General features: G+C 46.2%; 6 protein-coding genes across 13 annotated transcripts in view; 2 read left to right on the top strand and 4 right to left on the bottom strand.

Annotated features, from left to right (window-relative positions):
- Window positions 1-14,994, bottom strand: part of SPPL2B (signal peptide peptidase like 2B) — a 38,392-nt gene extending 23,398 nt beyond the window's left edge. For all 5 annotated transcript variants that reach the window (XR_010073987.1, XM_063358385.1, XM_063358386.1 and 2 more), the window contains exons 1-4: window positions 14,841-14,994; window positions 5,154-5,273; window positions 3,131-3,313; window positions 2,499-2,588 (exon numbers count right to left, since the gene is read on the bottom strand). Coding sequence is in view for 4 of the 5 variants with exons in the window: in XM_063358385.1 (XP_063214455.1) it covers window positions 2,499-2,588; window positions 3,131-3,313; window positions 5,154-5,273; window positions 14,841-14,897 (450 nt within the window). In the remaining variant the exon portion in view is untranslated. The remainder of the gene's footprint in view (window positions 1-2,498; window positions 2,589-3,130; window positions 3,314-5,153; window positions 5,274-14,840) is intronic.
- LSM7 (LSM7 homolog, U6 small nuclear RNA and mRNA degradation associated) lies at window positions 14,977-18,878 on the top strand. Its single transcript, XM_063358390.1, has 4 exons — window positions 14,977-15,113; window positions 15,464-15,554; window positions 17,111-17,182; window positions 18,404-18,878. Exons 1-4 carry the CDS (start codon window positions 15,060-15,062, stop codon window positions 18,544-18,546), a joined length of 360 nt encoding a protein of 119 aa, XP_063214460.1. The 5' UTR covers window positions 14,977-15,059; the 3' UTR covers window positions 18,547-18,878.
- Window positions 18,879-19,028: 150 nt separating this feature from the next.
- LOC134526471 (kelch-like protein 24) lies at window positions 19,029-24,384 on the top strand. Its single transcript, XM_063358389.1, has 3 exons — window positions 19,029-22,438; window positions 23,155-23,566; window positions 23,789-24,384. The coding sequence occupies exons 1-3, from the start codon at window positions 21,460-21,462 to the stop codon at window positions 24,099-24,101; spliced, it is 1,704 nt and encodes a 567-aa protein (XP_063214459.1). The 5' UTR covers window positions 19,029-21,459; the 3' UTR covers window positions 24,102-24,384.
- Window positions 24,385-26,260: 1,876 nt separating this feature from the next.
- On the bottom strand, window positions 26,261-40,678 carry LOC134526341 (ceramide synthase 4-like). The gene is made up of 10 exons (XM_063358127.1): window positions 40,496-40,678; window positions 38,641-38,758; window positions 37,255-37,373; window positions 35,235-35,292; window positions 34,624-34,674; window positions 33,778-33,870; window positions 32,258-32,386; window positions 31,848-31,954; window positions 28,344-28,488; window positions 26,261-27,181 (listed from the first exon to the last, which is right to left on the bottom strand). The coding sequence occupies exons 1-10, from the start codon at window positions 40,651-40,653 to the stop codon at window positions 27,104-27,106; spliced, it is 1,056 nt and encodes a 351-aa protein (XP_063214197.1). The 5' UTR covers window positions 40,654-40,678; the 3' UTR covers window positions 26,261-27,103.
- A 4,267-nt stretch (window positions 40,679-44,945) lies between these two features.
- Window positions 44,946-92,288, bottom strand: LOC134526407 (ceramide synthase 4-like). Of its 3 annotated transcripts, none has more exons than XM_063358259.1 (12): window positions 92,268-92,288; window positions 88,051-88,105; window positions 71,644-71,817; window positions 63,367-63,484; window positions 60,660-60,778; window positions 57,902-57,959; window positions 55,352-55,402; window positions 52,762-52,854; window positions 51,750-51,878; window positions 51,370-51,476; window positions 50,795-50,951; window positions 44,946-46,936 (listed from the first exon to the last, which is right to left on the bottom strand). In XM_063358259.1, exons 2-12 carry the CDS (start codon window positions 88,068-88,070, stop codon window positions 46,745-46,747), a joined length of 1,218 nt encoding a protein of 405 aa, XP_063214329.1. In that variant the 5' UTR covers window positions 88,071-88,105; window positions 92,268-92,288; the 3' UTR covers window positions 44,946-46,744. The 3 variants fall into 3 exon arrangements, with proteins under 3 accessions (XP_063214329.1, XP_063214328.1, XP_063214327.1); XM_063358258.1 differs by lacking the exon at window positions 92,268-92,288 and adding an exon at window positions 91,818-92,243; XM_063358257.1 differs by lacking the exon at window positions 92,268-92,288 and adding an exon at window positions 91,791-92,242.
- Window positions 92,289-96,077: 3,789 nt separating this feature from the next.
- AP3D1 (adaptor related protein complex 3 subunit delta 1) lies at window positions 96,078-140,536 on the bottom strand. 2 transcript variants are annotated; one of them, XM_063357915.1, is made up of 33 exons: window positions 140,128-140,536; window positions 125,970-126,065; window positions 125,183-125,263; window positions 124,354-124,434; window positions 122,300-122,407; window positions 121,841-121,970; window positions 120,333-120,472; window positions 119,984-120,057; window positions 118,068-118,117; window positions 116,374-116,423; window positions 115,932-115,980; window positions 114,976-115,121; window positions 114,404-114,552; window positions 114,081-114,311; window positions 112,470-112,701; window positions 111,828-111,973; window positions 111,560-111,701; window positions 110,541-110,612; window positions 109,528-109,603; window positions 108,522-108,721; window positions 107,737-107,810; window positions 106,575-106,598; window positions 105,258-105,462; window positions 104,439-104,501; window positions 103,751-103,849; window positions 103,098-103,247; window positions 102,915-102,962; window positions 102,335-102,524; window positions 101,127-101,215; window positions 99,993-100,078; window positions 99,432-99,553; window positions 98,580-98,659; window positions 96,078-98,206 (listed from the first exon to the last, which is right to left on the bottom strand). In XM_063357915.1, exons 1-33 carry the CDS (start codon window positions 140,221-140,223, stop codon window positions 98,111-98,113), a joined length of 3,675 nt encoding a protein of 1,224 aa, XP_063213985.1. In that variant the 5' UTR covers window positions 140,224-140,536; the 3' UTR covers window positions 96,078-98,110. The 2 variants fall into 2 exon arrangements, with proteins under 2 accessions (XP_063213985.1, XP_063213986.1); XM_063357916.1 differs by lacking the exon at window positions 106,575-106,598.
- Window positions 140,537-141,569: the final 1,033 nt, after the last annotated feature.

Raw genomic sequence — 141,569 nt, 5'->3', positions numbered from 1 at the left:
GGTGACAATAGGGTTTAGTGTTTATGGGTAAGAATCAGGGGGAGGACCAAAGCAAGCAGACGTCATGGTGGGAGTCTGTTATAGACCACCCAACCAGGATGTAGAGGTAGATGAAATATTCTACAAGCAGCTGGGAGAACTCTCAAGATCACTTGCCCTTGTCCTAGTGGGAGACTTCAACCTACCAGATATCAGCTGGGAATACAATAGAGCTGAGAGGGAACAGCCCAGGAGGTTCCTGGAGTGTGTTGGGGATAACTTCCTAACACAGCTGGCGAGGGAGCGACTAGGGAAGGAGCCCTGCTGGATCTGTTGTTTGTAAACAGGGAAGGACTTCTGGGGGATGTGACAGCTGGAGGCAGTTTTGGGCATAGTGATCAGGAAATGATAAGAGTTTTCGATTCTTAGAGAAGGAGGGGGGTCAGCAGAACTGCCACCATGGACTTCTGGAGGGCAGACTTTGGTCTTTTCAGGAGCCTGTTTGACAGAGTCCGTTGGGAGGCAGTCCTGAAGAGCAAAGGTGTCCAGGAAGGCAGGACAGTTTTCATGAAGGAAGTCTTAAAGGCGCAGGAGAAGGCCGTCACCATGTGCCAAAAAACAAGCTGTCAGGGAAAAAGACCAGCCTGGCTGAAAAGAGAGATATGGTTACAACTCAGGGACAAAAGGAGAGTTTATGGCCTTTGGAAGAAGGGGCAGACCACTCAGGAAGACTATAAAGCTGTTGTAAGGCTATGTAGGGAGAAAACTAGAAGGGCCAAAGCCCAACTAGAACTTAACCTGGCTTTGGATGTTAAGAACAATTAAAAAAGTTTCTATAAATACATTAGTAATAAGAGGAGGACTAAGGAGAATCTCCATCCTTTATCAGATGAAGGTGGTAAGATAGTGACAAAGGATGAGGAGAAGGCTGAGGTACTTAATGCCTTCTTTGCCTCAGTCTTCAGCGGTAGACTCAGTTGTTCCCTGAGTACCCAGCCCCCTGAGCTAGTAGATAGGGGCGGGGAGCAGAATGAAGCCCTTGTAATCCAAAGGGAGATGGTGAAGGACCTGCTCCAACACCTGGACATACACAAGCCTATGGGGTCAGATGGGATCCACCCAAGGGTACTGAGGGAGCTGGCAGAAGTGCTCACTGAGGCACTTTCCATCATTCACCAGCAGTCCTGGCAAACCAGGGGGCTCCCAGTTGACTGGCATCTAGCAAATATGATGCTCATACCCAAGAAGGGGCGGAAGGATGATCCGGGGAACTACAGACCTCTCAGTCTGACCTTGGTGCCTGGGAAGGTCATGGAACAGATCATCCTGAATGCCGTTATGCGGCATGTGAAGGACAACCAGGGGATCAGGCCCAGTCAGGGCTTGGTATTGGGGCCAGTTCTCTTTAATATCTTTATCAATGACCTGGACCAGGGGATTGAGTGCACCGTCAGTAAGTTTGCAGATGACACCGAGTTAGGTGGGAATGTTGATCTGCTGGAGGGTAGGAAGGCTCTACAGAGGGATCGGGACAGGCTGGACCAATGCGCTAAGGCCAAAGGTGTGAGGTTCAACAAGGCCAAGTGCCGGATCCTGCCCTTGGGTCACACCAACCCCATGAGCGCTCCAGGCTGGGGGCAGAGTGGCTGGAGAGCTGCTGGCAGAAAAGGACCTGGGGGCGTTGGTCGACAGCTGTCTGAATATGAGCCAGCAGTGTGCCCAGGTGGCCAAGGAGGCCAACAGCATCCTGGCCTGTGTCAGGAACGGTGTGGCCAGCCGGACTGGGGCAGTGACCATCCCCTGTACTGGACACTGGTGAGGCCCCACCTCGAGGGCTGTGTCCAGTTTTGGCCCCTCGCTACAGGAGGGACATTGAGGCGCTGGAGTGAGTCCAGAGGCGGGCACCGGAGCTGGTGCGGGGTCTGGAGCACAAGTGCTGTGAGGAGCGGCTGAGGGAGCTGGGGGGGTTCAGCCTGGAGAAGAGGAGGCTGAGGGGAGACCTTCTCGCTCTCTGCAACTCCCTGAAAGGAGGGGGCAGCCAGGGGGGGGGGTGTGTGTGTCTGTTTCTTCTCCCAAGGAACAAGCGATAGGACAAGAGGAAACAGCCTCAAGTTGTGCCAGGGGAGGTTTAGGATAGATATTAGGAAAAATTTCCTCACTGAAAGGGTTATCAAGCATTGGAACAGGCTGCCCAGTGCAATGGTTGAGGCACCATCCCTGGAGGGATTGAAAAGACAGGTAGACGTAGTGCTCAGCAATATGGTTTAGTGATGGCTTTCGTCAGAGTTAGGTTGATGGTTGGACTCGATGACCTGAAAGGTCCCTTCCAACCTGGGCAATTCTATGATTCTAATAACCTCCAAAGAGGACTGCATTTTTTTTCCAAAATATAATAATGTAATCTTCATGAGTACAACTCTCTATAGATTCAAAGCTTTTAAGATGGACTTCAAATACTGTTGAGCAGTGACTCATTTAAATTTGATAATATAAATCCAAGCGTTTGATATCAAGTTTACCTTGCCAATATCTAACATATCAGTATAGCTGAGCAGAGCCACAGGAATATCAATCTCTTCATATTGACTCCGGTTACCCCCAGGAGGAACCTGAAAGACAGTTAAGACCAGGTAAGAATATATTCATTTCTGCAAATAACTGAAGTAGTATTTTGGAAAATATTCTAGAAAGGAACACAATAACAGCAAAATCTCAAAGTCAAAATGTATGCCCACTTCCAATAAAACGTAAGTCATTAAAGACTGTAACAGCAAAATGCAGCAACCAAACTTCAAGCAGTATCTTTTGCACATCAGGGTCATGGTTTTATGACTGATGTGTGCCTCTAGTATTGACTACAGTATTCAAAACTACTAATTTTACAACACATACACTAGTGATGCTCCAGCTGAATCTAAAGCACCAGATTCACCGTGCTCTAGATCTCACCGAACGTAGTTGTATGAGTCAAGAAAACAACCTCCTCCTTTGATTCCAGTATTTTATATGACATAAGGACAATTCTGAGCCCTGTATATATACACATATTACTAAAAGAGGAGCATCGAGTACCAGCCACGAGCACCAAAGACAAGACAATATTTAAAATCAGAGGAGTAACAGCAATATAGAAAGATAGAAGGAGACTTACCAGTCTCTCTCTACTAACAATCAGCAGCCCACGAGCTCCATTTATTTGAGCAAGCCTCACTTTCTCATAGAAGGTGCAATTCCCTCGCATCACCATGGGGATTTGATTATTAAATCCCCCATCGGGTACATCCGAAGGAGAACACAAAACGGATGCTGTCTGATCCTGCAGTTGCAAGAGTGACTGAAGAGAAAGAAATTAGTTAAATACCTATATATAAAATGAAATTATAAAGAGTCAAGAGCAGAAACCACAGAGTTTCTAAAGGGTAATTCAGAACTTTCAAGTAATAGAGTGATCGAGTATTCTCGGAAAAACTTGAAAGCTGAAACAGTGCTGCCCTCTCTATTACGTAGGGTGCTGCTTTGCTTCACCTCATCGTACAGAATTCTGCTGGTAATAAAATTTGTGTTATGATCTGAACCTGCATTTTGTTTTCCTCAGCACTGCTGCTGTTCTGATGCACGCAGGATACAGGAGGAGCAGAGCAAAGTGTTACAATTGCTAGGTTGGCACAGAGCGGCAGACTGAGATGATGTATAGTTTGAACAGCTAGAAATACAAACACAGGCAGGGGTATAGTAAAAAAGCATAGGCAACAAAAATAAACTTCCAATTTGAAACCAATCGTATGCAGTTAGCTGAGATTTTGGATCCTAAGCACGTGGATACTGGATTCTAAGCTGCTCCTCTCACTGCTTGTGATTCAGAGATATTGCAGGCCTGCCCCAATTCCTTAGTTTTGGCCCTCCTCAGACCCAAAGACACCTACTCTGGTATGTTTACAGCCCAAACACAATTCAAGGTTTTAGAAATAACACCGGCACAAATTGTTCCTTACAAAACCTGAACAACAAGAAGCATCTTTGCCCAGTTCTATTTTTAAGTCACCCGAAAAATGCAACTGTCTACCAAATAACTGACTGTTGGTGTGAGCTGTGCTGACTGAAGCAGCTCACAGCCCCACTCTTGCTAGGAGTTGAGCTGTTACATTTCAGAAGTGTCAGGGTAAAGTTTTAACCTGAAAAGCTGACACGTATAAAGCTTTGCATTAGAAATCCACAGCTACGTGATACAATACCAAATAATTGTATAACCGACTCTACTGTTTTAGGAGGCAAAGGTAAGGGTCAAGCTGTCAGTAGCTCCAAGCTTATTCAGAAAACTGCAGTCTCCAACCTGGCTCCTACTTCAGAGACAGTAAAATGTCTCTACACGCACTTCCTGGTTGTCCAGGTTTCAGGAAAGCTTACCAGCTCTGCCAGAGCATCACCCAAACGCAGAGTGAGCTCAGGTTGGTGCACTGCATCACCTCAGTTAATAAATTGTATTGCTGCAGTACTGGAGGCAAGGAGAAGGAGGAATAATATGAAAGAAGGGAAAGGTGCTCAACTGGTAGATTAAGGAATACAATGAATAAAATGAGCAGAGCATCAGTCAACTACTTCACATCTTCCCCAATTAGTAGCTCATTCAAAGTGTATTTGCTGATTTCACCATTCAGGGACAGTAACTTTTTCCTCACAGAATAGAGTGAAGAATTGACTCAACAGTCAGCTCAAAAGGCTTTGGATAATGCAGCAAAAGCTCGGATCAAACCAGGACAGCTCGACACTGTGACTGCTTATTCCTACGCTTGACAGAACTAGGAACCACTGAGAAAGCACTACAGATCCCAGCTCAAGGCCATGTGGTATCTTGTTGTATCATTCTGACACACAAGAACTCCTTGCCAACCACAGGTAACTGCCGTTTTAATTTAATTGATCATGCTGTGCAAAAAGGAAGCTTTTCATTTTGAAACAGAAATAGTAATTACCTCTGCACGCTGCTTGGAAAAAGAACATTGCCATCATTGCCTAGCACTACCTGGGATGATCTTCACAGATAAAAATATTTACTAAGTAGAGCAAACAAAGCAGTTGCTTAAAATTCTTCTAATCCAGGTTAGAAATTATAAGTTTCCCTGTAACAAAGGCATTTTTGAATACATTGCTCTGTCTTTGCTTGACTAGGTACTTACAGCTTTACCCAGATCGTGTGGCAAATGGGCCCACTGAGAGTTGAAGAGGATGCAGTAGTCTTTTCCTTTGCTGCTCCCCTTCTCTGAAAGGACGTGTACCATCCCATACTCGCAGTACACCTGAAAACACAACAAAAATTTCACTACAAGAGTTTTAGGTCACATGAAATATCAGAAGTGATGGTATAACTTGCTGTTGACTTGCCTGCTTTGTATTTTAAAGAAGAACAAAAGAGTCTACAAAGTTTCAGTATCTGCGCAGGGCGTACAGTGGAATTTGTTATTATTTCAATCATACTTCAAACAAAGAATTCAGATACATTAGGCAGGTTCCCTCCTACGCAGCAACTAGTCAAAGAATCAACTGAAACCTCATTGAATGTTACTGAATGTGTTTAACAAAACAACAAAAAACCAAAAACCCGAGCAACCAACCCCAAACAACACAGCTAGAATGGTGCGTACATGTATATAACCAGAGCAACAGAAAGAAGCTGCATTACTCCAGAACAGATAACAGAGCCAGAATAAGAGGCCTGGTCCCTACCAACTCCTCCAAGTACAGCCTGAAGTAACGATCAATTCCAGATTCACACCTCTCCGAAACTCAGCCTTAAGCACCTTTGCTGTAGGTCTGACAAGACCCCACAGCATCATTGGCTCTCTTTTTTATGTCCTAAGTAGCACGTGCAGATTCTCAAGACCACATACGGCATATACTCTTCCCTGCTTCAGTGACCAGCAGTCACTGCTGTCAAAACTCCAACAACACTTGGTACAAGTGAATATTACATATCTAAGAGTTATAATTACAGGACTGTAATGGGTCTGGCTGGGATGGAGTTGATTTTCTTCATAGTAGCTGATACGGTGCTGCGTTTTAGACCTGTGACCAAAACAATGCTGATAACAAACTAATGTTTTAGCTGTTGCTGAACAGCGTTTGCATGGTGTCAAGGCCTTCTCTGTTTCTCACTCTGCCCCCCTCAGTGAGTGCGCTGGAAGCTGGGAGGGGACACCATCAGTCAGATGACTAAACAAGGAGATACTCCATGCCATATAACATCATACTCAGCAATATAAAGTGAAAAGAGGGGTTTTTTTTAAGGAGGTTAACCACCTTTTGCTCAGGAACTGGCTGGGAATCAGTCTACTTGTAGGAGGTGGTAAGCAATTGCCTTTGTATCACTCATTTTGTTTTCTTTCTTCTTCTATTTCTCCTTTGCTTATTAAACAATTTTTATCCCAACCCAGAAGTTTTCTGGCTTTTACTCTTCCTTTCTTCTTCCCTCAATGAAGGTGGGAGGACAGGTGAGCGAGCAGCTGTGTAGTGCTTACCTGCCTACCAGGGTTAACCCACAACAAGGTCAGAGAGGCAGAACATGACAGCTTCACTCCAGTTGTTTATAGATAAAATCCCTTCCTTAACTTGAATAATGAGCTTTGGCCACATTTAACTTGATGCTCAGCCTCTGGAACAGAGCTGAGTTGCAGTGGAAGGACCATCTGAACTCTACACCCAAGTCCAGCGCAGGCTGCAGTCCTGAGCTGAAGAACTGGGAACGCTGCCCTCAAAGCCATGGGTGCACCTCACTCACGGCGAGCCGCAGGCTGGGTTCAAACAGAACAACCCGGCCTACCTCTCTTTACTCAAAGCTCTCTTAAAACGGTTACTAATTCCTCAAAGCTTCAAGAGGTTAAAAAAAAAATAAATAAAAAGACTCCATGCAAAGCCTGAGTCTTCCCCTAATCAAGGCATGCTTGTGGTACAAGTTATTCCCAGTTGATACGCAGCCTGGCTTCAGGTTGGAGCTACATCAGCCTTTACTGCAGCTGCCTCCACACCGCGAGCAGCCCAGGGTAGCACGAATAATCCGAGTTGGCTTAATCACAGAAATGTCACAATTCTCCTGAAGAACTCCAGGAAACTGAAGTAACAGAACCCAGATCCTGTAGGAATTTGGAGAAAGAGAACAAGAACTAAAGACTATAAAAAGACGATGCCAAGAGCAAACGCAAGTTATATCTGTACAAGCTATTATACAGTCAGGAAAAGATTGACCACACATTAAAGGTAGCATTCTCAAAAGACTGTTTTAGCCCAGTGATTTGGGAATCCAGTGTTTAGGAATACCAAACATTGTTAATGTAACTAGATTCTTCTCATTATAGTTTTTGTATTCCAAGACCATTTGCTTCCTATTGTAAGGGGAAGTTTCTCCATTTTATTGGCATTGTAATTGAAAATAGTCCTTATTAGTACTAAACAAATTTCAAAGTGCTAAATATATATATATATATATATATATATAAAATAAAAATTTGAAACATGTACAAGAACTGACCTGGCTCTCACCTTAACTAGTCACACATTTTGTTTCTGGTGAAACACTAACCATTCATTAGTGACCTCATGGCACAGGATGAGCAGAGACCATCAGTTTACCACTGCCACCAGGTCCAGGAAAAAAAAAAAAAAATATCCAAAAAACCCCCCCAAACAAAAAAAAAACCCTCTCTGTCTTATCTTTCTACCATCCCCCTTCATGTCCTACTGTCCTCTACCCACAGATCCAACTCCTCCCTTCCCAATTTCAGTGCCTCTTCCTCCTGTCCAGCGCTCTTAAATGAAACTGGTCATTGCCTGAAAACATGTTTAATTGCTCTATTGCTCCATTTTAATTTTCCCCAAGCAAATTACTTTGTGCCTACCAGAACTGTTGAAACCTTGTTCTGAAGAGAAACACAACGTAACATCCCTAACCGCTTTTGCTACTGAATTAGACAGAAAGTTGCGGCAGACTAATCTGTCAACATCTAGTTTAACATTCATGAGCTAAACAGACTAACGATTTGATAATGATACAGTTACACTCTTACAAATACATCTTACACATTTGTTTCCCCAGGTAGCAGCTGGGAAACAAGATGCTAAAGACAGCTGGGGGCAGCAAGTCATGTCTTAACACGTTTGTTCAAAAATCCATTAAAAGTATCCATCATTCTCATTTCTCCCTCTTTATTTCCAACCCCACTGCACAGAAGTTACGCTGCACCCCTAGGAGACAGCAGGGTAAAAACATGATTTGTGGAACACTTCAAAGAATCGTCCTTTAAACATAAGCCATCTCCACACTGCCTGGAGGATAAATGATGCCATTCTACTGCAAGATGTCAGCAAAGCAGTAAAGAAATATCATCCTAAAAACCTACAGGAGGTAGAGATTTTTATATTTAGCTCTTTTGTATATAATTGGTCTTCAGTAACTTACGCAGCAACTTTTTCCTTTTTTTTTTTTTTTTTAATAACATTAGCATTCATTAAGTGCTCTGAAATCTATTACATTTGTCCCGAAGCGTGCTAGACACGGCAGGTTACGCTGTTCATTTCAGTGCAGATTAAAGCAACTCAGGCAAAGTGCAAGTTTTCAAGATAGAGCTATTCGTGGAGGAAGGGAGACACTACTGTGCATATGAGGTAAGAACGCGTTTAGCAAAAAACTCCAATGATTTGCCACAGTAGATTTTTTAACTCTTATCTCAGCTATCCAACCATATCAACAAAAGGAAGAAGTACTGAAAAATAATCCATTATTATTATCTTGGACTTTACTTTCAAGAGTAACAAGCCACACAGATCCAAATACAGGCACAGACAAAGGACCAGAACAAAAGTGTTTCCTGCTTATTGTTACAGGATCTGACTGGGCTTAAAAAAACCCAACCAAACAAAACATTGAGTAGATCGGTTTTGAATATTACATATACGATTGCCTCCAAAATTTTCAGGCAGTTTAGCAGGACCTAGATATCTGTAATTGAACAGCTTTATGCATCTGAGAAACAATCAACCTGTACAGTTAAAAGTTTTATAAGACATAAGCTACACCTCTTGAAAACAAGAGAAAAAGAATAGGGTGCGCTGCTACGTTTCCATTTAGATAACCATTACTGGAACTCCATAATAATTCCCAGATGGCACACTGAAGACAGTAATACACAATTACGCTTTCTGAGCGACTTAATGGATGCTCTTTAAAGAAATATTAAGGGAGTAAAAGGTTCCTAATGTGAAATGCTCAAAACATTTTAGAAGCTATGTGTTTTTGTGTGCCAAAAGCCAAGTAAAAATCAAGGATGAGAGGAATTAAAAGGAGTATGAGCAGGTCTAAAATCAAAAACGGGTCTACAGAGTTTTAGAAAGTCCATGGAGAATAGAGTCCGTGGAGAATATAGATTAACAGACATTTTTACAAAGCAATTATCACTGAGCATCAAAGCACGGTTCTGAAGGCTGTTAACAGCCACTACAAGTTTGTTCTTATCCTCCCACCTAAGCAGAGCCACCGGCGTCAGAGTTTCTTGTTTAAGTACCACAGGGCTTTGATGCTTCCAGTTGTGTTTATACTTATGTCACTAGGTATCAGACAACAAAAGTTCAAAGCCGTGCAGCTTACGCACTGGGATGGTGGCAACATTTATGAAGGTTTTTAGTTCCTAGGGATCACTCCATATCCGAGATTAACCCACAAGAAAGTGTAAACTCCTGTGCAGATCCTACACAATGCCCCAGGGCTCCTTTCCAAGTGTTTGGATATCAAGCCCAGCCTTTTTCAAACAGTGACAGAAAAACAACAGCTGTTGTGACAATACGGTGTTTTGTGATACTTGCTTCTTAGAGTACATATGATTTAGAAAGCACTACAACAAGCTTCAATAGGAACAAGCTCCCTCGTTTCAAATAGCTGGAGTAACTTCTCCACGTAAGTAGGGTATTATCCATTTTCCCTGTATTAATAAGGAGAGAGTATTTGTATTTAAACATTGATTGGTGACATTTAAACACCGATTGACTGATTAAGCATTGTTTGGTGACAGCCAACATGGCTTCACTAAGGGCAAATCATACCTGAAAAATTTGGTGGCCTTCGAGATGACATTACAGTGTTGGTGGATAAGGGAATAGCAATGATATCATCTACCTGGACTTGTACACAGCATTTGACGCTACCCCACATTGGCATCCTTGCCTCTAAATTGTAGAGACATGGATTTGATGGATGGATCACTTGGTGGACAAGGAATTGGTTCGATAGCCGCACTCAAAGAGTTGCGGTCAACAGCTCGACGTCCAAGTGGAGACCAGTGACGAATGGCATTCCTCATGGGATGCGTCTCTGTCATCAACATCTCTGTCAGCAACATGGATGGTGGGATTGAGAGCACCCTCAGCGAGTTTGTTGATGACACCAAGTTGTGTGGTGCAGGCGACATGCTAGAGGGAAGGGATGCCATCCAGAGGGACCTGGACAGGCTGAAGAAGTGGGGCCACGTGGACCTCATGAAGTTCAACCAGGCCAAGTGCAGGGTCCTGCACCCACGTCGGGGCAACCCCCAGCACAAACCCGGGCTGGGGGATGAAGGGATGGAGAGCAGCCCTGAGGAGAAGGACTCGGGGGTGTCGGTGGGGGAGAAGCTCCACACGTCCCGGCACCGTGTGCTGGCAGCCCAGAAACCCCCCACAGCCTGGGCTGCATCCCCAGCAGCGTGGGCAGCAGGGCGAGGGGGGGACTCTGCCCCTCTGCTCCGCTCGGGGGAGACCCCCCTGCAGTGCTGCCTCCAGCGCTGCGGCACCGACAGCAGAAGGACACGGAGCTGTTGGAGCGGGGCCAGAGGAGGCCCCGGAGATGCTGGGAGGGCTGGAGCCCCTCTGCTGGGAGGACAGGCTGAGAGAGCTGGGGGGGTTCAGCCTGGAGAAGAGAAGGCTCCGCGGAGACCTTCCAGCCCCTTCCAGTCCCTAAAGGGGCTCCAGGAAAGCTGGGGAGGGACTCTGGAGCAGGGAGAGGAGCCATGGGACGAGGGGGAAGGGTTTTAAACTGGAAGAGGGGAGATTGAGGTGAGATGTGAGGCAGAAATTGTTTGCTGTGAGGGGGGTGAGCCCCTGGCCCAGGTTGCCCAGAGAAGCTGTGGCTGCCCCATCCCTGGAGGGGTTCAAGGCCAGGTTGGCCGGGGCTTGGAGCAACCTGGGCTGGTGGGAGGTGTCCCTGCCCAGGGCAGGGGGGTGTGATTGGATGGTCTTTAAGGTCCCTTCCAACTCTAACCATTCTATGATTTTATGATTGTTACCAAACAGATCATGTCACAAGCAAGACCTCTGCAAAGCCGGACATCTGCTAGAATCATAGCTTTATGAAGATTGTTGTGTAATTAACACAAAGGGAAGTGTTTCATATAAAGCTGCAAAACAAGGGAATGGTTTTCAGACAACAAAAGTGTAAAGTCTGAGGGCACAACTTAAGAGGCAACTGAGCCAATCTAATTGTTTGTGGCATTAGAAGAGAATGCTTGTTTGCTCTGAACCTCATCAGACCCTTCCATGGTTTATTTAATGCATTAAAAGGGCAGAACATTCCCCAGCTTTTTGGTGAGTGGGTTTTTGTCATGTCGGTGAATTAATGCAGCTCAGAGACAAGCACGGGGGCTTGCAAGTTAAATGACGGAAGAAGGTGGAGAGGAGGAATTCAGCTCACTCATATTTGAAGAAACTACAGTGAGAGTGACCGAGCCACCCCAGTGGCTCGTTCTCGTTTGTTCCTCCCTGCCTCTGTCCCCACACTCACCTGGACACCCCATACACTCTTCCCACTTTCATTAGCTGTGAGATGATTTAGTCACCTGAATCTCAGAGAGGTTTAACAGACACTGGGAGCTGTGTTCCTTGAAGAAGGAGTGAACGAGCTATGCCTACTCTTACAGTACATACCACGCAAGACACAGAGCACGAGTTCCCAAGAGCTAGGGTGCGTTCTTTCCCATGAACTGCACTGAACGATTCGGAGACCATCAATAGCAGACAGCAAATTTGCACACAAAGAAAACACTCCTTCAACAAGCACTGTGCAGTGGAGAGAGGTCCATATTCATAATACAACAATTCCATGAGACTAAACTGTCAGCCACCACCGTAATGCAGAATTTCAGACAGTCTTTTAAGCTCTTTGGACCTACATCACAGAGCGCTCTAGTTTTAAATACAGAAACCACCACCTCAACTCAATGTTCTGCTGAAAGCTACTGCAGTGAAGACCAGCTAGATCCAACACGCTCACTGCAGATCATGGTACTGTATTCTTTGTTAGTGAAAGGCTCACGTATATCTGCTATTGTTACAGGGCAACTGAGAGGTAGCAATACCATGAAGGAATGGTTAGAATGAGAGGGAAGTTAAACAAATCGTGAGGACTCAGATACCAAAGCAAGTTCTAAGTGCACATTGTACTTGCATCTATAAGATCACACCCCTCTTTAGGTGTTCCCAGATGAGGACCCAGATTTGGGAGAACCATGCTTCACTAGCCAAGCTGTTCCTTCTCCCTATGTAAATCAGAGTTTAGAAGCAAATGTGGGCACTACCTCACACCACCCTAAGGGAAAAAAAAAATCCTATTATCCTATCTCAAGGAGGGAGATAAACATATATTCCAAATATGCCCAAGAGCACTAATACAAGAGTAAGTCATTGATAATGGGTACAGGTGGTGCACAGCAAACACACACACAACAGCTCATTGTGAAAGCTGTCAGTTTTCTCCCCCAGAATAACCCCACCCCATCCGTCACCGGTGTATCACGGGAGTACAAGCCTATCAGAGCACTCCTCTCTGCCACAAGCGGAGGCTCATGTACTACCTAAAGCCATACCAACACGTGCAAGTCCAAGAGATGTTGAAGTACGGCAAAATACAAGGTAGTCAAACAAATTTTAAATGAAACAGCTTGGCTAACAGAAACATATTAGCAGCACAGAGTAAATTTGCTTTTTGCTGCTGCAGCAGGCCTGTTTCAGCACTCCGACCAGCCTGTTCAAAGCTTGCTCCAGCGCGTTAGCGCTATTCCACTGCACAAACATACTGAATGACTTGCTTACAGAAAGGAAGTATGCTGCAACGTATAGAGCTGAAGCCAAGATCTCCAAGCGTCCACCAGTGGACTACCTTACCTGCTGCCCTTCCACATTGTGTTGTGCTCACCTTTTCCAAACTGACGGATCAAACTGACTCTATACCAGTCATTGACCCATTCTTATATTTTATTAATTTGTGGGGCCTACGCTGGCACTACCAGTCCACTTGAAGCATTAACAGAGATGCCAAAATGGGACATATGGGGAATAAGGAAGGGATGTTGGAGAAAAATAAAGAAGGGGGATGATGGAGAAATAAAAAAAGAAGTAGTTAACCAGCAACTAGACCGTTCTGTAACTAAAGATCACTGGCAAGGATCTGGTAAGGAGACAGGTATGGAAGAGGGAAAAATTAGACTGTCAGGTTAAGATGCTGCACCAATAATACTCAAGAAGACATAGTACTCTCTATATTACTTAACAAACACTTAAGAACTTAAAATGACACTTCAAGATTTTCAGAACACAAAACACCTGAACTTAAAATACAAAAACCACGTATCATGCAATGCAATAGCTAAAAATCCACTTCCTCCTGTATCAGGATTACATGCATACTGTCACAGCCTTAAAAATTTATCCCACAAAACTTATTAACATGGCAAATAACGACAATGCAAGACTCAAGACATGCTATGGGGTCAAGTTCAGCACAAATCCCCTCTCTTTTCTGCTGGCTGCCTTCTCAGAGCGAGTTTGTCAGCAGGGATGAACCCACAGCCAAGAGCCACCCCTGCGGCGAGGATCCCAGCCCCAACCCCAGCCACTGGCCTGCACGGCCTTCCCGAAGGGCTGCCTGGAGAGGGCTGCTGCCCCGACAGGGACCCCGTGTTTTAAGAAACTATGAGGAATACGCTGTGAACTATGGAAAGAAAAAGAAGAAAAATGCCCAAACAAAATCCAAATATATATATATATATAAAAACAGACTGAGAGAGTTGGGGCGGTTCAGCCTGGAGAAGAGAAGGCTCTGAGGAGACCTCAGAGCCCCTTCCAGTCCCTAAAGGGGACCTACGAGGAAGGATGGGGAGCGACTCTACATCAGGGAGTGTAATGAGAAGACAAGGGGTAACGCTTTCAAACTGAAGGAGGGGAGATTTGGATTGGCTATCAGGAAGAAATTCTTTACTGAGAGGTTGGTGAGGCGCTGGAACAGGTTGCCCGAGGGAAGTTGTGGCTGCCCCATCCCTGCAGGGGTTCAAGGCCAGGCTGGAGGAAGCTTTGAGCAGCCTGGTCTGGTGGGAGGTGTCCCTGCCCAGGGCAGGGGGGTTGGAACTAGATGATCTTTAAGGTCCCTTCCAACCCCAACCATTCTATGATTATAAATGCTGCCAAATGGCGAAGGACACACAACACAGACGTGGGCCTGCAGCCTGGGGTACGAACGCTGCCCTTCTTTCCTCCAGCTCGGTCACTGACGCCCCGCAGAGCGCTCCCCCTCGCTAGGGAGGGCTGAGGCCCCCGCCCGCCGCTGCCGGGCAGCCCGGGCTCCGCTCCGCACCCTCGCGGGCCGGGAAGGGCGGCTCTCAGCCCGAGAAACACTGCCCGACCAAGCGAGGCCACCAGCACTACCACAGGCCCCGCAAAGGCCCCGGACCAGCATCGGGCCGGCGCCCGGCTCTGCCCGCGATCGCGCTCTGCCCGGTCGCTGCCCGCCATCCCAGCGGGGCTCCTCGCCCCGGCGCGGGGCCCAAGGAGCGGCCGGGGCCGGCGCAGCCACTCACCTGCGGCAGAAAATGCAGGAGCAGCCAGACACGGAGCCGGGCCGGCCGCACCGCCATACCGGGCCCACTGCGCCGCCGCCCGCTTTGTTTCCGACCGGACCGGGTCGGGCCCTTCCGCACCGGGTACCAGCGGCCCGCCCCGGAAGTCCCGCCCCACGCTCGTGAGGCGCTGACGGGCTTCGCCGAGGCACAACGTCACTTCTGTCGGCGGCGAATGAAATGGCGAGCGGCGGCGGCGGCGGTGGTGGCGGCGGCGGCGCCGGCAAGATGGCGGTGAGGACCGTGGCGGGTGGCTTCGCCTGAGGAGGCGACCGGGGGCCGGCCCGGCCCGGCACCCCCGACCGCGGCCACCCGGGGGGGAGCCCGGCCCGGCCCGGCGCGGCCCGGCCCCGGGGGTTTATGGCCGTGAGTGGCTGTGCCGCACAGGCCCGCGGTGCCCGACCGGTCAGCCCGCTCCTCCCGCTCCTCCTTGGCACGGAGCCCCGCTTTGGTTGCTCTCCGTAGCCACGGTACACAGAGCGTTATAAAAAGGAGCGTTATGAAGCATCGGTGTAGCCGGGGGGGAAGGGCGAGGCGGGGGAGGGTTCCGTTGAACTCAGGTCGCCCTCGCTCCCCTCCTGTAGGACAAGGAGAAGAAGAAGAAGGAGAGCATTTTGGATCTCTCCAAATACATCGACAAAACGATCCGGGTGAAGTTCCAGGGCGGCAGAGAAGGTGAGCCCAGCCCGGCGGGGATGAGCCATGTGCCGCTGCAGCACGAAGCTTCCTCGGCGTTCTGGCGCGTTTCCCCGCCCCGCGCCGCCCCGCTCCTGGCTCCCGTGGGCTCACGCTGCTTTTTCTCAAGGAAAGGCAGCGAGTGGCTGGTGCTTTTATTTATTACTGTTTGCTCTTACCGGTGTGAAGCTTATTTCCTTTAACTTTTCCGCTAATCCCCTGCCTGCAATTTTATCTTTGTGTTTCAGCTGTGCACCTCTCTTTCATCTCCTCTTATTAGTTTTCTTCAACTGTATTGTTTCTTCTGCCTGTTGTGCTTTTTTGGTTTTTTTTTTTTTGGTTTTTCTTTTGCACTGTAAAGGGTGCAGCAAAGAAACATTTATGGATGTTGCGATTAATACACCTCTCATCCCTTTCATCTCTCAGCATCCTAAATACGCCTGGCGTTCATAGATTGTTTCAATATATTTCACCATGTCATTCCATCGCTCTCGAGGCTCTTAACGTCGTTGTTTTCCCCCCCCTTGCTTGCTCCCCTGCCGCATCTACAGCGATCCGTCCCGGTAGCTCTCTGTCCAGCCCATAGTGCCACCTGCAGAGCGCTTCTTTGAAAGTTAACAGCGTGCTGCGAGGGAGATGCTCAGCCGAAGCTTTTGCAAAGCAAACTCGGTGTGCTTTTAAAAAAAATCTCATTTAAAACTCCACAAGGACTTGGTGCTTATAAGGCTTTGGAAATTACTTGGACTTCTTAGTGATAAGTGTGAGTTTTGGGGTGGGGGTGGGCTGGTAGTTGTAGTTTTTGGGCAGTTGACAGTTCCCCTGAATCTAGCAGTTTAGATTTTCTTCTCAAAAACAAACAAACAAAAAAATCATTCCAAGTTCCTTTATGATCTTCATACAACACCTGGGACTGTATGAGTCTCCACTTTGATTTGGGATGTTAGCAATGATGTTAATGCTGATAATTAACAAGTATTTTTCCAAATTGGGAAACCATTCTGTGTAGTCTTGTGTTTTATGTAGTCTTGAGGAATCATGTTCTTTTTTAGGACAAAGTGCTTGTCTGCCTACAGTGCATTCCAATGTAAGCAGAGTTTATGCTAAAGAGATTATGTTCCAGGAGGACACCTGGAAGATGGGTTTTCTGAAGGAGGCACTTCAAAATATTGTAGTCTTGCCTCATTTTTTGCCATACCCCTTCGCTTATTTGGGTTTGGGTTTTGGTGTTGGTTTTTTTTGCAGTGTGACTGACATTGATTTGTTATGATGAAGTATTAAAATGCCCCTGAAATTGGCTGAAAAAAATGTTAGTGTCTTGAAGATCATTTTGAAGAATTGGTTGAAAAACCTGTAAGTTTCAGTTGGCACAACACGAAGCGGGTTATTGTGCATTTTCATTTTCATAAAGAGGGCACTGTTTAATATCTCTGATCTCATTTGCTTGATAGCCTTGCTTGAAAGGAGGCTGGAGAACTGAATGTGTCCTTCGTGCAGTCTTGTGTTGCTGTTTATCTGGTTTGGTCTCTAATTATTGTTTTGTGTGTGGTCTTCTATAGCAAGTGGTGTCTTGAAAGGATTTGACCCTCTTCTGAACCTTGTGCTTGATGGTACCATTGAATATATGCGAGGTAAGTGATATGCTCTCTGTGTGAAGCTTGCTTCCCCCCTGTCCCCAAGAGTAATTTTCTTAACAGAAATCGTGCAGCTCAGAGAGTGAGTAACCAGAAGCTGCAGGTTGATGTCATCCGAGACATGTTTGTCAAACTGAGACATGTTTCTGATAACGAAGTTGCAAAGAAATGGATAAGGTAACAGAAGTTAGGTTAAGGACGTTCCCTGTGGTAGGACATTTTTAGTCGTCCTTGCTTGAGCTTCTCTATAACTCGTTTGGCGCTCTTGTCTCTAAAGCTTGAATGAAGTAGCACGTGTCTCTTCAGATAAGGCCATTGCCTTTGTTTATGCTGGTGAAGGGTTGCCGGTTTGCTCAGAGCAGGAAAAGCATCTCAGTAAGAGCGATTCTCTGACTGTCATGAACTCTACTGTAAATGCAGTTTTTGCGCTTCTGTGGAACTAAAGCCTTATGGCTTCTTAGAGCTAATAGAGCTGCAGGGTTGTTTGTTTTTTTTTTTCTCTCTATTTGTTTCTTTTTCCCATTCAAGGATAAATACTCACATTTCCCTTTCTCCTCTCTGCAAAAAAAATGATCATATGATAGGACAGCATCTTTAAAGAGTATTCTTTTGCCTGCTTACAAGGAAGTATCTGCAGCTTTAATTTTGCTTTTAGAAGGGAGTTTTAAAAGATTAATGTAGTGCATTTTTATTGAACATATTGACATCTGAAGGAGGGTAGAATTGGCTATTCCTGTGTTGTTTATCTGTGTGTCCCCATCCACAGCCTTTTTTGGCTCAGTCTGGGAACAGACTGGTGCATTCTGTACTTAGTGCATTTTGAAGTCAGAGCCTTTTTATGATTTGCATTGATCCCAAAATGTTTACCGATAATGGCATTTGAACTGGCATCAGGAACTTTTTTAATCACTTGTATGTGTGCTTTTGATTATATGAATGAAAAGGCCTTTGGAGTCTTTAAAAGATAAGTGTTCCACTTTGCATGCACAGTGAAGTTCTTTATTGCTCACTGTGGCATGTGCTGCTTTGAAAATTAATAAATCAGTAATGTCTTGAAGACATCAGATATTACTGCTGCATCACTTTTATAGCCGATGTGTTGAGTAAAACAATGTAGAGACGCTTGGAAAAAAGAACGTATGTCTGCCTTTTGAAGTTGGTGGAATTTGGTTTCTTTTCCTTACGTTGTCATTGTAACTGTGGCACTCTGCTTTTCAGATCCAGATGATCAATACAAATTAACAGAAGACACACGTCAGCTGGGACTTGTGGTCTGCAGGGGGACTTCTGTGGTTCTTATATGTCCGCAGGATGGAATGGAAGCTATTCCAAACCCTTTCATTCAGCAGCAAGATGGCTAATGCTTTCTTTGGGTTCTCTCTGAAGACTTCCAGGGTGCAAATCATCGTCGAAAATTATCAGTGTGTGAGGAGGTTCCTGTTTTGGGGGAGGAGTTTGTATGTGTGTTTGTTAGTGTAAAAGAATGGTCGACTTTTATTTTTGTGGCTTTCCATAAATGATGAGAGGATTGGGCATGGTGTGTAAGAAGTAAGCTCTGATTTTTATTTTTTCCCCCAAACAAATGTGTAACTGCATTGTTTAGAGCTGACAGAGAGAATATACTGTCATGGAATTGTCTGAGACCTTCTTGATCTTGTGAGATTTGAAACCACCACATAAAATTAGTAGAGAATGCCCTGATGAACACTGGTTATATTATTTACATTTTTGAATACATTAAAAATGTATTTAATCTAAAGCCTACATACATTAGAACACGTTTCTTTTCCTCTTAGGTGTCAGTACTCAGCTGGGCAGCGTTGTGTTGTAGTCTTCCTGCTGTGGAGTTCAGTCTCTTGCCTGCTTGCTCTAGTGCATGCAGGAAAATGACTTTCCTTGGATAGTACCTTGTCATCACCTTTACAAGCTGTGTAACTAAGAAGATCTTTTCTAGCACTTGTTCCAGATCTTACGGGCTGTGACCTGTGTATCAGAAGGCTTCTGCCCTTTCTACAGAAGGACTGGACTAGCTTCTAGGATGATTCTTGGCTGAGTGACATGAACTTTATGGAAGTACTATTCAATACTTGGAATTTTAGGGGAAGAGTATTTAAGATCCTGATGTTCAACTGTAGGCAGTGTCTGGAAGTACTGTATATTTTTTTTATATTGTAGCTGTCCACTTGTGGTTCTGCTTGTTATAACTCGATTTGTAAGTAAACATTTTCATTTTTTTTATACTGCAGAAATAGCAAGATTTGAGGAGTTTTCAGTGAATAAACAGAAATTGATGCATTCCTAAATGTCTGGTTTTTAGTCTGAAAAAGTGCTCTACAGCTGAGACCGCAGTTCTCCATGGTTGTTGATCTAAATGAAATTTGTTCAGGAGGTTTTAAGCCCAGCAAAATCAGGAGGGGACAAGACCAGAAGCCGTGTTCCACTCTTAAGACAGGAAATTGATGACTTGTGCATTTCTGTTAGGCATTTTGAAGACTCCCTCGTAGAGGATATGTGCCTGTCAGCTGTATGTAACCTGCTTCTGCCACCTGCTTTTCCTGAGGACCATTTATGAGGAGGCTGTGGCAGAGTGAATCGTTTTGGTGGCAGCAGCGATCTTGTTCCCAGAGGCTGTCAAGAAAGTGTGCCAAGGGCAGGTTTATCGTCTGTTCATTTTGGCAACAGCGCCATGCTCCCATTCGGTTCCTGGGTCAGCTCTGAAATGGACGGGAACTTGAAGTATACAAATTCCACTTCAGTGTATCCCACTTTTCCAGGCGGCTATGAAGCTAGGGACCAGTTGTATTGTGTGGCATATTGCCTGTGTAAAATGGAGTGCTTCTGGATTTTAATCTAGGGGTTCATTCTTTGAGTGCTTCACAGAGCTGTCTGTAGAGCCATGCTCCTTCCAACACACTATTTTTCTAACACTACAAAGCTTGTTCTTCGTGCAATTGTGCAATTCAAGAGAGGCTCCTTATTTAGAGTGTTCAGAGCAGAATTTGCTCACCATCAGCCTGAGTGGTCTTGAACTGTCCCTTAGTGGGGAGGCTGCTGGTTTGATAGCAATTACATGCGGACCCATCCCGGTGCTGTCTTGTTTTCTGAGCGTAGCATCAGAAACAGACCTGTTGAAGCTCTCTTGAGTGGATTTAAGGATCTAAATGCAGAGGGTACAGAGACATCTGCCTGAAGTGATGTGCCAAATGCGTAAACTCTGGAGAGGGGTGTGTTTCCAGCATTTCCTGCTCAGTTAATAGGTTGCTCAGTCTTCATTGCAAGACAGAAGTTCTTTTCTGCAGTGTAGACTTCTGGGTTATATTTGGGAGTCAAGTACCTGAAAATAAGAATGTGAAAATGATAGCTGAATTTTAAATGTGTATATGCTTTTCTATTGGATTAATTCCTAAATGTGACGCACTATAAAGCCATTTGTATCAGCAGTTTTGCAGAAGCCTCTTCCAGAAATGCAGGAGGGAACCTCCAGGGGAAAAAAAGGCACTCTTGATCCAGATAGCGCCATTCTGCTTGCTGAACTCCACTGAGAAATGGGACTGGGTCTTGCTGGGATGGGCCCTTTGGGATAAGGGACACTGGTTCAAGGTCACTGTGCAAATCTCTCCACTTAACAAGCTTGATCTAAACGCTTTGGAAAAACTCAGTGTGGAATCAGCGAGCTGTTGCTTGTGCTGTGAATGTATTTATTTAGTGCATTGAGATTGGGGACGACCAAATACGTGACAGCCATCTGGGTTTGAATGTGGGGCGCTCATTCCTTCCCCCATCTCTTATTAAAGTATAAAGTTAAATATATATCAAATACTGCAAGCAGTCTGGAATTTGATATTAAACTTGAACTGATGAAGGATGTTGCTTGGGGAAATCGGTGTGTTTTCCCAGGAAGCCTCAAGCTTTCCTGTGTTTTTGATTTGCAAAAGTGGGGTATTTTTATCCAAATGGATTCAATGTTATTCTACCACTTCTTGATACTTAGTGCTTAGGAAGGTTTTGGTTGTTTCTCCTCTTTCCTCGTAGCCCAGGCTCTTTGCTTGGCTAACAGCTCCCCTAATTTGCTGTGGTCTTACCTGGCTAAGGTAGATGCCAATTAAATCTGCATTTTTTCAGTCATGCAGCTCTCCTGCTATTGCTGCTCTGAAAGCAGCAGGAAAGACTGAAGAGTAAAACAGGAGGGTAGAAAACATATTCTATTTTTAGGAAAAGATTGGCTTATCTTGTGTTTGCCCTAGCTAGGGGGATAATGTTTCCAGAGACCTCACATGCTTAACGGCTGCATAAAGGCTGGGTTAATTTTAACTGCCTGGCAGTCAGGAAGCATGGAACCTGCACAAGAACCAGAGGAGCTGGAACCTCAGACAGAAACGATTGCAGACACAATTCTTGAGGTTGGAGAGAGACTCTTTCAGGTCAGCCGTAGGGTACTTTCAGTACACAGTCGTTATTTTGAAGCCATGTTTTTTGGGGGGGCGAGAGAGAGCTCTGAACACCACATAGTGATCAGAGGGATTGACGCAGTGCCTTTTCAGGCACTACTTGAGTTCACTCGCACAGCCCAAGTGTTTATAGGTCAAGAAAATGTGACCAGCTTACTGGAAACAGCTGATTTTTTTCAGTTTGACAGGGTGAGACTGTTGTGTGAGAAATTTCTGGAGAGAGAACTGCATGTTTCCAACTGCGTGGGCCTGATGACCTACTCGGAGCAATTTGCCTTTATAGATTTGTATGCGTCTGCTATGAATGTGGCTCTCACTCACTGGGGGGATGTGATGTGCCAGGAAGAATTTAAGGCACTACCCAAAGAAATGCTGATGCAGCTTCTAAAAAGCGATGACCTCTTCGTTTTGCGAGAAGATGTGGTTTTTGACAGTATTATGAGGTGGATAATGGAGGACCCAGCAACGAGAGAGGAAGACTTTCTGGATTTGGTGGGCGAAGTCAGGGTCACTTTTCTGAGCTTGTCCTTCCTTGATATCTTGGTGAAACGCAGCAAGCACCCTGGAGAGACAGATACCTTTTCCAGACTAATAAAGAAGTTAGACAGCTGTCCTCCACCCAGCTGGCAAAATACAGAACTGCGTCCTTATGCTGGTCGGAGCTATGACACCTTATATGTTCTGGGAGGAAAGCATGACAAGGAACAGCAAGAATTATTTCTTTTTCAACCTAAAACAGGGACCTGGCAGGCTTGTTCTCCACTGCAGCGCAGGAACCTCACCCAATATGCAGTGGCAGCAGTAGGTAACTTACAGAGAAGTGGGACTGAGCAAGTCCAAACAGAAGTTGAGACCCAAATGCAGGGAGTTGGCTGCTTCCCCTGTAAAACCGCATTATTCAGTGTTGCTAAAACTTCATTCATATTTGTGTTCATATTCATTCGAAGAATGGTTTTGTTTTCCTTGGTCCTGGGAGAATCTTGGACAAGCTGAATAGCAGAAACTATTGAACTCCTTAGATCAGCTTTATCTGGAGTGAGTCTAATGACTTCACTTTAAGAAGGATATTTTTTTGGCCTTCTCTTTCCTGGTGGTTTTGGCAGATGGTAGTTTCTGATTTATAGTTGCCGTTAAGTTAAACTTACCCATGGATGTTGCAAAATCTTCATACTTAAAGACTTTGAAGACAACTCAATACCATGGCTTCCCTTATTTAGTGTTGGTGATAGTCCCATTTCAAGTGGGAGTTTGGCCATGAGATCCCTAAGGGTTCTCCCAGCCAGTGTCTCCATGATTCCCTCCAAGAGTGGGAGCAGACTTGGAAGGACTTGCTGTATCTTGCAGGTTGGCATATCTGTGCAGATGAGGAATAAAATACTGCAAACTGATACAAAGAGCAGTAATTTTCTCTGCTCACCTTGGGCCTCATCGGTACAGCCCAGGGGAAAAATGAGAACCATAGTTCCCAGGAGCAATTTTCAGCCTTTGTATAACTGGTACTTTTCTCCACTGTCTTTCCAGGGAGCTTCCTTTTTGTGACAGGAGGATATTTCCGGGATGGGTTTGTGTGGTATAGTGTGGATTGGGTGCTTATCTACAACTGCTTGGACAATAGCTGGCTGGAAGGGCCTGCCATGAAGAAGTCCCGCAATAGCCATTGTGCAGTAGGTGCAGGGCTCTACCTGTATGTACTTGGAGGGAACACAGATGAAGGGATAATCCCAGCAGTGGAGCGCATGGCTTTGATGGAGTCAGAGTGGGAAAGCATGAGTCCTATGGCTCAACCTGTGGAGAGAGGAGATGCGGTCAGTGTGGGAACCAGGATCTATGTGGTCTGTGGCCTGGATGAAAATGGACACGTATATGATGGAGTGCAAAGGCTGAACACAGAGACGGACAGCTGGGATGTCATCTCATTCTCCCCGCTTCCAAGGTAAGAAATAATTTTCTGGGACCTGGCAGGAGAAGAAAGGTTCTAGTGTTGTTCCTGCTCCAAGAAGAAGTTGGACTGGAGAAATCCAGAAGGCGTGCCCCACCGACACTTTTGTGGTTCTCTGTTTGAATAGGACTCTTGATATGAGGACCAAGGTCACACTGAATATTTCGGGGGCCAGATCTTTCTGTTGATTCTCATTAAGGGTTTCTTCCCTCCCAGGTATGACCTCCGCATCACATCGCTGAACGGTGCTCTGTACACCATAGGAGGGGGAGCTTTTCGATTTGATGTGGAGACCGATGAATGGACCCAGGTGGATGAGGAATGCTTGTCCCAGAAGTTCTTCATGGGATGCAGCACTGCAAATGGACGAATTTATCTCCTTGGACAGAGGAAGGGGAACAGTGCTCTCCCCGTTGTAATCATCTTTGATCCCTACATTGACACGTGCCAGGTCATAGATAACAAACTCCCTTGCCCCCTTCCTATTCATGGGTGTGTTTCTGTGAGAAGATTTGATACGTGGGCATGAGCGATGCCAGATCCAGCATAGCCAAAAGGAAAAAGTCGTGTGTTGTGCAGCTGATGGGAGTTAGGTTGCGTTGTTTGGTCTGTGATTTTTTTTTAATTTTGAAAATAGATCTGTTCCTTCAAAACTTTGTCTTTTGTTTCTACCTGGCAAATGAACTTGATGCAAAAGCCAGTGAAACCTTGGTGTCTACACAAAGGTTGCAGGTCATTATTGAAAATAATGGTCAGCGTTGTTATCGTACATAAACTCCTTCAGGTCGATGCTAAATAAAGGGCTGCTCTGACCTTTGACCTCTGTGTCTCTGTCCTTTGAACAGCTGGGAGAGACAGGGAAGTCTTTGCATCGGTGTTAGAAAATAGTGTAGTAGGAGTAAAATAATAAATCGAGTGTGTGTCACGGGAATCTTCAGCAGGATATATGAGCTCTTAGTGCTGTAGGACAGAGCCAGAAAAACCCCAAACCCAAACAACCACTGCAGTCAACCCAGTATTAGTATCATTATAGCCTGAAATAAGCAAGTTTCCCAGGTTATGTCATTATGGTTAAAATTACCTTTTTTCCAGGCTGGAGAGCACCACAGCAGGAGGGAGGCTATTCTGGATTTATGCGTTCAGGTATGTGATGATAACTATTTGCAAACTGGGGCACTTAAAGAGTCTTGCTTGAGTTTCCTTAGTGCCCTTTGGGTTCTTTGCTGTACTGGCCCAGAAGAAAAATCACTATCCCAAATGAGGGTGCAAGGAGCCAGGGACCTGCACGTAGCCTTAATTAAAGACTGCGTGCGAGGAAGAGGGTTTGGTGGACTTAGTACAGCAGTAGGGGATAGATCTCCAAGGGTGCTCAGCCTCCCAAGCATGGAGAAGCTGAGAGAATGGCTGCCACAAAGTCTGCTTGACTGGGCGAGAAGGGGGGAGTGCAACAGCACTGACCCGGGGGGTGTTATTATGACAGGTTACTGTCATCTGCGTCAGCAGAGTCTGTTCTTTGATGTGACGCAGCGATGTTGAAAGGAAAAATGTTCCTGAACCGCGTGATTGTCATCTCCAGAGAATGGGATAGGCCTTAAAAACCAAGAGGTGTTGGTCAAACGCCAACTCTACCACTGTGAGAGCTATGTCAGGGTGGCAGGAGATAGCCTATCCGGGCCTGCGAAGGTGGAGCCCTCTCAATCCAGGTTGGCTTCCGCTCCTTGGCTCTAGTCCATCTCTCAGCCTCCAGCCGGGCTGTGGCATCGCCAGCTCCATGCACTGAGAGCAGAGCGGGCGCTTCCCCGCAATGAAAGGCTGGGCCTGTTCTGTGAGTCCAACGGCCAGTTGGACTCTTGTGTTCTGAAGGTTCTATATGAACCTTTTAAAAGCTGAGATTCTCCTGTATCATTTAGGGCTTTAAAAGAAAACATCATCCCTGGGGGACAGGGTGAAATAATTCCTGGGCGAACCCTTACACCGGGTATCCTAACGAGGGGTCTTGCACTCCCAGCAAAGTACAGCTACTTGGGGCTCGGCAACATCCTTCCTGGGGCCGGTGTCTCGCAGAGATAGGTGTATGTCTTTCAGCATTACTTCCTGCAGGTCTGAATGTCAAAATCCTTCAAGGGAATGCTGGCTCAGTTCCTTCTGCCTTTCTCCTGCACATCTTTCCTGACTTTATTCATATTTTGCCTTGCGTAGGTCCCATGTGGGAGATGGGCCATGGTTCTTCACAGCAGTGTGCTCTAGTTACACCGTACTTCATTCTCCACCTCTTTGCATTTCTCAGAAACAGTTTCCCTCTAGTGTGTGTGTAAAAAGTGTCAGACGCCTTGGGAGCCTACTCAAAGCCTGAGTAGAAAATGTATTTTGAAGACAGTGTTTGCAGGTTTCTGTATATTGTTTATGGATATACACATATACAGAGATTTATCTGTCCTCGGCATTTTCTGAGCCTTGGAGTTAGCAGTGATGGCAGACCTCCAGCAAGTTTCTGAGAAGATTTTCCCACTGACATAAGATCTGATGTTCTAAAAAACTTCTGCATCATGCAAAATCTAGGTAAAACAGACTCATTGGTTTAGGTGTAATTACTTTTTACGTTGACTTTAAATTTTATGGTCTACTATAAATTCTGAAAAAGACATCAGGTACAATACATTACAAAGTGAAAAGTCATCTAACCCCTGAAGTAACCCATTAAAATGTTCCTATTGCAACGCTCTTATTTTCCAATTTTGAAAATGAAACCTCAACAAAATGAAGATGTCTAAATGGAAAATTTGCGCAGGGATTAAATTACAATTTCTAGTGGAAAAGGGTGCATTTGGAAGAGTTTCAGTTGCTTTCAATTTTAGGAGCCTTCTCCCTAAATAGACATTTAGTTAGCAAAATCTTTTCAACACGTGAACTATTTTGTGTAATTCTTACAACAAACACAGCTCGTGTCAGCTGGGCGGGCCTGACTTGCAGAAATGGTTTATCCTTCCCCCAAGGCTGACCATTTTATGCTATGCAACTGAGAACTTATTTGCCACTTAAGCAGGTGTCTTTCACAAGCAAGTCCTTTCATGAGGTGGCCGGCGAGGACCGCCAGTATCTTCTGGAATTGCAAATCGATTAAATCTTCAGCAGTTGTAGTTTATTATCTCACGAACCTTTGGGGAGGTTTTGGGATAACCACAGGAAGGTGTCATAACTTAAGCAGCTTGTTCCACCCCTCTTCTCCTGGTTACAGTGAGACTTTCGTGGGTAGACCTTTTTTTTTTTTTTTTTTTTCATGGATAAATGATCATAGAGTAGTTGTAAAAGAATGGTCCCAACAGGAGAAGCGAGGAAAACATCTCCTGAAGTGACTTAACTGCCTGTCAATGCTGTGATGAAATGCACTTCCCTCTAGATATCAGATGGTGCCTCGGGCAGACTACTGTGAAGCCATTTGTGAGCCTGGCTGGCCTCTCCCCCCAGGTCCCATTCAACCTCCCCACTTTTAAGAATCTGCCTGGCTCTTGGTATTTTGCAGCAAAGCCCGCTCTACTCTTGGTTCTTTGCCAGATCTTCTGCTTCGCTCCTGTCACTTTCCTCGGTGTCGCTTCTGGCGTCTTTTCTTTTCTGTAGGAAAGACAGACAATTGAAATGAGTTGCAAACCCTGTATCGTGGTATATATTAGAGGGGGCTAGTCCTCTTTTCATTCGCAGCACTGGTGTGTAAACCTGACAGCTAAAATAAAAATAACAGGCATGACTGTGTCCTTAAAGCCAGTGTTGCGACCGTCCCTGCATTGGGACTTAAACTGCCAGAAGTTGATATTGCTATGGTTTCACCTAACTTTTGAATGCTTTTTTTGCCACCCTAATAATATTCTTGTAATGTGACCTTCTGAAAATTAGTATTTATTCTGCATATTTTCCTGTGCAGTTTATTACTGTCAATGCTCTGAAAGCCAGCGCCTATTTGTCCAGTGAGCGTATTGACTGGTCTCCTCATTTTGCAGTCATCTACAAACTTGATCACAAACTCCATCATTTCCTCCAGAAAAACTGTTTTTTCTCTTGATTTAGCTTCACAGAATAATAAGGGTTGGCAGGGACCTCTGGAGATCATCGTGTCCAACCCCCTGCCAGAGCAGGGTCACCCAGAGCAGGTGGCACAGGAACGCGTCCAGGCGGGATTTGATTCAATGAAGGACTAGTTCAAGTAAGCTGAAGGTGTAACTCCAACACTGTGGTGGGTTATTTTCTGGCCACAGATCACCAAAGCCTTCACAAATCTACTCAGAGGTTACCAAGGTGCCATCTGCTTATGTTAGCAAGCCAGTCCAGGGAACTGCCTTCTCTGATGACAAGGTTTCCTCCAATGATCCCTATACGAACTCTGGCGTGCATCAAAAGACTGTGGAATGCAGCCGAAACTCAGAGGTGCGAATACACGGTGTGCCGTCTACTAGGTTTATGTGTTTGCTCCTTCCTTACTCCACTTTGGACACACTGGCAGTTCCTATTCTCCCAAACTGCACGCTGAAAAGCTGCAGGCAGTGAGGAGCAAGGACTGTGGATGGCTCCCGTGTCACTAGAACACAGCTGTGAAGTAAAAGTGAGTTCCTGCTCTGATCTCCATGAGCAAAGGTATCCATACACCTCCCAGCATGTGACCTCAGAAGCTCTCAGGGCGTCCCCTTTCTCCCACCCCTTCCCTGCAGGCATGGGATCACCCTGGATCTCATGGTTTCTCATGAGTAGTTGTGGCACAGAGGAGACAAAGATTTTTTCGTACCGCACCATGGAGGATGACACCGAAGATCATCTGGATGATTAGATAGGACCAGAAGATGTGCAACAACTGCAGGATCATCAGGAAAGCATTTATCACACAGCTTACGAGGAACAACTGAAACTTTGTCACAAAGTAATAGTATGTGCTGTGGGAAAGAGAGAGGAAGAGACAAATCAGAAGACACAACACTAAATCAGGCCAAGTACCTTCACACTTATCTGGGCAACTACTTGGCTTATGTGTCCCCAGGGCAGAGTGTGACGGATGCGTTCCACCCCTTAACCAAGCTAGTGCTGGTTTGGTACAGGATCCAAAGGAGGTAAAGGCTTGAGCTGCAGCCGAGAACTACTCTAGTTTCAACCTGTTCTCCAAAAACCCACAAAGGGCACAGTAAACATCAATACAGATGAGTTCGGAACACTGATCACTGCTTAATGCATAAATAACAGTGGCTTTTTCAAAATTCATTTATGAAAAAACAACCTAAGTTTGGGTACAAGGAGCCTCATGCATAATTCTTCTAGCGCAATAGAAGCCAACTACAAGCCAACCACTTTGTGCCATAAATTTGACGTCCTGCGTGAGCCATCTTTGAGCTCTCCCTGCGAGGCAGCGTGGCTGCATGGCAGTGCTCTCCCCTTGAGCTGGGACACCTCTCAAGGTTGCTCCTTGATGGCAGAGAGACCTTTTACCAATGTCAATTATTTGGTAAATGACCAATAGGGCACGCACTTAATAAGGGCTGGAGCCCCTCTGCTGGGAGGACACGCTGAGAGAGCTGGGGGGGTTCAGCCTGGAGAAGAGAAGGCTCCGGGGAGACCTTCCAGCCCCTTCCAGTCCCTAAAGGGGCTCCAGGAAAGCTGGGGAGGGGCTGTTTGCAAGGGCATGGAGTGACAGGACGAGGGGCGATGGTTTAAACTAGAGCAGGGCAGGGTTAGATCAGACATGAGGAAGAAGTTCTTTACACTGAGGGTGGTGAGACACTGGCCCAGGTTGCCCAGAGAGGGGGTGGAGGCCCCATCCCTGGAGACGTTCAAGGCCAGGCTGGATGAGGCTCTGGGCGACCTGATCTAGTTCAAGCTGTCCCTGCTCAGTGCAGGGGGTTGGACTAGGTGGCCTTTAGAGGTCCCTTCCGACCCAATACATTCTAGGAGTCTATTCTATGATTCAATATCACCCATAGCCCTGTAGTCTGGTAACTGGTTTTGCCTTGATGACACTGATGATTGCATGCTGAACTGATGTCAATAATCAAGTGCGGGACTAGGTCTGGATCCATCCGCACCTACACTCCTCTTTGAGAATGAATTTACAAAGCAAGGGCGTCCTTTCTGATCCTCATGACCCAAGAGGAAGGCCTCCCTTACCCTTTCTGCCCTTGGTCTCTCTACGAATCATTTTAACTGGAGTGTAACTCGATTTTCCTCTGTATGTTTTCCCGTGCGGTAATTAAGAGAGTGAACCTTGCCATCAAACTTTGCAAAGCTGTGCTTTGTAACATCACATTAAAATTGCTTTGCTAACACGTAACAACCGGGGTTCTTTTAGTGATCTAAACCACCCATTCGCAACACGGAGCCGAGCTGCGCTAGGACTGCGCCATCAGGCTCCAGGCTCTGCCCAGCCCTTGCAAAACAGGTCCCAGGGCACCTGCCAAAACTCTGTATTAAAGTTACCAACGACGCGATAGCTTTTGCAGACAGGTCGGTTATCGGCAACCTGCAATGCTGCCCAGAAGAACCAGAAACCGGCAGCGTTTCTCCTAAAATAAATCCGGAGAGGCGCAATGCACTAAAATCAAACCATAAGGGGACCTGGCCACTGGTGCTTAAATAAAAAGGTTATAAATGATCTTTTTAACTGAAGTTAGGCTGGAGTTGAGGGTTCAGATGAAAAGTTGGGCAGGGGAATTATTTTTGGCGGAAGGCACAGAAAGCCTGTTATCGTCAGTGACAGGGACAGAAAGGAGGAAAGCACTGGTTCGGAAGCAGCAGACAGAGCAGAGAGCAGTTCAGCACGGGAGAGACACGCCAAGCGCTGGAACGCCTCCTGTTCTGCAAGTTATCGTCTAAGACGTGAAATCTAAGACATACTGGAAGCTGGGAAAGAAACGTTGTTGGATATAGTGTGTATTTGCTCTGCTCTTGCCTTCCTGGCCACCAGCTCCTTGCTGCTGCTGCAGACAGGTGCTGATGTAGGTGGACCCTTGGCCCGATCTGGGACATCTGTCATCTTCTTTTTCCTTACGTTATGATAGAGCAGGTCAAGATAGCGGGACTCCACTTTTTGCAGCGGAGACAACTGAAATCATGGTTATTGTCATTTCTTCCTCAGGAAACTTGCCTCAAGCTTTTATTGCTTTTCTCTCTAAAAGGGAGCCATTTCACCACCAGAATCTTGGACCCGTTGCGCCAAGTCAGCCTCACGGGCGTCCAAACTCAATGGCAGCAGGACCAAATTTCAAAACTCAGCATCTTCGGCGCTGGTGTGGAGCCAGGGCAGGAATAGAGGACAGCAATGCAGACTTGTCCCTGTGTGTGTCTATAACAGGTCCCATTTTAAAAACTCTGGCTGTAACAAATGAAATGTTTGGTTTCGAAAGAAAGCAGAAACCTTAGGCTGTAACGCAAGTGTTGTGGAATGAGTTTCTGGAAAGTTAACCAGGATCGCCTTTTCCGGGCAACCTGGCGGTGGTAAAGAAAGGAAAGGAGAGCAATTTCAGCAGAGTCAAAGGCTGGGAGCATGGTCAGATGTGCGTAGGCAAAAGCCATAGTCCACGACTGGTGCCTGTGTGTGGCTTCTGAAGGAATCTTTGTTGATCCCCTCCCAGCGTGTCGAGTATTCTCCCTCCTGAAGCCTCGCACTCATGACTTCCTTGTTTTGTTTCAACTAGGCGGTGGGTCACCTTAAATTACTACGCCGTTGTTTCTACATTAATTTTATCTCAATAAAGCTTTAAGCAGGTCTTTCTTAGGCTGCTAAGAAGTTCTTGGGAAATTTTAAGGAGTACAGTTGGTGCCGTCTTTCTCTTGTAGGAACCAGTGTTTGCAACAGAGAGAGGCCATTGCGTCCACACTGGAAGAGTCAAACCAGGTCTTGAGCAGGAGTAGAGGAGAAGGATTACCCTCAGACCGTGCTGGGGGTGGCTGTAGGCAGATGGAGAAAGACAGTCCTAAAACATTCCCAGAGCTCATGAGAAGTCAGCTGCTGTGACTGCACGTGAGCATCTCATCACAGCGTGAGAGACAGACCCTGCCTGGGAGAAACAGCGAGAGCATGAGAATGGAGGGGCAGAGGCTACGGCTCTAGATTAATTAATTAATATAGCTAAAAACCTGTGGGTTTTTTTTTCTTGGGTTCCTCAGTTCCAGTTGGATTAATTTTTGAGCTTACCTGTGGTGTCCTGTTCCTTGCCTTTCCTTCCCTCAGCATGGAGGGCCATCTCTCCATAAGCTCAAATCGCGCGTAACACCCGCGGTCAGAGAACATTAAAACACAACTCACATTAACGGGAAAAGGACAAGCCGAGAGATGATGAAAACCACAGCGAAAACAATAAAGACTGCTTCGCAGACCCGCTTCCATTTCATGTAATGAAGCATCTTGGCAAGCTGTAGAGAGACAAATTGCCGTATGTCCCGTGTGCCTGTGCTCTCCTTCTCGGGGGCTGATGGATTCCCCACGGCCTGCAAGGGTTACCCAGCCTGTGGGGATGTGTCCCAGGCCCTGTGCACTCGCTTTTCCCCAAGGGCAGTAAATCTGATAGTTCCTAAATGCCCTGGCACTACAGTACGCGTGTGGCCACTTGTGTGGGCCCCTGCACCCGCACGCATCGTGTGTGGCAAGGCACATGGGCCGCGGTACTACCCACAGACGCGAGCACAGATCCGCATTTCCCACTGAGGGTAACTCACCTCTAAAATGTAATCAGAGGCATCATGGACCAGCATGACTATCGTCCCAAACCGTACGAGATTGGCACAGTAGGAGACAAAGATCAGAGTGATGGTGGCGACGTGGTGGATGATCTGTTCCTTAAAGTCCTGGCATGAGAAGAGACATTGCGTGTCACTCGTACCTTGACCTGGCAGCACGGGTTCCTGGGGGCTGCTGCCTCACTAGGGCATGTCAAACACCTCCACGAACCACCAGTGCTCCCCACAGCTCGCTCAGGTCCTGCACAATCCCAAGGAGAACGAACATCTTTATGCTTTGTTTATGGAAACCCAGATAAATACCAGTGAGGTACACGTAGATGCAAACATGCTAGAGGACAGATTTTTATAAATTTTCCATGAATCAAGCTGCCCTTAAAAAATTCCTTTCTTAACACTCCATATTTTCCTCCCAGCCCCCTCCACTGTGTATTGAAGAGCTTTTTGTAATGACAGCAGGTTGCCCTTGGCCTGGGGCAGGTCCTATCCGCTAGCCATAATGGAGGCAGCTCTTCAGCCTCCCTGCGCTGCCCATGGAGAGGGACCAACGGAGTTGGGGTGGAGATACTGCAGGTGGGGAATACGCCTTCTCACATGCCTCATGTAAATCGAGGACCTTGCTGGGTGGGTCATGCCCACACGGACAAATGTGTACGTGCACAAAGGCAATGCTCTGGGGTATGAGATGGCTCCTGGGTGCCCTGTGGAGGGATTGGGAAGGGCAGCTCTGGCTCAGGCCCCGGGAGGATCACTGCCAGGCAGTGGGTTCCCGCTTCTTCTGGGGAGCACTGCAGGTGCCCAATAACTGACGTGTCTACAAAGACTACTGCAGTGTTGGGAATTTTAGTACAGAATTTCTGCTGGTCCTCTGGACCCAGGACATGCTTTGCAAGAGTTGGGCAGAGTCCATCTCTGGGGAAAAGCAGGTAGTCTCTGAAGAGAGATGTGATCATCAAATTAAGGAGTCAAATGAAGCTAAGGCTGAAGCTCAGCTTGTGCAGTTCAGCTGCACAGCGCTGTGCCATCTCCACCGCAAACCAAGGCAAGGGCAGCAGTGGCTGCTGGGTCCGTGGGTCCCAGGAGCTCACCTCATCCCACGCTGCAAAAGCCACACGCAGTACCCTCATCACAACAGCCCGGCTCCCTCGAATCGGGAGGACGCAACCCTGAGCGGGGCTGTACCTGCGACCAGAGCCGGGAAGGGCCGTGGTGCCGTGTCCACCCAGTGACTGTCCCTTGGCCAGGCGTGGGGACCCCACGTCACCCCCAGCGCTTCCCTGGCCCAGCAGGCAGGAGGGCCGTGCAGCGCACGAGTGGGACTCAGCACGGGGTGCGATGGTGGGATACGGGCGCTGCAGGGAGCTCGTGTGTTCAGGGCTCTTTGCAGCAGCGTGCTTGTCTTGTCCTTTGCACCCCCGGGGAGCTGGCAGCGGCAGGGAAGAGCCTCATGGCAGGGGCCGACCAAGCCGACGGGGTGCAGTTGTGCTGCTGTCACTCACCTTCCTCTTCACGTCGAAGGGCAGGGTGACCACCAGTGAGCAGTAGAAAGAGAGCTCCAGCAGGTAGAACCAGCCCAGTGCGGGCGGGAGAGGCTGTGAGACAAGCAACAGGCAGTGTGACACCCCTGCCCAGCTCTGGGGGGTGGGAGAGGGGAAGCCCCTTCATTCAACCTGCGTTTGGGACAGCAGGGCTTGGTCACGTCTAAATTTTCCTGTTCCCCGTGACCGAACCATTTGCTGATGCACTGTCAAGCCTGGTCCGGAGCCAGGACCAGCCCTGGCCAGTCTGCAGAGGGACTGAGAGGAGCCGGGGGCCTCCACTCTGCAGGGGTGGGACACCCCTTATCTCCATCCATGCTTCGAGAGGCCGAGGGATGTCCTGACCACCTGATCCCTTTTGTGGGCACATACACGGAGCTGCTTCCAGCCAGGCTTGGGTTACAGAGAAACTCGTTGAGAAGAGGTGCCTGCTCAGGGCAGAGACTGTCCGTCTGCTATCATATGGAGTACCTACAGGGAGCTGGCCAAGAAGACAGAACCACGCTGTTCGTGGTTGCACATGTGCACGATGCGAGAATGAGAGACAGCAGGCACCAGTTGAAACAAGAGAGGTGGGCGTAAGGAGAAACGTTTTCATCATGAGGGCAGTCAAACAGTGGAATAGATTGCCCAGAGATGTTGTGTTGTCTCCATCCTTGAAGGTTTTGAAAACTATGTGGGAGAAAGCCCTGGGTAACCTGCTCCAATCTCGCAGGTGGGTGCTGTGAGCAGGAGGTTGGGCGAGAGACCTCCTGGTCCCCCTTTCCAACACGAATTACTCTGCGATTCCCTGTACTTGCTGCTCACCTGTTGTGGAAATCTCAGCCAGCACACGGTGTGGTCCCAGAACCAGGGCTTCTGTGCAGAGAGAAGGCAGCAGTGAGAACCCAGAGCCTTTCAAATGACACGTAATGACCATGCAAAGAAGTACTTCAAGAAGTCAGTGTGCCCATGCTAGGTCCAATCTGCCTTTGAGCTTTGGAAAGAATGGTTGACAAAATGCACTTGTCATTAGTGGATGCACAGGATGTCACATGGAGGGTCTCGATACGCAGAGGGCAGCAGCCCCCCCGCCAGGACACAGTCTGCCCTTGCCCAAGATGGAAGGGCTGCGTGTGGGTGTCAGTGGGGAATCGCTTGCACAATGATCTAAGACAAGGAGAAAACCATGGTAACATCACTGAGACCCAGCCACGTTCACCCAGGGAAAGGGAGACTTCTGCTGGGTCAGGATTGGGGATGGTTCTGCTCTATGCCCCTGGATTTGTCCTTCTTTGGCTTTGGAACCCATAGTCATGGTCACACATGATCTTTGGACGGGCTTTTTGAAAAGGCCCAGGACCATCGGCCTCATTTGCCATGAACAAGGAACCCCTGAAATGTGTCACTCCACAGCAGCACCCTGCTCACGTACTTACATCATACAGGAGAGCCAGCCCAGAGAAGAATGAGGTTAAATAGAATGTAAATCTCCAGCTAAAACAGAAAAAAACAAGGAATTAAAAGGAATTAAAACTTCCTCCAGAGTTGGAATAGCTCCTCAGGCTGTGCCCAGGACACTGCAAAGCCCACAGGGGAACCGAGGCTTGTTTGGAAAGGGATTTCATAGAATCATAGAGTTGTTAGGGTTGGAAGGGACCTTAAAGATCATCTAGTTCCAACCCCCCTGCCATGGGCAGGGACACCTCCCACTAGACCAGGTTGCTCAGAGCCCCGTCCAGCCTGGCCTTAAAAACTTCCAGGGATGGGGCCTCCACCACCTCTCTGGGCAACCTGTTCCAGTGTCTCACCACCCTCATGGTGAGGAACTTCTCCCCAACGTCCAGGCTGAATCGACCCATCTCTAGTTTTAATCCATCCCCTCTAGTCCTGCCATTACCCGACATCCTAAAAAGTCCCTCCCCAGCTTTCTCGTAGGCCCCCTTAAGATACTGGTGGGCCACTAGAAGGTCTCCTCGGAGCCTTCTTTTCTCCAGACTGAACAACCCCAACTCTCTCACTCTGTCCCCATAGGAGAGGTGTTCCAGCCCTCGGATGATCCTTGTGGCCCTTCTCTGGACACGTTCCAGCATGTCCGTAGCTCTCTTGTAGTAGGGGCTCCAGAATTGGACGCAGTACTCCAGGTGGGGTCTCACGAGAGTGGGGTAGAGGGGGAGAATCACCTCCCTCGCCCTGCTGGCCACACTTCTCCTGATGCAGCCCAGGATACGATTGGCTTTCTGGGCTGCAAGTGCACACTGACGGCTCATGTGGAGCCTCTCATCTACCAGCCCCCCCAAGTCCTTTTCTTCAGGGCTGCTCTGGAGCCAGTCACTGCCCAGCCTGTGTCGGTGCTTGGGATTGCCCCGACCCAGATGGAGGACCTTGCAGAACCTCAGCTCTGTTGGCACGTGCTGTTAAGGATATCCACAGCCCTCCCGGGCTCTGCTTTGGTCCGCGCAGCGCCCAAATTCCTGGCATACTCCATCAGCGTTAAACGGAATGCAGCATGGCTACCAAGATGCCTCTGCCTGTCTCCTTTGGCTGTGGGGGTGGTTGTCGATTACCTGCAAACGCTCAGGTACCACCACCTGCGGAAGGCACCTAATGTTTGCTCGTGGTGGTACGGGAATACCGGGGGTTTAATTAGTTTCCTCCGAAATGCTGCAGAGTGTGTTCCCCTGAACAAGGTTTCAGGAGAAGAATATTTTTTAAAAAGCATAACAACAGGATTCAAGCACTGAATTTTTTTCAGAGGGCGAGGGAGAGGGAGAGGAGATCTCGTGCCCGATGGGGGTCTTTGTGTGCGTACAGCCGTAACGCTCCAGCCCAGAACCAGAGATAACCTGATTTTTTGAGAGAGACACTTGGTGACTCTCCTCTGCGCTCTGACTCCGTCTGTAACTGAGATATGCAGGAAGATTTCACAGGAGAGAGCAAACAGCTCGAGGAAAAGGAATGCTGTGAAGATTTCAGCGCTTTCTGGTGTTTTTCAGTTTTTGCCTCCCTCCGTTCATGGCTTGCACTGCCTGCTAACCGCACTTCACGGATCTGTTCTCTGCCCAACGCTCCACACTAAGAGTATTTTAAAATATTAATTTTGTATCGAGATCACCTTGAAAAGAAGTTTGATGCAAGCAGCATCCCTGCTCAAAATCCCACCAGCATCTGAGATTTAAACCTGACCTGCACCGAGGACTCCTTTGAGGCGACTTTAACTTTTTAAAATTGAACGTGGAAAGGAAGGCAGGAGGAAGCTGGCAGCTCTGCCCGGAGGCTCTGTCGCCGGCGCGTGCAGTGGTGGGACCCAGCCTTGTGGCACAAAGTCTCCTTTCGCAGCCGCAGCCGGCAGCGGGGTCATCTGGGACCGTGTTCGGGGCTAAGGACAGGGCAGGGGATGGCGATGGTCTGCAGACCTTGGAGGTCTCCATCACCAAAAGCCTCTGCTGGCCCACCTACCTGGCCTCACAGAACTTCTTCATCAGCCTGGGCCGATCCTGGGCCCGCCGGTGCCGGAACCAGGTCTCCACGTTTTTGACCGGCAGGTCGCTTTGCTTGGCCAGTGAAATAAGGTCCCCCTAGAAAACAGGTGAGGGAAGCAGGACTTAGCCATCGTAAGGCGTCCGTCCCCGCGTGGGTGGAAGAGCCGTGTTCCTGCAGGCTGCCTCTGGTCCACATTTCCCTGAAGAACACCTTTCTTTGGGGAAAAAAAAAAAAAATCATATCAGCCGTATTTGCATTTGTGAACTCCCAAATAATTTCGGCCACTTTAAAACTCCAATTCAGCCATATCTAAATGCAGGTTCAGGAGTAAGCACAGGCTCTCCCTGGTGAAATTTTGCCAGCCCAACACAACGGGATTCAATGTCTTTGCTATAAAAGTTAAAAGCATTTTTTCTTTCCAACTCTGATGCAATTTTGACTGGTAATCATCAGCTACAGATAGCAAACTTGAAGATAAAAGAAGTTTTAGCTTGTGATGATAAAGAAACAAGCACATAATTCCTTCAGTAACGTCAGAAAAAGCATCCGGCTGTTCGAGTGACTGCACGTTCACGGGCTAAAAAGCATCATTTCCGACACGCTTTATTTTGTGCACGAATTCCAAATAAAACTACCTAGCCTTAAGATTTATAAACTGTGACTAAAATGCATGTAAACATGAGCTCGTGAGCATTTTTTAATTCGTCTGACAAAGCTACGTACAAATTTAAGTCAAGAATTCTTTTTAAAATTCATGCATCGGTGTGAGTCGTGCTCTGGGCCCGAAGAGTGAAGGGGGTTCAGTCCAGTTGGTGGCGGGTGGCGAGCGGTGTTCCCCAGGGCTCGCCGCTGCGACGGCTTCTGTTTGGTGTCTTTATCAATGACCTGGAGGAGGGGATCGAGCGCACCCTCAGTCAGTTCACAGACACCACCAAGTTGGGCGGGAACGTCGATCTGCTGGAGGTCAGGAGGCGCTACAGAGGGATCGGGACAGGCTGGATTGAGGGGCCGAGGCCAGCGGTGTGAGGTTCAACAAGGCCAAATGCTGGGTCCTGCACTTGGGTCACACCAACCCCATGGATGCTCCAGGCCTTACCCGCGCCCCCAAAGGGCGACGGCTGCCTCCTTACAGAGCCAGCAGCCGCTGTATTTGATGGGCAGCAGGTCAGGGGGTGCTGGGATTGCGGCTCTTGAACATGTGGGAAGATGCCGAAATACTTGCTTATGTCATCTTCTTCCCTGGGAGGGTGGTTAGCAGTAACTGCCCTGCCTGTGGGGCTGGTTTGGTTGGCCTGGGGTATTTGGGCAGGGAGAAGGTGTTGCCTGGGCTCTCAGGACACTGGGGACACTGGGGACACTCACCTCCCTCGGGGTTCTGCCCAGCTGAACGTAGAAGCCTTCCAGCGTGGCATTGGGCTGAACTTTGGGCCTCAGCCTGTCGCTCACACCCAGGCTCCTGCCCAAGGGCAGAGCTACGGTTCTGCAAGAGGAAAGAGTTCAGCCAGGAGAGGACGCGCGTGCCTGCGCCGTCAGCCAGGGGCAGCCGACGGCAAGATGCCGGCAGTGCCGAATCCCGTGTATGGATGCACTGCACCAGGGGTCCAGCATCGCCCTGGGGGCTCGCGCACCCAGCCCAGGGGGCCCAGCACTGCCCCAGCCACACACGCACAGCCCAAGGGACCCAGCTCTGCTCCAGGAGCACACACGAAGCCCAGTGCCTCTGTCGGGTCAATGCTCTCCCTCGAGAGATACGCTGGCACCAAAGCAAAGGTGGGGAACGCTGGATGCATGGGGACAGTGCCCTGGATGCAGTGGAGACAGTGGAGACAACAATAACAACTCCAAAGTAAGCAATAATTAATTCCTTTGCTGAGGCCCCAAGACGCCTTGCCTTTCTCTGTGTTGGAGCACATGCTGGTCCCCTTTACAACGGCCCAAGTAGCCCAGACCATGCCATGAAACCAGTCTGCAAGTGTCTGAGTGTCCCCTGTGCCCGGGGTACCCAACCACTGGCTAAAGCAGGAGCCAAGGACAGAGCACATGGGGACGTGCTGGCTCCTGCAGGAAACACCAGCTTTGCAGAAAATCCCAGCAAGGCTCCAGTGGGAGGCACTGGTTTCTAAAACCTCGTAGTTTCTAGAAAGCCAGGCAAGTGCAGCATCTTTGAGGGAAGACCTGATGATGCTGGAATTAATCATGGCTCTTCGTACAGCCCCAGTCTGCCACAGCTTCCGACAGGGCTGTGCACAGCGGGGAGGTGCCAGGTCTGCGGCGAGATGGGCCAGTGCTTCCCCGGCTCCTGCAGGGCACGGGGGAAAGCCCACGTCCTAGCTCTAGCTGAGGGCAGCTTTGGGGAGCACCCCCTGCCCGACGGCCTGCTCTGCCTGGCGGGGAAGCACCTCGGCGGGGAAGCACCTCGGCAGGTCTGCCCAGGCTGGCACGCTGCCCCGCGTTCACTGATCCGCTCCCCCGTCCCCCATGTGTGAGGTCGGTCTGCGCCTCCCTGCGTCTCTGTGCTCCTGGAAAAGGGGCCCAAAGCCCATCCTGAGTCCACCTCCTGCGCTGAGCCACGTGGACCCGCCTTGTTTCCATGCGCGAGTCCTGGGGGAGATGGCGGCCGGTCCTCAGGCTCCCTGGGGAGTACCGTTTCCCCCGGGTAGGGCACTGGAGTACATCATCTCTGACTGAGCTGGGGATCTCCGGTGCCGGGAAGGGAGAGCAGGGCAGAGCTGTGCAAGGAGTGGCATGAGCAAAGCGGTCCCACAACGAGCTCCAACAGCCATGGTCATCTCCTCCTCCTGCCTCTGTGCTGAGAGCGGGGGCTCACGTAACACCTTTGGGAGCATCCTGCAGGCTCAGGCTGAAGCCTGGCTCAGTGGGGGGTTCCCGACACTGAGGTACCCAGCAAATCCCTCATCTGTGTTGCAAGCTCCCACTTGGATTCTCTCCAGAAGGACCGTCCACCCACCGCTGTGGTGTGACTGACGGACAGACACGTCCTTTCGCACCCGTTGGTACGGGTTATGTTACAGGTACAGGAGAGAGGGAGGGCAGGACAAAGAGCTGCCGCACAAACACCATATGCCGCAAAAAGCAGAGATTCCAGTATTGTTGGGGATAATCCCCTGTTCAGGAAGCAGGGAAGGATTAGTCTGGAGCAGCCCTGCGAGACACTGGTGGCAACCAGCACAGGAGAAACCAGAACTGTTGCACTCACCTTTCAAAGATGTATCGGACAACGATCAAGAGCAGGGCACCAGGGATGCAGAGCAAGAGGTCCTGAGGCTGCGGGTAGGGTGCGCCCTTCATGTCTTCCCAGGTAGCTCCAGGTGGCAGCCAGTATTCGTGGTGCCAGAACCCCTCTGACAGCCCCATCCTGGTCAGACGATGGGCTCGGAGAGCAGAGGCTCTGGGGACCCAGGAAGCAGGGAGCAGCAAGGCATAAAGCTCACTCCTAAATCAGGATTCCCAGCTCAACAGCCTGTCAGTCACAGTCCCCACCTCTCACTCGATCCCATGAGCATGACTTCAGACTAGCTGAAATAGCATTACTTGTTCTGACCTGCCCGTCTTGGCGGTGGGGTAAGATGTTCTGGTACGAGAACGTAATTTAGTGGGTGTCGAGAAAGTGGATAACTTCAACTACGCTCTGCTGCACAGGTGACTGAAGTTCCTACACGGTGACAATAACAGCAGGGGCTTCTCTCTCACTCCCTCTTTCTACCAGCCTTTGCCTTCCCGGGCTGCAAAGCCCTCGCCTATTAATCAGCTCCGACGCCTGGCAGTGGGTGTGGATGGAGGTCTCAGGGGAGACTGGCCACAGCCATTGAGATCTTCTGGCACCCTTAGGGCCCCAACAGTCTCACTTTTGGTTCCTCCATCTGGCCCAGCAACACCCCACATCCTAGTCGCATTCTGAACCATCACGTACCGAGCACTAAGCTGATATACCGCTCCCCAAAACTATTTGGAAGAGCTGACACTCAGCCCCGCACTTCAGGACACTTCCTCACGTGCGCTACACCGCTCTCCTCCATATTCCACTTCCCTGGTGTTTTATGACTCAGTCTCGCCACTGTAAACCCTCCTGCGATGCCTGCAGCCAGTCTGCACCACCACCATGAGGAACTTTCATTATCAGCCAATTTTACCATCTGCCTTTCCCGCCCCCTTTTTTGGGCAGCTGTTAACGACACCGAGCTGCAAAAAACCACCCCCCTGTTGGTGTCTCATGGCAGCCTCTGTGGTGAGACCTTTCCAAATGCCTCTGCAAAGCTGAGTAGGCAGCAGGTTCTCTCCTCTGCATGTCCTCACTGACTCTTTGGGACAACGCCAGCGGAGTAAGACATAATTTCCTCATACACAACCCATGGAGACTCCTTCCTGTAATATTACGTTCGTGTGCGTTTCCTCTAATTCCATCATTTATTACACTTTCTACCGGTCTGACCAGTCTGGGTGCCAGACAACAGCTGGCTGGAGCCCCTCACGTTCTTAGAACCTTCTTAAATTTTTCTGATAGCAAGACGATTTGAAACAAAAAATGCCGTTCCACAGCGGGTAGTTTAACTCCTTAGTTAAACAGTCCTTTAGCTGGGACTGTTTAGTTTGAGGAAGAGGAGGCTGAGGGGAGACCTCATCGCTCTCTACAACTACTTGAAAGGCCATTGTAGAGAGGTTGGTGCTGGTCTCTTCTCACAGGTCATTAGTGATAGAACAAGAGGGAACGAGTTCAAGCTGCAGCAGGGGAGGTTTAGGCTGGACATTAGGAAAAAATTCTTCCCAGAAAGAGTGGTCAGACACTGGAATAGGCTGCCCAGGGAGGTGGTGGAGTCACCATCCCTGGATGTGTTTAAGACTTGTTTCAATGTGGTGTCAAGGGATATGGTGTAAGGAAGAACTTTGTAGAGTGGAATTGATGGTTGGACTCGATGATCCCCAGGGTCTTTTCCAACCTAAATGATTCTATGATTCTATGATCCTTGTAGTACGAGTTTCCTCTTGACACTTGAAGGAACGCCACCCAGGTTCCAAGGTTTGCTGCTATTCCGTCTGTTTGCGGGATAACTGCTTCTCACCCGTCAGCTTGAGGGGGATCCTCCTGGGACGTGGCCTCAGCAGGACGTTGGGTATCGGACCCTCTCTGAGCTTCTAAGCTGGGAAGCCGTACGCAAGCAGCTCACTGAATTTTGTGGCTCTGGCCCGCTCTCATCACCCTGGTGTTGCTACGAGCCTGGGTTATCTGCGACTCCCGCGGTCTTTCCAGTGCTTCAGCGATCGGTATTGCCTTTCAAGTTGTTTCTCAAGATATTTCTTGGCCTGTTTATTCCATGTTCACCTTAATGTGATGAAGTCATGGACCCTTTCCACTTTCCTTGTTCAGACATGACTTCAGCTGTTTGAACCAAGCCTTGCTGTCTCTTAGGGACGCCCTCACCTGCAGACACTGTGTCTGTTGTACACGCGCGAAGGCAAAAAGCAATGGTTTTCAAAGTGTAGCCATCCAAGTAAAAGTTCCCTTGGCCGTACGTGTCTAAACGAAAAAATGTGGTGGAGGCACGTCTCTGATGTCTGCCGAGCGTGGGCAAGGGGAATGGAACAACTGCGCCAAACTGTTCCTACAACGAGATCCAAACCAGCAGCAGATGTCCACGTCTCCTGGCATCAGCAGATTCGCGTCAGTCATAATTTTGGGCCAGGACGGCCAGACGCCAGCCTGGGAGCCGTGCTTGGCCAGTCCTCGACTCACTCACCACCCGGCAGCCTGGGAGCACCAGTAACTGTTCTTTTTCTTGTAGCTCACCTGGAGCTGGACACCTCATCTCCCACAGCTGCTTGGTAACATCGTGTGATGTACGCGCTGCGTGTCGCACATCCCCCCCGTGCACACGGAGGGGAAAGGTACAGGGGAAACAGATTCAGACCGTGCTGCGGCGCCCAGTGCTCCGTCCGCTCTCCTGGGTTTGCCGGCAGGCAAGTGACAGTCTCGCCGCAGGTTTGCTACAAGAGCTTCTCTAAGCTGGGGGCTGCGATGGTCCCAGCACGGAGGAGGTGGAGGGAGTTGATACACTACATTCCCAAATGCCATCCCAGCGTTCACAAGCTTCGAACACTGGAGCAGCCGTAAAGCGAGAAGGCGGAGCAACGTGGGGAGGAAGATGATTATATACAGAGCTTCTTTAAGCCTGAGCAAGTTGATGGCAAGGAAACAACTTGTGTTGGTGATCTGCCCCAGTGACTCACCGCTGCCACACTGGGCTCCTCAGCTAAAAGCAGCACTCAGTGGTTCTTAATCAAGGCCAACAGCTCTCCCGAATCTGTGATGAATCCTTTCACAAGAACCCGATTTGCCTCCTAATAATCTTATCTCAATCTTCAGGGGGACAGCACAGCCCTGAGGCTAAAACTCAGCAGGCATCAACATAGGGCTGCAACGGCTCCACAGCGCATTGTGCAGTCTCGGGGAAGTGTTCTGCTCCGCACGCGAGCGGTGCAGTGATTTTACAGCAGGGCTCTTCCCCAGCCTTCTAGATCCTCATGAAAAACAAGGACCGACATTAGTTTCTCACCTCCTGTCCTTGCAAGTCCAAAGCGCCTCCCCAGTGCCACAGTCCTGGACTTGCCCCTGCCCTGGCAGTACCAAGTAACATGGCCTGTCCCTAGGGGTGCCCCAAAGTGTCCCTTGTTTCAGGGCCAAAAGCAGCTTTATCTGGTAGGAGACAAATCAGGCAGCTGCAGTTCTCTACTGGCATGGCCCAGCATGGCTGCATGGCCAGCACACCCCCTGCCCCAGGACGGGTTGGGGCTGACCCGCTGGAGAGCAGCTCTGTGGAAAGAGACCTGGGAGTCCTGGGGGACAACAGGGTGACCATGAGCCAGCGATGGGCCCTTGTGGCCAAGAAGGCCAAGGGCATCCTGGGGGGCATCAAGAAGAGCGTGGGCAGCAGGTGGAGGGAGGTCATCCTCCCCCTCTGCTCTGCCCTGGGGAGGCCACGTCTGGAGCACTGGGTCCAGTTCTGGGCTCCCCAGTTCCAGAAGGACAGGGAACTGCTGGAGAGGGGACAGCAAAGGGCTGTCAAGATGCTGAGGGGGCTGGAACACCTCTCTGATGGAGAAAGGCTGAGGGATTTGTGTCTCTTCAGTCTGGAAAAAAGACGGCTGAGGGGGGACCTTATCAACGCTTATAAATACTGAAAGGGGGGGGTGTCAGGAGGATGGGGCCAGGCTCTTCTCAGTGGTGCCCGGGGACAGGACAAGGGGTAACGGGCACAAACTTGACCATGGGAAGCTCCATCTCAACACGAGGAGGAACTTCTTTGCTGTGAGGGTGGCAGAGCCCTGGCACAGGCTGCCCAGAGAGGTGGGGGAGTCTCCGTCTCTGGAGACATTCCAACCCCGCCTGGACGCGTTCCTGTGCCACCTGCTGTGGGTGACCCTGCTGTGACCGGGGGTTGGAGGAGATGATCTCCAGAGGTCCCTGCCAACCCCGATGTTCTGTGATTCTGTGATGTCCTGGGTATGCAACATCCGCTCTGCGCGTGCTGCACGTGTATCCACCTTGGCAATGGCTCCAGACATGGCGCCCTCATCACGCCTTCACCCATCAGGCAGAACCTCCCAGGTTACCTCCTGCTAGTTAAAGAAGCAGAAAAGAGCCCAGACAATCAAACCTTTCAAAAGTAATTTATAAAGAATATTTATATTCAGTAGTACAAAATGATATATAACCATCTCTCCTGAACACATCACCTGCAGAGGAGTGGCAAGATCGTAGACTCAGATTAAAGACACACGACAGTACACAGAACACGTACTTCGAACTTCAAATTAGCTCAAGGTTTCAGAGACAAATTATCTTCAGCAAATATGAATTTAAATGACGGTGCAGAAACACATGCTCTCCTCCCAGAGCATGTCACTGCCCTGGAATCACCCATGCTGGAACCACTTTTTCCCCTCTGGAATCATCCAATGTATTTTGGCCGAAACCTAAGATGAGCACATACAAGTTCAGATCAAAGCGCTCTCAGTCACATCTCAGGTGAACTGAGTGGATTGCTGAAAACCCTCTTGTCCTTCTATGCTGTCACTTGCCTTTTAATTTTAAAGATGTGCACAACCTCCTCAAAGCAGGCATTTCCTTGGTCCATGTCCCCCCCAGTTAGCACTGGCCCTTACTGGGCACATACAGGGAAGAGTTTGCATGGCCTTGGCAGTCTATGTCCCTGCACTCATTACAGTGGCTCTGTTAATACTTTGGTTTCACAGGTTAATTGATCTATAAAACAGAAACTCACATCATACTAATTTAACTCTTTTAAGGGATTACAGAATCCGAAGTCTCAGCCTACACAGTATATAAGATATAGGACATCTAAGTTGAATCAGAACTGCATCATGACTTCATGGACTACTGCTTTAAGCCTGCTGCTCTTGATACGTCTAGGCAAAGGCCCTAAAGTTAGAAGGCCGCATTAAAGCATTATTCCATAAGGTTCAGCAGATCTTTTCCGGATCCTTTTTCCTCTGAGGACAGGGGAATTCCCTTCTTACCGCAAGCTGACTCTGTAAATGTTTCGCACTGTGCCAATCACACTTGGTGAAAACATGAGCACTTAACCAGCGTTGTCTTCTAGACTATCTAGTTTATTTTAATCTCCCTTCTTCTGACTGCGCTTCCTCCCAAGACAGGTTTAAAGGATTACCTGACAGTTGAGACACAGCTGCCTGGATTTTCCAGCTCTTCCAACTACGATTTGGGTGGGTACTCCCTCCAACCTGGGCTTTGGAGTTCCCACCTTTGTGGCAATAATGCTGACAACAGCAGGGCCCGAGATCCGTACCATTACAAAACTGGTCATGGGGCACAGAGCAGCATTCCCTTCGAGAAGAAGATGTTTTCTCCGACGTCTTTGCAAAGCTATCATCCCACTATGTTGAGTTTTACCTTTTCTGAGTGCGTATGGGGCACCTGTCTTCTCAAAAGAGGTGTCCCCGTATTAAGATTCAGAGTCTCACACTTCCTCGTTAGCCAAAATCACTAGTGGCAAGGGGCCAGGGCCTCCAGAGGCTGATCAAAGCTAAACAGATTCCTACCAAGCAACATTAGGTGGTTAAGACTTGACATTGCCAGAGTTTACCCACCTTTTTTTTTTTTTTTTTTGTTAAGTATTTTTCAAGATTAACACATTTAACAACAACTATGGTACAGTCTAATAAAAGGCAAACCACTTTGATCCCTTTCTATCTGCTTCACGGCTACCACCTATCGTAAGCTTTTATTGAAGAATGACCAAAAAACCTCCTTCAAATATCACTGACTATAAATACTTGTGTTTCCGGGAAGCAGGGATTCAGCTATGACACTGCAATCACACTCCGTATTATCTACACGGTGAGCAAAAGTGTTTCTCAAGACGGTGCACTGGATTCGTGAAAGACCCGATCGGAAGCGCGTGAGCAGTAGCTATCTTTCCTTGACGTGGCCGTTGGTGAGATGGGTTCTGTTGTTCAGTGGCTCAGACCCATTCCGCTGGATATAGCTGTTGCTTGTGACGTTGCTGAAATATGCGATCCCGTTTTTCTCCTTTTCCCTGATCTTTTCTCTTTCTTCATCCTTGTCGCTTTCTTCCGTGTCACTTCTCATGTCCTTTTCCATCTACAGAGATATGTGAATGAGAAGCAACACGAGCACAGAGGTCTGCACAAGAAGCAGTGCTAGCTGAGCCCGAACTTCATCTGCTACTTCCGACACCCGCCTTTGGCACCCAGTTCTACCGGGTCCTTTCAGCTTTGGAAACGGATTCTCTCCATCTCTCTATTCCAGTCCCAGTGGAATCCTAGCTGTGATCCTGATAAACATCAGGAATTGCTGCACAGGTTTAGAAGCAGCATCGACCACAGACACCCAGGACTGATGGTGACCACGTAAGACTGAGGAGACCCACCCTGCTGCTTTTGGCATCAGCATGTGGAAGAAGGATGGGGGGAGGCAGTTAATGAAGCCCTTTTACATTTTCCAAAAGGGACAAGGAGACAGTTTGTGACCACGCTTGGCCTGGGTGGCCGTCGGTTGGGCACACTGCGTTGGACAGGTTGAAAGCACGTGCTTTCAAACAAACCAATAGCTCAACACAAAGGCACTCTACTCTGATTACATTCGGTTTCACGGGCACGTTTTTCCTCTTGCTATTAACTGAGAGATCTGCAATCCACTTTTGTAAATATTTAATTCATTGCCTTAAAAGGAAGACAAAGAAGAAACAACGTGATAAAATGACAGGTTAGAAGAGCAGCCTATCGCTCGCTGGCTTCCCAAGCTGTTTCTACGCTGCAATACAAGACACCAAAACTAGGGACAAATTCACGGTGTCGCAGTCCTTGTTGGACAGAGTGCTCTGAAGGAAAGCAGCACACCTCTTCCGTGACCCGGGCTTTGGAAACCGCTCAGGAGCGTGTCAGCTGCTGCACGGTCACCTGTAGTCTCCATTTACTCTGTTCCTCTGGGGATGCCTCTTGGATCATATTAAAAAGTCCATTTGGTCTGATGCTCTTTCTAGAGATGACTACACCCGAATGCAGACAGGATTCGTAACAACCTGAACTTGCACTGAATTCAAACTGCCTCCAAGGACACTGCATGTAGGAGACACTATCTGATGTCAACAACCCGCACCTCACGTCATCTAGAACTGGCACTTCAGGAACTATGCAGGAGTCTTGATCTGCAGCATAAGGACAAATACTATCAATATTCCTAATTTTATCCATTCCTGGCCATAGAATGGGGCTGAGGCCTTAAACTTATCAAGATTCACAAAGGAACTTACAGCTGCATGAATTACAAGAAGGTATCTCAGGTTGCCTGTATGAGGGAATGAAACTGGTACTTCAGGATCTAGGCCGAGGTCTAATTACTGGGGATTAGCGCACGCCACGTGAGAAGGTGGTGCAGATAATCCTGTAGCCAGAGCGGAAAACTGTAGCCAGATCGGAAAGGCCCCATGAGAAGAATGTGAGCTTCTGACGGGAGCGAGAATTTGATGGCTCTCAAAAAGGGGAGAAAGTCCTGTATTCTGGCTGATACTGCTTTGGGCTGCTAAATATCATCATTGAAACAGATCTGTTCAGGATGGTTTGTCTTTGCTATTCACTGCTCAACGCAGAAAGCTCTCAAATACACTTCTGCATTGAACGTGGCAGATGATGATTTTTAGATAAAATAGGAAAAATTCTGGATATGCGTCAGTATTTTTCTCCCCGATGGTTCATTTCTTTCTAATAAGGCAATTTATTACCTCATCGTTTTACACTGTAATAACTGCAATAGTAATACAGCCCACACCAGAATTAGGAAAACAATAAAAGGGCGTCTTCAGCTGTGCCTTCATTTTCTGCTCTGGGAAGTTTCTGTTTCCTAATTTGCAAGTAATTTGCCCTGTGCTACCTTAAGGGAAGGCAGATAAAGAAAACGGGGACAATATGGATGAAAATGAGCCTTTAATGCTTGTTCTCCGTTCCCGTAAGACAGAATTCCCCAGTTGGATACTAATAAAATAATTCATCCTGGGCTATGAGGTCAACTCCCACAAGGCACTGACTTGTTACTCCTGGACTGTGTCCTTGTCATGTGGCCAATCTAAAGCCATTAGCTCGCGCCTTTGATTTCGGGAAGAATTTCATGCTGAGCAGCAGTTTGGTCTCACAGCAAATCCTGCAGGCTACGGTCCGAAAGAGCGCGATGCATTTCACTTAAGTTTATACAGCTGCATCTCAGACGCTCACCTAGGCTTGCTCTACGAGGGACGGATGAACAGCACTACCTGGGTGCAATCGTGAACGGATTACGCTTTGGACACACCCGTTCACCTCTACTGCCACGAGAAGAGTCCCGACAGCTAGTTTAGACAGAAGTATCTACTCTGTAGACATCTACAGCAATATAAGACAAGCCACATGAAACACATATTAATGATGTGGACGATGGGGCAGAGCGTACACTAAACAAATTTGCTGAAGACACAAAACCGGGAGGAGTAACTGATACGCCAGAGGATTGTGCTGCCACCCAGAGAGACCTGGGCAGGCTGGAGAATGGGGCTGACAGGAACCTCGTGAAATCCAGCAAGGAGAAGTGTGAAGTCCTGCACCTGGGGAGGAACATCCCCAGGTACCGGTACACGCCAGGGGCCAACCAGCTTTTCTAAGAAAAACCTGGAGGTCCTGTGAGTTGAACATGAGCCAGCAATGTGCCCTTGCCCTTCCTGGCCTGCGTTAGGAGGAGTGTTGCCAGCAGGTCGATGGAGGTGATCCTTCCCCTCTGCTCAGAGGCCACACCTGGAGTGCTGTGTCCAGTTCTGGGCCCCTCAGTACAAGAGAGACATGGACACACTGGAGAGTCCAAGGAAGGGCCACAGAGATGAAGAAGGGGCTGGAGCATCTCTCATGAGGACGGGCTGAGAGAGCTGGGACTGTTCAGCCTGGAGGAGAGAAGGCTCAGCAGGATCTTATGAACATATACCTCAAGGAAAGGCGTAAAGAAGACGGAACCAGGCTCTTCTCAGTAGTGTACAGTGACAGGACAAGAGGCAATGGGCACTGACTGAAACATGAGTCTCCCTCTGAACATCAGGAAACATTTTTTTACTGAGAGGGTGCCCAGAGAGGTTGTGGAGCCTCTGTTCTTGGAGATAGTCAAAAGCTGTCTGGACACAGTCCTGGGCAATCGACTCTAGGTGACCTTTCTAAAGCCAGGGAAGGGTACTCTAGAGGTACCTTCCAACCTCAGCCCTTCCGTGGTTCTGTGATCTCAGTAACGCTGTAATTAAAAATACTGTACTATAAGGGAAGCGCTTTTCCATTGGCCTCACCAATCATGACAACTTTCTCTGCATTGATTTCTCAGTTCTGTTACAAATGTAAATCATACTGTACCAAGTGCAGGACGAGGGGCGATGGTTTAAACTAGAGCAGGGCAGGGTTAGATCAGCCATTAGGAAGAAGTTCTTTACACTGAGGGTGGTGAGACACTGGCCCAGGTTGCCCAGAGAGGTGGGGGAGGCCCCATCCCTGGAGACATTCAAGGCCAGGCTGGATGAGGCTCTGAGCGACCTGATCTAGTTCAAGCTGTCCCTGCTCAGTGCAGGGGGTTGGACTAGGTGGCCTTTAGAGGTCCCTTCCGACCTAACACATTCTATGATTCTATGATCCTTACTCAAATGTCACTGGCTTTGTTCATGGAAATCTCCCCTGGAGTCCAATCCACATTTTTGTTGAATACAAGCATCAGAAGTGGACCCAATATTGTAGTGGCTCATAAAAATTTTACTTTTTTGGGGTCAATTTTCACCAATAGTATTGAATGTTCCATTCACCTCACCGTTAGGAATGCACGTGTATAATTTCACTAGGGCAAGAAGAAATCCATCCCAGATGAACCCCTGTGCTCCCAGAGCACCCTAGATGGACCCTCCCTCCTCCCCATGTGATGTACAGGGGACTACAAATCGATTCATACCGTGCCCTGGAGGATGAACTTGTAAACCATGTGAATAATTAGGCAGGACCAGAAGACATGGAGCAGCTGCAGAATTATCAGGAGAGCATTCATGAAGTAGTATCCAAAGAAGGGTTGGAATATCTCCATGGAGTAATAGTAGGTGTTATAGAGCACTCTGCAAAGAGAGAGGGAATTGCAGTGGAGGGAAACAGTGTTATTAGTAGGGCCATAATTAAGCCCCAGAAAGCTCTAGTCACAGAGGAAGTTTCAGGTCAGTCACCTTCTTCTTATATATAACACGTGGGCCAAGTCTCAGCTCCCCACCAGAAACAAGCAGGGTAGAGCCATAGGCCAAGTACTCCTCCTCTGCAGTGTACTTCAGGAATTTAAGACTACTCTACGAACTCCAGACCACCCCAGTTTACCCCAAGGCAGGTGCAACAGCCACGTGGCACTGTAGCCTGTGCAAAGGGCAGTGACATACGCTCAAGGACTGAAAAGCAAAGGCTGCAGCAAAAGACTCAGCACCCAGCTGAATTGTCCTGTCTCCCAGGAGGCAGCTTTTCCACTACCCTCGACTGCAGCAGACTCACGTGTAGGGGAAAATGACCAGGCGGCTGATGAGGAAAACAGCTGTGAAGATCATAAAGAGGATGTCACAAGTTTTTTTCCACTTCATGTAATTGAATATCTTAGTTGGCTGGAAGGAGAAAGAACAATAAAACAGCAGGCCAAGACCGTGCATCTGCACATGCTCCAGATGAGCCGGATACGATACAGTCTACATGCAGGTAACCATGCCTCTTCCCTGCTCTCTGCAGGGCACCCTAGGCTGCGTCAGGAGATCAGCACTGAGTTATCTGCGAAAAACCGTAATGCCTGGCCCATACTTTGCTAGATCAAAAGACACCCTTTGGCTAAAGAGCACCATTGCTAACTAGGCTTTCCCTGTCACGTCACTTGCGGAGCTCACCTCTAGGAAGCAATCAGAAGCATCGTGAATAACCATCACCAGCGTCCCAATGCGGATGTAATTGGCACAGTACGAGAAACTGATCAGGAAGATGGTTGCAGCATGATGGACTATCTGCTCCTTGAAGTCCTGATGAGAAAGGGGACAGCAGAGAACAAAATAATACACAATGCACCTTCCGGCCCGGTGAAAGCATGCCTCCTGCAGGTAGCAATGAAATCTCTCTACCCAATGACTAAGAAACCTCCCACCATAAGGGAGCACGTAACTCTTCTACCAAACACATTCTAGAAATGTAGGCGACCAAGTGACACAGGAACCAAGAGTTTGTGGTGTAAACTGAGGATCTCACAACAAAGGACACTCTCTCCCTCCACCAATAATGGTCCGATGACGGTGCAAATCAGAAGACGGAATAAGAGCCAATGATTCAGCACAGACAAACTCAACATAAAGAAAGCTTGTTTTCCGTCACACGGCAGTGCCCATATCCATCTCTGCTCTGTACCCCTGCGCATGCCTCCCTGTTGGCGCAATCACCTCATACCCCCAGGCTCGCTGATGGAGACTCACGACCACCCTTTACCCATACGGATACATTCGCAGCCTCAGTGCACACGTACGCCCATGTAATCATGCAGCACCCTCTCTGTAGGGGCACTGGCACCTGGGAACAGACGCAGCTTAACTGGCAGAGAATCATCTCTTCTGTCTCTACAATCAGTGCGTCCTAGAAGAGTCCCAGAAGAGCAATTTTTAATTTAATTTGGATTTTAAGTTTGGATTGAGAACTCCGCGGTAGTTTGCACCTTTCTATGTCAAGATTTATGTTCTCCGCTTCCCAGAGGAGGGGGAAGTTAGTCACCGGGAATGGAAATTCCTGGGAATGAGCAAGGACAGAGTCTCCCAAAACCTCAGACTAGCACTATACACATGGTCCTGGTGATCACTCTCCTGAGTGTTCAGCTGGGGCCCTGTTTGTGCTTGATTCTTCCCCGAGGCTGCCACTCACCTTCCTCTTCACATCAAAGGGGAGGGTGAAGACCAGTGACCAGTAGAAGGAGAGCTCCAGCAGGTAGTACCAGAAGAGGGAGGGCAGGAGGGGCTGGGAGAGAGGGAGAGACAGCAAAATATCCATCAGGTAAAGCAGAGCAAGCGTGAAAGTGAAGACTCTTTCCTAGGTAAAAGAGCATTATCAGACATTCAAATCAACAAAACTGGTTCTTGCAGCTTCAGGGGGAAATACCTGAAGTGAATAACGTGCTTACTTACTAAATGCCATCTGTGCTGAGGCAAAAGCAAATAGCAGGGGAAATTCCACTTTGCTGCACCACGTAGAACATTCAGGGAACCACCAGGAAGATTCTGAATATTTTTAGGGTTTCTTCAGCACTGGGCAGATTCCCGAGCACTCCATACAGAGCTTGAAAAACTATGTAAACCATCTCACTATGGCGAAATAGGTAAGGAGTAGCAGAATAAATCATTCCCTTTTAAGGATACAAGGAGATACTTCAGACACCTTGTACTCTATCACAGATTTTTCAGTTTAATCAAACTAATGGGAAGGAAGTGCAATCCCAGCGGGAACAGTAATCTGCATTCTTCTGGGTAACTTTTCCGGGGTTTTACAGATGGAAAACTAAAAGCTTAGACCCACTTAGCAAAGATGCGTGCTATTTAACAAGTAATTTTCTGCTGTTAAACCTGAACCTATTTGATAAAAAAAAATTACTATGACTAAAGGAGCTTTGCAACTGGCATTTCCAAAGAATCATGGAGTATGGTGCTCCTGAGCACCAATATCTTTGTGCTTTCTCCACCCAAATTGTTGATTTATGGCCTTCATAGATTTTTGTTTTCCTTTGTAGCACCAGTGACTGGCCACACGAGGAAGCACGGCTGGATGCACAGGTGCTAGCGGGGAAGGGGACATTAACATCTCCCAGGCTGTATGTGCTGTTCACACTCTGGAGGTTATCCGAACAGGAGCTCTGGATCAGAAGAGATTTTTTTTTCCCCCCAAAGATAAGACTATTTGGGAGAATTCACGTTTCTTTTGTCATTGTCTGTAGCACAGGCCACGGTCTGTTTAGTAGAAATTGTATTTCATAGAATCACAGACTGGTTTGGGTGGGAAGGGAGCTTAAAGCCCACCCAGTGGCACCCCCTGCCCTGGGCAGGGACACCTCCCACCAGCCCAGGTTGCTCCAAGCCCCGGCCAACCTGGCCTTGAACCCCTCCAGGGATGGGGCAGCCACAGCTTCTCTGGGCAACCTGGGCCAGGGGCTCACCCCCCTCACAGCAAACAATTTCTGCCTCACATCTCATCTCAATCCCCCCTCTTCCAGTTTCAAACCATTACCCTTGTCCTATCACTACGCTCCCTCATAAACAGCCCCTCCCCATCCCTCCTGGAGCCCCCTTTAGGGACTGGAAGGGGCTCCAAGGTCTCCCCGGAGCCTTCTCAGCTCTGTCAGCCTGTCCTCACAGCAGAGGGGCTCCAGCCCTCCCAGCATCTCTGTGGCCCTCCGCTGGACCCATTCCAGCAGGTCCATGTCCTTCTTACGTTGCGGACTCCAAAACTGGACACAGTACTCCAGGCGGGGTCTCACGAGAGCAGAATCCCCTCCCTCGCCCTGCTGGCCATGCTTCTTTTGATGCAGCCCGGGATGAGGTCGGTTTTCTGTGCTGCGAGCGCACGTTGCCGGCTCATGCTGAGTTTCTCATCCACCAACACCCCCAGTCCTTCTCCTCAGGGCTGCTCTCCAGCACGCCGACCATGACACACAGCTTGGTGTCATCGGCAAACTTGCTGAGGGTGCACTCAATCCCGCTCTCCATGTTGCTGACGAAGATGTTAAACAGCACTGGTGCCAGCACTGACCCCTGAGGAACGCCACTCGTCACTGTGCAGCGTACATTGTAAAACTAAGAGAGCATCTCCTGAACCTAATGGCAATGATGATGTATTGCTACTGCCAGTTCTACTGGGAAACAAACTCCCTGGGGAGCACTGTGGACATGATTCTTCAGTAGAGCTGGAAGTACACAGCATTCAGAGAATGCCCTCTGCTTTACAAACTCTGCACTGAAGTCTTCTCTGCTTCTCCTCAGGCAACATGTCTTTCTCTGGCCTCAGCTTCCTCTACAAACTAAACAACCTTAGGGCATTCCCATTTTTCAGTTTCTTGGTTCACCTGGTCAGAGCTCTCACTTTTCCTTTATTTCTCCAGGCTCCTCCTGCTTGCCCAACTCATAGAATCCTAGAATGTGTTGGGTCGGAAGGGACCTCTAACGGCCACCTAGTCCAACCCCCTGCAGTGAGCAGGGACAGCTTGAACTAGATCAGGTCGCTCAGAGCCTCATCCAGCCTGGCCTTGAACGTCTCCAGGGATGGGGTCTCCACCACCTCATCCTCTATTGTGTTTAGATTACACCAGATACAAAGATGTTCTCCCTTGACAAGGATCTGGCTTTGAATTCTTAGGGCTTGTGAGTCTGAATTTAATTCAGCGGCCTCTCTTTTGTCACTAATATAACCTGATTTTCAAAAGATACCGAAAGGCAATACACGATTTATAACACCAATTTTCCCTCACCTGTTGTGGATATCCTGTCCAGCACTCTCTGTGGTCCCAAAGCCAAGGCTTCTGGAAAGAAAATGCAACATGAATGTGAGAACAACAGAGCAATTCTTCTCTTATCAACTCTCTAACTCCTTTAGTTTGTTACTACCACAGACCTCGTTGTGTTTTATTACAAGCAGAGCTGGTTGCACTGTCTGGAATTCAGTTGCCAAGAGATTTCCACTACAAGAACCTGCAGTTGCTTGCAATATTGACAATTTGTGGCTACTGTGCTGAAATTTCACATGCCGTTTAACCCAATTCCAAATAAAATAGCTCAGGAAGATTTCTACCAACTTACTGCAGCCTTCTACACGTTTGGGGTGGTGGTGGTGGTTATGTTTTGAATATATTACAATATTCTTACAACTATTTCATTAAGAATCTCTGTGGTTTGGACAATGACACTTAAAAAAGGTACAAAGGCTGAAAACTTGTGTGTCAGGAACATGTCTGTTCCTCTAACGGTGAGGATCATCCTGCATTCTGTTAAGTAATTAACCTCTGAAAAGATCCTCCTACTTTGTTCACGCTTCATATAAAATTGGTAGTTTAGGACTTGGCAGCTTCGAAACTTTCCTAGAAACATGGCGATTAAAGTCTCCAGAAGTTCTTCCTGCATGGAGCATGCGCTGACCCTTTGCTGTGCCCAGATTTGAGCAGAGCCAGCGTGTCCTAGTGCACACAGTGATGGAACACGCTCTCCGCCACGTCTGTAAGGGTAATTTTGTACAACTGTTCTACAAGGTTCCAGGCATCAGAGCCGGGAGCAAGAAGGCAACGTTTCTTCTTCTCTCACTGAGCACCTGCTGGTGCACGCGCGTTACTGGAAGGGAAGCAGTGGTTTTTTACGAGCAGTGGTAATTAGCAGCAGACACAGCCTCCTGCTGGCTGGGAGTGGGGTGGGAGTAGGATTTCCAGCAAATACAGGTACAGAACCAGGAGAGATGTGTGATACACAATCAGAGAGAGCAAAGCAAAAACTCCCGCAACAACTACGGCAACCCACGTTACGTAAACTAGAAAGGAATCTCAGATCCCTGAATTTCATCATTCCTCTACTCTCAGCAAATAAAGCCATTTTCTGGTGGCCTACTGTGAGACGGCTTGCTATTGCTACCTGCTGTTTCACTGACTCACGGGGCAGAGGTTTTTGCCGTCAGTCTAAAGCTAATAATACAGAATTTAAACACTTGCTTTTTTCCTAAAGAAAGGAGGCTGATTCACAAAAACAAATGCATGTTAAAATACTACTTTGATTACGAAGTAACATGCAAAAGTCAGGAAATGTCACACGCAAATATGCCCTGTCACATTAATTCTTTGCCCTTCTATTTAATGTAGGCATTTTGGTACAATTTCAGCTAACAGGATATCATGCTACTTGCTATGGGATCTGCAGGTGATGTCTGCAGGACAGATGCCTCCTTTTTTTGTGAAAATTGGAAGATGTGTACTGACTAAAGAAAAGACTTTCATGAAAAGTGAAGATGGTCTCTCATTCCTAGAATGGTCGGGTAATACGCAGACCATGATTTTGCCTCTTCTGTTGCCACAGGGCTCTTGTACTATGCTAAGCGGGTGATCCATACCAAACTCTCAGAGCTGGCCTCAAAAAACAGCCTTCTAATTTGATGTACAGATCCACAAAACACTGCAGTTGGGATTTAGATACCTTCAGTCCTCTGCTAGCTCATCCTGTAATCCTCATACTCCTAGAGGACTTTAAATTCTGATTTGAAAGTCAGTGGAAGTTCAATAGTTCTTCACTTGTTACAATAATGAGCAGTTACACGGACAGTTTGTGCCTGCTGTCTTGGCATCTGCAGGTTTTCCATTCCTTAATCCCTCAGAAAGTGTCAGACTTTTGCAAAGCTCGCCTAGGGAGCTGGATTCAGCAAAAAAGCCAGGAGAACCTTTAAAACACAGCCAGAGGCTGACTGGTGCCCCTAGTCCCAGGTGGGGACGACAGTTCAGTGATTAGAGCACGCGCGTGGCTTCTGCCAGCACTTCTGCCTGCTGAGGCAGTTCGATTCGCACCAAGAGAGCTCATTATGTATCGACTCAGAGAAAAGGCAGAGGCATAAGCCTGGACCAATCACACCTTGGGTAAGGAAAAGAAAATTAATAAATGAAATTATTAAATTGCAGTACTTGCTCCAACGGAAGCATGAGTTTTTCACCTTAAGCAGGTATCGGATACAACACACAAACAGGCCCTGCCGCTTCCATCTCAGGTAAGCGTTCCACCTCCTACCCCACAGAAATGTATTTTTACACAATCCCAACTGTCTTCTGCTTTGTTAAAGAAGAGGAAACCTCTTGGTTTTGAGCTGGAGTTTTTAAAATAAGCAGGGTCCAATATGTTTGTGGTCTCATAAGCGTGCTGTGCAGAGGGTGTACACTGACCTGGTGGGAAAACCTCTATAAGAAGGTCTGAAAGGTCATGTTTGGCAACAAAATCTGCCATTCTTGCAGGCACTGGTTAGGTAGAACAGCAGGTGGCACTGCTTGTGTACTCACATCGTACAGGACAGCAAGTCCAGTGAAGAAAGAAATGAAGTAAAATGTAAACCTCCAGCTACAAACAAACAAACAAACAAACAAAATACGTTAGAATCCCATTCATTAACCACCAAGCTGCAATTCCGTGTATCAATCACACTCATTCAAAAAACGTACTATTAAGGCAAAGACATACGCTAATATGTTCAAAGTTTGCCCAGATCATAACAGAAGTGGCTCTTTGTTTGTCACTAGCACAGTCAACAGACCGACAAAGAGCAATTCTTCTGCTTTCGAGACGGCAGAAAACACAAGAACCCTGCTGACTAAAATCACCCAGATAATCGCCCCAAACCTTCCCAGCACTAGCAGATGCCTGGGTAAAAGTCAAACAACGCCAATCTCTCTCCTTTTGGAGACTGGGCACGCTAAACTCATTATCATGTAAAATAATTGATTGCTGTCACGTTTGGCCTCAGCCAGGAGCTGGCAATGACTGACCCCCATTAAATCCACACAAAAGGACATAGGGACCGTTTGCCCAGTCCAGTGGACAGAGGCAGGTGACACTGAATATACACACATATAGTAAGGAATGAGCGGAATTTCACCCCAAGAGAATAAACAAGTTGTTAATAAACTAAACACAGGAAATCTTCAAAGGAGTAAAACTGTCTAAACCAGTCTTTTAGTTTCCCAAAATCTCCATAACAAACCAGAAGTTACCGCATTTTGAGAGAGAGAGAGAGAGAGAGACTCCACCTCTCCGTGAAACCCCCAGGAGCTCCAAGACAGACGTGAACTGTACAAAGCTACTACGTCGCGGAAAGACATTCCTTCTACAGACTGCAAATGGTGATAACGGGCAGGTGGAAGGACACTGCCCTCAGAGAGCTGAGTCAGAAAAGGATTTACTGTTTTCCATCTACTGTTACTATTTACTGCACGTCAGCTGAGAGCAGGGAGAACTCAGGTTTCATCCTGATGGGAGCAGATTAAGCGTGGTTGCTTTACAAATCCTTGTCCACGGCTTTTCTAAACATTTCTAATTGCAACGATTTGGAATATTATACATAAATAATGCACATCCTTTTTTTTCTTTTTCAATTAGGGTTTTTAGGCAGGGGTTTTGAATTCGAGAGTGAGTGCTAAATGGAGCACGAGGTGATTAGCGTGAAGCTACCCTGTGCTTATACGCTTTTGGACAGATGAATAGCACTGCAGGTTTTTAATGGTATCTCTCACCTCCGTGGCTTTCCTGGGAGCCACTCATAAGTAAGGCATTTCAGCCAAGCTCAGGAGAATCCTGCTTTTCCGTGGAAAGCTTAGCCAGGGCTAACACTCACTGAACTGGCTGACGTGAGATTTATTTTGTGCCTCCACATAGTAAGGAGGATTTCCACACAGCTGTTTCCAAGAAGAGTTTTCCTCTTTGGAAAACACAAGCTTTCGTGTAGGCCCCTTTTTCTGCCACTATAAAAGGGTGCTGGTTTTTGATTTCCAGGATGCTGAAGTCAACTGACAGCAGAATGCAATCTACTCTAGCCTGCTGCCCGTGACTTTTGAAAGCAACAGCGTTCAAAACAGCTGCAGAAAAGATGCAGCAGAAGGAAGCAGCTTGCAGTGAGGTAATGAAAAGTCTTGGGAAAGGCAAGAGAAAGGCTGACTAATTTGGAGGGAACGAAACAGCAGCAAAGCAGCGAGAAGCAGTAAGATACAAAACAGCAGTGAGTTTTTCAGGTACAGTTGGGTATCAAAGCAGAAACAAAGAGGCCCTGTAAGGACCAAAGGTGAAACGGGAGTAAAAGGAGACTTGGGAGTGAAAATAAAGGGGAAAAGCAAGGAAAGTTTTAGTAAAAGAGAAGCAGCAGAGTTGCAGAAGAACTAGGTGAGGCAGGGAAGACACAGGATGCTCTCTGCGTAGGGGCGGAGGGCAGATTGGGAGGCAGAGAAGCTGGGATGCTCTCTGTGTAGGGCAGATGGGGAGGCAGAGGAGCTGGGATGCTCTCTGTGTAGGGGCAGAGGGCAGATGGGGAGGCAGAGGAGCTGGGATGCTCTCTGTGTAGGGCAGATTGGGAGGCAGAGGAGCTGGGATGCTCTCTGTGTAGGGGCAGAGGGCAGATGGGGAGGCAGAGGAGCTGGGATGCTCTCTGTGGGGAGGCAGAGGAGCTGGGATGCTCTCTGTGTAGGGGCAGAGGGCAGACTGGGAGGCAGAGGAGCTGGGGTGCTCTCTGTGTAGGGCAGATGGGGAAGCAGAGGAGCTGGGATGCTCTCTGTGTAGGGGCAGATGGGGAAGCAGAGGAGCTGGGATGCTCTCTGTGTAGGGGCAGATGGGGAGGCAGAGGAGCTGGGATGCTCTCTGTGTAGGGGCAGAGGGCAGACTGGGAGGCAGAGGAGCTGGGATGCTCTCTGTGTAGGGCAGACTGGGAGGCAGAGGAGCTGGGATGCTCTCTGTGTAGGGCAGATGGGGAGGCAGAGGAGCTGGGATGCTCTCCGTGTAGGGCAGATGGGGAGGCAGAGGAGCTGGGATGCTCTCTGTGTAGGGGCAGAGGGCAGATGGGGAGGCAGAGGAGCTGGGATGCTCTCTGTGGGGAGGCAGAGGGCAGACTGGGAGGCAGAGGAGCTGGGATGCTCTCTGTGTAGGGCAGATGGGGAGGCAGAGGAGCTGGGATGCTCTCCGTGTAGGGGCAGAGGGCAGGCTGGGAGGCAGCGAGCTGCCCTGGGAGCTCAGCTCCGGTGAAGGCCCCTGCCACTCATGGCTCGTGCTCCCGCTCACCAGGCCTCACAAAACTTCTTCGACAGGCTGGGTCGGTCTGTGTTCCTCCGGCGCCGGAACCACCTCTCCACCTTCCTCACCGGCAGGTCGCACTGTTTGGCTAAACTGATCAGCTCACCCTGGAAAACAGGTGAGGCAGCAGGGTTCAGATCCAGGTTTGAAGGTCAGAAGGGGCAACACAGGCATCTTGTCTGACCCACCACAGAGCCCAGCTGGAGGCTCCTGGCAAGCCCAAATCTGTTCAGGCTAAGCCATCTTTCAGAAAGCTGTCTGTTCTTAACGTAAAGACCTCAGATAGTAGAAAATCCTTCCGTTCCCCCCATGAGCAACTGGTTATTAATGCTAAGTGTTAAAACTTTTACATTTTTTATGTGAACTTCTCAAGTTTCAACTTTAAAACTGTTCTCATCTCCACAGGAGTTTGTTGTTGAGTCACTTCCTCACCCTGTCTTCAGGGCCTGAGTCCCTGAATCTGTCACTCCAAGAAACGTTTACTGCAGTTTAAATAATTTTTAAAGCTCCGCACTGAATCTTGTCATGCCTTTCAGCATTCTGATGCAGTGTCAGCCAATAACCTGACTGACGTCATGAGCAGAGGCAACACCATCTTCCTGCTGGATGTTCTCCTGTTGTGGTAAACCTGTTAGGGATAATTTTTCAATAGATTACCCACAAAAATCCTGCTTGCCCTTAGGCTCTCAAGAGTTTGGCATGTGACGCGAAAAACAGTTTGTCATGTTTTATATTCCTTCTGGAAGTGTCACCACGGATAGCCTTGTTTTTTAAGTAAAGCAATAGTTTTTCATAGATTCCATTTACCTTAATGGTATCACGCAGGAATGAATTCCATAATTTGAGCATGTCGTACAAAAGTATGTTCATTACCAATTTTAAGATGTGCTTCTTTCCACTCTTAGTGACTTCTGTTCTTGCGGTGGAGACAAATGGAGGCACTGGTTTATACTCTCCAACTGCTCCATAATGTGGAATTCCTCCCAAGGAGAAGATCTACTGAGAACAGCAAAATCTCATCTCATATTGGACAAGTAAAAGCTGACTCATAAGCAGTTGTCTGAGAGCTCTCGGGAGAGGCAGGAAGCTGGACGACTGGCGAAGGTGTAACCGGTGAGTGCAGAGAGCAAGGCAGCAGGCAGCTGCACCGTTCCTGCTCCACGTCACACCGTCAGGAGTCTCGTGGTGAGGATACGCTCCGCTATCACGGATTCTCTGGGATAAAAGTGCCGGTTTCAGTGCAATGTGGGTGCAGGGAGAGCTGTGGGGAAAACCTGTTTGCAAAGCTAGGCCTCGAGTTAGATCTCTGAGACCGGAGTAGTTTTACTGAGAAATGCGTGGAATTTGCAGACAGACAGGAAAAAGGAAGGTCAGGGACCACCACAGCAGCAAGCGTTCCTGAGAACGCTTCTTCCCAACTGCTGGGGAGAAAGGCTGGCTGCGCAATCCAGATGAATACCTCCATTTTTATACTTTCAACCTGGTACTGCATGTCCTGGGGCTCCACATGCCCCACTGCAGCATGAACCATGCCGCAACAGCCTTGCAAGGCAAGAATATGTTTGCCCTTGGACTGACCATTGGGACTGGAACCCCAGGCCCCTGCTCATACGTTCTTGGTAAGGGGTAATAGCTATTGCTTCAAGGCCAAGAAAGCCTGCAAAAAAGAGCTGAAAGAAAATCTGATTCCTTTCCCTCCACAGGGGTCACATCCAGGGACTTCACTGACAGGATTAAATCCCAATACTGCCTGACAAGTCACAGTCCTGGCAATGCTTTCTCCCTCGGCAGCAGCCATTATAACTCCGGCTTATCCTGCCAAGTTCTTCAAGATCACTCTTCTTATCTCTCACGGGAAAACTACCCACCATCTGTGTTTGCAGTTTTCTGACGCTCCTTACAACCTGTGATGACAGCCAAGACTTTAGGTGGCTTCCTGAAAGGCCAATCTCAAACCCATGGACTGCACAGCAACAGAATGAGCCACCCCAGAAGTAGGAGCATCAAGCAATCCACGCCTGCTGAGCTGCAAGGACTACCAACACGGGAGTCCGTTCAAAGCAGCTGATGTGACAGGGATTTGCTAATATATGTAAAGAAGCCATTACAGAATCACAGAATGGCTGGGGTTGGAAGGGACCTCTGGTCACCTGGAGGTCATCTGGACCAACCCTCCTGCTCAAATAGAGCTACCTACAGCGGCTCTAGAGCTCTACAGCCCAGGACCATGTCCAGATGGCTTCTGAGTATCCCCAAGGATGGAGACTCCACAACCCTTCTGGGCAACCTGTTCCAGTGCCTGGTCACCCTCACAGTAGGAAAGTGTTTCCTGATGTTCAGACAGAGCCTCCTGTGTTTCAGTTTGTGCCATGTATAAGCAAACGCAAGAGGGAACAGGACTTGTCACTATTTCCTTTGGGAGAAGAGTGTCCTGTCCATAGAGGTTTGGAATTTAAATGTTTAGAATGCCACCTATAGAAAGCTGCTACTCCCACATCTTCAGAAGCAGAACTGATAGCTGATGGCGTCTGTGGCTGGCTGGTGTCAGGTGGCCCGTGCAGTAGTGGCTCCTGCTGCTTTGTTGAGCTTCCACATATGAGTGGCATTACCAAACTTCAGGATTCCAAATGTGACTGTATTTGGCTAAAGACACAAGGGCTAAATCTAGAGGAAAGCAAAGGAATAAAGGACTCACCTCACCAGGGTTCTTGCAGCACGTGCTGTAGAATGCTTCCAGCACGGGGTTGGGCTGAGCTTTTGGTCTCTGCTTGTCTCTCACACCCAGTTTGCTGCTGAGGGGCAGGGCTATGGCTCTGCGAAAGAAAAGATAAAGGTTCAGCCAAAAATAGAACAGTGATTTCTGATATCGCAGCGCTGTTAAAACGTGATGTAGTACATATCAGCTGCCTCCCACAGTTTGAATTTTGATATTGAGTTGGAATGATACTTGACAAGTATCATGTCAAGCAGATAAGACAGATAAAGAAACCGAGAAGAAAAAACCCCAAACTTAACAGCAGAAACAGTGGGACTGGTATTCTACTGTCCTGAGTCCTGTGCTGTAATATCCGAAATCACGTGAGGTTGGAAAATGCTATATCCTGCTTGGTCTGCTTCCGATTCCACTGTGCTTGGGTGTCTGGGATTATGGCACGAAGCCCAGGCTCGCGGAGACAACCACGATACCTATCATTGCTCTTTGGCTTGCTTGCAGCTTATGCAGATAACCACACGACTGATAAAGCCTAAATGTTGTTCACTACTCGATCTAGCACGTGGCATCCACTTGAACTAGGCTGAGGATCAAGAGGGAGGCTCTATCAGATGTGGGGTGTTAACGCAGAAGAAATGTCCTGCTGAAACAGGAGGCCACTCTGCCTTTACTGGAGTAACTTACCCCTGTTTCTCCTAATGCAAGTCAAACATCGGTTGTAAAATAAGGACACAGCAACCAGAAACCCAGTCACAAGGAGCGACTTGCTAGCCGCGCATCTTCAGTCTTTCACAGGGAAACAACACAAATAAAAAGATCTGCATCAACAGAAAAAAGTCACCAAGAGGTAACAAAACTGGGCATGGAATTGCTGTGCTCAACAATTCAACTCCTCCACTACAAACGCTCGCCTCCCCCTCGGCAATAGGAAACGGCCTCGTCAATGGTGTAAGTGAGGGGTCGCGGTGAGGCGTTCTGCACGGACACTGCATGAACAGGAAACTTGGCAAATCAACGTTTAAAAATGTCCTGGTTCCGGTGGGGATAGGGTTAATTTTCCCTGGTATTCCATGCCATGTGAGCCACGCCCACCCTGAGCTGCCTGGGGAGGGGGCAGGAAGTTGCTGCTTAAAAGCGGGCTGGGGCGTCCCGGGTCCGGCCGGTGGGCGAGCGGCGGGGAGCGGCGGTTCCGTAATCGCGTTTGTATATTCCCCTATCCGTGTTGTTATTGTTGTTGTTTGCCTGTTCCCTCTGCTGTTCTGTTAAACTGCCTTTGTCCCAACCCAAGAGTCTTGCCTTTTCTTACGATCCTTCCTGTATTAGGAAGGCACGTGCGAGCGGCACGTGGCTCTTTGTTGCCATCTGAGGCTAAACCACGACAAAAAAAAAAGGCTCAAATTGCTGCATTCTCCTTGAATTTCTGGAGAATTAGTTGTTCCTTATTAATCGCTACCTACGCATTGCCACTGGCATGCCATTAGTCTCATTTGAAAAAAGAGCAGGCTGTCTGCCCAGGAGCGCTTTTCCGCGCTTGTTGCTGAACACTGAAGATGCAAAATCTCTGGAAAACCTTACCTCTGCGTTTTGGAGTAAAAGTTTTTTGCTTAAGGTGGTAGCAGCTGCCCTGAACAGTTATGGGGTTACCAATTATAATCAGTGCTGAGGGCGGTTCCGAGCTCACACATACCACACAGAGGAAGCAAGCGCTGAGACCCAGCCCCGCTCCACCGGGTCGCTCTTCATGCTGTTCAGGCAGGTCCTCCCATCAGTTATCCCTAACGATTCACACACAGACTGAGATTTCTTTTTTTTGTTTTTTTCCTTTTTTTTTTTCACTTCACAGCAAAAAAGCCGCCGAAGCTATTTCACTGCGCAGGTGTTTAAAAGACGTTCTGCTTAAAAATAATATGAGATATATTTATGAGTGTGATTACATGGTGTGGTTGCCTGCGGTCTCTTCTAGCCCTACAGCCCATACTCTATATGTGCATGTGCTTCGGGACTATTCCAGAGCAAGCATCCTTCTGGAAGGGTCTTCCGGAAGTTTTCTCTTCAAGAACCCATTTCTTAATTTAATTAACAGATATCAAAAGCAATTTTATAAACAGACCACCTACCTAAGGAATGCTTTAACTTTGAGTACATGAAGGTATAAAACACAGAATGGTAACACAATTTTGCTCACTCGTCTAACAGTTGATTTCCACCCTGCTTTTGCACAGCCAGCCCTATATATCAGTTGTTCGTCATCTCTGCAAAATTCCTTTGGCATCGCTGGCTACAGGAACATTCAAAGATGTACCAAGACCACTGAAATAGAGATGTTTCTACCAGGAGAGAAGAGCCGGGGCAGCGTGCTTACTAGCTACTTTCCAACAAGCTTTTGCGATAACTCTGTCTAAGCGTTGATTAGTTTCAGTCCTCTTCTCCAGGCTAAACAACCCCAGCTCCCTCAGTCGTTCTTCATAAGGTTTGTCCTCCAGACCCCTCACCAGCTTTGTGGCCCTTCTCTGGACACGCTCCAACACCTCAATGTCCCTCTTGTAGCGAGGAGCCCAAAACTGAAGGCAGTACTCGAGGTGGGGCCTCACCAGTGCCGAGTACAGGGGGATGATCACTTCCCTAGTCCGGCTCACCACACTATTCCTGATACAGGCCAGGATGCTGTTGGCCTTCTTGGCCACCTGGGCACACTGCTGGCTCATATTCAGCCGGCTGTCCACCAACACCCGCAGGTCCTTTTCTGTCGATCTGCTTTCAAGCCACTCTGCCCCAATCCTGTAGCCTTCCAACCTCAACAATTCTATGATTCTATGATTCTATGAAATTCAGCAGCACCCTGGCATTGCTGCAACCGGCGCATTGCCGGATGGCAGAGGAACATAGCCATCATTGGGAGTTTTGTTTTTTAGCTCTGATTGCTCTTGAATGTTTCAATTACGTCTTAAGACACAATCAAAGGGGTTAACACTGACATTGGACCAGCAGGTGCTGTGCTAAGAACAACGATGCAGTATTTCAGTACCCGTAACTATGTCGAAATTGAGAAAAACATTTACCTTAAGCGCTGCACTAGGTCCTTGAAGTGGGACGGATCTTTCTTTTTTAAAGGTAAGTCATTTGATACAAGCTCCTCTGAAGAGGAAAACGTAATCAAGTTCGGTTGTTGAAGAACCTTATTGCAGCTCCTCATCAGTCCACATCGGGAACTGAAAGGTCTGAAATTTTCCAGACACGTTAAAAGGAAACAGAATGTTTCTGCCAGCTGTCAGGGCAGCTTGCCAACAAGTTTTTTATTGAAAAACTATTTAAATTAGACTGATTGTTTTCTTAATTTTGTTTAATCCCTGTCTTCTCTCTCTTTCCTGCAGGTTTGTTATGGTCACGGCATGAAACCTTACTATAACAGAAACAAACCAGTTGCAGTTGATGAAGACAGGGTGTAATTAACCAGCGCTACAATTACTTTGTTGTTGAGGTTTTGAGTTTAACCATGAATTATGGGGCCAATCCTACTTTTATAAACACCATTGGGAAATCAAGGCCTGAAATTTTTCCTAAGGGACGTTTGCACACATTGGATATACGCTCTGACTCAGTTTGTAGTTAAGTCTGTTTCAAGCACAGCCCTCAGAGAATGATGCTTTTACTGATTTCAACATCTCAGATTCATCATCTCAGTTGCAGGGATGGTCTCATCGTGGCAGTTTATCAGCTCTCTGGAAGAGAGAAGGACAAAGTCCGAGGACTAAACTGTGCCACTCTCCCCAGCTGGGTCAGGCAAGACACAGTCAGGGAGATGACTCTGATCTCAAGCCTACTTCTTCATCAGTGACCTTCTCCCACTTCACACTTTACACGGAAAAGTTCACACTAAGACGTTTTATTGAGTAATCACCGAAGAACAAACTGTCTTGTGCGAAAGCTGCTGAAGTTGAAACCAAACGGATCAGTCATGAAGGGCCATAAATCGATACTCCTCCATCTTGCAAAAGTGGGCTACGCTCCTTCTGCAGAGGCTTTCAGAGTTAGTGTGAGGTACAAGAAACGATTTAACTTGGGGGTTATTTTTCTCAGACAAATGGTTTAATTTATAAGGGTGCCATTGTGCAAATATCTTCTAGTACTAAGAAATGCAGAACCAGTGACAGCAGCAATCAGAACATCTTTTCTTTGAACCGCACAAGCTCTTTTAGTCTAATGCTTTCCTTCGGCAGAGGGCGATCCCTGTGCTCCTGGAATGGTCTCTACCTTCTCTTGCTTCACATTGAAGTTAAACTGACTGCTCCATTCCATTCAAGATCTCAAGTCACTATAGTGCTACTGTCCGAACTGAGCCAAGCCAGTTCGCCCTTTTCAATTAAATCCTACAACACATCCCACATCTTTGCACAAACACCTGCCTTTAGGACCTCCCAGGAAACTGCTTTCAAATCCTTCCTCATTATTGATCAACAACAAAAGCCTCTGTGCAAAATCAATATCAGAAAGACACATTTCAAAATTAAATACTTGAAAAGGGTGTCCCCTTCTATCTTTCTTCTGGTTCTGAGTTCAAGTATCTGTTCCTTGAAGATCACCGGCATCCCTCTCTTTTAATGTACAACACACGGCTCACGTGCTGTCGCAGCCCTCCTAAGAAGAGACCCCATCTTCCTGACTAAAACCCTCCTCTGGTGCAATTTGGGAACTATTTGGACTCAAATGCACTGACATTGGCTTTCAGTCCCCCAACATGCAAAAATCACTGGTCAAGTCCAAAATCAGATGACAAAATTGGACGTAAATTCTGTTTTTCAACTTTCTGCTTTATTGTCCCTCAGAGCACTTCGGTTTCCACGTTTTCCTAATCACCCAAGCAAGAAACACTTTGCAATAGAAGCTGTGATCCTTCATAATCACAGCACTTCAAGAATTTGAGTGGAAAAGGGTCTCACACGTTATAGACCTAGAAGAAGAGAAGCTGACGTCCCTGCCTGCAGGCATATGTCAAGGGAAAGTCCTGCTAAGGTATACAGGTGCTTAAAATCCGGCTCCAAGTTACGAGTGCAGGACGTTACCTTCTACTCATAAGCACAACCTGGAAACGTCAAAGGAAGGGGAGAGGTTCCCAACTTTTAGGTCCTCTCTTCTGCCAGGTGATCGTCACCTACCTCCCCCAGCCCCTGCTGCAGCACTATGGCAAAGACTAGGAACGCTGCAGGGGTAACACGCTTTCTGCTCTCCGGCACCGAATGCTCCATTTTCCCACCTTCCCCAGAACAAACTGCCTCACGGAAGAGTTGCTTCACGGAGGCGTGAGCTGTTTCTTCTGCCCCAGGGCTGCACCCTCAACCTCCTCAGCTCTCCCAGGCCCCACCCAGCTACTGCATGGCCTCTTCCCACAGCCACCACCTAATCCACAGAATAAACGGTTGTTAAAACGATGTCGCTGCCTCAGGATTTCCCAGGTCAGGCAGCAAGTGCCAAGGAGAGGAAAATCCATGCTCAAGGAAGCGGGGTCTTTCCCAGGTTTAACCTCCAAACCGAGAAGACGGAACCATCAGCAGAGCATGGTGGCCGATGCGGTTGCTGAATGAGGGATTGCAGAAAATCCTCTGGGCTTCTCCTGCCTCTTAGTTTTGACAGAGATAAATGCCATACCACATTACAGCACTTCTGAAATCCCGGCACAGGCACCACCAGAAACAGAGAGTGTATCTAGAGAAAAAAACCACTCTGCGCCCTATGCACACTTGCAAGTAATAGGCGAGGGCAGAATAAATCGCCAGAGGCCAAGATAAAGCCACCAAAACCAACGTGTCCATTAGTTACGTACACCCATGTTGACCCACAGATCAGACATACAAAGCTACAAAGTCAAGGCCACCTACATCTTTCAGTCCTCAATTCTCAAACTTTGTGCAAATTATTTTAAAGAGGGCTAGTGCCGCTGCACGCACGAGGTAACGGAGCAACAGAGGACTGGATTCACGGCTCCCGTTCACCCGGAGAAGCTTTATTCTCCAGGATGAACTGAACATGAAACAGTAATGATTGAAAATAAGAAAATGTCACGCTGAAATAAATGGCCGCAGCGAGTTAGGACAAACAAGAACGCAGCTCAGAACGCCGGCTTGTAATTTGCACAGGTAAGACAGTGGTATGATTATAGGTTTGCTGGACCTGTAAAATGGGCTTGTGATACTATCTTTTTTTTAAGGGTGTGACAAGAAGCTTTTATTTAATGAAGTTTGTGAATCAAAACAGCTTTAAAATTAATGAGTAGGAGCAGGCCTGCGGAAACTCCCCCAGCTGAGGCAGCGCTTGGATGGGAAAGAAAGAAATCTTTTTACCTGGCCATTGGCATCGGTATAGAAAAGATATTTAGATTGAGTAGGAACGGTGTGGCAGGAGGAAGGGGAATAAAGGAACAGAGTCACAGAAGCACAGGACTGTTGCTGAAAGGGACCTCTGGAGATCATCCAGCACACCCGGGTCAGCTACAGCAGGCTGTGGAGGGCTGCGTCCCACCGGGTTTCGAGTATTTCCACAGATGGAGACTCCATTTCCCCTCCGGGGAGCCTGTTCCAATATTTGACCACCCTCACAGTAAAAAAGCGTTTTCTTATGTCGATGGAATATCACGTGTTCCCGTTGGTGCCCATTGCCTCTCGTCCTGTCGCTGGGCACCACTGAGAAGAGTTTGGCTCCTTCTTCCTGTTCACGTCCTGTACTGGGGAACGCGGAACTGAGCAGTCCCGGCCCAGGCAGGACATGGGGGCTAATCCCCAGCTTCACATCGCAAACGTGTCGAAGTCACCAACTGCCAGTGCCCACCTGAAGCAGTACTGTGTCCAGCCACGTCTTGCAGATCAGCGAGGAAGAAATGTGAGTTACTCGTGTTCTAATGGCTACCTACAGCACCTTGGTTCCCACAGAGGTAACCGAGACGTCATTGTCCCCAGGAAAGTGCAGGATCAACTCCAGGGAATTTATGGAATGCACACTAAGCGTATTGTTTACAAAGAAGAGATTTGGATTCCAACTTTGTATCATCATAAAATGACTATTTAAAGAATCATTCATGCACTCGTGTTTACGTTAAAATATTGGCTTTTTTTTTTTTTAATTAAAAACATTCTCACAGCAGAGCTCTGAATCACGTCAACTCCTATAAACTTTTACAAGCTGTCCTTGTATCACAGAGAATCTGGAGAAGAAACATCTCTCTAGGTACAGAGGTCTGCTTCCGTTTTCTTGTGCAGCCACTTTTCAAAAAAAGATGACAAAAACATTTTAATTGTCTTTTTTCCCCCCTCTTTCTAAACTTCGAACCGCTGTAGATTTGACTGAACTATCTCAAACGATAACCTCTTCGGTCAGCAACTAGGAATAGGGATTTTGCAGTCCAGTGAAGACCACTTTGAAGAGTATTTAAAATCACGAAAGGGAACTTACTCTGCAGCCTCGACAATGGTTGACACTATAAATCTCAGTTATCCACCAGCAAATCATGTTGTATTGCGCACCACACTGACTATTGACTAAACTGCACGAAGCAGCCTGGCACCAGCTCAGGACTTTTATGAAACTCAGTGAAACCTGCAGGATTTCTAGCTACGCTTTTGCCACAACTCCCACATTTTCTGTGCTGAAGAGTAATATGCAAAACACTCAAACGGCTCTGGCCAGAAAGCAGCAGCTACAAACGTCTCAAGGAAATGACATCCTGGAACCCAGAGCAGCGGTCAGTGACACGCACACGTTCGTGTGGCCATGTGGTGATGATCCCGAGGTCAGATGACTCAGCCCAATCTAATGCATCCTTCCGGGCTCGTCTGTCAGGTGCGATACCCCAGATCGCCATTAACCAAGATAAAGGAGACTTAACTGTATTTGGGTAGTCTAAACATGATTTCCGCTCCGCTTGACCCCGAAACAGCAAGTAATGTGCAACAGGACACAAAACAGTGCGTCTGCCTTCTAAAACACAAGCATAAACCTCATCTAGGGCCTGCCTGGTTTAAGTGTAGGAAGTCACATTGCTTATAATTAGACCTTAAGCGTTAGGTTTTGTGTTCTACATCCAACACACTTCTTTAGCCACTACCCAGGGCTGGAAAGAAAGCGCTGACAAATGCACCTCAGCAACCTTTACGGCCTGGAGTTTCTGTGGACCTCTTCAGTCATGCATTGGCACAGACACTAAAGCCAGCTTTTGGACCCAAACTGCCAGCATTATCCCTGAAAAACCCCAAAGAGTACTAAATAACTTACCTTTCAAAGGCACATCGAGCGACAACCAAGATTAAAGCAAAAGGGATACTGAGCAGGAGATCACGAGGCTGAGGGTAATGGACGTCTTCGGACTCTTGCATGTCCTCCCAGGTGATTCCTGGCGGCAGCCAGAACTCATGCTGCCACAGCCACTCATTCAGAGCGCGTGCCATCCTGGAAGGAAGAGAGACCAGAATGAAGCGGGGACAGCTTTGCACACAGCAAACCTGTCAGCACAAGCCAGTGCGGCACAGGAAGGATTACACCCTCGCTGAGGTTGCATCTGGCTGGGAAAGCAGAAGAGGTGTGGAACGCATCGGTGCCCAAGGAACTGATAACCCGCTCGCAGATTTTTATCAGGCGCTCAGTGACTGCCGACTCCCGGCACAATCGAAAAAACTGGAAAAAAATGGAGAAAAGTGCCTCAGGATTCAACAGAACGTTGGTGCCGCTCTCGGCAAGACGCATCGGAAAGTTTTAAGTTTAATCCTGCAGCTTCTGAGATTCATAGGTTCCTTTCTACAGAACTGACAGCTTGGTATCATGAGGATGTGGCAAGTCTGCTCCGGGACTGCCTGCCAGCTGTCCTTTTATACGTACATATCCTTAGTTTTCAGTCTTTGATCTATTGTATTTATTTGTTTCTATTTACACATTGCAATTCCACTGTGTGCACGTGTGTATATGTATGCGCTATAATTTATATTATCCTGAGACTCCACCCTAAAAAAAAAAAAAAGGGAAAAAAAATAAATCTATCTTCTGCTTTAAATGCTTAAGGGAAGTACTTCCAGGTAAGAATTTTTGTGCTAAGAGGTAAACTGGATTCTTAATGTAATTTTAAAGACCATGCCTGAAGGTGGGATTTACATATATGATCAGAGAATTTAGCAGCATAAAAGACAGCTGAATGGGTGTAACAAAGGATTCGCCACGAAAATGCTGTTGCTGGATAATTCTACCTCATACACAAATATGACCTGGACTGCCCTCCAACACAGGCTGCTCGTTCTAGCTGGTAACACCAAATGCCCCAAACTCACGCTTTGAACGGGAGTCAAACAGACTCTGCGCGGTCACGGAAGGAGGAAACGGGCAGTGTGGGAATGAGATGCCAATCGAGATCATCTCAACGGCACACAGGAAACGCCATCTTACCGAACCAGGGCAAAAAGCATATAATTTAAGTGTCTGACCTGAGTATCATAAAGCAATTCACCCAGTGAAGGCCCAAACCCTCCCCTCTTTTCTGCAAGGACAACTGCCTAACAAATCAAAAATGAATCGTACGTTTGATTTTGAAGGTATCTTTAATTCAGAAGTAGTTTCTTTGTTAGTTAAACTGAAGATCAGCCTGATTCCAGAATTTTGCAGGGTCTGAGGGTTATCGTCTGAATCATAACGTCTTTTCTTGATTTGGACTTTCTTAGTTATCAGTCTTTTGACCTGACTACAAGAGGGAAGAACAGCACCCTGTTTCTTCAAATCTGACTCTCATTCCCCCTGGAGCATGCACAGCCTGACGACAAAGCTGATTACAAATATAGGTGTAACTGACACCAAGTGGATGCAAACTTTCTCATCATTTATGATATACATATATCTCACTAAAATATATCTATACTATATAGATATAGACTACCGTATCTCTTACTAAAAACGCATTCTTCTCCTCCTCCCTGCGTTCCCTGATTTCAGCTTCTGATACCAAAACCCACAACGCAAAAACACCTCCCAAAAATCAAGAGCCTGCTATAGTGCAGAACTGCAAACAAAAGAAGTGCCAGTAAGGCTAACGTCCAACTTCACTAGCACCAAAAAGAACATCCAGGTCTTTCACCAGCTTCCAATCTGACAACAAGCACAGTATTTTCTTTCTGCTGCAGCTTCTGGGACTCTGGAAACTGCGGTTTTGCTCCCACTTCCAGGCTGTTCTCCATTCCTTGTGCGAACTCTCCTTCCAGTGCAATGTCTGGACAAAAATCATTGGCACATAAAACGAAGATAAACAGGGTTTACAGACTCTTCGAATTCTGTTTTAAGAGCCTGACAATCAAGATGCAACAGTTTTTAAATTGCCTGCCAGATCTCGAGTCTCGACAACTCTCTGGGGCCTGGAGTATAACCTAACTTCCCCCATCAAGGCTGTTTTAAGGTGGGAACATCTGCTACCCCCTCTCTGTCCGCTTTTCCTCTGGCAGGGCTGGAGGACCCTTCAGCGCTAGTTCCCTTTCCATCTTGCCTTTGGTGATTCAGCAAAGGCACCTGAAGCCAGGACCAGGGAAGAGTGGTGGCACGGCTCGTTGTGCATTAAAAAGAGAGAAGCTAGCAGAAGCACACAGCCATACATGCCAGAGAAAGCTTTTCAGACTGCTCAATAAACATGCTATTAACCAGTGTAGCTCCTTTTGAGAGACACACGTAAGTCCATGGGACAGACTGGCTACTGTGCTGAACCTCAGAGCCCCAGTGAATGATGTTTTCACAGGATCACAGACTGGCCAGGGTTGGCAGGGACCTCTGGAGATCATCTCCTCCAACCCCCGGCCACAGCAGGGTCACCCACAGCAGGTGGCACAGGAACGCGTCCAGGCGGGGTTGGAATGTCTCCAGAGACGGAGACTCCACCACCTCTCTGGGCAGCCTGTGCCAGGGCTCTGCCACCCTCACAGCAAAGAAGTTCCTCCTCGTCTTGAGATGGAACTTCCCATGGTCAAGTTTGTGCCTGTTACCCCTTGTCCTGTCCCCGGGCACCACTGAGAAGAGCCTGGCCCCATCCTCCTGACACCCCCCCTTTCAGTATTTATAAGCGTTGATAAGATCCCCCTCAGGCGTCTTTTTTCCAGCCTGAAGAGACCCCAATCCCTCAGCCTTTCCTCATCAGAGAGGTGTTCCAGCCCCTCAGCATCTTGGCAGCCCTTTGCTGTCCCCTCTCCAGCAGTTCCCTGTCCTTCTGGAACCGGGGAGCCCAGAACTGGACCCAGCGCTCCAGGGCAGAGCAGAGGATGACCTCCCTCCACCTGCTGGCCGCACTCTTCTTGATGCCCCCCAGGATGCCATTCACCTTTTCAGGAGGTCCCTGAGTCTGCTGTAGATCATGTGAACACAGGTTTCTGCACAAAACTCTACAGTTATAGAGCAGGAAGTGTCTATGTAGAAGGAAATTCTGTGAGTATGGGCTTAGCCTACAATGAATTCAACACACTGTCACTATGAAGCATGGTGACAGTGTTCCGAAACAGCTTGTGCGCTTCAGAGAGGTGCTGGATACCAGCTTAGAAAAGTCAGATAACCTAAGCGAGGTGTCTGAACTACAAAGACCTTTACAAGGCATGAAAGACACCAACCTCAAAAGTGTTGGTAAACTTTCTTAGCTGATAAAAATCTCAGCTCTTGTCAGGAAAAGCATTAGGACATCAGGAATACCTAAGAGAACTATAGAGAGAAATTACACCTCCTCCCTGCCTCAGCTCTTCAGAAAACATTTCTTCAGCACTGCAGGGTTATCCCACAGCGCAGAGACAGCAGGCACGCTAGGGAACGCTGCCGTAATAGCTTGCTTTGCAATTACAGAACCAAGGGTGCTCCCTCCAGAACTCCTGTGTATCTGGCAGCCACACAAAAAGATGCAACACACGCTTATTGACAGCAGCTGAACTCTGCTGAGGGCTCTCTGCGGGGATTATATAAAATAAGTCTTCCAATTTGCTTTGGGGGAATACTCTTAGATTCAAAGCGCTAAGGAAGTAGACAGCCATTACCTAATCTACTCCCATGCGCAAACTGTATATAGTACAGGATCACCGTCCTGGGAGATTTCTTTATCTCTGCGGCTATCTTTACACATCGCAAAAATATAGAAAAGGGTACAGTATGAAGCAACATATTTATCTTTTGCAATTTACACTGGCCAAGTTCCCAACTCGAAGCAGCTGGAAAGCTAAAATGCCATTTGAGCACCCACAGAAAAGCGTTAAGTGGGTCCATTTCTTTCTTAAAAGTTCTTTATGCCTCATAGAGCACAGAATGGTAGAATCATAGAATCTTCATGGTTGGAAAGGACCTTTGAGATCATCGAGTCCAACCATACACACACAAAAAAACCCCCTACATTCTGTGCCACTAGAGCATGCCCTGAAGTGCCACATCTAGATGTTTCTTAAACACCTCTAGGGATGGTGACTCAACCCCCTCCCTGGGCAGGCTGTTCAGTGCCTGACCACTCTTGCAGTAAAGTAATTCTTCCTGATATCTAATCTAAACCTCCCCTGCCGCAGCTTCAGACCATTTCCTCTGGTCCTGTCACTATTCCCCTGGGAGAAGAGGCCAACACCCACCTCTCTGCACCCTCCTTTCAGGGAGTTGTAGAGGGCAAGGAGGTCTCCCCTCAGCCTCCTCTTCTCCAAGCTGAACATGCCCAGCTCCCTCAGCCTCTCCTCACATGCCCTGGTCTCCAGACCCCTCCCCAGCCTGGTCGCTCTCCTCTGGACACGCTCCAGCACCTCAATGTCCCTCTTGTACAGCGGGGCCCAGAACTGAACACAGCACTCGAGGTGAGGCCTCACCAGCGCCGAGCACAGAGGCACCAGCACTTCCCTGCTGCTGCTGGCCACACTGCTCCTGACACAAGCCAGAATGCTGTTGGCCTTCTTGGCCACCTGGGCACACTGCTGGCTCATGTCAAGCTGGCTCCACCAGCACCCCCAGGTCCTGTTCTGCTGGGCAGCTTTCCAGCCACTCTGCCCCAAGCCTGTAGCGTTGCTTGGGGTTGTTGTGACCGAAATGCAGGACCCGGCACTTGGCCTTATTAAACCTCACACAGTTGGCCTTGGCCCATGGATCCAGCCTGTCCAGGTCCCTCTGTAGAGCCTTCCTACCCTCAAGCAGATCAACTCTCCCACCCAGTTTGGTGTCATCTGCAAACTTACTGAGGGTGCACTCAGTCCCCTCATCCAGATCATTGATAAAGATATTAAACAAAACCGGCCCCAAAACTGAGCCCTGAGGGACACCACTGGTGACCGGCTGCCAAGAGGATTTCACCCCATTAATCACAACTCTCTGGGCACGGCCAGCCAGACAGTTTTTGACCCAGCGAAGAGTACACTTGTCCATGCCATGATTCGCCAGCTTCTCCAGGAGAATGCTGTGGGGGACGGTGTCAAAGGCCTTACCAAAGTCCAGACAGACAACATCCACAGCTTTCCCTGCATCCAGAAGGCGGGTCACGTGGTCACAGAAAGAGATCAGGTTGGTTAAGCAGGACCTCCCTTTCCTAGAGCCATGCTGGCTGGCCCTGAGCCCTTGGCTGCCCTGCACTTGCCGTGAGAGCTCACTCAAGATGACCCTCTCCATGATCTTTCCTGGTACCGAGGTCAGGCTGACAGGCCTGTAGTTCCCGGGATCCTCCTTCCAACCCTTCTTGTAGATGGGCGTCACATTTGCCACCCTCCAGTCATCTGGTACGTCCCCTGTTGACCGAGATTGTTGATAAATGATGGAGAGAGGCTTGGTGAGCTCTCCCGCCAGCTCCCTGAGTGCTCTTGGGTGAATCCCATCCGGCCCCATAGACTTATGTGCGTCTAGGTGCAGAAGCAGATCACTGACTACTTCCTCCTGGATTATGGGTGGGTTGTTCTGCTCTCCATCCCTATCTTCCAGCCCAGGAGGCTGAACACCCTGGGGACAGCTGGTCTGATTACTAGCAAAATAGTAAACGTTGGAAGAACAGCAATAAGTTTGCCACAGAAAATACATGTAAGGATGAAATCAAGAATAAAGAAGTATCACAGCTATGCCATGGGGACAAGGAGAACGAGGCTTTGGCACTTACCAAGCCTATACCGTGACAAGATCAGGCACTCAATATACAATCCAACAAAGCTCCTTTCAGTTGACACAGCCAGAAGGTCTCGAAGCAACTGGGCTCTGTGCAGCCCCGCAGCCCTGTCCACTGTATTTGCTTTGTTAAATCTTGCCTTTCCTGATTTATTTTTTTTTAACCTTGGTGGCTTTATCTGAATCCTGAGTTACAAAGGTCTCTGCTGCCGGGCTGTGCTGAGCTGCTCCAAGGAAAGCCAAAATTGCTGTGCTGGCGGGCAGGAATGCAGGTGCGGTATCTGCAGGCTGCAGCAGAGAGCAGCACTGCGGGGTCCCGCAACCCCAAGCCGGAGAGCAGGAACGCAACCATACTAAAATCCCTTAGGGACATATTTACATATAGTTTCACTTTCAAAGCAGAACTGTTTGAGAAGCAGCACAGCATCTAGCTAGAAAGGTTAAGCCTTGTCTCACAGGTAAAACGGCCAAGCAGGTTTACCCAGGAAACGTTAACTGTCGCTTACATTTTCAAAGAGTTATTCTGCTGCTTCACTTGCATAATCTATTCCCAAGCTAAACATTAATATACAGGTACATGAATACTCATGTAAATTTACATATTGTATATAGGAGATAAGGGCGGAGGAGAAACAGAGAGAGAGAAAAGACTTACGGGTCTTTGTAAAGAACCGGGTAATTACCCTCTCACTCTGAAGAAGACCAAGGGCAGGCACCTGCCCTGCAGTTCACAGCTGCCGTGTCACGCCAGACACCACCGCATTAGCCACCGCTCACGGCTTGTCCTGGTGAGCTAATGCAAAGATCCATAATAAAAGAAGAGATTACACTGGGGTTCTCAATTTGCTTTTAAAACACAACTGTTTTTCTTGTTCTATTTCTTGGTATATTTTTCTTTAAAAACAAGCTTACACTGGAGGTTTTAGTTTGGACTAAGCAATACTCCTTTGCGCAAGCCTCCTCCCCTGCCTCACTCTTCACGCAGCAGAGCCTGGTAACATTGATGTGATGGTAATTTTGGTCTTTGCTGTAGGAATTCTGAGCCCAATGGCACAGACCTTCCAACTTCTTTCCAAATTCCAACACACAATTCGCTAAATTGTTTCCTCCTCCCCCTCTCTACCTCAGGAAGCTTTCAGGAATTAATTTCAGGAACAACCAAGGCTTCACTGGGCCACTTCCAGCTTTTTGCTAGGACAGGCAAGAATAATCCCTTCAATAAGGGTACCACGTTGTATTAGACGCCTCAATGTTTTCGCATCATACTAGAAAGCTGTTCCTAAACCCTCTGGTGGGTACAAAATATCCACAATAAAGAATTTTAATGCTGTTTGGTTTTGCATTAACACTGGGTTTCACCACAAACAAGTTGTTCTTACTGTTTAAAGAACAATACTTCTCTCTCATAGCTCATTGTCTAGGCTAAACAAGTCCCCTGCTTCCAATCCTCTCTCTATTGTATATAGCTTATACAATTAGCTATAGGCAGAGAAAAGGAAAACCTTTCTTTGCACATTCCTGTTTCTGACTAGGTTCTGTTTCTGAACAAGATTTCCGAGAGGAGCGTCTTGCATGAACATCTGCATTTTTTAATACAAATTTCTGCTGTCAGTCCCCAGATACGCAACTCCGCACTCTCTCATCATTCCTCCTGCTGTGGCTAGGAAGGCCTTCCAGTCCTTGACTACACCAGGGATGGTCCACTGTCTGCAGGCGGATTATCCAGGTTTGTGGGTGGACAATTCCACAGGTACAAACATCCCTGAAGTGGCTCTGGGCCAAGTGGCAAGGTCTGCCAAGTCTTAATTAGCTTAAGTGCAGCATCATGCTAACGACATCGCTGCCAGCACCAGCACAGGTACTCCTGCAGAGGACTTCCTGGTACAGCCAGTTTTCCCAGGACTTAATTAACCACCGGCAGCACAGTACTGCCACGGGGGAAATTGTGAGTTAACGTGGAAGCACACTACCATAAGGACGCAGTTACATTGCTTCCCCATGCTTTATTTTTCCCATGCGGCTATGGCTGAAATGACTAAAACCAAAAAAAGTCTCTTAAATCTTGATATGCCACAAAACGGAGAGGCTTGTCCTGTCTTTCTGAGAAGCAGCTGGGGTCAAGAAACGGAGTATTCTGCATATTTATAGAAGTTCCCTGTTATTTCAAGTTGTAATCTAGTCCTGCTGTGATCCACGCTTTCTCAACTTGGGTTACCACTGCGTATTATGCATTTGAACCTTTAACTAATTTTGCTAAGAAATCAATTATTCAAGAATTCCATGGGAAAATTCTCTCCTGAGAGCTCTTCTAGGCAGTTTTTTACCTGTTTGATACTTCCCATAATCCTGATGTCTTCCACTTTAATTAAAACTACCTGTTACAGGTAGACAAGAGAAGTTACAAGTTCAGAAAGGAAGTCTACTGCATTTCTCTTACAAAGAAATAAATAATTTTAACAAAGAAAGCTCAGATTAATGTGACATAGGTTATTTTTTGAACACCCATATTATATTTAATCTCTTAATGTCAGTCTCCAGGGTTTGGGTTTTTTTTCATACTTTTTTCCTAACATATATCAAGTATTGTTACTAAAGATTTGGTAAAATTTACAGATAAAAAAACCAACTTTGCTCCAAAATTCTTAATTACACGTCCCATTATTTTCAGCATGCTGAGACGGATATTGCCTAGTTCCAGTCTCCTGTCTGAAGGGAATACATTAACCTTTTCAAATTTCACTTCAGCTTTGATATCTTCATTGCCATTTCCTCGTCCCTGTTAGCTATTCCAGCATCCGACCTGCTTTCTGATATTGCCTTATCCATAACAACATTTCCTTTGCCCGAGATCTCTCTCTTTCCCTATCCCTCCGTTGCTTCTTCACAGTTTTAAGGCTTTTCTTATCATCAAGCAAATTTAACCATGGATGGACGGTGGCCAAGGGACTCAGCTGAAATGTAAGAATTAAGAAAAATGCCTCTCTATGAATGTACTCCCATGGCAAAAGAAAAATAAATAAAAATATTTCCTTATAGTTCCAGTCCCTGAACCACTTATTCACCTTCACCCTCTCAGCCTGCCTTCTCTTCACTCTGTCAAAGTAACTTTCCTACAAAACCCACCGCCCTCTACACCTCCGCTTCTTTGAACTTCTTTTGGAGATCAGTATAAGCCTGCTTGCTCTGGCCATAACTGATGCAGAATCTCCCATCACACGGACGGATTCTGGTATGAATCTTGGGTACGAATCTCTTTTTACCTGCAGCCAATTCTGCTTCATTGCTCCTCTGTTCCCCAGATTTCTCATCTCTCTTGTGATTCTGAATGCCCTTCTTTTTTCCCTAAAACCACAACTTCTGGCAGCATCTCCCCTTTGTTTTTGCATGAAATAAGACTGTTCTCCAGGCTCACTCTCCTCATTCAGACTTTGTTCTCCACATCCTCTTCTTTGGAAGCTGACTGAAAATTTCAAATTATTTGTTTCTCCACCAATGACCAGTTATCCTCAACTTCCCCACTTTCAGATGTTCTCTTCACTTAGATCTACCAGCTGAAATTTCCTATTGAACTATTTCATGTCTGCTGCCCACCCAAGAATAAGTTAATTTTGCAATTCTTCAACTTTTTCAAGGAGCTTTTCACTGTTTGTTTACTTCCGCTACTAGTCCAACAGAAGCTTGATTCTTTAATCCTAACTTTAAAAGCAGAAAGGCAAAACTTGCCTCCGCTACCTCCTGACAAAAATCCCCCGATCTCTTTTCAGCCCACCGAGAGCCGGGTCGCTCTGCCTTGGTTCCTCGACTTTCCAGCTTTTCACCAAGATTAACCCTATATCGTACTTTGGTGCAGGCTGGTCATGTGTTGCTCCGTTGAAAGGCAACAGTTTTCCTACACGCACTCTTTTGGGAGACCTCCATCCCAGAAAAAGCATAAAATGCCCAAAGATTGGAAGCTGCAAATAAAAGTCCATCCACCAAGCAAACAAACTTGTTTACCTAGATCTCCAGTGAACATCATCCGTAATTATTTACTAAGTTCCATACCTTGTGCTCCGGTTGCCAGCTCCTTTGTTGCCCGGCTGCTCCGACTTGGTGTTTGGCTCCCCAGCAGACTGCCAGCTCTGACTGCCAGCACGGGTTTCAGGCTGATGTTACTCATCCACATCAGAATGCAAATCAGACAGCTCTTCTCACTCCATCATCCCTCATTGAGGGGGATGAATACAACTCCTTGGTTTTGCTCAGTAAAAAACAAGTACTGGTTTAACCAGTTAAAAACAAGGCCAGAAAAGGCACCGAGTACCTCTGGCTTCACCACGCCTTTGGTCAGGAGGTACCCAGAGCAGTGGGCCCAACTTTTTCTTAGCCTTCCTCTTGCTGCCAGTGTACTTAAGGAAGCCCTTCTGGTTGCCCTTCATATCCCTCACTCCAGCTGAGCTTTGGCTTTCCTATCTCCATTCTTGTACGCTCAGGCAACACTTCTACATTCCTTCTGGCCATCCATCCCCCCTTCCATCTTCTTGATACTTCCCTTCTGTGTCTGAGCTCAATCAACAGTTACATGTTCATCCCTGCTGGCCTCCTACCATTTTTGTTTGCCTTCTTGCACATCCGCTTGTGCTTGGAGGAGGCTGTCCTGGAAAATCATCCAGCTGTCTGAGCCCCTTTGTCTGCCAAGACAGTCTCCCATGACATCCAGCCAAGCAGATCCCTGAACAAGCCAAAACCTACCCTCCTGAAATTTAAGAAAACCCCAAGAACTCACGTGCGTATTTTGAAATCCTGTGTCTGTTTCTGCCATATTCCTCCTCCAGGAACCTGGAGATGCTTCCCTATGAAGGCTGAAGAAACCTGGGTTGAACTGCAGCACCTACTTTCAAACTAGTCTCAAAAATCAAGTGCTGTGCTAAGTTACCAGGGTAAAAAGCAGCAGAGACAAAAGCTGAAGACCTTTGCAGGCTCTGTCTGGCACCTACCCCATGGCTGCATTACTAAATGAAGTAACATTCCTTTATTACTTCCAGGTAACACAAACCTCGTTGTCCTGACACTTGGGAACAATCCGTATTCTGCTACCAAACACTAACTCTGCAAAGAAAAAAAAATTTCAACAAAAAACCACTGGAGACCACATGCTGCTTGTTTTGGTAAGGTGCAAGAACACCATGTTCTACCATCACTGTATAGAAAACTACAGACCATACTACATCTCCGTAAGAACGTCAGACACTACTAGTGTCCGAGTAAGGCAACCGAGACACACAAAGTACCAGCTAGAACATCTCCACAGAACACACAGACACGTATTCCTAGATCTACGTGTGTCTCTTGAGAGAGCACAAATGTAAAATGCACTAAGGAGGCACCTAAAAAATCCAAACGAGCTACTCAGCCATTACTTTGGATTTTTTCCTTCATTCTTTCTTCTAATGCCTGCTATTTCCTCCAGTCTTGCTGTAGAACTAGCAATCAGTGGCTGACATCACTTGATAGAACTGAGGAAGAAAAGCAAGTTACTGGCCTCAGGCCACAGTGAGCTAAGAATTCAGGCTGGAAGTTCACAACAAGAAATCGAAGGAGCTTACTTCCACCTGAACGGCTCATCTGTCCTTTCTCTGAAGTCATCAGTACCAAACAAAGCAAGAGTCAGGCAGCCCTAGTGAGACCTCCTCCTTCAAACCGAGTTGAGACAGTAAAAACTGCCAAAAAGCCCTCTAAGCAGAAACTTTTCAACTGATTAATCACTATCCTTGTTACTCAACAATCACATATTAGGCCTCAAAAAGTTTAATTCTAACTTAAAAACTGTTAAAAATAAAAAGCAGGTAGTAGATTCAAGGTTCCAAGCCATACTCGAGTCACATCAAAATACCACGCAGCTCTCAATAAAGCCTCTTTCGTGTAAGCTCATGGTACAGTGCAATGCTTGTCCAATGAACTACCTGATTCTTCAGCCCTTTCAAAGCATAAATATTCCTAAATAGTCGTACAGTTCTGGTCTGATGGCGCTCTATCCTAATCTGTCCTCTAAGAATCACCCTTGGCAAGCTTTTCCGTGACCTTCCAGGACAGCTCTTCCCCTTCTGCCCTGCCACCTCTGGCAACGCGCTTAGTTCTGCAGTTTGTAGCAGCCCCCAGCTCTTCACCCCTATTCTCATCTGGAGTTCCAGCTTTCCTGAAGTCCAAAGCTTCACCACTGCCCCTTATTTGTACAGTCAGCCCCTACAGTCTGTCAAGTTACCCTTTTATGTCTCCCATAAATGGGATATTTCCCCAGAGACGTGTTTTCTAATTCATCACGCCAGCAACTGAGAGCGTTCAGCTGAGTGAAGCACTGAACTCCTGAACTGCTAATCTCAGGTCAAAATGAGAGAATCAGTTGCGATAAATAAGGAAGACAAAGGGACAGATGTGCGTGATTTCTCTGCCACAAATCCAGCAAAGATAAAACATCAAAGTGGAACTGGAACATCTGGAATGCCAACGCAGACTAGAAAGGTGCTTATCTATCAGTTGGGATGAATTTGTTGGCGTGAAGTTGAGGGAGGCACCCTATGTTACAACCTAGTACACCTACAAGACGCGAGGCATGACTTTTCATGCCATCCTTGTTCTCCGCCTTCGTGCAGGAAACACACAGGCTTTAATTACTTTGTATGAGCTGGTTTTGAATTTCAGTATCAACGGTTCCATCAGTTTCCCAGGTGTTTGTTCCCACAAACTCCCTAGGCTGCTCCAAAGCTTAAAAATATATATATATAACTTTAATTAGTCTAAAATTAAGATTTTTTTTAAACGGTACTCTTATACCTCTAAAAGTAGTATGTGTTTTCATTATTTTTCATTTCAAAACACAAAAATTAAAACCTTATCTGAGAATAACATCTGCATTCCCAACATTACCGCAAAATACATTAAAAACATTAAGAACGAAACAACAGTAACCGATAGAAAGATTTCCCTTCCTCCAAGATTAAAAGAATAGTGACTCACTTTTCACAATCATTACTGCTTAATGAGTACTGCAATCTATCATATGATGATGGTTATTTTAAAAAAATTTGAATATGAATAATTCTTTATTATCACAGGTAACTTAAAAGCCCTGTCATATGGACAGCTTATAAAGCAGAATGTAAAACTCAAGTTCTCTCGGCACGCACTGGCCTTCTCTGTTCCTTGCTGGAGTAGTACCTAACATCAAAAGAACCTGTCTCCAGCTGAGCTTTCCCAACTACATAAACAAATCATTATGGGACTGTATATTATTTGTCACGATACTGGAGGCTGGAACCACGCTGTCTTATTTATCCAGCAATTTTGGCGTTACGGGCTGGTTTCTGAATTTGACCTACAACGGGACCATTGGAATGAGCGACCTGTTCACTGCAGGCAGAGCGTTCATTTCAGACGGCTTAGCGCAGGTGGTCCTCTTGGGCTTCTCCTTCCTAACGCGGCCACTCCTTACGCTGCAGATTCTGCCTCCTGCTCTGCTAACAAGGAGTCCCCACCTCACGCTGCAGGCGACAGGTAACTCAAACACCGCATTTATTCCACGCTGGGCCAATCTCTCGGGAATACAGATATTAATTTATCTTCAGCGCAGCCAGTTGCTCTGCCTTGCCTGGGGACAACCAGGCCTACGCCAGCTGCAGCGGGGGAATACGCCGGCCCCAACACAGCCAGAGTGATGGCCACAGCCATTTGGATCCCCCTGCACAAAGTCAACACCCCTGGCTCTGGCAGCACAGCCCTGATTCATACCAGCTGAGCTCAGGGTTTATTTTTAAAACACAGATACGAAGGGTCACTTTCTCCTTGCTTCGATTCACCACAAACAACTTTACAAGAAAAAAAAAAAATCACATAGAAAGCATTATTTCGGGAATTCTGCCTTCCTGCTTTCACTTCAGCTTGATCTCTAAACAGAAAAATTCCTCTGATCTTTTCTTTGAAGACATTAAACACAAACTCTGACATAACATCTTTCAAATCCTCCAGAAGGGCGCTATCTTTCATACACGTACGAAGAAAGACAGATGAACAATAAGGAAGCAGTTTCCCAAAAAGCTCTGACAGTACTTCAGGGGTAAAAATAATAGTGCTTATTACAAAAAAAAACCCTGAACACAGCCTGTAGTTTCCCTCTTTCAAGACTTTTTTTGGTTTGCCTTATCTATTTTGATTCAAAGCCCTGGCACCTGTTGGGTTACAAGGCGTACGCCATACCAGTGTCTGCGGCCAGCTGTGCAACAGCCCCACAAAGCAAAATATTTGAAGGATTTCTTGACTTTTGGAACTGACTTTTAAAACAAAGAACCTTTTGTTATCAAAACTAATTTTGGTAAAAGCTGAATCAATCTTGAGGTTAATAGAATTACTGCAGTTGGTCCTCTTTGAGCATATTTCCTATTTTTTCACATGAAAGCCACTCTTGAATTAATTAAAACCAGAGCATATTGAAAAAAGGAGTGAGGAACATGCACTGGATTCTTGACATTGCTGCGTAATTATGGACAAAGATGCTGAGGTGTACTCCTCAGTAAACACGAATATAAACATGAATACACCACAAAAATTACCCCCAACAGAACCAACAGCCTTCAGTGGATTTTCAAAACTGGGGAAATGACGGCATTTGATTTCTCTTTACTTAGGAAGAACCTGTCATAGAATGCCACTGGAATTAAACATTAAAACTTCAATAGAGAGATACTAAAGGTTAATACACGCATACGATAGAGACCCGCAATAAAATGAAAGCCTATATTTGAAAGAGGAGGGCGGTCAAGGACATGGAACAAGGCTGCCCAGAGAGGGGGTGGAGGCCCCATCCCTGGAGACATTCAAGGCCAGGCTGGATGAGGCTCTGAGCGACCTGATCTAGTTCAAGCTGTCCCTGCTCGCTGCAGGGGGTTGGACTAGGTGGCCTTTAGGGGTCCCTTCCCACCCAACACATTCTGTGATTCTATGACTTGCAATGTATTTCAGTGACCTGTGGAAAAACAGCCTACAGCCAGAGGGTCAGTGTGCGAGAGCAGGACAACCACTGAGTCGCATCACGAGTGCGGAGCAGGACTGGGGAGGGCAGCTCTGTCTTATTCCTTCGACAGCAAGGATGCAGCTGGTGGCGAGCACCGCTCCGCACGCCTCAGCCCTTTATGGCAGCGTTGCACCAGCCACGAGCCTGGGATGGGTAACGGCTCCTGGAACCGATCTCCCCGACACAGGGAAGTCAGAACCTGTGTGTGCTGGGGCTTCGTGTCCTGCTGGGCAAGGCTGCCATGCCCCAGCTCTGGGCAGAGTTTCCTCTGCACCTCTTATCAGATGTACTCCAGATCTAGAGACTCCGTTAGCTGGAGCTTTCACAACACAACCCGCAGCGTGCAATGAAAATGGTGGTGTATTTCTGAACCTGTGACATGTTCAATTACTCTATCAATATTAGCTATAATTAGGATAATTAATTTTACTAGCAGGAAATGATTACACGATTCTGGCTTTCTAAACAGTAAGTTCTTGTATGAGATAAAGACTCCCGGCTTCCCCTTTATGTGAAAACATGGGGTTTCTCACATAGGGAAGAAATCTGGAACCGACATTAGAAATACAAGCCAGAGATAAAACACAGAGCACAAAAAGCCATCCTGACCCTAGAAATCTTATTACACTTTTGTTCTTATCAGCAGGCTCTAAATTCACAGCTAAAGTAGAGTCCGCTCAAAACTGTACTCCCTTCTCTAAATTGGATTTTAGCATGCACTTGTTACGTCATAGAAATGTTTGGATGCATCCAAAGAGTCCAAATTTTTAAAAAATGTGATTTTCCAGGTAGTGCTGTGAGATACAGACTCAATTTTCAGCATTTCGGAGACCAAGTACACGTTAGTTACAGCCCTCGGCACAGAAAATCGAGACAGGCTATCTTTTTTTACTTGTGGATGTTAGTCCTTTGAGATTCTATAATCTCATTTCTTCTACGTTTGCTTTCACCTGAACAACGCCGAAGACTGGAGCACAGGCAACCCCAGCGAGGGAAGAAACAGCCCTGCTTCCTTTAAGATTATATCAATGGGTGGAGAGATCCACTACAATCCTTAAAATGAAACCGCTGCTCTTTCCAGCGTGAAAAGATTTCCCTGCTGAGACAGGCTCCTTGTGACTTAGAGCCAGTGTAAACCAACACCGCCATCAAAGACTCCGCTCTGGCCCCCACCCGTTCCTGACCAGCGCTCCCATTCCCTGCCGCCACCTCCCCGTACCCAGTGCCTGAGTTTGTGAGGCTTCACAGAGAGCCAGGCTGAGAAAAAGATCTGGGTTAAAACTTCAACTTGTTTTCTTTTCCCTCGGAGATGATTTTACCCCACAGCGGTTCCTCAGTGCAGTTCACTGCCCAGCTTCAAAACCATTTGTGCAGGCTCAATGCGAGGTACGAGAGAAAAGCCGAAGTGGCTGGGGGCGGGCAAAGGTGTTACTTCCCTCTCCAGAAATGCCGCTCAAGCTGATCAAACTGGACTGTTGCAGAAAACGCCTCCATTGAGCTCCAAGTGTCCAACCGCTACACCATACCTGGAAATATCTGGATGCATGTCATCAAGTCCTTACTGGCCTCTGCAAAAGGAACCTGAAGGAAAAAAAAACAAACCAAACACAAAATTAAGCCTAAATAGATTATACATGCAGCCCAAAGCTATTTGTGAGTGTGCATACGCAACTGACTTGCAGGAACCCTCAGCATCACATCACATAAAACACCCCGTGCCTGTGTTTCTCCCTTATTTCTCCTAAGGGTGACTAGCAAGCTTATAAAATTTTCCCCCTCTCATCTGAGACCTGAAAAAGCAGGACAGGATAACACTCCAGCTGCATTTCACTCTCTTGCAGAGAAACTGTCTATGAATTAAGGTCTGAAGATTCCCCTCATGAGAGATCTTTCGTTTAAAACAACAGCTTCCAAAGTCTGGACAAATCATCATAACCCGGACACGTGGCAACCCAGCTGATCCGGAACAGGGGTCAGATCACTCGATCTGCTGCAAGCAATGGTCACAAACCAAGCTCTTTTATACAAGTTCTGTGTGCAGTGCTCTCCAGAAAGAGAAGTCCCACGGTTGTAAACCTCCTTGGAAGAAAATGAGGCAACGCTTATGAGTATGTTTGCAAGGGCATGGAGCGACAGGACGAGGGGCAATGGTTTAAACTAGAGCAGGGTGGGTTTAGATCAGACGTCAGGAAGAAGTTCTTTCCACTGAGGGTGGTGAGACACTGGCCCAGGTTGCCCAGAGAGGGGGTGGAGGCCCCATCCCTGGAGACATTCAAGGCCAGGCTGGATGAGGCTCTGAGCGACCTGATCTAGTTCAAGCTGTCCCTGCTCAGTGCAGGGGGTTGGACTAGGTGGCCTTTAGAGGTCCCTTCCAACCCAACACATTCTATGATTCTATGCCTAGATGGTTGTAGCCTTGCCACCTGCAGCTCTATTGACTCCTTTACCGTAATCACGATTCACAAATAGAAATAGCTGGTTTGCAGTTTGATTTTTGCGTATCGAGCCCACATATGCTGCCTCCTAGAATCGGAGAATGCCGAAATGCAGGATCTACAGGGGCTTTCAGTTCCTTCCCTGGCCTGTGAAGTATTGTTCTCTGCTGTAAACATTTCAGAAAAGAAAAATTTGTCTAAATCTATGAACCCAAGAGCATTTTTCCCCCAAAAGGCTCTGCAGCAAAGAGTTTAGAATATTACAGAAGCTGATGTTATAATACAGAATAAAAATTTAGAAAAACAGTATTAATTTTCTTGATATATATATATATCAAAGGACAGAAAGCAATCAGACTTTCCTGACACCTTTATGCTTCTTGAGCCCTCTTGGGCTCATGAATATGATCAATATTCATGATCAATAATCAAAGATCCTCATCAGATGCCTTCCAGAAAAATTCTCAATTGCAGGAATGACGGATATAGCTGGTTTTGTGTTTACTGGACACTGCTAGGTCTATAAAAATTGTCTGTTGTTACGATATTGATTCTTCAGAGCTCGTGTTCTCCTTCAGACCAGATACTATTTAATTTCTGGACTCAAAAGGGTATCAGAAAACCGTAAGTAGCCTTCAAGACCACAACAAAAATACCTTCCATCAAGCTGTTGACCTCATGAAGAGAAGAATAGGAACTCCCTCAAGTGGAGATGTTTTAAAAAGAAGTCGTCTTTAACTCTATTTCTGCCAAACAAGTGCATACTAGAGAACTGAATTTTTAAAGTCTGTAATGATGTCTGCACAACCTCAGGGCTTCAGAGTTCAGAGAGGCTGGTGTCCCCAGGTAGACTTGGAAGGTGAGAACAGACAGATTAGACATCCCCCAGCCCCACCACTGATCTGTCTTTCTTGGTAGAGCAGGGCCTCCCCAGACACTAAGAAAATGGGAAAAGGTACCAACTCAGAAGAGACATTTTCATTTTGATTAGAGCTGAAATACAGCATTAGCTCCTCCAGCATTGCCTGCTCGAGCTGGCAGCAGGAATCTAATCTTTGCCACATGAGAAGAGAAGCTGAGTCTCTCCGAATTACCTGTGTGATAAGACTGCAAAAATAAATCCAGTTTCTATGGATTTAGCTGGACTATAACAGAAGGACAATGTCATAATCATTTTTCATTGCCTTTTTCATAAGGATATTTTCATAAGCTTATTTTCAATAAGCATTTTTCATTCCTTCCTGCCTGGATTCAGCTTTCAAGATGAGGTATCTCCACTCTCTGCTTTATCTCCTTAATGTAACTCTAATGACATGGGAATTAGGTTAAGAAAATGAATACTTTATATGCATTTCACCAGTTTCTAACAGCTAATAATCCAGAACAGGTATTCCTTACTCAGCAGCATTGATTCTAGGTAAAAAGCACTTTTGGCTTAACATCAGATGCACTTTTCAATTTTGCCAGCATCTTTGCTGGGCTGAACACAAGCATCTCACAAAGTCTGTCGTCTTCCAACATACAACATTAGGTTAACAGCATAAAAGCTTTTTTTTAAAAAAAATAAAATAAAAAAAAAAAAAACAGAAACGGAGAAAAAGCTTCTCTGCATTTTTAAGTCTCCTGAATACCTTGATAAACCTGAGCTTGTAGATACCTCAATCACCGGCACAGTCTCACGTCTCACAGCCAGCTGTCTCCGTTGGCCGAAGGAGAGAAGGGCTCCTTTGGAGGACAAACATCACCACGTTTGTCCTCTCAAACACACCTTCCGCCGGGCTTTTGCAAAACTTACCCCGTAAAACTTCACACTGCACTTGCAAAACTAGGAATTACCTTTAGATGCTGATAAAGGACGTAGGTAAATAAGCAAGCATTTTCAGATCTGGCTAGCTAAAATTCACGTGTCTGACTTTATATTAAGCACCATTATCTACCCCAGAAACACTCACCTCATGTTCCGATACCTCACTTTAGTGTTTCTCAGCTGCCAGTGCTTCCTACAACCTACCATCCGATCTGGCTGTAAATGATTCCAGAAGTGGAATTTGCCATCAGGCATTTGGGTTGGGGTTTTTTCTTTGGAAACTTTAACCTAAGATGATTTTTGTGTGTCTCCATGTGTGTGTGTGTGTGTGTCCTTATACTACTTGAATTTTGTCCATTACACAAAAAGAATCATAATCGCAAACGCATCCTTTCAGCCAGTTTTGACATCCTTTTCTCTGGGAACAGTTTTCATGGCCAGTTAGAAAACCCTCCCTCAATCCCACCATTTTTCACGCGAAGGGTTAAGCGTGAGGTACCGAAGGCCCGGGAAGAGCTCCCGACCCGAGGTCGGAATGGCTTCCCGGGCGCTCCCGGCCGCAGACGGCCCGGTGTCACCCCCTTCCCGGGCTGATTTCAGCCCCTCCGGCGCGGACACTCCCCCGGGAGCGCTGCGCCAAGGACCGGCCTTCTCCTCCGGGCCGTGGCGGCCCACAAGAGCCCGCCCGGCCCCTTCCCCACCCGGCCGGCTGCCGCGCGGCGGGCGGGAGTCCGCTGCCGGCAGCTCTCCCCTCAGAGCACGGCTCCGCCGGGGCAGGACCGCCATGAGGAGCCGGTCCCCTAAAGTCCCTTCTCGCCCCGGCTCCCGCAGGGCGGGGGGCAGCCCGCGCCCCTCGGCACCGCTCGCAGACCGGGCGACCCCCGCCCCCGGCGCCCCCTCCCTTCTCGGGACCCCCCGCCTCCCCGGGGCACTGCCGGCCGCCCCGCTATCCCCGCCGGCGCCCCCGGGCTCTCCCCCTGCCCCGCCGGCACCGCCAGCCCCGCGGGCTCCGTCCCGCCCTTACCTCACCCGCCGCCTGCTGCCCGCTCACCTCCGGCCTCCCCCGCCGCGGCGGCGCCGACCCGCTCTCCGCGGAGACCCGCGCCGCCTCCGGCCTCTGCGCGCCCCGGGCGGAGCGAGGAGGAGGCGGCGGCCGCGGGGCGCGGCGGGGCCGGCCGGGCGCTGCTCTGCTCCGCTCCCCCCCGGGGCAGGGCCGAGTCTCCCCTCGCCCAGTCCTGTCTGTCCGGGCCGCCCGGCCTCAGGGCGGCCGCCGCGGCTGGGAGAGTCCCGAGCCGAGGGCCCCCCGGCGGGGTCTCCCTCAGGCGGGAAGGGGCTGGATGGGCACCCAGCGCCAGGGGCCGCCAGCGGGTCACCCAGGCGGGCAGGGGAGCGGGCGCGGCGGGGCTGTGCGGGGACAGGCGGGTGCGGGGGACCCTGGAGTGCTCCACCCTGTCTGAGCCGTGCCGGGGGCGATGCGGCCCGCGGGGCTCGGGAGTGTTACCTCATTGAAGGAAAACTTGGCCTGTTCGCCTTCCCCCAGAGGGCTGGAACATCTCCAGGGCTGGAAGGAACAGCAATACTAGGACATGGAGGAGGTGACATAAGGACATGGCAGCCCTAATACAGATGGAGTCTCAGCAGAAGTGTCACCAAGGACGCCGTTTTCTTCTGTCATATGTCACTGCAAGGTAACGCTGCCGTTTGCACGGTGCCAGTTATGGCTGCCAGGGTGAAACGCCAGTGAAGTACCCTCACGGTTATCTCATCAGCACCTTTCAGGAGTACAAGTAAAAAGACAAGGGGAATCCTCATCAGGAGACCCTTGCTCCTGTTGCAGTCTGATAGGAGGAGACGGCCTCCACCCATCCTGCCGGGCCCCGCCAAACCAGCTTCTGCTCCTCTTCTTGGTGCGCATACTCACCCGCCTTTTCTTTTGCCCGTAACCTCTTCTTTTACCTCCGTTCCTGTCCTAAAGCTCTTTACAACAAATCTGCTAATTTCATGCCCGAGCACTAGCTCCATCGCTTCTGTAAAAATACATTTTAAATACATGGATGAATGCATGCACACACCGTTATATTCTAAAACCGGAACATCATGCACCAAGCAGGACGTACAGCAGCCCGTGAACGCTTGAGTGGATGGTGCTGGAACCTATTTCTGCAGTTCCACACTTCGTCTGTGGCCAACAATGAATATGTTTTGTTTAACCAAGTGAAGTTTTCTTCACCAGTGAAGAAAAAAAAAAGGAAAAAAAAGAAGGTCCTTCAGCAATGTTGCAGCTGCTCTTCATATGGAAAAACAGTGGCTAAAGTACTACACGTTATTTCAGTCAAAACAAAGAGAAAGAGCTAATGCTGTGGACCGCGGCTTTGGAATCACTGCGGTACAGCTGTGTAGATTTTAAGGCCAGAAAAAGAATTCGTTAAGATGATCTAGCCTGTCCTCCTGTGTTACACAGGCCAAAGAAAATTCCACTCCATCATTCTTGCTTTCAAGCCTCAGGAGCAGAGATCATGTGGACTGTTATTGTTTGTCACTGGGCTGTAATGCATCCTTGGAGCACTTCAGACTGTTCTCTCCTCTCACTAAAATGCTGTCCACCAGCTTTTTCTTTCCAGACTTTTCTAAAGACGCAGTATGCAGGGTTCTGGTGAGCGTGGTTGTGAATACCCGCGCAGATAGAGATGTTAACCATTTTAAAACAAACACCGTGACTTGTTAACAGTTTTTGCACTTACACGTTTTAGCCTACGCGCTCCGTTCCAATCAAGCAATACACAGCGAGGCTCATGGCAGACTGACGTCTCGAAAACTCCAGTAGCCAGGTTGCCACGACCAGATGAGTGTCTGGGCAAAGGTATCCGTGACTATGTTTGCACGAGGTAGTAGGGCCCCGGAGTTACCATCCCGTCAGGAATCTCTGCCCGTATCGCAGCCCCTTGGGGGGACCCCAGCGCTCCCACATGCAGGTAACGGTCCTGGAGCTTCTCCTGCGGCGTCACTGAAACCAACTTAAAACACAGCTTGGCCTGCGGTGTCTGTATTTATACAGCCAGCTTTCCTGGGTCTGGTACAAAGCCCGCAGACATCAATGAAAAACTCCCACCGACTTCAAGAGGGTTGCGATTGGGCTTTCCATGAGCAAAAACCTGCTCATTTCAGTGTGTGTGGAGGGTGAAATAAAAACTTCTAAGACCTCTGGGGCAAAGGAAGGGGCTGTGTTCGGGGTATTTGTCCTTTTTTTTTTTTTTTTTTTCTTGTGTTAGCTGGGACTCTCCCCGTTACAGAGGTGTGACGAGTCCTGCACGCGGGAGGAGCGGCCTCTGCGCGACCAGCAGTCACTGGCAGCATCGCAGCACAGCGCAAACCTGCGCGGCTCCATGCAGCAAAGCAATTCCAAACACCGAGCCTTGGTGAGGAGCCCTGACCTGGTGCGCAGGGATACGACCCCCGCGCGCCTCCTCGCTTGTACAAATCTCGGTGAATTCTGAACTAGGGCCACGAGTGCTTGAACGCCGCCCCTCACCCCCGCTGTAGAGAGTGCTGCTGTAAAAAGTACCAGGCTTTTTGGGATACGTACCTTGAGACATCCAGAGGGGTCTGAAACACAAAGATGGATTTAAATATCAGGCTTCTTCAAGTTGTTCCATAAAATAATTAGGATCTGAGGTACTTAAAAATCACTTAACATTTTAGAACACAGGCTGCTGAAGCCCTGATGGGTCAGAATTTATGTTACAATACATTTATGAGTAAGAAACCCAGGTATTTTTAAATGTTATCATTTATCCACCAGCTTCCTGTTGTGAGCAGGCTGATATTGGGTCCAGAAGTCAAACAAGTCCTCTAGCCGTCGTCTGTGAAACCACCCTCTGAAATCCTGTTCAACAAGTCCAAATAAAGCCCTGAGCGGGGCTGATGGTCAGCGGCTCCCATCTCTCTGGTGCGGTGCTGGGTTGCGACGGGCTGTACTGGAAAACCTCAAGCGTGTCTTTTTCCAGTGTGGACGGCACCGTCGCGTGGGAGACCCCCATCCCTGCGCACGCAGCCCAACTCGGGAGAATCAAAACTCCGAAGATAAAACGAACGCTGATCAGCATCCAGCCGGGGGTGCAGCGGGGTCGGTGATGGCGAGGCGAGTGCTCCTGCGCCATGTGGCACACGGGGGTGGGACGGAGCTGCTGGGGACTGCAGCCTCACCGCTCCATCTTCCCACCAAACCTCACCTCGGTTATAGTCTGGAAAATAGTTGGATTCTTACATTTAAGTTCAAGTCAGTCTGGAGTCCCGACTCTCTCATGGCACCTCATCCTACCGTCTTGTTCGTGCGCCTCGCAATCCTAGTGATCCCAAAGCCATTGTAATTCAAGACCAGGACAGAGCATATCCACGGGCTGAGTTCATCTTCTCCTGAAATAGATCCTGTTTATGAAGAAAGGGGGAGGCTGTCTTCGGGAGACATTACAGTTCCTCAGATCTTAAGAGAGGAGGCTGTGGGACAGTGTCTAACTGGAAGCGCGTCGATAGTTCAGGGGAAGAACGTGCGATTATGTGCACCTGAAACCTGACAACATGCTGTTGTAACATGACTCTTCTTTTGAACATACCTTTCTGATTATCACTTAGTGCTGCTTCGTCAAAGCGGAGTAAGTTGGGAATGTGGAAGGAGTCAGCAGTAGCAGACAAACTCCAAAATCTCCTTTCCTGTAGATTACAATTAGGCATGTGGTCATGGTCAGGCAACAAGGGTGACAGTGGATAGATACTATGGGTACTACGGCATAGATACTGTGGCTGCCCCTTCCTTCTCAAGAGGAGGCCCAACAATTATTAATTGCACCAAACTTCCCTTTCTTCTAGAAATGTTCTTGTTCCAAATTAGTGATATTACTTATGCCAACGCTCATAACCCTAACAGGCTGGGGAGTCAGAGCATCTGTGTCATCAGCTGAGCTGGGTCATTCAAAATGAATCCTCACGTGTCTTCGCAGGAGGAGATAACTCTGTTCCAAGCCTGTCGGTAACCCTTTCTTCACAGGATATGAATTCTAGCTCCACTGGGGCACCTCCCCATGCGCTTGCTCCCTGCACCCGACTCGAGCCCAGCCAACGCTGAGACTGTGCCAATGGGTAATGGGCATTTACGTGATTAAGGCGTACCAGGAGCCCAGCTCCGTTTGCAGTTCCTTTAAAGGTCCCTTCCCACCCAACACATTCCACGATTCAGAGCTGGGGGACATCACCTCATGCTTCTGGGTCCATACAGACTGGAAGGGGCTTACGAAAGGACTATTTACAAAGCCAAAAATTTAACTTTGTTTTGAAAGTTTATTGGATCATCTTGACACAAAATCATTACAGCAGCTTGTGGTATGTTGTTTTCTGTTTCTTTTTTTTTTTTTTTTCTCCAAGGGAATGTTGATAGCAAATAAATTTGTGAATGTAACACATCATACAGTTTCAAAATTCTAGAATCACTGCACAGGATTCTGTAAGAGAAGACTCTACATGCTAAAGTGACAGTTTTCATCCATGAATTAAAAAAAAAAAACCACTAATTGAGGAACATTATCCTTTAAGACAATTTTAATATGTTCAGTTTCTAATACACAAACTGGCTAACCAGGGGAGGTTGACCAATACCAAACCCCACCACTTCCCCAGGAGTGAAACCTGCTGCAAACCAATTCCTGCAGCGCCAAGTGCAATCAGGAGATGAAGCTGGTCCTGGCAATAAAACCACACCAGAGCCTTTGCAAAAACACCCAGATATGGGAAAGGTGTAAAGAGCATGAGACACGCTTAAAGCATTCACCCAAAAGCTCAACGCTTTATCCCGTTCCCTGCGCAGGGTTTTAGTTCAGCTCCGCCGGGCTCTGGTGTCACCCGTGGGAGCGGTGGCGGTGCTGGAGAAGCGCAGAGCAGCCCAGTCCCTCCCAGGGGACCCTCTTGGTAAGAGCCACTGACAGCTCCCACCCCACGCCCCAAAGCAAAACCGTTCAAGCGTGTCCTCAGTTTGCTGGGTACAGAACAGCAAGTAAGAGAAATGGGGGGGGGGGAAAATAATAAAGAAATCAAAAGCAAGAGATTTCGGAGAAGGACATCAATTAAGCATCTCTGTAAAGGACGCGGCGACATCCCTTTCCAGTCAGTGATTCCAAAAGGTTTCAATAGTGCAGAAAGGGCTTCACTTTGTAAACCCTCCCGTTCTCCCCTCTAATGCCACCCCACGACAGAGCCTTCGGCCTCTCACCCCCCCTCCCTCCCACCCCGAGGGACACTTCTGTTGCAGGGACCCAGCTGCTGCGCGCGCAGGGCCAGGGGACACTACGGGGACAACCGAGAGCACGACAGCTCCCTTCTCACAGCACAGAGGGAACGGGGCTGTACCCGCAAACTGTTCAGAACGGAGTACAACGCGTGGGCATCGCTAACCTGGTAGTGGTCAACCTCTGCTGGCGAGCAAAATGATAAAAAAAAAAATAAAGCAGGAACAGACCCCTTTGGATTTCCAGTTTCTTGCTACACCCTAAGCTTTTCAGGAATGTGAAATTGAAGTGGACTCATAAAACACATCGGCAGAGACTGCTCAAAGGGGAGAGGCATGACAGACTCCATTTGCTGGGGCGGTCAACAGGAGCAGAGAACCAAACAGTAACACTTTCAGCCCGTTTCATGCATTCACGCTCTACTCTTCCAGCTGTCACTAAAAGAAGGTTAAGGCTCGAGGCAACTACTAGAAACAGAAACTCAAACATCCCAGTTCTCTCAGGGCTCATTTGGATTAGCTCAAGGAGATGGAGGATGTTTATATGCCGATCACAATAGATCTTGAGATAATAATAATAATAAATCATATTTAAAAAAAAAAAAAAGAGGCCTTCAGGTCCAGCACCAGCCTCTGCTAGAAATATACATCGACTACAGCAGCCCTGAAGACATATTCCATGGCTATGGATCAAGTCAACCTTCCCCGGCAATAAGCACAAGCAACAGACTCTGTGCTACTGTTGGTAAAACTCTTAGTCCACCGTCCCTCGCAGATGGCAAGGGACCACCATGAGCTGCTGAATAAATAGCGTCCCTCCCTCCCTCCTCCAGTCACGTCACCAGGATCTCTTTGGGCTAGAAAGGGTTAACACCACAGTTTGTAAAAAGTTTTGAAATAAAAAGGTAACATACAGCCTTAAAATGTCTAAACTGCAAACAATGGTGGAGTTAACTGAAAAGCACGTGCCCCAGGATAGTACATGCGTACGAGGGAGAAACTTAACACTTGGGTCTGCTCGTCTTTACACATTAGGTGTGTTTCTTGTAGTTGGAGTATTGTATAAGGAATATTCAGCACTTGGACAATGTCTCTTTCATCTCATCCAACAAGTTGCTAAGCAGGGTGGAATCATTACATTTCCCATCTATGGATACAGAGTTCTCTCCCTTAGAAAGAAAAAGAAAAGAGAAATCCATTAGCTCCTCTTCTAGGCGGGGACAATTTTATTCCCAGCCAAGCGCAGGAACTGGGAACAGCCGGTGGAGCCCCCACAGGGACGAAGCGGGCTGAGCCCAGAGGTCAGTTCGGGGAAGTCACCAGCGCTGCTCCTACCCACCAGCTACACGCTGGGGAAGAGGAAACCCCCAGGGAGGAAGGAGCTTTGTAGCAGCACAACGAGAACTGCTGGCTGCGCAGTTAAAGCCCCCATGGCACCCCGGATGATTTAGACAGGATTATTTCCCCCTTTCTGTTAAGACAGGGAAGGCTGTGGATTTAGCTTCTCTCGGGTCTTGTTTCAGAGGGTTACAACGCTCTCACCTTTTTTACCAGTAGGCAGACGTGATGGCCTTGGATAGAACGACTGTACATTGATGCACACGAATCAACGCGTTCCACAACTATAAAAAAGCAGGAGTTTTCGTTTAGCGGGACAACTTTTTAATACAAGATTTGCTTCCCGTGACTAGGCACTGCTGCTTTGTCTGGCCTCAAGGAACAGAAGCTTCTACTGAGTGAGGGGAGGAGAAAGTCAGGGTTAAGATGATGTATGTGCCTTGCTCCTATCTGGGATATTTTGCAATAATGATGTTAGTCCTTTAAGTAAGCTGCAAATTTTTTGTGGCAAAAAAGCTGATTAGAGCATAGATCTCTTCCCCAGAAATACCTCCAGTGAGGCAATGTCTAATGTGTACACCAGAGCATGATGAAACAGCCATTTGTTTCGCTTCATCCAGTACTTGTTTTACTTTACTTACTAAGTGCTTCGCTTTAATTAATAAGCCCAAGCTCGAATAGCTCGGGCTCTCCCTTGCTGAAACGAAGCGCTGAGGAAAGAGGGAGGCTGAAGCACTGAAGATCAAACACACTCCCCAGGGAACCGTTACAGCCCTGACTAGAAGCCGCTCCTGTGACACCTGCCACGTGCCTCGCTGGACTGGGGGAAAGCCACAGGGACACCAGGAGAGTTCATTTTAAAGAACGTTGCATGCTTTTAGCATACCAATGTATTACAAACCAGGTTAAAAAACCCTCCTCTCCCAGATGTATTTAATCTGGACATTTAACCTGCTTCTGTCGTTGTTGAGGCCACGGAGCGTTGCACTTGCCAAGCACAGCAGAAATTCTAGAATATGGAATTTTGCAGAAGGTTCTGTGTCAAGGAAGACTCACCTGAAAAATGATGATGAAAACAGATCTTTGCCAGTAGATGTTGGAAAGAAATGCTAATTCCATCTACTTTAATAGAACTCATGTGCAGATCTCCAGACTCTAGGAGCTTGGCAAAAGCATCACTGCAAAACAGGACGGAAAGTAAACACTCGTACTAGAAATTCAAGTGTAATCCACCACATCAGCCCCATGCAGACCTTGAGACATCTCAGGATGCAGAAGTCTAAGTACTACCAAGCTCTAGGAAAAAAGGTTTACAGCAAATATGGGAACGAAACTCCAGAATCCACTGGAGCACCCTGCAACCTCAACCAGAGCTACTTCCACACCTCTGCCAGCCTACAGGGCATACAGCTCCTTCTTCGGAATCACTTGAAATAAGTTGCTGGACATATTTTAACAGTCAAACATTACACAAGAGAACGGAACTGTAATCAAAGCAATCACAAGCAGCCACAGTCAAAAGCATGCTGCATGTCTTGCAGAGATGGCCTGCAGCCAAAGCTCAGCTTCACATGGGCGGCGAAAGCACCAATGTTGTGCTCCCTAAATGGCACTTACCTATAGCAAGGCGTCGTGATCAAGTATGAAGCGCAACTGAAGTGCAATTTGAAATCTAGTTTTTCATGGGTTGAACCTTCATCATTCTGCAACAGGTCAAAGGAAAGGAGATGAATGGGAGCCCCAAGGCAGCAAGAGGAGGCACCACCCCCACCTACCAAACAGGCACCGATGGAGACTTTAGGGCTCAATTCCCTTTGATATACCCTGGCTAGGCCTGAAGGATCAGTCTGAGAACGACCATCACGCTACTACATCAGGCCAGTTAGAGACAAGATTTGGACAGCCGGGTTGATACGCACACCGAGAGCAGGTAAGGGACACAACTGGAGGGATGCGGCTGCATTTCTCAATGTGCTTTGCTGAAATACATTGAGCAGACAATTTAAATTAACACTTGGAGACGTGGTTTTACAGTTCACCATTTCCCAAGCAAAATAATAAGCTATAACTCCCAGATTCTTAGGTACTGAAAATAGGACTGGTATGCTATTTTTAAGAAACCCTTAAAATAGAGATAATGGCTGACTCAGAATTAGCCACAACTGTCTCCATTCACTTCTTTCGAGCTGTTCACGCAGCTCCTTCATTTTACTGAATTTTACTGAAATAAGATCAGAACCCCATATAGCCTTATACAGGTCAACCCCTATTAAACAATGCCTTCAGCTACCCTCACTCCTGTTCTGGGTTTCCATCCTTATTAACTCTATCTAATTGTTATGATTATTTTGCCAGTCTTGTACCAGGCAGCAGTATCCAACCCATCTTTGGGTAACCGAGATCAGAAGAAACGGACTCCAGGCTGCATCTCTCATGAGATGGTTGACATCCTCTCCCCACCAGATGCACCACTGCAGTGACTTTCTAGCTGACAATGTGGCATATGTTTCAGGCTGCATTGCTCACACACTGCCAGGAATGACAATTTAGGACATGCTTACGCAGTATTCAGGACACTCTTTGCACAAGATGTCATGTAAAAATACTTCTCACATCACAGAATGGGCTGGTGCAGCAGAGATGAAATGATGCCTAAAAAAAAAAGCTCTAAAGCAGTGCTTTCCACCCAAGTCAAGCTCCCTTACGCAGTTCCAAAGGAAGCAGAAGCACAGAGTTTAAAGCTGCACTTACTTTGACTATAAAGGACAGTGTTCCTTTTAACTTCTGAGCCATAACAATACTCTGAAGTGTAAACACAAACTGGGCTTCATTAGAGATTCCTAGCACGAAGAGAGGAGAGGGAAAAGTCAAGTCAGAAAATGGTTTCCAGATCTAAGTAATGGTTAGATTAAACTGATCAGTAGCAGCTAAGCTTTATGTACTGACTATTTCTGAACCAAGTTTGAAGGTTTCCGTGTAGCTGGAGGAAAGTTATATGCACAATTCCCGCTGTGAACTAACAGCGTAACAGCATTTAGTTCTCGGGTCTCTGAAAAGCAGCAGTGAGAGCTGGCACCTGGCAGAGGTTATTGAGCGAGGGCCTGAGCAAAAGCATGTCACAGTGGCAACTGTTTGTATAATGGGAAAATATACAACTTCCCACATAGTTTTCAGAACTAATTTGCATTCTAATGTTCCTGTGCTTCTCTTGTAATATACGGCTCTGTGTTAAGAACTGTCTTATGCAGACTAAATAAAAAAATACCCCACTGCTTTCCACGGGGGATCAAAATGCTCCCTGAAGCCACTAAATCCCACGAAGACTTCTGTGAGCTCTTTCAGCGTTCAAATTAACTCTGTGGCAAAGGAAGTGAAATTCGGAGCAGCTCGGCGATTCGACTGTACTGTTATACTCTATATGAAGCCATTATTCTTCATCTGTGTCTAACATTTCTTAAGGGCTCAGCTCCCCAGCAAAATAAGCACATACTTATCGCAAACTTTCACTGCATATGGCCTCTGCCATTAAAAGAATAAGACAACAGCTCAAGAATCAATCCAGAGCAGATTCTAACGGTTCAAGAACCTATAGCTGTGTTCCATTTTAAATCTCATAGCAAACTCCTCATGAATTTGGGAGTTCCTTTAGCTGGCAATGCTGGCACGTTCAAAGGTGTGCCAGCCTGCAGTCACTTGAAAAAGGAACTCAGGCATTCGGACCCCCAGCCCTATGTTACAGGCTTTGCTCTTTTGCCGTGAAGAACCACCTGCGCTTATACCCATACTGTGAGAAGGCTTATCCTGTCCAGTGAATTGTGCGAAAGCCCAGGGAACACCCAGGCAGAGGGACAAGCCTTTCTGGAAAACAGCAAGTAGCAAGAGGTTCAAACAACTCTTTCCACAGGAGGGCAGTGTAGGACTAGACACATTCCAAGAACCCTGTGCGAAGCTGCACATACCAGGGGGTAGCTGGAAGGGCACAGGTATCCCATCGTGTACTGATGATCCTTCTGGTCGGAGCATTTTAGTGTTGAGAGAGTCCAGGACATTTAGTTCCATGCTCTTAAGGAAGCTAGTGCTTTTGTTTTCAAAGATAACAGAGACGGTAACTTGACTATCATTCTGGAGGTTTCCTTGAATATCGTAGGTCTGCAAATGAAGAAGAAGAAAAAAAAAATCAAAGGAAAGATTCAGAAACTTCAAACAGCAGAGCACCAGGACAGAACACAGCATCAGAATAAAGCAAACTTCAAAAAAGAAGGTAATTTGGTACAGCTATAGCGTAGTGAAAAGCACACTGGGAACCAGCTCCACAGTACTGCTAAACTGTGGGAAAATATCAACTTAAACTTGTTAAGTGGGACAGCCAAAGGAATGGCAATGGCACTTTGTTACGTTTCTGCCTCCTGGGATTTAAACAGTGTTTCAGTTAGATATTGTCTACATAGAGTGCTGTAGGATCCCCAGCGTATGCTCTCTTTTCTTAGAGAGCACAAAAAGAGAAGACATCTATCTGGATCTGAACGCCAAAAAACTCACCATTTTAATGTATGGATTTTCAGCAAGAAGGCGGTAACTGGACATAGGCTGAAAAACAAGAAAGAAATCATATTCGTAACGTAACTAATTTCTCTGAAATAGCGGTCATTCTCCTTCCTCGCAAAGCAGTTTAGCTCCTGCCTTTTCCCCCGAGGCAAGCACTGCCACTGCACAGCTACTCACTGGTAGTGGTTCATCATCTAGTGTTCCATTCTGCACCGACTCTGTTGTCTCCTCCTCGCTGTGATGACTCTTCTTTTTGGATTTCTTTTTGTCCTTTGATTTCTCTTCTTTCTCTTTCTTGTGCTTTTTCTTCTTATGCTTGGAGGATTTCTACCAAGAAGAACAAGAAACTATGAGAAACCCTTAAAGAAAACCTTACATTTCCACCCATTACATCATGACCCCTCTACCAATCTTTCAACTCCAGACTCCCACTCTACACAGCCTTTTGGATGACTGAACGTGGTTTCCTACTACTGCAGAAACCCGAAACCCCAACCGACATCCTGTGCTGAGTCCCAGTAAACTCCTGCTCCCCCCTCAGATGACAATACCTTAAACCCAAAGCAGCCTGGGCTCAGCAGAAGGACAAATCTCTTCAACTGCTTGGAAGCTCAGCTTTAAAACTGCTCCCTGACCCTTAGCTCAAGCAACAACCAAACCTCTTACTATGAAGCATTTCAAGCTCCTCAAGGGCGTAACATCCCACTGCTGCCTACTTGCAGGTGGTTGCTACACTGACTGGTAATTGGTAATTCCTGTGGGCTTCTTTTTAAAGAATACGAGACACTAGGATAAAATGGCTATGGGTGTCAGCAACTTAAACCACTTACCTTTCCTTCATCATCCTCTTCTTCATCTCGCTCTTCCCTGTCTTCCTTTTTTACCTCTTGAGGTTCAGCCACAACAGCAGCACCCGCTTCAGGCTCACTCTGAGTAGATTAGCAGAAGGATTACGACACTAACGGAATGCATTGAAACCACCGAATCCCACACCAAAGGAAATCTCAACAGTGACACCCCACCCATCAACTGTTATTTCAAAAAGTTACATTAGACTAACACAGTATCAAGCCTTTTGTTTCATGCTTCTGACAACCAGCAAATACGATCTTGAGGACAACATACAAAAGATTTCCTCCAAGGAATATGTCCCCTTATATTCCCTGTCTCTTCCTCTAAAATCTCCCATCAGAATTCACGAGACTTTTCCTTTCAGACTGTGTCTGTCACGTCTATTAACATTGCTAGTGTCCGGCTCACACTAGGAAATAAAACCATACAATAACACAATATTAAAATCCACCAAGGCTGTAGCTGCGTCTGTACTCCTATCCACTGATCTGCACAGCAGAACGAGCTTGAAACCCCCCATTACAGTGGCTGCAAACCGGGGAGATAAAGTGTCATTGCTTCACGGCAATAAATTGAGGAGATGAAGCCGATTTTCCCCTTCTCTCCTGCAGCATGACAAAGCACTCGGATCACAGCTAAAATGCAATCATGAGATAAGATGCCTACCTGTGGCTGGGTAGTAGAAGCAGACGGTGGAGCCGTGGAGAGCCAGAAATCCAAGTCTTCCCCCTGAATTTCAAGAGAAAACAAAGCCATTATAGTTTTTTTGATACCGTTCTTTGAAAGATTAAAAAAAAAAATCATCAATTAAATTAAAACCTTAAGTTTTCATGGAAACTCATCGCTCCAGAATGCTCACACACGGATACTGCAACACGTTTTAGGAGCAAATAGTTGAAGCAGCTTGATGTCAGCCTTTGAACGCACTTCCAAACCCGGCCACGGCTGAGAGTAACTGCAGGTTACCCTCCGTATCACAGTATCTACAGGCATTCAAAGCACATCGGCTGCCCCTCAGAGGAAAAGCGCATCTCCGCAGAGTGGTTAACATGAAGGATACTTCAAGCCTCCAGAGTAACTGACAACTAACGGCAGGTTTTTGTAACTGAAAGATTCTGAAGTACACAGGGGACAGGATGGAGAACAAAAGGGAGTTCCAGATATTTTGCTAACGAGTTCCCCATTGTAAGAACCAACAGACCATCAGTAGACTCAGCTTCCAAATTAGATCTGGAAGATCTGCTGCGTAGGCTGCAGTAAGCTGAGATCTGCTAACTTGTGAGGCTAAGTAAATGTTATTTTTATTAGCAGAAATCTTTAAATACCTGCTCTTATGGTTGTAAAAATTTAAGGAAAAAAAGCTTGAAAACATTCAGCTGTTTGGATTGTCAAACGTGACTGTTCCTAAGCAACACAAACAAAACACAGCGATAAATATGGCCCGTAACAGCAGTTTCTAAAATAAAGCAAGTTTTGGAGAATTACCTTCTTTGCTTCTTCCTCTTCTACTACCTTTTTCTCTTTCTCTTTCTTCTTGCCTTTGTCTCTCTCTTTTTCTTTGTGTTTCTTTTCCTTCTTTTTGGGTTTCTTGCTCTTCTTCTCTACCAGGGGAGCTTCGGAATCTGGTGACTTCAGGGTCTCAACATTTCTGTGTCTCTGCACTGGCAGCTTCTCACTGTCCGCTAAGGGTCTTAAAAACAGAGAGACCATCATCCTTCTGCAAACAGCCTCCCTCAGCTCAGATTATCCTGCTGGACATCCAAGACAAGGTATGCTTTGGTTTTAAAGAGTTGGGCCCCAAAATCTTAAATCAGCACATACTTTTGTACCTGAAGCTTATTTACATAACTGCAGACACTGCCCTCGTGGATTAGAAGTTAATGGAAACATTTTGAAGGTGACCGAGAGCCAAGCTCTTGCTGACACCTGATCACTCTTGAAAGGGATAAACTACAGACTTGCAGGCTGCGTAACAGCCGCAGAAGAACACATACACACGGCGTTACGCTGCACTCCTGTGAAACCACTCTCAAAGGAAGAGCAAAAACAGGAAACAGTAGGGAGCATTTGCAACAGTGGGGAAATTCCAGCAGTGGAATGACAGCATGGCTCAAACAGCCCTTGAAGGGCATGTTCTTTTGTTGTTATCAATAAACAGATCACTTCAAATTGAAATTATTATAAGCAATAAATTGTCTCATTTTGAAAGCTTACGCTATGAATCTGTACTGTTACGTTTTAAGCATTGTGTTTAATTTCGGATACCTGCTTCCAAAAAGCATGAGTAGTTCAGTTTTACGCTGTATCACAAATCCATTACTTGGGAAAAACCAGCTTAGCCATTTCTCCACTCTTGTCAAACACCGTCCAGAAATCAGCGGGACGTTCACCGATTGCCTCTTTTTCTATTTCTACAGCATTTGCTTAACATTAATTTTCACATTTCAGCGGCAAACACGCATTCAGCAAATTTCTAATGGTCTCACCTGCTTTAATTTTTTTTGCTTATATTGCATAAAGAACCAGACTTGATTCATTTTTTAACTTTGAAATATACAACGTAAGGGCAAGATGGATCCCCCCCACATCTGTTTGAACAGTAACCAGATCTCATCTTTAAGCTATTTCACATATACCTGTAAGGAAACAGGGATCGATGCTGAAAGTCAACGATGAAATAAACTCCCACTAATTTCAGGGTGAAGGATTTCAATGGTTTCACCACCCTTCAAGTATTTACACTGTCCACAGGAATCAACCAACCTGACGAAGAAGGTCAGCCACTTGGCAATATATTCTTACCTGGAGGGCTTCCCTGAAACCAGACTGCGTGTGAGCGTGACACAGACATAGCAGTGCAAGCACAGAAAGAGAGAGAGAGGACAGAGACATGAGAAAACGTGACAGGAGAGCACACCGACTCATACGAAATGGCAAGAGAATGGACGGAAACAATACAAAAGTCCAAAGATGCCTCCCGGAGCACAGCGTTCAGGAACTGTTCTGCTCAGTGTTTTCTAGGCTGTTGAGGTTTGTCATGCAAATACAAGGTCTATAGTCAGAAATTAATACACTGATCCCCTGCAGACTCAGTAAAATGAGACCAGCTCATGAAAAAACCAGACATTTTACAGAAACTGTTCTTTTGCTTTTTAAAAATGCTACATCACTTTTTTGCAGGGTCCCTACAGACTTGAGAATTACAGAGAACAGCACAGACTTTAAATGTGCCTGCAGAGTCTTCAAAACTTTACAGGAGGCATCCACAGACCATACATCAGCCATTATTTTTAGCATGGCAATTTTGTAAAACACCAACTAAAAAAAAAAAAATCTCCATGTGCACTACTCAACAGCGCACTGCTAATTATCACGTGGCATGCAGGGATTCACAGCCTGAAGTGTAAACAACTCCAGAAGCTGAATGGGGGCCAGACTCTGGTCAAAATTAGGATGTGCAGTTCACTCAATCATTTTTCAACAGTGGCACCACGCTGAATGTCCACAGGGCAACAGGGATGCTATAAACTGGCTGTTACTGGTCAAATTATCACAAGACAGAGCATAGAGGCTTACTGTGTGTACTGAGGCCAAGCCGAACACAGGTCACACTCAGTGCCAAGGCAGGTTAGATCAGAGAGATGCTGGTACACCCAAAAGCTCAGACTAACTCTCCCACACCCGATCCCAGCTGCACTTGCCTGTGCTTTCAGACTCCATTCACACACAGAAAATGATCTCCCTGCCCCTACCGAGCCCCCGCGACACCAGCAGCTCAGCTTTTCCCATTCATGCTGCAGCAGGAACCCAAGCCTGGACCATCATCTAAGGTTACATCCAAGACACGACTTGGTCTTTTCACCCAGCGGACTGCAAATAATGCCTTTGCCTGTTCAGCCCCAGACTTGCCCTCATGCATTCCAGTTAGCAATCAAGTAAATTCACATACAAAACCATCACTTACTTATCCAGATCTATATCGAGTGCCTTATATGGATCATTGGGATCTTTGTCATCTTCATCACTGGGTAAAGCGTTCTGCAGGAGAGATAAAGAGACCATCCACCGAAGAAGTGAACCACAGGCAGTTTCGAAACTAGAGCTCTACATCCCCCCAAGCAGTTTAAGACTGTTAACCCTGGAACAGCCCAGCTTGTGATCAGGCACAGCAAGTTCTAGGAACAATGCACTTTGATGCAGCGTCTAGTTACAAGATTAATTTAGAACAGAAACTCATTCTTTATAAACGGCAGGATTTGAATTGCTGCTCTTTGGTTTTGATTAAAGGAAATTTTAGGAACAAATACAGATTACATCATTAGCATGCGCAATTAATTATAATCAGCTGCAAACCTGCTGACTAGACAGCAAGTTAGTGTCAAAGTGAAGCAGCAGAGCGTAATAAATGAAGTGACTATTTGGACAGCATTACTTTTACAGCAGAGATGCATACTGTTTGTTTTGGGTTTGGTGTCTGGTTTGGGTTTGGGTTTTTTTTTGGTTTGTTTTTTTTTTTTTTAATAGCTTCAGTGGCAATTTTTGTCTTTTTCTGAACAAAAAGAAAAGCATTTTTCGCCCTGCAAAGAACAGCCTAGGAGCATCTCAGTCATTTCTTCAACAGCTTTGCAAGAAATCAGAGCTCCGGAACTGCAACAGTACAGACTGGCTGGTGATTCCTGGGGCGAAATCTCTCCAGAAGAGCACACAGATAAACCCCCACAACTCAGACCTCCAACCAAAGCAACTGACCTCCGGCATCTCTTCCGTTATGATATCGACATGGTGAGCTGGAGCGATGTCCTCCTCGCTCTCCGTGTGCAGAGAGTTATGGCGATGATGTTTACCCCTCTTCTCCTTTTTCTGTTTTTTCTTTTTCTTGTCTTTCTCCAGTTTCTGTTTGTGTCTTCGCTCTTCTTCCAGTTTCACATACTGGTCAGACATAGGCATTCCTGTGGAGGAAGCCAAACTGCTTTCAGGCTACAGTCCACATGGACAGTGATCTCAGAAACAATAACATTTGGAGTGACCCTTGCGTGTAGCTTCTCAGAATTAGAAGGATCGACACTTCTCCCTGCTTCCACATTATCTCACATACAGCCCCTCCTGCAGCAGCTTTACTATCACACTCCATCTCTCCAGAAACAGGACACACCTCTGTCCTGCTCCCCGATTCCTGTCCATGTTAACTGGATTAAAATATCAATGTTTAGATGCTCTTTAAGTAGAACCGGTGCCATTGCTGTACTAATTCTGACAACTCTCCACACTTTCAGGAAAACCTTTGTTGCGTAAGCCTCAAATATTTGCACCTAGAAGTGATCACTTGCAATGTGCTTCACTTTATCAACAGCCTTTCAGCGTTATATCAAACCACTCATCAGACACACACCTATCTTTTGATACTTGAAACAAGATGTTAAAATAGTAGCTCTACCATTAGACTCCACTTAGTATCTGCTGGTCACCTCCATCAGCCCTTTCAGACACTTCAAAGGTGACTGTTTCCTACCAGAACAGCGTTAGTTTACACGTTACAGACTTTGCTGCATATTATACTTAATCACAGAATTACTTCTAATACTGTCCTGAAAGAAACCGCACTTGGACTGCAAAGTGCTATTTTCAAACACGTGTAAGTTAAGGAGATACATTTAAGAGTCTAACGAAAGAATGTTCCTTGCCCTTAAAAACCCAAGGAGAAATTCCTAAGAAGGAATTATTGTTTTGCTTAACTGAATTTCTGCAATTAACTTACCTGGAACTTTTAATGGGACAGAAAGGTCGATCTGGACCACGGGTATATGTTCCACACCTGGAGTGTCTTGGTATCGCTGGGAAAATGAAAGTTTGTTACATTCAGAGCACTGCCAGATAAAAATCTATATAAATCGGCGCATTTCAAAACATCAAGTAGTTTAATCCTTTAAGCGAACATTTTAAAGGATAGGAATGGAATAGCTCAGGACTAAATCCCATGCGGGAGCAGGGTGCATTTTAAAGCCAGCTCATCGCTATTATAAAGACCCTACTTCTACCTACAGTTTTTTAACCTTGCTACTGCCATGAAGGCTTGTTGCAACTCTCTGAAGAATTTTTGCTTTGTGTTTTATTGCCAATGACTTGCCACTTCAAAAGATCAATTTTGAGATTTGAGTTGAAGAAAATGGGGCAGTCCTTAGGATAGAGAGGGAATAAAGCAGGTTCTCTCCCTGAAAACAGTGTTAAGAGACCACGACCTTTTCATCCATTAAAATCACTGGGTGTTCAAGAAGAACATGTTCAAGGCTCCCTCTCTCTTCGTGGCTCTTAATGAAGTGCAACCTGAATCCTTCCATCTCCCAGAGCTGGGACAAACTACCTGCACAGGAATTTGTGACACAGGGGCACAGGGAAGCAGTATTTCTCTACAGCTTTTAGAAATACAAACGCTGCGCTTTCCATGACAAGTTAATCCAGATTGTTCCAAACTGTTGTGTAATGGGAGCTGTGACAATCACCACTTTCTTATTTCTAAACTGGAGGTCCACCAAAGGTTCACAGAAAGCTGGCTGCTCTTGTTATATCAGGTCGTTTTTGAGTTTCTCAACACAAAGGAGACTCAGAAAAACAACTGCAGGTCATCACTCCAATGGGCACACTGTTACATGATCAGAACTGCAGTGGAAATAAGCAGAATGTCCCAGACAGAAGCTGCAGCTCTGACATCCAGGGAGCCTTCACACAGTTACATGAGAGGCCAGTAAGAGATTTTAATTCAGGCTCACTCACCTTTTGCGGCGAAGGAGAGCTTTTAATGTAAAATGGGTTGTTTGCCTGTTCTTGTTTCCGGGCTTCTCGTCGCTAAAAGCAGACGAATATTTGTAGTTAGAATGTCTGTTTACAAGCAAAAACAGATAAAAGGCATCGAAGTGCAAAACACAATCTCCCTGAATTTTTGGAACAATATATAACCGCTTGCAAAAAGGCTACAGCACACTAGCTTGTGTATAATAAACCAGTTCTGAGTTACAAGACATACTAGAATATAACCACAAGTACTGTTACTACTACAACTAATAATCCTTAGAACACCCTTTCTTTGCTTTTTAATTCTGGACTGGAGAGAGTAACTTCTGAAGACCAGATTTTGATGGCAATTCAAACGTTTGTATTTTCATTTTTGCAAAAATAGGAAGAAGTGAAGACTCTTATCAATAAAGTTTTCATTATGAAAACAAAAAGGTCAGAAGCAGGAAATATGGTATCGTTGCTGAGAACAGTCACATTAGAGTAAATTCTAGAAGCTGCTAAAGTCCAGGAGCAAAGGTGTTGCCTCTTTTTCTGCCTATACAGAGCACACAGAATAAGAAAAGTACACCAACAGAGAAGGCGTGTAAAATACCAAACAGTTGCAGAGCTCAGCACAAACGTCCATCCTCAAGACCCCATTACTTCGAAGTGCACTGCACTACACCCCACAGTTTACAGGTCAGATTTTTACAACAGCTCCAAACTCCTAACAAGAGCCATGTTTTTATGATATCTTGTTTCCATTTGGACAAGACAGGCAAGCTAAATTTCCAAGAGAACTTTATACTGTCTGTATTCCACAATGCCTAAAAAAAAAAAAAATACCTGTATTCAAATACATATATTTTGTTTGCATCAAATCATCAGATTTCTGAGCTGTAGAAAGCAGCACGGCTCCCTGGCTACACGGAGAACACACAACAGCTCCAGCTGCTTCTGTAGCACTTGCAACATTACTACTGAATTATGCAGGGAAAAGCATTTTAACATTCACTCACTCTGGCCAGTTCCTCTTCATCTATTTCTGGCTGCCTGTGTCTGGAATGCCTTTGTTCCTCATCGTGGAAAATTGTTTTGGGCTTTTCATCTTCAGACTCACTGTCTGATGGAGGTTCATTGATCCAGGCATCAAGGTCCAAGCTGGGAAGAATTGCAGTAAACAAACAGCTCGACTGAGTGCCCCTGAGTATTTTGGTATTTCTAATCATATATTTTGTTTTGCTACTTAAGTTTAAATAAGGTTTTGGGAGAGAGAAGGAACCTTACCCCTCTGGAACTGGTACTTTCTTCTGTGCTTTAGGAGCCACAGGGTTCAGCTCACCAGCAAACAGGGCTATCACTTCCTCAGCTACAGGTACTTCTTTTATTTGTAGCTTCTGAATATATTTTATTAGTTGCAAGATGCAAGAAGCCTAAAAACAAATGCAGAAGTAATTTCAGGATTAATATTAAATTGAACCAAAAAAAAAAAAATCAACTGAATGAACGTCAGCAGAAGAGAACTGCTCTACTCCATTAAGGGAATTAAGGGAAGCAGCATAACTGCAGGTTTAGAGCAAATGTTAAAAGAAATAATCCATGTCAACCCTCTCTTCCAGCTGTGTCCTTACGTGCTTGCATAATTTTAAAATTACATTGTTTTGAGTGAAATTCTTGACGGCAGTCTTCCGAGGTGGTATTGAACTGGAATAAGATCTGGGCTCTGACATGAACTGTCCCCACCCTTCCCAGTTCTCTAGTTCTGGAGCTTCTCTTCCACCGAGTTACACCAAGTACAGAATAAACGCACCGCTCCATCGATAACAATGGCTTATATAAAACATGCACGGCCACAGCAAATTACATTTATGCTCCAAGACAAATAAGAGACTTTGTATGACAAAATCCAAAGTAATTTTGTTCTCTTACCCTCTCCTGAACTTCTAGATCTGCACTCTGGACAAACTGCGGCAGGCGATCAATCATCAGCTGCGTAATTTCCTGAGCTGCTTCCTTTTCCCCAGATTGCTCTTTCTGCTGCAGGATGGACGCGTACAGCTTCACCATGTTCTGGACATAAACTGCCTGGATGTGGCCTGGTAGAGTTGTAACTTTAGGCCTCAACATTGCTTCTAAGGTTTGGTTTGCTTCCTCAAGGTGTCTGTAAAGACAGAGAGGACAGATGAAAGCCAGAAACCGAGAAATTTCAAAATTTCATCAGTCTTCATGGAAAAGAATTTTTCGAAAAACCTCGGTTGCAGTACAAAGTACTGCAGAAAGACAGGACAGATTACAAATGTGGAATGATTTGCTCCCTGTGTATTTTCCCCTTCCAAATTACAGTAGTAACGCGGCACAGAAGACTTTATAGCTTTCTCCTTTCACCGGAGAGGAGGGACGCCCCAGTTTCCACCTTCACAAGTTCATTATTCTCTCCATTAACTAAGCACTGCGCTTTTAAGTGCCAGCTCCTTGCACAGCCTGGATCTAGCAGCCCAACTACCTTCCTGCCATTCTGTACTTCACCACTCACATCACCGAGGTTGTATTTCCAATGATACACTGAACAAAAATAAAATCTAGTAGGCAATGCTTAATACACCAAAAAGAATGCAGAACATAGCACTTCTGATAATAATCCCATGCTCTTCTTCAACATTGTCTGCTCACAACTAAATGGAAGATGCACAAAAGCTACTGGCCCATTGCAAATGGAAAGCTAAAGTTATTTCCAAGTAAAAAATGTGATCAAACTGAAGCAGGAAAGTATGTTCTCTTGGTTCTTAATCTCCAGTTTTCTTTGCAGAACTTTTTTAATCAGATGAAGATCTACACCTTATCAGAGTTCCCTAAAAATATCACACCTACTATGGGAATTTAAACTGGAACCAGTGTTCAGAGTGGCAATTACAAGAAGAGACACCAAAGCAGACGACAAAAGGAGACGACAGTATCATGATGTGTCCAGCCTGACAAAACGAAAGCTGGGTAGGCATCTGCACACACGATCGAGAGACAAAAACATCTATTTAAGCTAAAAGACATTGCTGGCACAAAACCAATGAAAATTGCGCTAGTGTGGGTACAGATAAATTTTGAGCAAAAAAGATGACTTGTAACCCTCCGAAAGATTAGGTGCTGCAAAAACCTTTCAACAAGGGCAAAACAGGGAGGAGAGCAAAAACTAATTCATAGCGATCGGACATTTTCCCTATGATAAAGTGGGGTTAGACCTTAATGGGTAAGCAGTTTTTCCAATGTCTTAAGATCTTACTGCTCATACCCACAACTACGCCTTCCTGCACGAGTGGGCAGGACTACAGAGATATGGTAAAAGACCAGATATTCAAAACGAAGTATCCCTCTTGGTTAGAAACAGCTGAGGAGTCCTATGGGGTGAGGGAGGGGGAAAGCAGCAGTCATTTTGTTAGCTTCAGGGTGCACACTCTGAACTCTTCTCCCAAAAGTACTTTTGAGCAATCTGAACATTTGCCTGAAAGAAGCTGCTGAAAGCACAGCAGGGTTTCTGTTTGCACTTACTCGGAGAACTCCCCGCATATCCACGCGGCAGCATAAAGCACCTCACAGATCCCATTTCTCTGGGTGTTGCTGGCTATGAGATGAGCATTGTCCAGAAGCATGGCCATTTGAGAAACTGCAAATTTACGGATAGCTTTGACTCTGATAGCTACATCCAACATCTGAGCTGCTATGAGATGCCCGTGCCGTGTGCCTTCCAAGCGGGTCAGCTCCACCAAGATGCTTATGTACCTACAAAAAGTGAAAGGGATGCAATTTTATCAGCAGACAATCGTGCGTTACCATTGCTGATGATCTCAAAGGTAACACACAAAACCACTGACCATTCGAAGTTTGTGATGTATTGATAATTGGACTGACTGCAAATATCTATGATTTTAGTCAGCAGCTCATCCCGGTATGTCGTCCCTTCTGCTTTATCCACATGAATCATCAGTTTCTTCACTATCTCCATCAAGTTCTTCTTTGATACCTGTTAAAGAGTTATTGAGAGGCTGAACCAAAACTAAGCCATTTCCCATACTGTCAAGTCCTTCTAATCCCATTAAAGCAGCTGCGAGCTCTTTGCCCGGACCCGTGTCATGTGTTAACAGGAAATCAAAACCACCTCTAGAGGCCCCAGCTTTGATCACAATTGAAAAAGGAAACTGTTTCTTTCTTTTCAATGTTGTTATTAAAGCAGAGCCAGTGCAAGTATACACAGCCATGCTGTGGGAGAGCCGAGAATCAGAATTACAGATCTTTTACTTGTCGTACATGCCATGAAAAGATACGGGAGTTATTATCACAAGACTACTGGGGAGAGAGGAAGAGAAAGTTGCGAGTTTTTCTTAAACATCACCTCCTACAGGGTCACAGGGGCTGGAGAGGAAAGGAAATAGGCGTAGAAACATACCATGCCATACAGGAGATCTAAAGCTCTGAGTCGGATGGACTCATCTTTGTCATCCAAACACTGGAGAATGAGATCCTTGTGAGACTGAACGGATTTAGGGTGTGTCTTCAGGATTTTGGACATAGCTAACAGTCCCAGGTATTTCACTGTGAAAGACAAAATAAAACTTCTTTCCAAATATAGAAACACTGGTTTGTGTTGTGCATGACATCTTAATACCAAGTGCTTCTACTGAAACTGACTTTAATACACTTGAATAAAAATCTGTAATAAGGAAAAGCACTTCTGAGAAACAATACATCACAGATTACGGTCTTTAATTTCATAATCTCACATACAGGCACATAGTTACATATACAGTCTTCATCACAGTCTTCTTGCACCTCAAATTTTATCATTGATTTAAAAGTATGTATTTAATATATAGAAGCTATGGGGTTCGAGAACAGGCATCCCAGGATGAAGAAAGCTTTAAAAGCACCGAAGATTGGTGTTTTAAGTAGGAATCCTGTTCTCAATGGGAAAAATTCAGACAGCAGGAAAAAGGTTTACCAAAAAAAGGATTTCCCAGTGTTCTTTGCAGTCACTAAAATCAGTAAGTGTCCTTGCATTTTACTATTACGCTTACACTGCTGAATACCCCTCACTACTTTCCAAGCAGCAAGTTTATAAAAAGGGAAAATCCGGAGCATGGAAAAAGAACTGTTTTAGATTTACAAGGCCACAAACAGCAGTAACAATTAATCTAATTTGTTTTAAAAAAGCTCATTATAAAGAAGCGCTCACTATCAAAAATTATTTCCACATTAAAAATCCCAGCAATGGTGTACAACACGCCAGGCACTCCAACACTGAACAAGCTGTTTGCAGAAACAGCTCATCGCTCTTCTGCAGCCGCAGTTCCTCCCCAGCGGTTCGTTTCTAAAAGCTTCCATGAAGACAAGCAACATACTTACAGTTCTGGTCAGAATCTTCTATCAATATCCTTAACTTCTGAACACAAAGCTGGAAAAAAGATCACATCATGCTTATTACAAGCCTTAAAAGCCTTAATTAGAATAACTTTTTATGACATTTATTCAATACGCAAGGAAGCATTGTGACCCAGACCCGGTCAGAGGGTCTTGTTGCGTTAACAGATTTCAAAACAAAAGGAACTCCCGTAGGATTGTATTGACAGTAGCACCTGAACAAGAGTTAGGAAAACTCTAAATGAGAAGAATCTGCATTTTAAAGCAAAGAAAATAAGAGAAGGTATATAGGAAATGCTTCAGTCTGTAGGAGTCCACCCATGTGAGAGCGAGCTATTGCTTTAACTTCTGGCAGAGGAATACAATCCAGTTTCTCCATGGCATTACACAGTAGAGCAGAACAAATAACCCCCACCAAAAGCTGTACCTGGATGCTAGCGCTGTGATTCGGCATCCCAGAGGACAGAGAGATCAAAACTGCAATACACAAGCACAAACTGCAGTTAGTATTTCTGTGTTCCGAACGAGTGCAACAACACAACACTTAAAGCTCAACAGCTCGCTCGGCTCACACAGAGATGCCCATTTATTTTGTTGTTTGTCTGTTTGTTTGGACTTTTGGGGGACCTGAGCAATGTGGGAGAAAGTAGGTTGTTACACAAATCATAGTTTCATATACTTTAAGAGGAATAATAGCAGGGCAGGAAAAAAAAACGAGTGCAAGGGTAGGAACTGCTGGAACAGCCAGGTCAAAGCTGCTTTTCATTACACTTTGCTCTCATTAAGGTTTACTTCACTGATATCACGTAGCAATCGAGACTGTAAATATGTCATCAGCAACTGTATAGCTGAATTTTTAAGTGTGCACTTCCCTAATGTAACGAGATGCAGCAACGGAGCCTGGAGTTTAATGTAATTAGATTGGAGCTTTAATCAAGCCAGTGAGAGACTCGAGGCAAAAATCAGGTCCCATTGTTGGCATCTGTAAAGCCCTGGCAGCACACAGCCCCACAGCAGAGAAGGTGGCGTTATCTGCTTAACTGCTGCTGTCAAACAGCTTGGCCAAGCCAACACTGGCTCTCAGCGAGCAAGCCACACACAACTAATAACTACAGTGGCATTTTGCTCTCCATAATCCCGCAGAGCTGCATTTCTGAGAAGCCGTGTTAGATGCTATCGTCCTGGGTCATGCAAAGAGCTGGCAGGCACAAGGTGCTGCTCCAATGCAGGCACCCAGCTTCACATCTCATCTTCTGAATTTGAGCTTCACATTACAGTCCCTGAGGCGTCCTGGGCGTGTGAACTTCCCTTTGAACCACAGAATTATAGTATTGTATCTCAGGGAAGCACACTGTCATCCACAATGGAATTAACCTCCATGTTATTTTTTTCACCCATCATAACGTCATCTCACATTTCCCTGAAGGAATGAGCGAATACAAAGTGAGTGACAGATCACCCTTTCCTCTCCAAACTGACCCAGTACAGCACGTTCCTGCCTCATTATCCAAACTACCCAAAAGAAACAGATTTACAGCCAGACTGTGGATGTCAATAACCCTCTGCTTCCCCACTCTGACAGAAAAGTGCCAAGTCTGAGCTGGAATACTGCGTTATCCCTTTTTGCCTTTGTTTCTCTCTCCATCCCCATTACTCTCTCACATCCCTCCCCCAGCAGCTGAAACTGTAAATCAATTATTCCAATGACCTCCTTTAAGTAATTACACCGAGTTTTTAAACTGTGAAATTGTAGAATTGAAAAAAATAAGTCTTCTCCTTCGTCACATAAGAAAACTTTGTCAAAGTTTCCACGAGGCATCCGTCATATTTTAATTCTATTGCTGCTGGGATACTTCATAGTTCTAGCAACATATAAATATCACACCCATTGTCTGTATTTTGTTTCAGCCTTTAGCAAACACAACACATCTGTAGTAACTTCGCCTCATCGACTGACAACAAAGGATTTCAGTTACAGTTACACAGTGACACGAATCAAAGTTTGCCAGGCGACTTATTTCAGTTATAAAACACAGTAAATTAAAGAAAGGTTTGCAGATGGTGTTAATTGACGACAAAGTTCATCACGTTATTTTCTAGGTTACAAATCTCATTCCTCACCTGCTATTACTGTGTTCACACATTCATATAAGAGAGACATGGCTGAGGTGCTGAAACAGAAATGAAGTATTTTAAATAAGGAATAAAACCAGCACATTTTGAAGAGTTGTCAACAATATCTTGGAGCTAGTTAACACCTTTAATTACAGAGGAAATTGCCAGTATTCTGCTCCATGTACCTTCAAACTAGATGAAATGATTCTCACCCAAAAATGGGGGAGGGGGACTACTGAATGTTAAATATCTTCTGAGAAGCAGCAAGTAACAGCGCTGTAACACAAGGGACGAGGAAGGAAGCGGTTATTCAAAACCTCGGTCCCAGTTACAAAGCACTGAACCAATCTTGTCCGAGCGTCAAATCAAATCCGCTGCCCAAGGTCAAAAATTCACGATAAGGCAGGCAAATGGAGAAGCTCAAGTCCCTCTCCAAAGGGAACGAGTCCTGCACAAACAGCAGACTCTGCTGGCATGCAGGTACACGCTTGCTCATTCCTAAGTGAGCTACAGATTTTCCACGTCTGATTTCCCCCAAAACTTAAATTCAAGACAACTTTTGCCAGTTGAACACATGTACAGTGCAGTTCTGAGGATTCTGGAAGTACTTACAAATCCTGATCTAAACAAGAAGGAAACACAGTGAACCTCACGAGTAAGAAAGGAGCAGACTCCAGAAGCAAGGTCTGCAAAGGGAATGAACAAACAGCTCTGGAGGCAGCAGTCCCAGCGGCTGCGCGACGGTCACAGCACACCGTGTACGTGACTCCAGGACGCTCAGAACTGAGAATCGTTTTCGCTCCCTATCCATTTCAGGGGGGATGGCAGGGTGGTTCGCCTTATGCGTGAGTGATACGAGATCCAAACTCACCACATGGAGACCAAACCGAACAGCATTAAGATCTCACAAATAATAAAATGAATGACTAATGTGGGAGTTGGGGAGGGGAGGCAGAGGCAGGACTGAAGACATACTGTCCATTTTCCTGCTTTTTCTGGCAAAGCCCTGTTTCTGATGAATTTGTATGTATTTGTCACTGCTGCAAAATCCCTCTTTGGGTACCTGGACGCAAGGCTGCTGGCTGGTCTGCTCTGAACCAGCCTTAAAGGCATACTAGGAGGATGGACAGAAATCGTTGGCTAAAGCTGCTCTCACAGCTACACGGATATCTATTTAAAATTTGCTCATTCCCATCTATCCTCTTGCTCTGCCACATGAAGAAAAACAAACCTTCTCATTTAACAACTCATGTCTAAGGTCACAATTCCTTTTCATAGCTGGAAAAATACATGTGTTCCCTCCAAGATGTCTACTTTTTGATTTCAATTCAGAATTGGATCCAAAACAAAACTGCAAACCAGCTTTAACAAGGGACAAGGAAGTATCTTCAAATTTATCTAATCTGTATTTAGGACAGATATTAAAGGAACCTCTTCCAAAACAGTTCTGGGCTGACAAAGGCATGAGGAAGAACTCTAGCGTACTCCTTGTCGTGCTGCTTTGGTGGGTAAGGCATTCCCAAAAAAGTGAAGAACAAAATGTGTGTAGCTGAACAGAAGCAGCAAACAGACAGCTGCAAATATACAGCTGAGCCTTTTTTAAGCCAAACTTTTGCTATATTCTCCATAGTCATCTCCAGCTTAAAATTAAGTGAAAGGAAATCAAATTGCTCCAGTTTTCATGCGTGCTTTGGAGAAATTCATGCTGACAGTCAGACACCCAAAGACTTTCCTTTAAGGTATTTTATCTCTCTCAGGTTTTTCAGAAATAGCCCTGATGGAATTACCTTTTGATACCTGAAGCCAATATATTGGGACTCAAAAAAAAAAAAAGGTGCAGAAATGCATCCAGAGACCCGGTTACTGACCCACCTACAGGCACTTCACCAGTCCTGAATGAAGAAAGGAACACTTATACGTACCTATGGATGAGGTTGGTCAGAGGCTCAATCAACTTCTTTCCCAGCCTAGGTTCTAATGGAGTAAGAGCACCAAACTATTAAAAGAGAAGTGCAGACAAGAAAGTGACTTAATAGCTGCTTTTAAACAGTATAAAAACATTATCTAAATTGCAGCTCACTCTATTTAAACCAAGCTATGTTAAAATATTTTTCTCTCTTTGGTTACGTTCACAAACATTAGAAGATATTCCTGGTTTCTTTTTATTCAGATTTAAACGATAACCACACCTCCAAGCAAGAAATGTATTTTCACACCCAAGCTAATTTAATGAGTACCCCAATCCTGTACATATAGGTTCAGAATACTTACCAGTTTTATAATTTTAATGAGAACCCAATTATTGGTTGATGACGTCATCAACTTGAAAAAGAGTGGAGCAAGGGAAAGGTAGTTTTTGGGATTGCGTCGAGCCAGCTCACAAATAACATTAACTGCAGCAGACTGCACACCTGGGAAAAAGAAGTGCGAGAAGCAGAAATCTCATCAACGCCTTAATTGTAATTGGAGTTTCTGGTGCAGAACCCCCAGAACAAAAGCAGCTAAAGATTCAGACTTGTGTGTCCAAGGGGAACGGTTCAGCATCATTACCAACCGTGGGGTGGTGAACTAAACACAAGAATGCAAAAACAAACAGAGAGGATTTTATTTAATTGTGTCTATTTTCTAACATCCCAGCAAACTGGGTATCTGCTTTGGGTCCAGCACGAGAAAGAACAGGACACTGCCAGCCTCCTTCCCCCTTTACTGTGGGCTGCTTGTTTGTGGGACACAGACAACATAATAACCAATAACCCTACTCACCATAAAGTTTCCAAGCACTCTTGCTTCTTTAAAATGTGTTATTTAGACATGTTTCAATACAACACAAAAATAATGAATCCTTAGATAATCTGACTGGACACGTTCATTCCTTTCTAATGGCTCAGCCTTCAGATTGATTGTTCTCAATGTGGACTCTTAATCTAGATAGTCCGAGTCTTCTAGTAGAGAGCAGTCCTTTTCTCCATAAAGCATAATAGGTATTTTCTTCCTCTGTTTGCAGGTGAGGGGGTGTGCGTGTGTTTTGTTTTTTTAAAAAATATTGTCCCTGGAAGACGCTTCTTACGTGCCCACAAATTAGTCCAGTATATGCAATTAAATTTCTCCCTCTAAACACACATGCAAATCAAACGAAGATCACAGAACTGCATCGCACACTGAAGTCTTGAAACAAGTGTACGGCGTTTTGGTGCAGCGAGGGAAGACCAGCACTTTCCAGGAAGACCAGGTAGAATTGTGAATACGATACAGAGCAATTGCAAATTTCCCGCACTGCAGCTGAATTGCACTGACACAGTACTGAAGGGCCCAAAGAGCACTCCTGACTCAAAGTTTGAATTTAAAAAATGGAAAAAAAAAAATATATATACTAAGTGATGTGAAGTTATTTTAAGTATATCCGTTGCAAGCCAACAGCTGCAGCTTTGTAAAAGAGCACAGGAAACAACAACAAAAACCCAAACCCTGAAACCATCCAAAATATTTCCAATGGCCAAGTTAAGTAAACAACAAACCAGGAATCATTAAGTTGCTTTGTCCCATTAAGATATGGTTTTGACAGCTTTGGGTTTGAAGTAAGAATTGGACATTTTCAAGAATGTATTTTTAATATGGCAACATTTGTCAAAACTCTCATATGCTCATCTACCTATTAAACAGGCAAATCAGTACCCAGAAGATAATTACAGCACTGTTCATGTAGTCTTCTCTCCCCGAGCTTTAAAAGCATGCATACCCAGATGTTCTGGAGCAGAAATAATTTACTGAAATCCACTCACCGGGATCTGGATCTTCAAGTTTCTCTTTAAGGCGAGGAAACGCGGGACGGAGGGACTCTGGGTATTTCAAAAAAACTTTGTACATGATTAACACTGCCTTCTTCCTGATATAAGGCTTTGTATGAGACATCTGTTAATGAAATAATCGCAATCAGGCCCTTAGCAACTCTGTGTTTCCAGAGTTCTTCTCAAGGTCCTTATGTCCACACCACTGTCTCAAAATTTCCCCAGGGACACTCAACCACTTGTTGAAAACTCAGTGTCATTTATCACCAAAATTAATAGAAATATTCAAGGTGACCCTCTTAAGCTAACTAAGGTCTGCAAAGGCTCCCCAAAAACCCCACAGGTGTCAGTTTTCACATGCAACACTTCTAAATTTAACAGATATTTACCACATTTGAACAATTTAACATTCTGTAATTACAGGAAAAAGTTATTTCAACCTTATCAACTCACCAGTGTCATGATGTCATTTGCCAAGTCCCTGGCAAGATCTGGAGTAACAAAACAGGACAAGCCAGTCAGTGCAACTCCAGTATCATATTGGTTAGGGCTACTCAGATCCTAAAAAAGGAAAAACAGGCTCAAAAATTTAAGATTACACAGGATGTTGAAAAACAATTTTCTCAGACCAATTTTATTCACTCAACAGATAAGAAGCAGAGCTTCTTATATAATATATAAGCTTCTTATATATAATATATAAATATTCCGTGAGAATATTTATATCAACTATTAATGGGAACGTCCTCCAACACCTGCTAAAATACAGCTAGCCTGAGGTTTAATAATGGGCACGAGGAATCATAATCAAACAATAGATGGATGACCGCGACACAAAAGCAACGAGAGATATGGTACCTTGGTGATATTTTAGGAATAGCAAATAATTTTTAAACCCTCATGACATCATCACAAACATGTTTAGAATACTAAAAAATCAATATTAAATACTAACCCTGCTAAATCAAAGCCCAACTGTCATCAACTTCACTGGGAACAGGCACTCTTGTCGAGTGCTTAACAATGTCCTAGCTTAATCTATTAGAGAAATGGGATTACTTTCCTTCCAAGATGCTGGCAGCACCATGATTTTCCGTCCATGAAGACATAACCCACGCTAGAGTGTAGAATACATTTTCTTGGTCAAGTTTCTCTTGACTTATTTGTAGTCAGTATCCTACATAGTTTTCTCTAAGCTTCTGACTCTTAATAATATTACTATCTGAGTATGTTCAAGTATAGATTATAAAACCAGACCTCACTGAATACAGAGGGTCACAGGATTGATCCTTAACTGCAGTTATTAGAAAATAAGAATACAAAGTGAACGGCACAGAATTAACCCTCCAGATTCCCACGTACACGGGGGCTGCTTTAGGAGACCTAACCATAGCCAGGCCTTCAGGGTTCCTTGCCATTTCCAGCTCATTTTAAAACCTTTCACAGGTGGTAGGCAATTAGATTCTACTTTAAGAATAATGAAATCTACTACTTAAGGAGCAACAAAATCTTTGCAATTCATTCTGGCTTTGAGAACCGATAGCCTCTTAAAATAAAAACCTGCTAGATCAACGAAACATGAAGAGGCACAAATAAAGATGCTTTTAAGTAAAAACTCAGGCACAAAAAGGAAGAACCCTATTAAGTGACAGAAATCCAGTATAATAAAGTCTCCATAGTAAAGAAAATGGATGGACATTATTAAAAATATGCAGTTGTCAGAGCAGAACAGTTTAAACGATAAAGGGAAAAGCACTAAGTCGTTAGGAGAGATGCTGGATAACATCCCACTGATCTTTTTTAAGCAAGTAAAAGACAGTTTAGCTACTTAGATGTTAAAAATGTAGGCACATCTTGTACTGGATCAGTCAAGTTTTTAAGCAGAGATACTTTAAAAAAAATTAAACATAAGAGCTTTAAAAAGATATCTGTAATCTGAAGAAAATAATGCTGTGACCCAATAACTGTGAAAAAAATCAAGGGCTAAAGCTCTATGAAAATAAATCTAACACACTTTGGTACACTAATACAGAATACAACTTTACACACACTCTTCATTTTTTTTTAGACACAATTATACGAAAGAAGTCAAAAGCCTGGTCTGTTATTAAACAGAAGAAAACAGGCCCTCACAAATAGGAGGTTTGTGGACCCAAGTTACTGCTCATTTTACTTCAGAAATGAGGACATTTTTCTTACCCATTACATTCTTCTAAGGGCTGGCTAAGAGACTAGTAACCTTAACAAAGGTTATTGTTGTCACCATTCCCTGTGGCAAATAAACACAGAGAGCTGGTCTGAGACAGCACGAGGGAAGCCCATGGTCAGATCCTCAGTATTTAATTAATCCTTCTGCTTGCGGAATGAGAGCAGACTGTAAACCAAGCAAGCGGGATTCTACTTGAACACCTTTATATTGCTAAAAGAGAAATACTTTGTACTGATCTGAAAATACAAGTAGGGAGACGCTACGAGAAAAAAATTAAGAAATGGAGTAAAAAGTTTACCTTTCGGATCTGATTAGTAGTCAACATAATTACATCAGTCCCTTCATGAAAGCACTGAGAGGCAGCTAGGTAACCGATTCTCTGGAAAAAGGCAAGGAAGAAAAAAAAGTAAGTTCAGACAATGTTTAGATGAACAACAACTGGTAGCTTCACAAGCAGTATTAAAAAGATGAGCAATTAGGCAGGAGGTTTCTTAACAGAAGAGGCATAGTAGGGTTCTCCAGAAAAAGGGGTTTGGATCAGGAAAGAATAGTCTCGGACAAGCAACATCTCTAGAGATAATACATCTCTCTCAAGGATAATAAAACTAGCTTCACCTTCTCTACTTTATTAAAACATACAGCTTCAATGACCACGAACATGTAGAAATAAGATAGGTCTGTCAGTAGGAGAAATGGAGACTATTACATTTATTTTGTCTGTATTGACGCCTGATTTTTTAGGTACTAAAGCACAACTTGGAAATTCTTTGTTACAAAGTAACATTCCACTCCCTTTGGTGAAAAAGGCCTGCCACACAGAGCATGTACAAAACCTTTCAAGAAAAAAATTATAAAGCTATTACAAAATAAAATACGCCTGCTGCTAGGGATCTTAGGTGGTCTTCACATAAAAAACAGGCATCATAGCTTTTGTGAAAAAAACAGGGTATCTGGCAGAAAAAGCCTATACCGGCAGGCCAAGTATTATCCATGCACTAGAAACAAATACAGCCCACCTCCCTTCTGTATTGAAGAAAGCAAAAGAAAAGACAATGTACCAACGCATGCGTTAAATACAGTACTGAAGCTGCCCGGCTCGCACAGTTGCAGTGACACAGAGAACTCACTTTGAATGTAAACTTCGATGCACTCATGACTTCAATAATATTGAAAGCAGCCCAGCTGATGTCGTAGCCCAGCATCTGTAACTGTGAGCAGAGAAGCCAAGATAAACTTCTGAAATACGGGACTCAAGAAAACAGGTCAGGATACCTCATAAAACTGAAGACGTAACAAGAGGCCAAAAATAATACCAGAAGACGTCTCAAGTTTATGAATAATGTTACATTCTGCACCCCCCGCACTAAGTGAAAGAAGTCTCAAAGTTCCACCAGAAGCAAGTTTTAAATAGTTTCAATTAACTCCAGGTACCACATAGGCAGTTATATAAGATTCATTGTGAAGGGTGTTTTTCCTGGATTTTTTTCTTTTAAATGAAAACCAGAACAGAACGACAAAAATAATTCTTTAGCAGTATTTCCTCCCTCTCCTTCTCAACAAAGGACTGTGCAAACAGAAACAAACACCAGTTTCAAGTGCTCATGCAACTGCGTGATAAGGAACAATCCAGTTGAAGGCAACTTTTTAAAGTTTTAAATCAGATTAGCTTCCTGACCTATCTTAATAAAATAAAACTGTACCAACAGTAGTGCCAGCAGAATGAACAAAACGGGAATATGCAGCCTCTGACCTCAGAAGTGGCTGGGAACATTTTCACCTGCAGCCTGCACTTACAAGAGTCTAAGAAACCGCAGTCTAAGAGAAGTGGGAATTCAGAGTGAAGACCAGCACCTAGTCAGCAAGAAAGGAAAAAAATAAAGATGTGATGACACGGTATGCCAGCAAGGCACTTACATATGTAAGTTTGCAGACTGCATTTGCTTTCACGGCAATGTTATCCTGCTTCAGCTCCTGCTTGATCTCATCGATGCACTGGGAGATGTATTTTGCCTGAGGAAAACAAACCAGAAAAATTTATGTTGATTTGCAGTTTTGTAGATTTCCCGCATTTTAGCAGACAGAAGCAGCAGAACTCATCATTTGCAAGCACCAAATCTCACATACACACTATTTAGGTAAGCACTTAATTCTGACAAAACCATTCATTAACGAGAAACGGCACAACTCCATTAGAAAACCAAAAGTACGCCAAGATGTTTCTTCGGTGGTTTCCCTTCGCCCCCCTCTCCCTTGCAATTAAACTGTTCAGTCCGGAGCTCCAGTTTCAAAGATTTGTGAAAAAAGGTGTTCAGTGGAGACTGTGCACCCAGAGGTCTGACAAAACCTGGGTTCCACCATTCCTAGAAGATACACCGGTCACTTACCGCAATGGGAAGCCTGAGATCACCCATTCAGTACCAGGCTAGAACAAACTGTGTCAAACACTATTAACAGCCCACAAATTTAAGATGGCTGATGAAAATAGCGTGAGTTACTCTACTTTTGGGCATGCTGTACAGGGATGGCACTGCAGGTGTGCACCCACAACAGTCCTTGCGCCTGGAGGGACGCAGCACAAGTCTGGTACAGGGTACCAGTAACCTCGGCCATCCACCCACCCACCGCAACGACACCCCCTCCCGGGCTCCCAGCTTAGGAGAGCCATCTCCCCATTTACACATTTTGATAAGCAACGGTTATTTGTTATGAATTTCTCAGGAATTCAGAGAGCTAAATGTCATAATGTTTACATTTAAATATCGGTCCTTCATTTCTTTCCAAACAATCACGTCTGTGGTTGTGGGAAGGATGTGGCAAGTGCAGGATTTAAAAATATCTGTAAAGATTTTACTTTAGAAGTAGGCTTAGCTCAGTCAGAGATTCTTTCAGTTCACAATTAATTATGATCTGCTACAGAAATCATGAAAATTTAAATGCAGAGAGAAATAATCTCTTTGGAAAGCCACACATGCACCAGGGCATTTCACATTCCATATAAATATATCAACTGCCAGAGGAACCAGGTCGGAAAGAGATTACCTTCTTTCAAAGTAAAATTCTGCCTGAATACCGTTACCTTCCACCAAAACAATATTTTCAACACAGAAGTCTACTCGCCTGCCTTTAATTAACATTTCTCCCCTTAACACTAAATTTTGATTATTATCCCAATGATTCTTTTGTCTTTTACAATATCCTAGAGTGCTTCAACTCATAAAAGTATGCTGCTAGAAGCAGAGAATGTTATTTTTAATAAATAGCAGGTGACAATAAAAAACCCAAAGTACAAGGTCTGCAGAGCAAAGAGATGCTGCAACGATCCAGGTGAGGAAAGGCAGCAACTGAATTTTAATGCAGGGACTTCGTACCCCAAGCAGCAGTCACGTAGCGACAATTCACACCACTGTCATTTAGAGTCTGGTGAAACCAGAATTAGAATCCACCAGCAGGACACAAGGTGAATACACATAATTCAGAGGAGCTGCAGCTTCCCCGGTTTAACAGCTTCTATATAGGCAGAATGATTATTTGGCTTTTCTCTCAAACCTTGCACGTACAGAGGGATAAAAGCCAGGTCCTCCCTGGCACGGGTAAGCTCAGGTGCAACCACGTTTGTTATTTTGAGACTTTTAGTAAAACATCTTTGTTGACCTTGATGGAGCTCCTGTCTGACCCATTCCTGCAGCACACCGAGGTACCTCAAACACCAGTCCCGCTCTCCAGCATAACGGAAATCAGAAGGTCTAAAGAAAGCAAGCTGGCAAATGAATTTAGTTGAAGAAATTTAAGATATTCCTAAATGCCTGTAACTGGGGTAGAAATACTGTCTTTGTAATGGGAATTTTCAGGTAAAGGGAGAGCACACTAAACCCCAAACAACCCTTTCCTCTACAGGGATCCCCATCTGTCCTCCTGGATACAGGCAAGTGGATCACATCTGCCAAAACCAGAGATGCCATTTCCCCCAAACACTTCCAATGTAGAGCCCAGGTGACTTCTCCCAGAAACTAGAAGATTTGGGATTCTAAATCCATTGCCTGAGAGTAATTCAGGTCCAGACAACTCCCATGTGAAGTTTAAACTAAAAAAAACCAAAAAACAAAAAAAACCCCACACCAACAAACCTTCTGAGAGTAGAAAATACACACTTGAACAGAGATGCTGAAAGAACGACTTATACACCATGCAACTGATCTACAAATACATTGTACCTAGCCTTGAATATTTTATGCACACATAAGAGCGCACTGGAGCAGCGTCACAGAATCCTCCATGTGTGTATCCCATTGTCGCATCCTGGTCAGCAAGGTCGGCACTGGCTCTCGGTGCAGGACACCAACACGCAGGTTCTGAGGCTTTATGTCCATTACTAGAAAGCACAATTTTCATTTCCCATGGCACCTATACCAAAACTATTTCAAAATTAGCTTCAGTTTCCTGGAAACCTCTTGGGAGCTGAACGTGAACCACCGTGTGACCAGTTGGGGGAAAAAAAAAAAACAAACAAAAATAAGTACAGAAAAGTTCAATAATGTATAGCCCAGCAATGTTGGTACAGACTCCCGAGCCACCAGCCACCCTCAATGGCCCCAGCAGCCTGCAGGCAAAGCCCTGTCTCCCAGTTAGCCCAACAGAACGAGGGACTTTTGGAAAAGTGTATTACAGAACCCCAAATCAGATCTGAAACTCAAAAAAGGGATTTTGAAGAGCAGAAACAAGTCCTTCCAAACCAGCTGTATTTCAAATCCTAGAAGACTACAAGGAATGTAAGACCCTATATATAGAAAGCTTTAAAGGATCAGCAGGTATTAACTTTTTGTTAATCTCTCTGGAGTAGCACTATCATGAATAAGCAATATGAAGAAAACTGATCTATTTAAGTCTCCCACTTAAACGTGAACCCCAACCACCTCGCCAGATTCGCTACCACATTTAACATCTACATAAATACGAAGGAAACAAGTTCACATGTGCAGGTCTCTAGTGAAGCCCTTCCCCAGACTGTGGCTACCAGAATCGCTGAACTCTGCGAGGGCCAGACCGGAGGCCACCCCAAAGCATTTTCAGGCAACCGATGCTCTCAGGCCCCACGCCGCAGCCTGAGAGCTCTTCAACAGAGCCAAACCAGGCAGTAAATGGGAGAACCATCACTTGATGCAATGAAGAAGTAACGGCAGTCGCTCAGCAAGGCCTAAATGGTTGCAGAAAAAAGAAAAACATCTGCATACTAAACCAGGACAAAATCTGGATACTTTTCCCAGCATTGATTCAGATAGTTTTTGCATAAATCCCAATATAGCAATTCCTATCATGGTAATTAAAAATAAGTACTTCCCAGGGCATAACTGGCTCAGTTTTTCCTTAAACGCTTTTGAGATCCCATGAAGAAAGGAATGCAAAAGGAAAATACTTCACAGTTCATTTATGCTCACAGTATTCATTATAATATCGATATATTTCTTAAGTATTAATTCCATGACAGTCTTATTATTTGAAGTCTTCCCAGGATGCTACTCAATTGCTCCCACATTTTTGGCCAGTCAACTGAGAAGCACTTCTAACATCACAATATTTATAGAGACCTTTGGGCCATCCCCAGCCAGACCGCTTTGAGCGAGTGCGGCGATTATAAGGCAGCCTTTCAGTCCCGCTGTACTGGAGAACAAGCAGAGCCATTACGGACAAGAACCCCCTCCGAATGATGGCAACCCAGGCCAAGCTGCCAGGCTGCCGTCAGAAGCTGAAGGGCATATGATAACGCAGGGAAAAGAGCTGAGAGGAGCTCTTTTATTCCTGCTAGGCGCTAGGCTGCCAAGCGGGAAAGGAGCCTTCCCCACAAGCCCTTAATGAACTGCTATAGCAACCACCCGGTGCTTGTTTCCACTCACGTATCCCTCCGAAGGAGGAAGATGACAGAAACACGTGCAGAGCAGCTCAGCTACAACACAAGTAAAGCATGCAGATGTTAACAGTAATTACCCAACAAAGCTGTGAATACAGCACAAAGTCACAACTGCCATTTCTTAATGTATTCCACCAAACAGACGCAGTAAGCATTTTATATCCGTTAACAAAGTACACAAGCTAAATTTTAAAATGAGCCCAAATTCCTCAAGAATTCCAAGACCTCACCCAGAAAATATGTGCATTTAAGCTAGTGCGAGTGGCTAAAATGAGAATGAAGGTATCACGACTCAAAGAGACAACCCCTTTGAAACAGAGGGAGTGTAGAAGGGAAAAGTGGGTCATGGTAGAGAACCAAAACGTCAGTTTATAGGATTTTTCACTTCCCAAGACAAGTTTTTTGAATTAACTTCAAAAAACACCAAACCTTAATTCCAAACTTGGGGTTTGCTGACAATTTCAGAGAGGTTCACATAAGACCGTTTGGTTGGTTTTTTTTAAGCAATATGTGAATGAAGTTGAAAAATCACTGATCTAACTGAACAACAATTACATTCTTCGGAAATGTGACTCTCTTCGCTGTACTTTCATTGACGGATAAGACGACACTAATGATTAGAAGAGATATCACTACAGAACATTTATATTAAGTTTAATCATGAAAGCTACTCATTTCCAATAGTCTCAAAGAAGCTGTACTCTTATCTCAACCACATACCATCTTCTGAAACCAAGAGAAGGAAAACTCATGTTCTTACCACTGAGGGTTACGGTCCAACAAAGCAAACGCGGCAGAATCCTCCACCAAAGTCCTTGTCAGGATCCAGCCTCAATGACTGCATCTGCTGCAGCCAATTTGAGATTCAAGCCTGTCACTTACTGCAACAGCCAAGTGCTTTCCACCCAGATGAAACAGCAAAACGTCAGTGAACATCAGTCCCTACTTCTCTGGCACTTCCGGGGTTAAATACAGTGTTTTAAGGAAAGGATGATTAACAGTGAATGCCACAAGGTGCAAGATATGATTTGATATAAATGCATACCTACATCATTCTGAAACAGAAGAAAGACTGGAATAAGTAGAACATAAAAACAAATCACTGAAATAAGCACAAAATATGTAATTTCTTTTCTTTTAAGCACTGCAGGATTTATCTTTTTTTGTAGCACCGTAAGACATACGCTTGCCATTAACTCCATGAAATCACGTTGGGCGCGAGCACATGACGATCTCACATGAGAGGAAGATGTCCACCGCTCCAGCTTCCAGGAAAAAAAGCAACAACTGCCCCTCCCTTTTTACCTTTTTGGATGATCTTAAGAAATACGACCTGTGGCGTGCAAGCCACAGGACACGACCACCACGCTTAACACAAAATGGAGTTACACCACAGATGTGCCGTGGAGGCGAAGCAACTTTTGAGTTAGTTTGTGCTTCAAGCAGAAGATCCTGTTACAAGCACAGTGCAGATCAGCTGCCACCTCCCAACTTAAGAACAGGACTGGAAAGAAATACATATCACTTGCCGGGCTTCTATTAAAACCCTCAAAAGCAGTACTTCATGTCAAAAAATGCCACTGAACTAGTCAAATAGAATTTATACACCTATAATTGACTACAGTACCTGATACACAAGCATCTTATCATGACAGCACAGGATAAATCAACTGAAGGAACAGTGAAGAGCATAAAAAGGTGAAACGTGCTGCTTTCCACGCAGCACTAGACATATTAAATGTTAACTTCTGTCATACATAACTAAAAATATTATATTATTTAAATACTGTAGGAAAAGCTATTTGTGATAAGTAAGAGGAGCCTTCATTAAAACTACTCTACGGCTGGATAGAAAGAGAATTCCAAGGCACACGCTATCTCACAACTAACTCCACTAAAACCATAAACCAAGCAAGGTAGATAAGCATGTAACAATATAAGCAATAACTGAGAAATTGCACAGCATTCATTTAAACCAGTTTTGCAGCAGCCAAAATCAAACGGTGCAGAGGGTAGTCAGGGGCAATAAAGAGCTCAGAAAACATGTTACGACTTGAAAGGCATTTTGAAAAGGTAAGCTTATCTTTCCCTGAGCTGGTGATAAACAGTCTCGCTAGATGTGTTTTAACATGTCTCAGTTTGCCTTTGGTAATTAGCTGTCCAGGGATTTATTCCCTCATCTTGTAGGTACTTTAAGATTCTAGACTAATGTACTGTTCTCATCAGTGATGAACACCGCAGGCATGAAGGTGAACCTTTGCCATTTCATCTGCAGCAGTCTTCTCTGTCATTAGAAACTTGATGCATTACCCACTACCCCTTTGTCCATTACAGCCAAAGGGAGACAGCAAACTCCTTGGCCAAACGACACTGATGGAGGTATGTGAAAAGTCAATTTACATTTTCTTCTTTTCTTAATGTTTCCTGAAATTATACATACTGACTGAAATTTGACACGATGCATCTATCCATCCTAAACTGATTCATAAGGTTATGGTTTAGTGATGTTTTTTGTCAGCGTTAGGTTGATGGTTGGACTCGATGATCTGAAAGGTCCCTTCCAACCTAGGCAATTCTGTGATTCTATAAACCAATAAAAACCTTTGAAGCTTATTTTAAAAATTCAGAGAGATGCTAAGCAAGTAGCGTACACCTACCAGTTTCAGAGCAGACACGAAACAACCCCAAACAAACCAGCACAGGAACTACAGAAAAACACATACGCTCTTCCAAACTGGTACGTTTGAAAGGAAGGACTGGATTTCAGAGAAGCAGCAGAGCTGCTGCTGCTCATCCAAAGGGACTCCAAGGCAGAGCCAGACCAAGGCTGCCCCAGACACACCGAGCACCGCAACGTCTCTCCAGCACCAGGGTGCTCCTGCACTCTCCCACGCACAGCACCTTTCCAGCAGTTCACCCAAAGACGACTGAAGTATTCCTCACAAAAGAGCACCTACGCGGGAAGCTGGAGCTACGCAAGCCATCCTGGACCACCTCCCCAGGCCGAGATGCCAACAATTAAGCAGGCATTAGATAGGAAAATCCAACCCAGCCCAACAGAAATCAGTAAGCAAGGCTCTAGAGATGTCTCTTAGTGTGATCAGCCCCTTAAGATACATACGTCTCCAGTCTGATCACAGTATTTGTTAATTTAATTGCATGGCAATTAAACAATCCTCAGGGGCCTGCGTTGCCTAAATCATACCTGCGCAGACAGCTTTTAAGACCAGAGAGATGCGTCAGATAAAAGTGCTGATCCCTACAAACACAAGATGTGCTCAAACTTTTATTTTTACATTATTATGCAAAAAGCTATGCAAGTACTCTCACAGTAGATTTTTTCAGTTTGCTAGTTCCAGACATATTTCTATGCATAATTTCAGGCTTTGATAAAGGTAGGTGCCGTTATGAGCACGTGTTCTGTTGTATGTATAGGAAATAGTCACTTCCTTCCAAGGAACTAAAGTAGCTACTGTTTCCAAGACTCAGCTGACTGGAATTAGTTCAGAGGGAAACATCACAAAAAAAAAGACACTTAACAATGTATTAGTACTGTATAAACATGTAACACTGAAAATATTACAAAGGTGTAACACTGACTCATGCAAAGCTATGAGTATTTCTCCGTTATGGAAGGTAAGAAGGACAATGAAGAAAAAGATGGTTCATGGCCGTCGCTGACTTCTTAAATTCAATGCAAATATTTGTGTAATTAAAGTAAATTTGTTCACCTACTCCCTGCTGTACAATCATGCCGTTTGCTCTAAACAATCCAGGCTGAAGCTCGGTCACGCCGCAGTAGGTGGCAGTGATAGATTTTATGCAGCCTGAATTTGCCATGAAGATGAAGCCCACCAGAAGAAAGTTCCACCCATTGATGCCTACTTCCCTTTATACACCTTTTAACATTCGAATCTCTCAGCGAAAGCTAACAGGCTTGAACACCTAGGTCATAAAATAAATAACAATAAAAAGGAAATAGCAAATACGAAGTCAGCCCTCAACTACGTGATCTACAAACCCTGTCTGAGCAGCCTGCTGGGCACTGACTGAGGAGGTAAACTGGTATGAACCTCACATTTTTTCATGCTCAGTTGCACTTTGGTATTCAACAGGACTCGTAAGTATTGTCAGTTATTCTGAACGTATGTTTCTTGTTTAAAAAGGCACTCAACCACCCTTATGAGCTACTAACGCTACCACTAACCATGTTATTTTCTGCACCTTACTCAAATATCTTTTACTTCCTGCCACCTGGATTTAAGCAGACTCCCCTTCAGATTATGAAGCATTTCTATTTTGCAGCATGAACGATCAGGTTTTTTTAATAACCTAAGGAACACAAATGCTTCTTTGTAACTGGTCCCATGACTCGGTTTTTCTGATGCATGTCTATTAATGCTTCTCTTGCTGCTCTTCACATCACACAAGAAACGGGACACACTACCAAAGAAAACTTCTCAGTGAAAAACCTAAAGGTACTCTTTGTACACCAAATATATTTACTAACCCACATCGCAGAGGAAGAGGTTTGTCAGTCACTTTTGTGAACACTGATGACATTAGAGGAAATCACAAAAGGCCCCATTTTCTGCACTCAGCACTGAGACAGAGAGCTGCATCAAAAAGCATCAAATAAACAGCTCTCTGAAGATGACCACAGTACAGAAATGTGGTTATCTTGATTCTACTTTGATTTTTATGGGCATTCTTTCACCGGCCTCGTGAATGGTGCAGTGCATGGGCCACTCCACTTCTCACGATGAGGTACCAGAAAGCTCTTCCTCTCCCCTGGACCTGCCTGGGCAGAATTTTTACTTACATGTGTAGGAAAACGATCTGTCTGGAGCGTTTCAAACCCTCAGAAGAGACGGCTACAAGAGGATCTGGACTGGGAACAAAGCTATTAGCCCCACTTATGCCACAGTCAATTAAGTAATATTTAACACAGGAGAAAGCAAGAAGCTAATGAAAGGCAGCACTAATGCAAAGCCTCAGCTGCTCTGTGCTCGTAATCACACAAGAAAAAGCCCACAGCTTGGCTTGTGTTCCACAGCTCCAGGCTCTTTATTTTCTGTGACACAGCAGGTACGTTGGGGACACTGTGCTCTAGGCCTTGCCACCTTGGAGGCCACTACTAGTCTGCTTTTTTACCAACTGCTGCGAGGTCCTTCCCCAAACCCTCTTTTGTGTATTGTTTCTATTTCCGACTTTGTCTTTTCCAGCGATTCACATGCTCAAAGAATTAACAATAGCAACTCTAGATCCACTCGAAAGTGGGCGGAATAATGAGCTCCCTTCAAAGATATTAACACACATATGACAAGCAGTAAGTGATCGAGCATCATCGACTGAAAGAGCTGTCTGTCATCAATGAACTGCACGCTGCCTATCAGTTGGGCTGGTTTTTCAGTCTTGGGCACCAACAAGCTTTTTAACATTCCTCAAAATTCCCCTATTATGTTCCACGCTACAGCCTTTACCATTAGACACTAACACTGCAAGAGTGGCCGGAGGCGAAGCTGTCAGAAGACCACAGCATTAGGTGGTCCTTCAGCCTCACTGATGACAGGCTGTGCCCAAAAAGATGTTTGTGACGTTAAAAGACTCCTCAAAACTCCTTAGACCATCATCTCATCTGAAAGCGTACCAGAAAAGTAGCTGGATGCATGCAGTCAAGCACAGCAGCCCTTTATTTAGGGGAAAAGGTTTTTTAACAATACAAGTCCACTGTCCTCAGGTAACAGTCACTAAGAAGTGAGAACACGCTGCCGGTTTGGTAAGCCCGGTCTTTCTGAAGAATGAAATACATATTTCACAGCATGGGCACTCAACACGCCTCTCGCTTAACATTACATTATCAACCAAAATGAATTTTTATTTTTTTCCAACCAGAAACACTGAATTGCTCCTTTCGCTCCTCCAACTTGCTTCTGTACAAAACAACTTCTTAAATATAAGCCAGCAATGAGATGCTTATCACTGAACAATATACACAAGAAAACGTGAATTTTTTTATATGCTTTTTCCTGCAAGTATTGATTGCCAAAAATGTGAAGTGCTCATCCTGGCACACAAGCAGCAGATTCTCTGAAAGAAGAAGGAGGCAATTTTCTCAAGTTATGAGAGAAGCACACAGACATTTCATGCAGGACTTTTTTTAACCCTTTCTCCATCAAAGGCTCTTGAAACAGGCTATGGCCTGAACAGGATGAAGGACCACTCATTTAACATCTCTGTTTCTGTTATTTTATCATCTCAGTTTTTATAAAGGAACCTCTCACCATAGCTCTGACAGCAGCTTCCTTTTTGGGACCAACAAACTTCTTAACTGCAAATGCAAAACACTGTGCAAGAGACAAATAGCATCAAAGGAATATCCCTTCCTTTATTTCACACTCAGGAAAACACCCTTAAACAAAAATAATTTCTCAGTTTGGAATAGCTAGGAAAAAAAATCTGTTCTACTTTTAATTGCCTATGGTACCAGCCACGCTCCCCTTGAGCCTGCTGTGCAGCACATCCGTAACAAGCAGGCACAAAGTGGGAGAAGTTATTCCATAGGGTACAAACCCACCTAATAGCAGATGAAAAACTCACTGCTTTCACTACCAAGAAGATTTGTCTTCCAAACAAAAGAGAGAATGACATATTAGAAGTGAAGGTCAGGGAGAATAGAACAGGATCAACGTCTGTCTTGCAGGTTTGGCTTTCCCTCAAACTTTGAACTGGCACTGGGAAACACCACGGGGATTAAAGCATCTGTACAGTGCGCTGAAAAGCAAACACAACACGTCAAACTAGGGAAAGTTCTAATGCTGTTATACTGCCTCATTCCTTCCATGCTAGCATTTACTTTGCAGAAGGATGATGGCAGCTCCAGTTTTCCCTGGAAGACTGGAAAACAAACAGAGCACGTCTGCACAGAAAAGTGACTGTGTTAACTCCTGCCCCTTACCTCTCATCCTTACAGAAGGCCATCACTTCCCTTCCAGTGTTTTAAACGCAAAATTAACGGGTCAGCTTTGGATACAGACCAGAAACTAAAATGAAAATGGCCTCTGACAGGTAATCAAGCACTCTGCCACAAGGATGTGAGCTCAGCACCAGGCAGCCTCCAGTACCCTCTTGGTTCTTCTACTGAGCTGAGGAGGACACTTAAAATTTATTGGTAAGGAGCTCGTGGCGCTCCATTAACTTCACAACAAGCCTTGGGGAGCGCGCTTAAGAGTCCCAGCAATACAGGGTGAACATATAACCACCAAGGAAGAACGCAGAGGGTCTGGTGAAAAGCTGTACTGAGAAACCGAGGTCACAACCACTTGGCGCATCCTGCGCCACAAACACATCCTCGATGTGTCAGTGAAATACCAGGTACACTCGCTTGTGATGGTACCAGCAGAGAAACTGGAAAGGAATAAGTCTTACTATCTCCTACGTCCCAGGAGAGGCTGCCCAAAATGATGAGGGGAAAAAGCGATGGCAGAATTTCCATACAATTAAATTCCAAGAGACAAGAACCAACACATACAACAGAAATTAGCCTTCTACAAAAAGCATAACTAAATCAGAAGTCAAAGCAATAATCATGCTTTCAGTTCTTTCCATGTAATTTTTATTTAACAACCACAATATCTCCTTTCCAGAGACATCTTTCACAGAGTAATTCTTCTTGAGCTTAGATCAACATCTCCTATCCTTGCCAGCAAAGCACGCTGCTGTTTTAAATAAACTTGTTGTGTACAGGACAGAGTGTGCGTCTTAAGCTTAGACACTTATCTTGAGATACACAAATGTTGGTAGAACAACTACATTCAGCACTGGAGCAACATGTAAGAGATACAATGAACAATGGAAGCACTGTAGGAAAAGGAGGAAGAATTTTTGCAGCTACTTCCTCTAAAATACTATTCTGATTTTGTAACATCACCTGAAAATTAGCAAAGATCAAAGACCATTGCCTGGGAAGCACTGAATCAATGCCCAGCATCTTAATAGCAGAAGGTTTACAGCCCTCTTTGGCTAGCTGGTCTAGAGAAAGGAACAGTCCTGTGCTGTTTGCAGCCCCTCTATGTAATAAGCAAAATCTTTGAAGGATTCCAGAACAGTCTGTGCTACAGAAGACACATATTTCATCACTGCAATGCCTCCTGACCAGCTGAACACATCCTGAAATTCAGGATTTAATTTTTGCTGCTCACATGAGGATATAAACAGAACTATTCTTCAGTTACCTACTTAAAAATCTTTCAACTTGTATTTCAGACTACAAGTTTAAACTAACTTAACTAACAGGTTTAACTACCATCGTTTAAAATACAATAATGCTGCAGCCCCACCACTGTAATTGACATCAGCCTCTTACTTACAGTAAGAGATAACACATTTGCTTTGACCTCCCTGAATCCTAGAGAGTGTGTATACCTGTATAACAGCTTCCTTCAAATATACAGAGCCCTCCAAAATTGTCTGAGGAGGATTTTTTCCTAACTCTAAAGGAGATCAAAGCCAAGGCATCGTAACTACTTTTTGTCACAGAACAAACTCAGTGTGGCTTATGATGCTCAGCAACTTTTTAATCCTGACTGTGTAACTGCACTTGTGCTCTTTACCCTCTGAATATATATGAAGTCCTGGAAAATTAGCTATTTGTCACAAAATTGTTTTAGAAATGAGAACAGTACATTCAATCCTCCTCAAAGAGCACTGGTGCCACAAAGGCCTGGACCTTTGTCTGGGGAATCCTCAGAGGTCTGACACTTGAAGAAACATTTTTTGTCCCATGCTTCAAAGAACAACACATATTTACTAAAAGCAGCGTAACATACAAACTGGGCCTAACCATGCTATGGGGAAGTGCTCCATACAATTACTGGTCACCTGTTCCAGCTTTGAGTATAACACATTAAATGTCCACAAAAACATGCTGTTTCCACTTCTCCATACAGCTTCCTGTGTTTTGCAGGGCACTGCACACTTCATAGTCGCACTATCTTTCTCTGTCACCAAATCAATAGCCATAAATTTAATGTATATCAAAATAAAAAACCAAGCTTCCCAGGTATCATCACTAACCCCTTTTTCTGTGCACAAGAGGCTTAAAAGCCATTTAAACATTCAAGTGGTTTTGGAAGTTGTATTTTGTGTTTCAATCCAGCAGTGCCAGTAATGCAGAACATCGTTTTCCAAATTAAATATTTCATTTAGTTAGACAATTACGACTTTTACAGATACTTTTCATAGCTGACACCATTTGGATATTGCAGTCTTAGAGAGAGACACTGTAGTCTACAAATATTTTTAGCCTGCCACTAACTCCACAGCAACTCACTGATATTCCAGCAAAGCATAACTGTTAGGCCATTCGTAAGAGAGCTTCTAAGGCCACAACTACTTACTTGAAGACAAACATAAATGATATCCTTAGTGTCCGTTACTTCCCAATTAACGTGTGACACCTCAGTGTGGGAAGTCTCACATAACACGTTCTTGATGACTAGTTATTTCACCTATACTAATTTCCTGATCACGTGCCTTTAATACAAGTGAGAATAACAGCCCAACACATCCAATTGCCTTCTGCCTACAAAGGCTTTGAAACAAGGAAAATATATTTTAGTCAAAAGGTATACAACATGAATAATATGAAAGCTGAATTATGACTGAACTCAGCTTTCCTGTGTATCAACTTCACGATGAAGAATATATAGCTGGCTATGGGAGTTGCCTGTAGTGAAATGGGAAGGAATTCCCTGTTATATGTATCAGGGATCTCAACACCACAGTAACACGCTAGATGGGAATGCAAGCACCAAGCTTGAGCCTCCCTCATCCCCCTTTTCAACTCCTGGCTCCCCTAACGCTTTCTGGTCCTCCCACAGCCTCTCCCTTTCGGCCTACACCCCACAGGCATCTCTTCCTCCTTCCGATTCCTGCTTCCACCTTCCCCCACACAACATCCCCTTTCCCGGGCGGCCGAGACACCCGGCAGCTTCTGGGCCTGGCGCAGCCTCCCCTGCGGGGAGGGGGCTGGAGGCAGCTCCCAGCGACCCCGGCCCCCCGGAGGAGCAGGACCTGACCGGGAAGCGGGTGACAGCCAGCACGGAGGGATGAAGGGAGCCAGCCCAGGCCAGGACGCCCCCGTTGGCGGCGTGGGCCGGGTCCGCTCACCTCGTCCTCCTTGTGGTTGCGGATTCCGCGCACCAGGTCCTGCAGGTTCTTGTCAAACATGCGGTCGATGCTGCCCTTCACCATCTTCAGCGCCATGGCGGCGGCGGGGCCGGGCCGGGCCGCGGGGCCTGCGCTCGGGGCTGAGGGGCCGGGCCCAGCCGGGGGAGAGGAAGGGGGGGCCGCCGCGACTCCTGCTACCGCTAGAGCCGGGTGAGACCAGCGGGCCCGAGCCGCTCACATGCCGGGCGGGGAGGCGAGTGGGGGCGCGGACGCTGCTGGCCCCCGGCACGGCACAGGGCAGGCGAGCGGCAGGGGCGGCCCCGGCGGCCGCAAGCCCCGACTCCGGGCTCCGCTCAGCCTCCCAGCGCCTGACAAAATGGCGGCCGGTCAGCTGAGGGCTCGGCCACGCCCCCGCCCTCGTAGCCACGCCCCCGACTGCTAACCACGCCCCTCGCTCCGTCTAACCACTCCTCGAAACGCCTGGCCACGCCTCCATAGCCCGCCCAGCCCCGCCCATTCAGCGCGAGGCCACGCCCACCCCCGCCAGCCAGCGACGGCCGCGTTACTGCCAAAGCCTGGCCCCGCCCACCGACTGGCCACGCCCATGGCCTGGACCCGCCCCGGTCCCACGTGGCGGGGGGGGCGCGGACTGCGGGGACACGCGTGTAACGGGAACGGGGGCTCCTCCGTGTGACCGGCCCGGGGAGGCGGGTGACGGAGCTCCACGGGCCACTTTAGTGGCCGCACAACCGGCACAGGCGAATTTTGGCCCTATCCCTCATGGGGGCAGCTCCAGAGGCTGCCGCCACCCCACAGGGAGCGAGTGCCACCCTCCGTGACCGCTCACAGTCACTAACACTCGTGGGGACTCATAAATACAGTCACCTGTTTCCTTAGGTGGCAAGTGGCAGTGCGCACCTCGGGGATGGCTACCAGAACATCATCAAGACGGACCTGGCCAAGCAGTGGGAGGGGAAGTCGCTGGTGAGGAACAACCTTTCCAAGGAGCTCCAGCACCAGCTGCGCAAGAGGAAGTTTAGCTTCAGGAAGGCTGACGAGTACCTCCGTGGTCTGGGCAAGCCCCACGGGGATGGTGGGAAGGGAGGCAAAGCCACGGAGCGTTCCACAGAGGAGCAAGAGGTGTCCAACTGCACAACAGCCCAGGAGGGGCTGGGAGACGGTCCTGAATGTCCTGCGCTACCGGAGCAGGGGGAAGATCCCAAACCAGAGGCCTTGCAGAGTCCCACCGCCAGTGAGGAGGCTTCCTCCGTGAAAACGGTGGGCCCGGTGACAGAGGAAGATGTTATAAAGCTGCGGTCATGTGAGAAGAAGAAGGTGAGCAGGGAGAGTTTGGCTGAGGGCTGCCGTCTCTCGTGTCCCTGCCGAGTGGTTGAGATTGTGCTTGGGAAGGCAGAAGAGACCTGTTTGCTGGGTGAGAGGCA

The sequence above is a fragment of the Chroicocephalus ridibundus genome, chromosome 22, assembly GCF_963924245.1.
Source record: "Chroicocephalus ridibundus chromosome 22, bChrRid1.1, whole genome shotgun sequence".
NCBI classification, from domain to species: Eukaryota; Metazoa; Chordata; class Aves; order Charadriiformes; family Laridae; genus Chroicocephalus; species Chroicocephalus ridibundus.
Note: the sequence above shows the minus strand (reverse complement) of the source record. Positions and strands in the feature narration are given on the sequence as shown.

Coding starts and splice junctions, on each gene's coding strand:
- LSM7 (XM_063358390.1), top strand. CDS start 15,060: ATGGCGAGCGGCGGCGGCGGCGGTGGTGGCGGCGGCGGCGCCGGCAAG. Junction 15,114..15,463: donor GCGGCGCCGGCAAGATGGCG/GTGAGGACCGTG, acceptor CCCCTCCTGTAG/GACAAGGAGAAGAAGAAGAA. Junction 15,555..17,110: donor GTTCCAGGGCGGCAGAGAAG/GTGAGCCCAGCC, acceptor GGTCTTCTATAG/CAAGTGGTGTCTTGAAAGGA.
- LOC134526471 (XM_063358389.1), top strand. CDS start 21,460: ATGCTTAACGGCTGCATAAAGGCTGGGTTAATTTTAACTGCCTGGCAG. Junction 22,439..23,154: donor ATATGCAGTGGCAGCAGTAG/GTAACTTACAGA, acceptor CTGTCTTTCCAG/GGAGCTTCCTTTTTGTGACA. Junction 23,567..23,788: donor TCATTCTCCCCGCTTCCAAG/GTAAGAAATAAT, acceptor CTTCCCTCCCAG/GTATGACCTCCGCATCACAT.
- LOC134526341 (XM_063358127.1), bottom strand. CDS start 40,653: ATGGGGCTGTCAGAGGGGTTCTGGCACCACGAATACTGGCTGCCACCT. Junction 38,759..40,495: donor GTCCGATACATCTTTGAAAG/GTGAGTGCAACA, acceptor TTCCTCTTGCAG/AACCGTAGCTCTGCCCTTGG. Junction 32,387..33,777: donor CCTTCGACGTGAAGAGGAAG/GTGAGTGACAGC, acceptor TTCTCATGCCAG/GACTTTAAGGAACAGATCAT.
- LOC134526407 (XM_063358259.1), bottom strand. CDS start 88,070: ATGCATCCAGATATTTCCAG. Junction 52,855..55,351: donor GGACAGGATATCCACAACAG/GTGAGGGAAAAT, acceptor CCTCTCTCCCAG/CCCCTCCTGCCCTCCCTCTT. Junction 51,879..52,761: donor CCTTTGATGTGAAGAGGAAG/GTGAGTGGCAGC, acceptor CTTTCTCATCAG/GACTTCAAGGAGCAGATAGT.
- AP3D1 (XM_063357915.1), bottom strand. CDS start 140,223: ATGGCGCTGAAGATGGTGAAGGGCAGCATCGACCGCATGTTTGACAAG. Junction 120,473..121,840: donor ACTTGAAGATCCAGATCCCG/GTGAGTGGATTT, acceptor TCTTTTTCCCAG/GTGTGCAGTCTGCTGCAGTT. Junction 118,118..119,983: donor CTGACCAACCTCATCCATAG/GTACGTATAAGT, acceptor TTTCTGTTTCAG/CACCTCAGCCATGTCTCTCT.